This window comes from Hemiscyllium ocellatum, chromosome 11 (genome assembly GCF_020745735.1).
Source record: "Hemiscyllium ocellatum isolate sHemOce1 chromosome 11, sHemOce1.pat.X.cur, whole genome shotgun sequence".
Taxonomy (NCBI): Eukaryota; Metazoa; Chordata; class Chondrichthyes; order Orectolobiformes; family Hemiscylliidae; genus Hemiscyllium; species Hemiscyllium ocellatum.
In genome coordinates, this window is record NC_083411.1 from 18079266 (window position 1) to 18223444 (window position 144179).

Here is a 144179-nt window from a genome sequence, read left to right on the forward strand (position 1 = left end):
TAAGGACAAGCCAGGAAACTATAGACCAGTGAGCCTGATGCTGGTGGTGGGCAAATTGTTGGAGGGAATCCTGAGGGACAGGATGTATATATATTTAGAAAGGCGAAGACTGATTCGTGCATGAGAAATCATGTCTCTCAAACTTGATTGAGTTTTTTGAAGAAGTAACAAAGCGGATTGATGAGGGCAGAGAGGTAGATGTGATCTATATGGACTTCAGTAAGGCGTTCGACAAGACTCCCAATGGGAGACTGGTTAGCAAGGTTAGATCTCGTGGAATACAGGGAGAACTAGCCATTTGGATACAGAACTGGCTCAAAGGTGGTAGTGGAGGGTTGTTTTTCAGACTGGAGGCCTGTGACCAGTGGAGTGCTGCAAGAATTATTGCTGGGTCCACTACTTTTTATCATTTATATAAATGATTTGGATGTGAGTGGAAGAGGTATAGGTGGTAAGTTTGCAGATGACACTAAAGTTGGAGGTGCGGTGGACAGCGAAGAAGGTTACCTCGGATTACAACGGGATCTTCATCAGCTGTGCCAACAGGCTGAGAAGTGGCAGATGGAGTTTAATTCACATAAATGCGAGGTGCTGTATTTTGGGAAAGCAAATTTTAGCAGGACTTATACACTTAATGGTAAGGTCCTAGGCAGTGTTGCTGAGCAAAGAGACCTTGGAGTGCAGGTTCGTAGCTCCTTGAAAGTGGAGTCGCAGGTAGATAGGATAGTGAAGAAGGCATTTGGTATGCTTTCCTTTATTGGTCAGAGTATTGAGTACAGGAGTTGGGAGGTCATGTTGCGGCTGTACAGAGCATTGGTTAGGCCACTGTTAATTGCATGCGTTTCTGATCTCCTTCCTATCGGAAGTATGTTGTGAAATTTGAAAGGGCTTAGAAAAGATTTACAAGGATGTTGCCAAGGTTGGAGGATTTGAGCTACAGGGAGACGCTGAACAGGCTGGGGTTGTTTTCCCTGGAGTGTTGGAGGCTAAGAGGTGACCTTATAGAAGTTTACAAAATCATGAGGGTCATGGATAGGATAAATAGACAAAGTCTTTTCCCTGGTGTGGGGGAGTCCAGAACTAGAGGGCATAGGTTTAGGGTGAGTGGGGAAAGATATAAAAGTGACCTAAGGGGGCAACCTTTTCACAGAGGGTATTACGTGTATGGAATGAGCTGCCAGAGGAAGTGGAGGAGGCACAATTGCAACATTTAAAAAGCATTTGGATGGGTATATGAATATGAAGGGTTTGGAGGGATATGGGCCGGGTCCTGGCAGGTGGGACGAGATTGGTTTGAGATATCTGGTCGGCATGGACGGGTTGGACCAAAGGGTCTGTGCCCATGCTGTACACCTCTATGACTCTGAGTCTATCTTGATGAACTCTTCCATTGTAGTGAGTGAGTCCAAATAGTTTAAGATAAATAGGGAAATTAAAGTTTAATGATTGACTTTGTTTAATTTTACTCATATATTTGAAGTATATTCATTAATTATTTTAATATTATACAATTTAATATATAGAGTTTAATGTTTTGATACCAAGTGACTCTGCTTAGCATTGCTCGACAAAGATATACACTATGGAATTTTTAACAGAATGGAAGTAGTACACTCAGGTTTGAGACATATAAGGCTGCACTTATTTCCAGAATTCCAAGGGAGAATAGGTATCCTCCCAGCTCATTAGCCCTTATCAAAAAATCATGGTCACAGATATGCCCATGTCCTTGTGTTGTTTTAATTTATTGGAGAAGTGAAACAATTATTTGTGACTAAATGTAGTGTATATACTCAATTAATAGTCAAATTTTTTGACTACTTTTTAAGGTTAAATTTACATGGCTACTACGTCTGAGTGGCTGAAATTCATGCTTGTCAAAATTTATGTTATATCATTAGCAGAAGCCCAACTAATATCTAAACAAAGGAAAAACACAGGATGAGAGAACACACAGAATGTGGAACCTTTGGAAAGGGTTCCGAGGAGATTTACCAGGATATTGCCTGGTAGGAAGGCCTTAAGACGGAAGGCTGAGGTGACTTAATTGAGATATTTCAAATAATGAGAGGGTTAGATAGGGTGGACAGTGAGAGCCTTTTTTTGGATGGTGATGGCTAGCATGAGGCGACATAGCTTTAAATTGAAGGGTGATAAATATAGGACAGATGTCAGAGGTTTCTTTATTCAGACTAGTAAGGAACACACTGTCTGCAACAGTAGTAGACTTGCCAACTTTAAGGGCATTTAAATGGTCATTGGATAAACATATGGATGAAAATGGAATAGTGTAGGATAGATTGGCTTCAGATTGGTTCCACAGGTCGGTGCAACATTGAGAGCTGAAGGGCCTGTGTTACGCCATAATGTTCGATGTTCTAATTAAGTAATTCTGAAAACCCGGAGCAGAATGTGTTGGCTGGTGGACTGGAAGACCTAGCGCGGAGCCGCTCAACTGGCACACTGACTCATGTAGATCTGTTGTTTGTGAAGAACTAGGGTTGATTTTTACATGAGATGTAAGAAAATTCCTGATTTCTTGATCAAAAATAAGGGGTTAACTTTTACATGAGGTATGTACTTGAGTATATATAGGTTAATCTTTAGCCAATATAACCTTTTGTATTAGAGTTAATTTTGTGTTTACATTTGCAACTGTATAATCCTTTAGATTTTCACTTTACTGTATTGAAGAATATTTCACTACTGTTTTTACATACCGTGTAAGACATTGTTTAAATTAGTGCTTTGTGATCTTTTGTGTTAGTTTTAATAGTTTCATGGTTTTGAGAAACTTTTTTTACACTATATCTTTTGACTTTTTTTAAAGAAAAGTAATTATCATTCTTTCAACAGTTCAAACACTGCACAAAATTCAACAAATGGATCTCAGAAGAGAAAATGATCAGTGATAAATAAGCATTTAATTTAATGGGAATTTCATTGATTGTGACCTAGAACTTACAAAATTGGTGATCTTGTTACTGTGACTGAATCACCTAATAATATAGATAGTAAAATTGAAAATGTAGTCCTTGAAAATCAAAAGTTAACCTTAGAAGTAAAAAAAAACCTTGAGAAAATCCGAACTTGAGCTCAAAAAATGCTGTCATGGGGAATGGGAGTGGACTGAGAAGTGGAGTTGATGCTGAAGGTCAGCCACAATAACATTGAATGGTGGATCAGGCTCAACCTGAATATCGTCTACTGCTTTTATTTCTTATGTTCGTAAGAGATATATAAAGTGATCAGTAAAGTTCAATTACCATTGATTAAAGCTTTCAAAAGTTGAAATCTATAGCAATGCTCCATTTTTGTTGATGGCCACCATTTGCTTTGACAATGGTAGTAATTACATTTTGTTTTCTCTTTTCAAGTGTTTTTTTTTCCAAAGAAGTATGCTTGCAGACATCTGTTTTGCTTTCCTTTTATAAATCCTATCTATGCCTCATGTAGACTGTCTAATAGTCTTAATTCTTATTGTCAAGATTTTGGGTCATAATGTTAGTATTAATACTGAAAGCTATATAAATACGTGGAATGGTATAACAATTTAAGTATCAAAGCAATTTTTCCACTTTTCCTTGCTTGTCTCAATGTACTTACATGCTTCCGACTACTGATGATATTATAACTTTCTTCCATATCCAAGAATATTACCTATCAGGGTCATGGGAGATGATTCTGCTTTCCCGTTTACATAGTTTTCCATATTCATCTTCTGTTTCTTTACTTATCCAACCCCATCTGCTTTTGCTCAGCACCATAATGCAAAATAATGTTGATCCTGGAAATTTGAAATAAAAATGAAAGTACAATAAATACTCAGCAGATCAAGCTGCATCAGTAGAAAGAGAACTGAGTTAACATTTCAATTTGATGGCTTTTTATTACAAATGTTTCTGTTTTAAATTCAGATTTGTAGGAATGGAATACATTGCACTTTGCAAGTTTCAAACAGCAGCTCCAAATCCTCTGCCGTATCCTTTATACCATTACCCACAACTGACGGTAAACTATAATTTCTATGTTGGAATTTAATTTACTGGAGTAAAGCATGTAACACCAGCTGCCATTGGTCAGACCTTTTCAGGTTTTACTGTTTTTGCATAGCAAGTTATGGACTCAACCGTGCATGTAGCATTAGACTGGATAGGACAACCAACTATATATTTTCTTAACCTATCAGTGAATAGTTGCCGAATTAACTATGCAAGGACTAAGAAATAAGCATAAATTAGGATGGATAAATTCAATGTCTAATCAGTTACAGTAGGAGAAATAGAGAAAGGCTTGGATTAAGATTATCACAAAGAAAATATTAGAACAAAATTAATTGTTATATTGTTAAAAACTCCAAAACTAAAGCCTAAAGGACTGAGACTCCACATTTTAAAAACTTTATTTTCAGTGACAGGGAGGTTATTGATAACTATTACTAAAGCTAATCATATAGTTAAAGGGTACTCTGTCTGAAATGGAGACAACTTCACTTTATATAGTGAATCTTTCTACCTGCTGTGCAAGTAGTGACTTTCAGCCAAAATATTGCAGTGGTGGACCACAAACAGTAAATCTCACGCAGCAACTTTTACAAAACCATGTGGAAAAACACAGCTGTCCCATTATTGATGTTACTGTGTCATTTATGCATGATTTCTTGGAATACCACAACATCTATATTTTTAGCAGGTTTTGTTTCTGCTTGCTCCAATTCAGAATTATCTTCGTGACAAAAGTATTTGTCAACATTCAGAATATTCAGAGCTCTTGAAGAGGCCAAAAGATAAAATAGCACTTCTGTGGTATATTCACATTTGAAGAAGGATGTGCAATTCTAAGTATAGCTTGGAATCAACATTGAATGCTATTCTGAACTGTGGAGCTTAATAGAGATAAATAGTAACATAAGATATTTTGAATTCTGGAAAACTGAAATAGAAACTGGGCAAGGTCTTGCACCTGCGAAGAGAGAAATTAACTTAACATTTTAGATTAGATTCCCTACAGTGTGGGAACAGGCCCTTCAGCCCAACCAGTCCACACTGACCCTCCGAAGAGTAACCCATCCAGACCCATTTCCCTCTGACTAAAGCACCTAACACTGTGGGCAATTTAGCATGGCCAATTCACCTGACCTGCACATCTTTGGTCTGTGGGAGGAAACCACAGTACCTGGAGGAAACCCATGCAGACATGGGGAGAATGTTCAAACTCCACACAGAGAGTCGCCTGAGGCGGGAATTGAACCTGGGTCTCTGGCGCTATGAGACAGCAGTGCTAACCACTGAGCCACTGTGTCTCCCCCATCTAAGGTTGATGTTCCTTCCTTCACCAAAATGAGTATTTCCAGCGTCCGTAATATTTTGCTTTTGAATTAATGTTTAATTCATTGTCACTTTTCTTCCAGGAATTGCCACCTTGAAGAACTTCTTCCTTCTTTTCTAGTATTGATGAGAAAGTCACAGTCCAGATAATTAGCATTTCACATGCTCCCAAACCTGCAGAATGTTTTCAGCATTTTTTATGTTGGAAATAAATGCTGACAGATTGAACTAGAATGTTTGTTGCATCTCAGCAAAAGATGGAATTATCTTTGATCCAAGCACAGTTAAAGTTTAACGTTAAGTTTCAACAAGTTTCTGCTAATCTTGTTATCTGTTACGTACCTACTGACTAACAAATGAAGGAGAAACGTGAGAAATTTGGAATTATGATCAGGAAAAAACTTGCAGGAATTATACAGTATTGATTCTGGGACATACAATTCATTAATTTTTTCCTTTCCGTAATTTCAATCAATGAGCATCAATTATGTTCAACCAATTTTCCATCCAGCGCAAAGTTTTGGCTCCCGTATGTACAGCTTTAAGCCTTTTGTGTTGACTAAATGCAAATAGTTTTGTCTTTGGATCTTCCATGTTCTTTATTCTTTCTTGTTCTTTCCATCAGCAAATGCTGTCAAGGAGCTTTAAATGTCAAAACTAATTTGAAATGAAATTAGTTCCACTTATCGGTAGAATGAGAGAGTCTAATTTTTACTCTGCATCTCACATGCTGGACTTACTGTCTGCCAGGATCAGACAATAGAATTTGTCCTTGCAATGACCACCAATGTAGTACTAAAGAAGTATTTCATTGACAGTATTCTGTTTTGCAACATACTGTTGCCAGGAAAGACATTATATAACTCTAATGTTATGTGAATGACATGGTGATCAGAAATATGTGTTATCAATAATGAAGTACAATTTGCATTGTCTGTCACTAGGTGGCATCAGCTCCCTTCATATTACTCAACCCAATCTGGTACTGCCGTATTGTTCTGCATCACTCAATGAGAAATCTCGTGGTAAACACAATGATTTCATTTCCATCATTTATTGAACAGGAAGTTTTTTGGATTACTTGCCCAGATCAGATATTGTAGTCAGGCTTCATTCACAGCAACCAGTGCAAATCCCTTTCCTCTAGACAGTTTGCTAATTTGGATGGTGTAAAATCGGATGGGCCATCCATAGTCTGTGCTGCAAATGTGTTGCTGGTCAAAGCACAGCAGGCCAGGCAGCATCTCAGGAATAGAGAATTCGACATTTCGAGCATAAGCCCTTCATCAGGAATAAGAGAGAGAGCCAAGCAGGCTAAGATAAAAGGTAGGGAGGAGGGACTAAGGGGAGGGGCGATGGAGGTGGGCAGAGGAGATGACCTGGGGGGGTGCAGTGAGAGAGGGACTCACTGAAATCCTTGTAGAGGGAGGAAGAGAGCTTCTTCAAGGAAGGCATCCTTGTAAGAGGATTCGCAGTAGCCCAGGTCATCTCCTCTGCCCACCTCCATCGCCCCTCCCCCTAGTCCCTCCTCCCTACCTTTTATCTTAGCCTGCTTGGCTCTCTCTCTTATTCCTGATGAAGGGCTTATGCTCGAAACGTCGAATTCTCTATTCCTGAGATGCTGCCTGGCCTGCTGTGCTTTGACCAGCAACACATTTGCAGCTGTGATCTCCAGCATCTGCAGACCTCATTTTTTACATCCACAGTCTGTGATCCATCAAAGGTAAGATTGGCTTTTTGAAGAAGCCACTGGAGAACATGTTGTTGAAGTAGCAGCTAGCATGTTGTTGACCATGAAGAAATGAAAAACGTGCATTTATATATTGCCGTTAACAACTCAGGATGTCCCAAAGTGCCTTGAGCCAATGAAATACTTTTGAAGTGCATTTACTCAAGTAATAGAAGAAATACACCAGCTAATTTGTTCACAGTAAAGTTCCTGAGAGCATCTATGTGATGAATAACATCCAGAATAACAGGTAATCTGTTTATGTGTGCTAGGAAACCAGGGTAATTCCCTATATTTTCTTTGAATAATACATTATAGGAGCCTTGCACCCATTGTGAGGTTAATGGGACATCAGTTTAATATCCAATCCAAAGGACAACATCTCAGAGCACTGAAATCCAAGCAGGTCAGGCAGCAACCATGGAGAGAGAGCAAGCTAATGTTTTGAGTTTACATGACACTTCGTCAGAGCTGACGAAGTGTGGAAGAGGCAGCATTCATGCCATGCAGCTCTTCGAGAGTACTGCAGGTCTTGTAGTCATACATATTTTTGATGCAGTACAGAATGTTAGCCTGGATGCTGTGTCAATGTCTTTGAATCCAAGATCCTCTGATATATGGGCAGGAGTGTCACTGAGTGGGCTGCCAGAGGAGCCTCTGGAGTATGAGTCAGGAAAAAAAGACGTTTCTCCATTTTTGGTAATGAGCCCTTGAATTCTGTAATAATCCTGAAGAGAAGTGGCTCAATAAGTCAGGGCTGGAAACACTTTTAAACACTGGCATTCAAACCTCTGGGCGGCACGGTGGCACAGTGTCTCACTGTGGAGGTGGCACTGCTGTCTCACAGCGCCTGAGACCCGGGTTCAATTCCTGACTCAGGCGACTGACTGTGTGGAGTTTGCACGTTCTCCCCGTGTCTGTGTGGGTTTCCTCCGGGTGCTCCGGTTTCCTCCCACAGTCCAAAGATGTGCGGGTCAGGTGAATTGGCCATGTTAAATTGCCCGTAGTGTTAGATAAGGGGTAAATGTAGGGGTATGGGTGGTTTGCGCTTCGTCGGGTCGGTGTGGACTTGTTGGGCCGAAGGGCCTAAATCCACACTGTAAGTAATCTAATCTAATCTCTCTTCATCCTGCAACATTACACAGCTCTGCTTTAACTTCAGAACCAGCAATGGTTCCATTTTATGTTTCTCATGCTGTTCCTGTATTCACAGCAAGACACTTTGTTTTATACATTGATACTATAAGTTGAATTAAGTGGCAAAAGACTTTGAGAGAGTTACAAAGGTTTATTGTAAATCTACAGTACAGTGTAAATGTAAGTTTTCACCTCACAAAAAGCATTTCAATCATTCACTCAGTTCTAACAGGATTTGTGAGCTGAGCAGAGATTCTGCTTGTTTGTAAATGGCCACCCTGTCACTCTCAGAGGTTGAGTAGGCAGGCAACCGAAATGAAGCCGTTCCATTTTCCATGCAGGTCCTTCTGATGTCAATGACATCAGACCCAGATAGTTGCCCTTTAATGTTCAGAGAGCCCTCAAGGTTTGCTTTAGCTTGATCCCAGGGTGGAAGCTGCTGTCATCCTCCTCATGGAAACAGAAGGTAGTCTACGAGTTCAGTGTGGAATGTTTACTTTAGGGGTCAACAGGAGCTGGGTCGTCCTAAAGGACTCATGATCATTTCAGCATATTTCTTCCTCTGACCTGCTCCTTTTGCCCATTCATGAGATCACAACGAAAACCCTACAACTTACTTAAGTGATGCCACCCAAATGCTGGCAATTAATCACTGAGATGCTGAATTTCCATCTGACTCCAAGGAAAATTAGGATAATTGGATACTCATAAAGAAACCCACCTAATTTTGCTCATAATAATACCAATACCATTGTTTGTATTCATCAGTTTAAGTGGGCATTGTAGTAATCTTTTAAGAGTAAAGGGACATGTAACTTTTCATGTCAACTATTTCCAGCAATGTCTTGTAAATTCTCTTAATATTACTTAACCAAGGGCCCTGGCAGATGATAGGCCCTGTTGATGAAGATAAAATCTCAGTGTGTTGTATTTTACTGTATTAAATATACTGTAGAAATGTCAATTATTTTAAAATTCTGTACATGAATCCAAAAAACAGGAGAGTTATGTAAATGAACATGTGCCTGGCGAGATATTTCAAGAGGAGTAGCTTTAGGTTCCTGGGAATTGAGATCAGTTCTAGGGAGATGGTTCTTGTATGAACCACACAGCTTGCACCTCCCACTAATGAGACTCCTATCATTGTAGGAAATTTTATTTGGGGGACACTGTGGTGCAATTGTAATGTCACAAAACTATCATTAAAGAATCCAGATTGACGTTCTACAAACATATGGGTTTGAATCCTAATATTGATAAATGGTGAAATTCAAGTGCAACTAAAATCTGGAGTTCGAAACAAGTATAATGGCAACCATGTTAACCGTTGTTGATTGTTGAAATACCCATTTGCTTCACTAATTTTCTTAAGAATGGGATCCCGTCCACGCTCATCCCAGCCCGGACGGAATTTCACATTGGCCCCAAGGTCCCGTACTTCCCCCGGGAGCCTGTGCCCCACAACCTGAGCTGCCTCTGAAATTTTCATTTTGTCCCTTTTAAGGACGTAAAAAGGCGGGTCCTATATCGACTGCAGCTGCACACCATCCACCTTTTCTCCCTCATCCACCGTCCAGACACGCCTTGGCATGCCCATTTGCCACCGGGCGGTGGGGATCCCCAGTGGAGGGCTCTCTACGCGGGAGTCCTCCCCCTTTCTCTCGGGGATCTGGGGTGGAGGGTGCTGCACACAGCGGTCCCCTGCAACTGTAGATTGCGGTGGTTCACGGACTCCCAGCCCAACCGTTTGTTCTGTGGCACTGTGGAGTCCGTGGACCATGTGTATGTTGGGTGTGGGCGTTTGCACTCCCTTTTTGATTTTCTGAAAAACCTCTTCCTCTACTTTTGGTTGCACTTCAGTCCCACGCTGATCTTCGGGCACCCGGTATGGAGGAGGGAGGGCAGGTCTGAAGACCTCCGCGTGGGTCTGCTCCTGGGCCTGGCCAAACTGGCCATAAACAGGTCCAGGCAGCGGGCCGTGGAGGGAGTCGTTAGGGCCGACTGCCTGCCCCTCTTCCGCGGTTACGTTAGAGCCCAGGTGTCCTTAGAGAAGGAGCACGCGGTGTCCACCACCACCCTGGAGTTGTTCAAGGAGAGGTGGGCGCTGCAGGGAGTGGAGTACATTATTTCCCCCTCCAACTCTATTTTGATTTAGCCCCTGCCCTCCCCTTCACTGTTTGATCACACAGCATTGCCCTTTGATATGAAGAGTACTGCTTGTCACTGGCCACCCAGGTGTTTTCCTATCTTCCTGGTGGTGGAAATTGAATAAAGGTCCATGCACTTTGTGTCTTTTAAAAAAAATTTTTTTCAAATAAATAAATAGGAGATTCACACAGCATTGCCCTTTGCTGTGAAGGGCACTGCTTGTCATTGGCCACTCAGGTGTTTTCTTGTTCCTGGTGGTGAAATATAAATAAAAATTAATGCACTTGTTGTTCATCACTGTGTCCGACACTTGCGCGTGCACACACATGACATGGGTGCAGGGGAAACATAAGCACTATTGCTGTCAGGCGGTAGTGTGGGGGAAATAAAAAAAAACAAACAAGAGTGTCAGGGTTCTAGTCAAAGAGAAAAAAAAATTAGGAGGTTCCAACAGCATTGCCCTTTGAGAAGGGCACAAAAAAGAAAAAAAGTGTGCGCCGCAGGGAGTGGAGTGCATCATTTCCCCCTCCAACTCTATTTTGATTTAGTCCCTGTCCTCCCCTTCACTGTTTGATCACACAGCATTGCCCTTTGATGTGAAGGGCACTGCTTGTCACTGGCCTCCTGGGTGTTTTCCTATCTTCCTGGTGGTGGAAATTGGATAAAGATTTGTGCACTTTGTGTGTCTCACACCTGCACACAAAAAGAAAAAACAAAACAAAAAGAGAATGGGTGTTAGACATGCTGTTCATTATGAGAGCTGGCTCTGTGGAAGTGTGTGTGCAAGGACTCTTCCCCCTTGGGGGAAAAAAAAGAAAAAGAAGAGTGTGCGCCGCAGGGAGTGGAGTGCATTATTTCCCCCTCCAGCTCTATTTTGATTTAATCCCTGCCCTCCCCTTCATTGTTTGATCACACACGTTGCCTTTTGTAAAGGACACTGCTTGTCACTGGCCACTCGGGTGTTTCCTTTCTTCCTGGTGGTGGAAATTGAATGAAGATTCATACACCTGGTGTCTCTCACTGTGTCTCACACCTGCGCACACACACACACACACACACACAACATGGGTGCTGGGGAAAATAAGCACTACCACAGTTAGGTGGTAGTGTGGGGGTTAAAAAAGAGAAAAAAGAAAAAAAAATAGTTGTGTCAGATATCCTGTTCAAAAAAAAAAGAAGAGTGTGCTCCGCAGGGAGTGGAGTGCATTACTTCCCCCTCCAACTCTATTTTGATTTAGTCCCTGCCCTCCTGTTCAGTAATCACACGGAATTGCCCTTTGATGTGAAGGGCACTGCTTGTCACAGGCCACTCGGGTGTTTGCTTTCTTCCTGGTGGTGGAAACTGAATAAAGATTTCTGCACTTTGTGTCTCACACCTGCAAAAAAGAGAACGAAGAGTGTGTAGGGTCAGGCTGCCTTAGAGTGGCCGGAAGATGGGAGGGACGAGGGCTTGCTGGTTCTGTATTGTCTGCAATTTTATGTAACAGGATTGTCTCATGTACAAATGTCATTGTCGCTGTCTTGTCATATTTGAAACTGGGATTTGAGGTTTGTCCTCATTTCCCTGTAAACTGGTTGAATGGTAGGGTTTGGGGCCTGGCTTTGCTGCTCCTCTCCCTTGTAAGATTGCTGTTGTATACAGCTGTAAATGTTAACTTTTTTTGTAAACTGTTTTGTAAAATATTTTGTAATTGTTTAATAAAATTAAAAAAGAGTGTATCTCTCACTGTTTCTCACACGCACAACATGGGTGCTGGGGAAAAAATAAGCACTACCTCAGTTAGGTGGTAGTGTGGGGGGTAATAAGAAAAGAAAAATGAACAGGAGTGTCAGACCACCTGGTCAAAGAAAAAAAAGAGTGTCTCTCTTTCTCACTGTCTCACACCTGCATACACACAACATGGATGCTGGGGAGAAAATAAGCACTACCACAGTTAGACGGTAGTATGGGGATAAAAAAACAGGAGTGTCAGAGGTTCTGCTCACTCTGACAGCTGGATCTGAGGGAGCTGGACCAGTGTTCAAGGACTCTCCTCTTGGGTGTGTCAACAGGAGGGGACTGATTCTGGGGGAAAAAAACTGTCAGAGATTCTGGCAGTTTGAAAACTGACTGAATAGGTAGTCCTAAAGTCAAAGGCTGTTCATGTGTAAATAAAGATTGATCTGGTGATGGGATACCAGCCTCTATGGAGTTATTTCATGAACATAAAGCAGATGAAATGAGAGCCATTTGGCTCATCAATGCTTGCCCTATGATTCAACAAGATCATGGCTGATCTTCCTCAGGCTTCAAATCCTGCTTTTGTGCCAGCTCATCATTGCCCTCGACTCCCTGATAGTTCAAAAATCTATCTACCTTCTCTTTAAAATGCTTTCAGTGATCTAGCCTCTAATCTTCTGAGTTAGAGAGTTCCAGACATTCATTACCTTTAGGGAAAAGAAATTCACTCACTTTTCTGTTTCAAATGAGTGTCCTCTTACTCTGTAATGATGTCCCTCAGCTCTACTCATGGAAACAATTTCTCAACATCTACCTGTTACATCTCATGATTCTTTGTGATTAGGGGAGGAAATCTGTCATCCTTGCATGTCTGACCTACTCAGAACTTCAGATGTATAACAAAGTGGTTGACTCTTAACTGCTCTTTGAAATAACCACAGCAAATCACCCAGTTCATTGGCAATTAGGAATATACAGCAAAAGCTGATCTCGCCAGTGACATGCATATTCCAAGAATGAATTTAAGAACTATCTGCATTTTGGGGAAGAGTTTAAACTAAAGTGATGAGGTGTTGGGAGCCTGTGTGCAGACCTGGAAGGAAAGGAGTGAGAAAGCTGAAAATTAATACATGCATATGGAAGGCAGAGGAAGCAAAGATAAAAAAAAAGACAGGAAAAGATTTGGCAATGTTGAACAATATATTCAATGCAAGGCATCTAGTGAATAAGGTGGATGAGTTAAGGCCACAAATAGACTCTTGGCCATCATAGATAGTTCTGAAGTATGACTTAAAGAAAGGCAATAACTGCAATTCAACATTGCTGGTAATATTTTTCAGACAAGATAAGATGGGTGAACCATAATATTGGAAATACAACTTTGAGAAGAAGTGATAAGTTGGAAGCATTTCAAGTGAGGCCTTATGGGTTGAATAGGAAAACAAAAACAGAGCAGTCAATTTCTGTGAGCACTCTGTCGACCCCCTGAACAATCCAGGGAGATGGATCAGCAAATACGTTGACAAGTTGCTGAGAAGTGTAAAAGCAATTGAGCAGTTCGATGTTTTAATTACTTTAATATTGACTTGAATATAAAAAGTATTAGAAGTATAGAGGGCATAGAATTCGTGGGATACACACAGGAGAACTTTGTTATCCAGTATGTAGTAAGATCCACAGCTGAGGGGCTGTCTGGAGTTAGTTTTGGGAATGAAACTGGGCAGGTGAGACCATTCTAAGAGCAGTTTAGATTCAGGATAGTTGTGGAAGGGATGAAAAGAAAAGGAATAAAAGTTTGGAGAGATCAGATTCATACAGTGCAGAAAAGGCCCTTCAGTCCATTGAATTTGTACCGACATAACTACCACTAGAAGTGCACTATCCCAATTTCCTGCACTTGTACCATATTCTAGAACGTTATGATATTTGAAGTACTCATCCAAATATTTTGTAAAGATTATAAGGTTTCCAGCCTCCTCCACTACCTTCCCAGGCAGTGCATTCCAGATTTCCACCACCCGCTGAGTGAAAAGGTTTTTTTCCCCTAAATCCTCTCAGAATCTCCTGTCCCTTACCCTAAAGCTATGCCTTCCTGTGATCGATTCCTCAACCAAGTGGAATAGCTGTCTATATTCAGGGGGAATGCTTTTCATCTGTCTTAACAACAAGAGGGACAATGCAGCCGTTGTGGTTAAGGGAGGAGTGTAAAATGTTGGATGGTATAAATACAGTGAGAGAGGAAATAGGAGTGCTCCCGTTTAAGACCTAGATTGCCATGAGTGTGCCGGAAATCAAACCCACTGTTCCCCTGAGTTGTCAAACATGTGAAATATCATCAATTTAATCCTTAGGTTGGTTCTAGATAATTTTCTAGAATGAAGCAAACTCACAAAATGTTTAGTCGGTGATTTAGAAAGCAAGAATGTATTTATTGAAAGGAATACCTTCTAACATGTGCCAAAATGGGTTATTACTAATATGCAAACTTTTTAGGAATATCATAGATGGAAAATGTAGGCAAAAATAAGCAAAGTCTGTGGTTCAAACATCCAAACCACAATGAGAAAATGAACTGAATTTCTCACAGTTCTTTAGGCATTTTATAATGATATCATGTTGCCAATCGTCAGGTTGATAACCAGTCAGTTGGATCCAGGTCTTAGCTTGAGTTGGAAGTTTCTTTCTTTTCAAAGTTTTAGAGAACTTCCATGTTCTGGTTTTTCCTATGTTTCCTAATGAAACATATATAGTCCTTATAGGATTAAGAGAACTATTTTATTTCAGACGGTCATTACTTTCAAATTCTCTTTCCAAAGAGCAATGGTGACAGGATCATCAAATATTTTTAAAGCTGAGTTATTTCAATTTGGTCAACCGTCAAAAAATATCAGAGGTAAACAGGATTAGAATTGAAGCCATAATCAGATCAACCATGATCTTGCCAAATTCCAGAGAGGGCTCATAGGCTAAACAGGAGAGAGTGAGGACTGCAGGTGCTGGAGATCAAAGTTGAAAGGTGTGGCACTGGAAAAACACAGCAGGTCAGGCAGCAAGAGAATCAATGTTTTGGTCACAAGCCCTTCATCAGGAATGTGGGGGAAGCAAAGGGGCTGATAGATAAATGGGGGAGTGGAGCTGAGGGTAAATTAGCTGGGAAGGCAATAGGTAGGTGCAGGTGGGGGTTGATGGTGATAGGTCAGAGCGGAGAGTGGAGCAGATAGGTGGGAAGGAAGTTGGACCGGTACGACAGTTCAAGAGGGCGGTGTTAAGTTTGAAGGTTGGATCTAGGATAAGGCGGGGTGAGGTGAGATGAGGAAACTGGTGAAATCGATGTTGCTGCCATTTGGTTGGAGGGTCCCAAGGCGGAAGATGAGGTGTTGTTCTTCCAGGCATGGGGTGGCTTGAATCTGGCGGTGGAGGAGACCCAGGACTTGCATGTCCTTGGTAGAGTGAGAGTGGGAGTTGAAGTGATCAGACACAGGGTGGTGAGATTGTTTGGTGCATATGTCTCAGAGATGTTCCCTGAGACGTTCTGTGAGTTGGCGTCCTGTCTCCCCAAAGTAGACGAGACCACATGGAGAACAACAAACACAGTAGATGAGGTGTTCGGATGTGCAGGAAAATCTTTGCTGGATGTGGAAGGATCCTTTGGGGCCTTGGATGGAATTGAGAGGGGAGGTGTGGACTCACCCTCCACTCCTGGCACCTTCCCTTGCTGCTGCAAGAGGTGTAAAACCTGCGCCCATACCTCTCCTCTCACCTCCGTCCAAGGCTGCAAAGGATCCTTCCACACCCAGTAGAAATTTTCCTGCACATCCAGACACCTCATTTATTGTGTATATTGCTTTTAACGTGGACTCCTCTACATGGGGGACACAGGACGCCAACTTGAGGAGCATTTCAGAGACTATCTCCTGGACATACGCACCAAACAACTCCACGCCATGTGGCTAACCACTTCAACTCCCCCTCCCACTCCACCACCAAATCCTAGCCACCTGATGCCTAGAGGAAGAACCCCTCATCTTCTGCCTTGGAACCCCTCAACCAAGCAGCATCAATATCAATTTCACCAGTTTCCTCATCTCCCCTCACCCCTCCATTCCAGATCCAACCTTCCAATTCAACACCATGCTCATGAACTGTCCCACCTATCCGCTCCACCCTCCCCTCTGACCTATCACTATCACCCCCCACCTGCATCCAACTATCGCCTTCCCAGCTACCTTCACCCCAGTCCCACACCCCCCCATTTATCTCTCAGCTCCCTTCCGCCCCTCCACATTCCTGATGAAGGGCATATTCTCCTGCTCCTTGGATACTGCCTGATCTGCTGTGCTTTTCCAGCATCACACTTTTTGACTCATGTACTAAATAGTCTACTCCTAATTCACACGTTCACATGTGCATATTCGGTTTAAGCATATTTGTCTGTTAAGAGAAGCAAATTAAGAAATAATTATTGTGTGAACGTTGTTTTTGAATCCTTCCTGGCAATATGTGGTGCCAAAGGATTAGAGGACTTCTATTGTCTCAAAATGGAGAAACTAAAAACTAATTAAGCCAACTCCAGTAGTGGGCAAATTATTGGAAAACATTCTGAATGTTAATTATCATTCAGACATGCACTGATTAGTCAAAAGATAGTCAGCATGGATTTGTTGAGGTAAGGTTGTGTTTGATTAATGTGTTTTTTCTAAGAAAGTAGCAAGTAGGATTAATAAGGGTCATTCATTTGTCAATGTAAATATTAGCAAGGTGTTTGACAAGGTCTGAATGGCAGACTGTTTAGAAAGGTAAACAACCATGGAGTGCAAGGGAAAATGGCAAGTAATCTCTGGAACTGGTGCAGAGTCAGGAAGGAAAGAGGAATAAAAATCAAACAAACTGCAGATAGAGACGTAGAGATGTACAGCATGGAAACAGACCCTTCTGTCCAACCTGTCCATGCCGATCAGATATCCCAACCCAATCTAGTCCCACCTTCCAGCACCCGGCCCTTATCCCTCCAAACCCTTCCTATGTTGTAAAATCAGAAACAAAAAGAGAGATTGCTGGAAAAACTCAGCAGGTCTGGAAGCATCTGTGTTGAGAAATCAGAGTTAAAGTTCAGGGTCAACCGAAAACATTAATTTTGATTTCCCTGTGTAGATGCTGTCAGACAATGAAAAAGTATTGCTTTTGTGACTGGAAAACTGTTTCCACTAGAATTTTGTTGCACTCAGTCCTGGGTCCCTTGCTATATCTGACAAAGAGATGTACAGCACTGAGGCAAACCCTTCGGTCCAACTCGTCCATGCCGACCAACTATCCTAACCTTATCTAGTCCCATTTGCCAGCACTTGGTCCATATCCCTCTAAACCCTTCTTATTCATAAACCCATCCAAATACCTTTTAAATGTTGCAATTGTACCAGCCTCCATCACTTCCTCTGGCAGCTCATTCCACACACGCGCCACCCTCTGTGTGAAAACGTTGCCCCCATCCCAGGGAAAAGACTTTGTCTATTTATCCTATCAATGCCCCACATGATTTTATAAACCTCTCTAAGGTCATCCCACAGCCTCAGATGCTCAAGGGAAAACAGCCCCAGCCTACTCAACCTCTCCCGAGAAACTCAAACCTTCCAACTCTGGCAACATCCTTGTAAATTATTTCTGAACCCTTTCAGGTTTCACAGCATCCTTCCAATAGGAATCAAACCAGAATTGCATGCAATATTCCAAAAGTTGCGTAGTTAACATCTTGGTCAAAACAAGGGCTGCAGATGTTAGAAACCAGAGTTTAGGTTATAGTGGTGCTGGAAAAACACAGCAGGTCAGGCAGCATCTGAGGAGCAGGAAAATCAACGTTTCAGGCAAAAGCCCTTCATCAGGAATAGAGGCAGGGTGCCTGTAGAGTGGAGAGATAAATGAGAGTGGCGTGAGGGTGGGGAGAAAGTACACTTATAAAATCATAGAGTCAAAGAGATGTACAGATCTACTTTCTTCCTACTCCTACCCCACTCTCATTTATCTCTTCACTCTGCAGGGACGCTGCCTCTATTCCTGATGAAGGGCTTTTACCCGAAACGTCGGTTTTCCTGCTTCTCGGACGCTGTCTGACTTGCTGTGCTTTTCCAGCACCATTATAACACTAACTAACATCTTGGACAGCTGCAACATGACCTCCCAACTCCTGTACTCAATACTCTGACCAATAAAGTAAAGCATACCAAATATTCTATCAATCTGCGACTCTACTTTCAAAGAATTATGAACCTGCACTCCAAGGTCTCTTTGTTCAGCAACACTGAACACTGTCATTTTGCAGCTGTACAGGACATTGGTTAGGCCACTTTTGGAATATTACTTACAATTCTGGTCTCCTTTCTTTCGGAAGGACGTTGTAAAATGTGAAGGGGCTCACAAAAGATTGACAAGGATGTTGCCAGGATTGGAGGATTTGAGCTATAAGGAGAGGTTGAACAGGCTGGGGCTGTTTTCCCTGGAGTGTCGGAGGCTGAGGGGTGATCTTATAGAGGTTAACAAAATCATGAGGGGCACGTATAGGATAAATAGACAAAGTCTTTTCCCTGAGGTGAGGGAGTCCAGAATGAGCAGGCATAGGTTTAGGGTGAGAGGGGAAAGATATAAAAGAGACCTAAGGGGCAACGTTTTCCCACTGAGGGTGGTACCTGTATGGAATGAGCTGCCAGAGGAAGTGGTGAAGGCTGGTACAATTGCAACATTTGAAAAGCATCTGAATTGGTATATGAATAGGAAGGGTTTAGATGGTATGGGCCAGGTGCTGGCAGGTGGGTCTAGATTGGGTTGGAATATCTGGTTGGCATGGACAAGTTGGACCGAAGAGTGTGTTTCCATGCTGTACATCTCTATGACTCTATGGTCCCCCATTACAATCCCAATAAAGTGACCATCCCTTTCTTATTTCTCAATTCCACCCGGATAACTTCCCTGGATGTAATCCCAGGAATATCTTCCCTCAGTACAGCAAAAACACCACTTCCCCTCCTCTCTTGTCCCCCTTTCTATCCTTCCTGTAGCATTTGTATCCTGGAACATTAAGCTGCCAGTCCTGTCCATCCCTGAGCACGTTTCTGTAATTACTATAATATCCCAGTCCCATGTTCGTAACCATGCCTTGAGTTCATCTGCCTTTCCTGTTCGGCCTCTTGCATTGACATAAATGCAGTTTAATTTCTCACTCCTACTTTGTTCCTTGCTTTGTTCCTGCCTGCCCTGACTGTTTGACATGCTCCCTTTCCTATCTGTACCGGTCTCAGACTGATCTCTTTCCTCACTATCCCCTTCAGCTTACTGGTTTAAATCGTCCTGAGCAGCTTGAGCAAATCTACCTGCCAGCATATTAGTCTCCTTACAATTCAGGTGCAATCCATCCTTCTTGTTCAGGAGACTTCTACCCAGAAGAGATTCCAATGATCCAAACATATGTACCCTTCTCCCGTGCGCCAATTCCTCAGCGATGCATTCATCTGCTCTATCTTCCTATTCCTACCCTCACTAACTAGTGCCACTAGTTAGAAATCCAGATATTTCTACCCTCAAGGACCTGCTCTTTAAATTCTTGTCTAACTTTCTACATTCTCCCTTCAGAATTTCATCCTTTTCCCCTCCTGTGTCATTGGTTCCAATATGTACAATGATCTCCTGCTGGTTTCTCTCCCCTTTGAGAACATAGAGGGTGCACAATGAAATATTAGATTAGATTAGATTCCCTACAGCATGGAAACAGGCCCTTCAGCCCAACAAGTCCATACCAACCCTCTGAACAGTAATCCACCCAGACCCATTCTCCTACCCTATATTAACCCCTGACTAATGCACCTAACACTGCAGGCAATTTAGCATGGCTAATTCACACCTGACCTGCACATCTTTGGATTGTGGGAGAAAACCAGAGCACCTGGAGGAAACCCGTGCAGATATGGGGAGAATGTGCAAATTCCACACACAATTGCCTGAGGCTGGAATCGAACCCGGGCCCCTGGTGCTGTGAAGTAGCAATGCTAACCACTGAGCCACCATGCCACCCGTTTTGAGCCTGGCACTGGGGAGGCAATATATCATTCTGATTTTTTGTCTGTGCCTCTGACTAGAGAGTCCCATATCACAATCGATCGCTTGGAACCCGATGCATCCCTCACTACATTACAGCCAGTCTCAATATCATAAACTTGGCTTTTCGTGTTACATTCCCATGAGATTCCATCAGCGTATTTGTTTGAAATGGGGATATCCACAGAAGACTCCTGCACCACCTGCCTGCCTCTTCTACCTTTCCTGGAGTTAATCCATCTTTCTAACTATCTGAAGCTCTTCTCCCTTCCTATAACTACCATCCATCATACCCCCTAGCTCCTGTAAATTCCTCATTGCTTCTAAATGTCGTTCCAATCAATCCACTCAATCTGATAGGATTCCCAACCAAAGACATTGCCTGCAGACATAATTCTCAGTAACATGTAAACTCTTCCTAAACTCCCACATCTGACAAGAGCTACTAAAGGCTATCTTTGGTCCTTCACAAACTACAAACCCATTTTATTGCTCTAAAGAAAACACTGCTCCAGGCTAACTTAATATTTATGGCTTATATTTTTAAAAAATTGATCAATAAAACATGTAATCTAGAAAAAACATATTCTACTCACCATTGTAGATTTACTGCAAGGCTACATTTAAAAACAATGCACTTACCTGTTCCTGTGCTGTGGCTCTCCCACACAGGCTCCTCCAAGATTAGTTGCGAATTTCACTGTTTGTTAAGTTTTCCTAGATGTACTCCAATGTCCAGAGATACATGAGTTCAAACAGCAAAGGCAGTAACTGCGCAGATTCACTGCTGTGTCAGTTAGCAGTGTAGGTTTCTTTCTCTCTCTCCACTGACCATGTGCTGACTTTTGTCTGTCCTTGTCCCTTTTAAAAGTGCTGTTGTTTTGATTTTATTTTCTCCAAATTTCCAAACAATGCAGCAGCACATAAAACAGAAATTGCTGCTCCTGGAATTTGAGGAAAGCACCTCCAACACCTAAAATTCCTCAAAAAAGGAGCAGCTCTTATAGCCAGAAGTTTATTCCATCCTCCATCTTGGTTATTATTGGTTTAGATTTAAATATAAGATCATGATTAAGAAGTATACAAATGATTCAAAATTGCCTGTGCAGGAAAGAAGTGTATGCAGCAGGAAGATATGAATGGACTGATCCGCTGAGTAGAAAAGCAAAAGATAGAATTCAATCAGATGATGTGTAAGGTAATTGGAGAGAAGTGTTGAGGACTAGAGAGACTTTGAAGTTCGTTATAACAGATTCCCCAATGTAGAACAGATATATAAGGTGGTTAAAACAGTGTAAAACAGAGAAGTTATACTAGAACTATCTAAAACATTAGGCCATTGTTACAGCGTACAGTTCTGGGAGTCACGTTACAAGAAGAATATGATCCTACCAGGGTGGAGATTTATGACACAATGGCAGGATTGAAGAATTTTATCTAGAAGAGACAGGATAGGTTAAGATTGATTTATTTGCAACAGTGAAAGCTGAAAGGAGATTTAGAGTCATAGCATCATAGAGATGTACAGCGTGGAAACAGACCCTTCGGTCCAACCTATCCATGCCGATCAGATATCCCAATCTCGCCCCACCTGTCAGCATCCGGCCCATATGCCACCAAACCCTTCCTACTCATATACTCATCCAAATGCCTTTTAAATGTTGCAATTGTACCAGCCTCCACCACTTCCTCTGGTAAAAACAAGGACTGCAGATGCTGGAAACCAGATTCTAGATTAGAGTGGTGTTGGTAAAGCATAGCAGTTCAGGCAGCATTCGAGGAACAGGAAAATCGATGTTTCGGAAGTATCTCTCCACCCTGCAAGCACTCTGCCTCTATTCCTGATGAAGGGCTTTTGCTCAAAACATCGATTTTCCTGCTTGTTGGATGCTGCCTGAGCTGCTGTGCTTTACCAGCACCACTCTAATCTAGAATCCACTTCCCCTGATAGCTCATTCCATACACGTACCACCCTCTGTGTGAAAAAGTTGTCCTGTAGGCCTCTTTTACATCTTTCCCCTCTCACCATAAACCTATGCCCTCTAGTTCTGGACTCACCGACCCCAGAGAAAAGACTTTGTCTATTTACCCTATCCAAGCCCCTCATAATTTTGTAAACCTCTATAAGGTCACCCCTCAACCTCCGACACTCCAGGGGAAACAGCCCCAGCCTGTTCAACCCCTCCCTATAGCTCAAATCCTCCAACTCTGGCAACATCCTTTTAAATCTTTTCTCAACACAAGGACTTAGAGTAAATAGGATGAACCTATTTCTCTTACGGAAGTCAAAACCAATGAGGTTAAATACAAAGTAATTAGTACCAGGATTAAAATGGGGAGGTGAAGAATGAGAGACCATGGACCTCTTGTAGATGAGCTGGACGATAATTAAAGTCTTTGCTGTTCTCATTTTTTAAATCCTTGCATAGTATACGGGCAACACTGGCATTTGCTGTCTATCTGTAATTGTCCCTGAACTGAATAGCTTGCTCAGCAATTTCAGAGGGCAGTTAAGTGTCCATCACACTGCTGTGGGTCTGTCGTCACAAGGACGGCAAATTTCCTTTCTTCAGGGAAGTTTGTGAACCAGCAAGGTTTTTAATGACAGTAACAATGGCTACATGGCCACCGTTAGACTTGCTTTTAATTCCTCTAAATTACTAGTTCATACTGTACCATTATTCCATTATACCACTGCTTCCCCATCTGTCTTTAGATGGATAACTACAGTTTGCTTTCCCCAGAGTTTTGACCATAGGGTTCATATGCTGGAAGGGACTGAGTAATGGAAGGAAACTGAAGATTAAAGAACAATGCATTGTTTAAAGTCAAACACCAACAATCGGGTAAAATATTAAATAGTTACTTTATTGCAAGTTATCATACAGCAAGTACAAAATACACAATTTAGCATGAAAAATAACATTTTGCATTCACATTAACACACAGATTGTTTGGGCCAAACTCTAACACTAAGAATTACAGAGCACATGTATACAGCTCTTAAGCAGATCTATTTAACAGTTTTATATGTAGAAATGAGAAGCTGAGATACGATAGGAAATTCCTGCCCACATTATTAGCATTTGTGCTAAGCAGATTGACAAAATTCACAAATAACTTACCCTGGAACAAATTAATTTACTTTATAAGCACAAGAACAAAAATCAAATTTCCCAATCATTGATTCAATATTACGTTATTGAACCATTCCTTCTGTCCCCAAACCCTGGCTCCCAAACCACCACCTAGCCAATCACAAACCTTGTTCTTGTCCAATTTGATAAACATGGCATAAGAATTATTTAATAATTTTTTGCCACAAAATAGTGTATATAGAAACAATGATGCTGTGCTGTAAAAGTGAATAGAAAACACAGTTTCTGAGAACCAGTGTTGAGGATAGGTGAAGTAATATATTATAAATGTTTTGTGTATTCACTATTTTACAGAGATGTGTGTCCCCTGAAACAGTTTTACCATCCCAGTTCCAAGTGCTCTTGTTTTTCACTTGCCCTCAGTAACTATATTTAAAAAGTTGATTAGACTTGTTATAGATTAGGAAGTTCTAGGAACAGAAAAGGCTATTCAGACAAACAAATCTGTTGATTCTTGTGAGTTGTTATCTCATCTACTTGACTTATCATTATATCCCTTATCTCTCAAAAAGATATTTATGATATACTTTCCTCTATGTATTCATATTAGCAACAAATTGTATTGGTCCTGACCATTCCAATGTTCTCCTGGCTGTTTTGCCTCATAGTATCTTTTATAAACTTGTGGTCACCAAAAGTCTCCTCATCACAGTCATGTTTACCTGTCACTTCAATCTCCTCCATTAAGATGCACCTTAAAGCCTATCACTTTGACCAAGCTGTTGGTCACTTCTTAATAGATCCTTATGTAACCCAGTGTCAAATATTGTTTGATAATGCTAGCATGAAACATCTTGAAATGCTTTACTATGAGAAAAGATTCTATATTAATGCAAGTTGCTGTTTTGATTTCCTGTTTTTTTTAGAAAATCCAAATTAAATCCTCGTCCATCATTGCAGTAATATATTCAAAACACTCCACCACTTACTTACACAGCTCTTTCAGAATGTACAATGCAAAGGCAGATGCAAATAACAATCTTATTGATTCTTTATTGCCTGATTTGAGTTCTCCACTATTGTGAAAAATATGTTTGCTTTCACTTAATTTTCTCTGTGTTTGGTTGAAGATCTGGCATTATTACAATTTAATGTTTGTGCTGCTTCCTATTAACTTATAATTCTTTGTTCTTGTTGCTAATCCATGTCCCAAATTATTTCCTTTCAGATCCTTTACAATTCGAACATTTCTTTTTGTCCCATATTCCATGTTTGGCATGACCCTGTCTCCATTCCATTACTATCTGATTGCAGAATACTTTCCAGAAGCAAGATAAAATGCTGCTTCAACCATATTTTCTCAGACTATTTTTAAGTGATAAACACATGTGATGAGAGAGAGTGGAATGAAGCGAATAGATTTTCTTCACATGATTCATGACATGTTCCCTTCCCAATTTTTCCCACCCCCAACACAACTGATCCCTCAGTTGTTCCCAATTATCCAATTCTTATAAGCTTGCACCTGCAATCTAACAAAAAAAAACACATGATACAGTGACAGAGAATACCATCGTTACTAGTAAACCATGAAATCACAAATTACTGCAGCAATGATGTGGGGCATTTAACACAACAGGTCTGCCTGTGCAGCTATTTTCTCCACCTAGTTTAACCCAACACTCCTGTCCCCTGCACAAATCCTTATAAATTATCTCCTTTTAGATTAGATTAGATTACTTACAGTGTGGAAACTGGCCCTTCGGCCCAACACGTCCACACCGACCCGCCGAAGCGCAACCCACCCATACCCCTACATTACCCCTTTACCTAACACTATGGGCAATTTGGAATGGCCAATTCACCTGACCTGCACATCTTTGGACTGTGGGAGGAAACCGGAGCACCTGGAGGAAACCCACGCAGACACAGGGAGAATGTGCAAACTCCACACAGTCAGTCGCCTGAGTTGGGAAATGAACCCGGGTCTCCGGCGCTGTGAGGCAGCAGTGCTAACCACTGTGCCACCGTGCCGCCCATGAATTTTTAAGAATTCATGCCTATGGACTTATATCATGGTATTCAACATTCTCATCAAACTTTGTGTGGATGGAGCTTTTATAGCATTCAAAAATCATTTGGTATTCTTTTGTATCTGCTTCAATTATACACTAAGGGAGTACCTTGTGTCAAAATAATTGCCTGACAAATAATAGTTCCTTTGCCCCTGACTTTCATGGATAAATTGACTAGGCTTTTATTAGGGGTGGAAACAATGACTACAGATGCTGGAAACCAGATTCTGGATTAGTGGTGCTGGAAGAGCACAGCAGTTCAGGCAGCATGCAAGGAGCAGCGAAATTGACATTTCAGGCAAAAGCCCTTCAGGAATAAAGGCAGTGAGCCTGAATAGTGGAGAGATAAGCTAGAGGAGGGTGGGGGTGGGGAGAAAGTAGCATAGAGTACAATGGGTGAGTGGGGGAGGGGATGAAGGAGATGGGTCAGGGCAGAAAGGGTGGAGTGTATATGTGGAAAAGCAGATTGGCAGGTAGGACAAGTCCGGACAAGTCATGGAGACAGTGCTGAGCTGGAAGTTTGGAATTATGGTGAGGTGGAGGAAGGGGAAATGAGGAAACTGTTGAAGTTCACATTGATGCCCTGGGGTTGAAGTGTTCCGAGGTGGAAGATGAGGCGTTCTTCCTCCAGGCGTCTGGTGCTGAGGAAGCGGCGGTGAAGGAGGCCTAGGATCTCCATGTCCTCAGCAGAGTGGGAGGGGGAGTTGAAATGTTGGGCCACGGGGTGGTGTGGTTGATTGGTGCGGGTGTCCCAGAGTTGCTCCCTAAAGCGCTCTGCTAGGTGGTGCTCAGTCTCCCCAATGTAGAGGAGACCGCATCGGGAGCAACGAATACAATAAGTGATATTAGTGGACGTGCAGGTAAAACTTTGATGGATGTGGAAGGCTCCTTTAGGGCCTTGGATAGAGGTGAGGGAGGAGGTGTGGGCGCAGGTTTTACAGTTCCTGCGGTGGCAGGGGAAAGTGCCGGGATGGAAGGGTGGGTTGTAGGGGGGGGCGTGGACCTGACCAGGTAGACACGGAGGGAACTGCCTTTGCGGAAGGCGGAAAGGGGTGGGGAGGGAAATATATCCCTGGTGGTGGGGTCTTTTTTGGAGGTGGCAGAAATGTCGGCGGATGATTTGGTTTATGCAAAGGTTGGTAGGGTGGAAGGTGAGCACCAGAGGCGTTCTTTCCTTGTTATGGTTGGAGGGGTGGGGTCTGAGGGCTGAGGTGCGGAATGTGGACGAGATGCGTTGGAGGGCATCTTTAACCACGTGGGAAGGGAAATTGCGGTCTCTAAAGAAGGAGGCCATCTGGTGTGTTCTGTGGTGGAACTGGTCCTCCTGGGAACAGATACAGCGGAGGCGGAGGAATTGGGAATACGGGATGGCATTTTTGCAAGCGATAGGGTGGGAAGAGGTGTAATCCAGGTAGCTGTGAGAGTCGGTGGGTTTGTGAAAAATGTCAGTGTCAAGTTGGTTGTCATTAATGCAGATGGAGAGGCCCAGGAAGGGGAAGGGAGGTGTCAGAGATGTCCGGGTAAATTTAAGGTCAGGGTGGAATGTGTTGATGAATTGCTCAACCACCTCGCAGGAGCACGAGGTGGCGCCAATGCAGCCATCAATGTAGCGGAGGAAGAGGTGGGGAGTGGTGCTGGTGTAATTACGGAAGATCAACTGTTCTACGTAGCCAACAAAGAGATAGGCATAGCTGGGGCCCATATGTGTACCCATCAACTTCACCAACACTTACCTGCACATCCACTAATATTTATTGTATTCGTTGCTCCCGACGAGGTCTCCTCTACATTGGGGAGACTGAGCGCCACCTAGCAGAGTGCTTTAGGGAGCATCTCTGGGACACCCGCACCAATCAACTGAGGACATGGAGGTCCTGGGCCTCCTTCACCGCCGCTCCGTCACCACCAGACGTCTGGAGGAAGAACACCTCATCCTCCGCCTCGGAACACTTCAACCCAGGGCATCAATGTGGACTTCAACAGTTTCCTCATTTCCCCATCCCCCACCTCACCCTGGTTCCAAACTTCCAGCTCAGCACTGTCCCCATGACTTGTCCGGACTTGTCCTACCTGCCTATCTCCTTTTCCACATATACACTCCACCCTTTCTGCCCTGACCCATCTCCTTCATCCCCTCCCCCACTCACCCATTGTACTCTATACTACTTTCTCCCCACCCCCACCCTCCTCTAGCTTATCTCTCCACGCTTCAGGCTCACTGCTTTTATTCCTGATGAAGGGCTTTTGCCCGAAATGTCGATTAGGCTTTTATTAAATAGAGTGTACAGCATCTGTCACTGTGTCTCCCGTCCAATGAGCCAACTATTAAAATGTTAAAACACAAAAAACAATTCATTTGTTTGTAAACTTGAGGTGGAATTACCCTAATTCTTCTCCGTCAAGGAGACTTTGAAAGACACTTTGACCTAATCTGTTGGGCAGGACACAAGTAGTTTTGGGACACAGACCAATTTCACATTCCATAAGATTTTATTCTCACATGGAATCAATGGAGAGTAAATTTGTTTGGGGGTGGGGTGTGATGTAAAATGACTGCTAGACCTAATTTGCTTATTTCCAGTCCAGTTCGTTGATTTGAAATAGCTCCTTATGACTCAGTTCATGCAATGCTGAATGAGACACTAATATATACAGTCCAGGAGCATCCCAGATTTGATCTGCAGTTTGATCTCAGCCTAACTTACTGTCAGTCTGGGCTAGGATGGGTTAAATGCATTGTTTAAAAATGCTCTGCACTTGACCCTGTGCAGCAAACTAGGCATTCAATGCACACCCATTGCATCCACAGCCTTTTGTAAAGCATTTAGTGCATGGGAGGTGCAGTGAAATTAATTGGGACCAGTTGGAAAAACAAAAAGAAAACAACATTAAATATATGGCACTGACTGCTGATTGTGGTGAGGAATGTTACCTTGCCTTTTTGGACTTTGTGTCTGAACACATTGTTAAACACAATAGAACATTGGGTTACTTGCTTTTATCTATGTTCTCAGCACTTGCAATCTCAAAGCCAATTCCACTAATAATTATAACTTGCGTAACATTTCACCAAGTTTCATTTTGACGCTGGACTCGTCGAGTAAGCATCATTATTCTTTCCCAAATGGTTGTGTGTAGTGTTTCTGGGTCTATTGCAAGACATATAAATATTTGATCCCAACTTAGACACTATTGTCTTGTACCATTCTATTGAAACATTGTCTTGGACATCAGTGTCAAACCCATGTTCTTGTACAGTATACATTGGATAACAATAATATTTTTCTGTAGCACAGCATAAATTCAGCAGTTAACACGTACAAATATGAACAATCACAATATTATAAGCATTCCCCAGAGTAGCCCCTTGGGGTCAAAGCCAGCTTAAGCCACTCAATAATATGTACACACTACAACAATTTACTTTGAGTACTATAACTTGTGCACTAAATATTATATTTATAATGTCTAATAATCTGATGTAACAAAGAACAATAATAATGTCTTAAATTGAAACAAAAGGAACAAGTTATTCCCATCTGGTCCTGTACAAGTATCAGACTTTCTACAGTAAGGTTTACTAAGTAAAACTGTTTTTTTCCATCTGTAGTGTACCAGTTGTGTTTGACTCAATGTTAGCTTCATAGAACATAGAACAATACAGCGCAGAACAGGCCCTTCGACCCTCGATGTAGCGCCGACCTGTGAACTATTCTCAGCTCGTCCCCCTACACTATCCCAAAATCATCCATGTGCTTATCTAAGGATTGTTTAAATGTCCCTGATGTGGCTGAGTTGACTACATTAACAGGTAGGGCATTCCACGCCCTTACCACTCTCTGCATAAAGAACCTGCCTCTGACATCTCTCTTAAATCTATCACCCCTCAATTTGTAGTTATGCTACCTCGTACACGCTGACATCATCATCCTAGGAAAAAGATTCTCACTGTCTACCCTATCCAATCCTCTGATTATCTTGGATGTCTCTATCAAATCCCCCCTTAGCCTTCTTTTTCCCAATGAGAATAGACCCAAGTCTCTCAGCCTTTCCTCATAAGACCTTCCCTACAGACCAGGCAACATCCTAGTAAATCTCTTCTGCACCTTTTCCAATGCTTCCACATGCTTGCTAGATGGTCATAAATCTTATCTCTTATAATCCTTTCCAAAGCCTTTCCTCCAACAGAAGTAAGGCTCACTGGTCTATAATTACCTGGGTCATCTCTGCTGCCCTTCTTGAACAAGGTCACAACATTTGCAATCCTCCAGTCCTCAGATACTAAATGTGTAGACAACGGCTCTGCTATCTCTTCCCTAGCTTCCCAGAGAATCCTCGGATAAATCCCATCCTGCCCAGGGGACTTGTCTACTTTCACTCCTTCTAGAATTGATAACACCTGTGTGTAACTAACCTCAATACCTTTAAGTCAAATAAAAGTGAGACATTCACTTCTGGTCTGTGATGTACATCTATGTCAGATCTTGTAAATATGTAGTATAAAAAGGGATTAACCACTATCGTGTGGCACTCTACAGGTCACTACCTCACTGCCAGTGCTTCCATATGTATGCTGAAAGCTGCATGTATTCAAATACTACAATAACAAAGGAACTCACACTCAACAGTGGTCAAGCAGTGCTGTTATTGAAGAGGTTGTAGTATCTGAGACAGGGTAAAACAGTAACATCATTTTAAAATTTCCATACAAATTTTAACCATTCAGTTCTTCAATATATTATATCCACGACACAAGAACATTGACTACATTTAGGCCATGAGTCTGACACAGCCAAGTATGGCAGCTTGAGACTGAAATGACTAAGTTTGGAACTGGCTTTCCCATGATTTACTCACATTCAAAATTGTTTTACAGACAATTGTGGGTGAGCAGCAAAGACTGTAGCACAGTATCTGTTTTAAAACGGTTTGATTGGGAGTTGAGAAGCAGAGACACAGCAATGTATAAGGATCTGCAAAAAGGAAGTCAGGCAATTTTAGGATTTGGAACAGGAAAAAGAGGGTAACATAGTGCATGTGAAAAGGAATTTGAGTGGGGGGTTGACTCTTTATCTTGTCCAATGTTTGCAATAATGGATGAAAGGACTACCTAGGACATTTATCTCATTGGTGCTATTAGATCTAGTGGTCTACACTAAATACGGTTGCTTGATGAGCAGTTACATGGCAAATGCTCTCTCAATATATGTTGCACCCATTCATGGAAAGAAGGAAAATAATAAAATTCTCATGGTATGTCATCATGAATAGTTGTGTTACACTGTGACTGTTTGTCCAGACCCAAGATGATGAATCTTCCTCAATCCACGCTATTTGAATGATTGTGTAACACAGCATTCATTTAGAGAAATGAGGTGATAAAGCTTTCTCAACATATGCTGTCAGGAATTGTTGTTTCACACAGCATTGCTTCTGGTGAGAGACAGATGGTAGTCCTCACTCAATATTGTAAAGAGTTACTGTGTGACCTAGCACTCATCTAGGGATGTAAAATGTTAACACCCTGTTGCTTGATGCTGTCAGGATTGGTCATCTTACACGTTGCTCATCTGTGTCGTGCTTGAGAGGCTCTTTTTGGGACCAAGCAGCTCTTGATTCCGCAAACACTGCTTCAGCTTCTCCTGGAAGGATGCAGTGGTAATTGTGTAGAGGATTGGATTCAAGGCGCTGTTTATTGGCAGGATGAAGATTACAACCCAAGAAGTTACAGTGCCTGTCAAAAAATGGAAATCAAACATAAGAAAGGAGTTTCTAAGAAGAATAAGTAACTAGGCCATTATGGATCCCTGGATATAGAACAATTCAAGGGGTTCATATACAATGAAGCCAGGGATAGTTTATATGCTGAAATCTGACCAAATCATTCAAAAGACCATAAGATATAGGAGCAGAATAAGCTTATTTGGCCTATCGAGTCTGTTCCACCATTCAATCTTAGCTGACATGTTTCTTGAACCCTTTCTCCAGCCTTCTTCCTTCAATCTTTGATCCCCTTATTAATCAATATCTTATCTATTTCTGTCTTAAATACAGAGCTGAAAAATGTGTTGCTGGAAAAGCGCAGCAGGTCAGGCAGCATCCAAGGAGCAAGAGAACCGACATTTCAGGCATAAGCCCTTCTTCAGGAATGAGGAAGGTTTGCCAAGCAGGCTAAGAATAAAGTAGGGAGGAGGGACTTGGGGGAGGAGGTGTCGGGAATGCGATAGGTGGAAGGAGGTTAAGGTGAGGATGATAGGCTGGAGAGAGGGTGGGGCAGAGAGGTTGGGAAGAAGATTGCAGGTCAAGAAGGAGGTGCTGAGTCCGAGGGTTGGGACTGAGATAAGGTGGGGGGAGGGGAAGCTGGAGAAATCGGCATTCATCCCTTGTGGTTGGAGGGTTCCTAGGCGGAAGATGAGGCGCTCTTCCTCCAGGCGTCGTGCTGCCATGGTTTGGCGATGGAGGAGGCCAAGGACCTACATGTCCTTGGTGGAGTGGGAGGGGGAGTTAAAGTGTTCGGCCATGGGGCGGTTGGGTTGGTTGGTGTGGGTGTCCCAGACATGTTCTCGAAAACGTTCCGCAAGTAGGTGGCCAGTCTCCCCAATGTAGAGGAGGAGGCCACATCGGGTGCAGCCAAAGCAGTAAATGATGTGTGTGGAGGTGCAGGTGAATTTGTGACGGATATGGAAGGATCCCTTAGGGCCTTGGAGGGAAGTGAGGGGGGAGGTGTGGGCGCAAATTTTGCATTTCTTGCAGTTGCAAGGGAAGGTGCCGGGAGTGGAGGATGGGTTGGTGGGGGGTGTGGACCTGACGAGGGAGTCGGGGAGGGAGTGGTCTTTCCGGAACACTGATAGGGGAGGAAATATATCCTTGGTGGTGGGGTCTGTTTGGAGGTGGCGGAAAAGACGAAGGATGATATGATGTTTCTGGAGGTTGGTGGGGAGGTAGGTGAGGACCAGTGGGGTTCTGTCCTGGTGGCGATTGGAGGGGCAGGTTACAAGGGCAGAGGAGCGGGAAGTGGAGGAGATGTGGTGGAGAGCACATTGCGGGGAAATTGCGGTCTTTGAACTAGGAGGCCATCTGGGTTGTTCGATATTGGAATTGGTCCTCCTAGGAGCAGATGTGGTGGAAGCGAAGGAATTGGGAATAAGGGATGGTGTTTTTACAGTGGGCAGGGTGGAAGGAGGTGTAATCTAGGTAACTGTGGGAGTCGGTTGGTTTATAGTAAATGTCCATGTTGAGTTGGTCGGCCGAGATAGAAATGGAGAGGTCTAGGAAGGGGAGGGAGGAGTCTGAGACGGTCCAGGTAAATTTATTGCACCTCCACCGCATCTCCTCCACTTCCTGCTGAATTACGGAAACATGGCTCAGGGATGGGCAGGACTGGCAGCTGAATGTTCCAGGATACAAATGATACAGGAAGGATAGAAAGGGAGGCAAAAGACGAGGGGGAGTGGCATTTTTGATAAGGGATAGCATTACAGCTGTGCTAAGGGAGGATATTCCCGGAAATACATCCAGGGAAGTTATTTGGGTGGAACTGAGAAATAAGAATGGGATGATCACCTTATTGGGATTGTATTATAGACCCCCCCAATAGTCAGAGGGAAATTGAGAAACAAACTTGTAAGGAGATCTCAGCTATCTGTAAGAATAATAGGGTGGTTATGGTAGGGGATTTTAACTTTCCAAACATCAACTGGGACTGCCATAGTGTTAAAGGTTTAGATGACGAGGAATTTCTTAAGTGTGTACAAGACAATTTTCTGATTCAGTATGTGGATGTACCTACTAGGGAAGGTGCAAAACTTGACCTACTCTTGGGAAATAAGGCAGGGCATGTGACTGAGGTGTCAGTTGGGGAGCACTTTGGGGCGAGTGATCATAATTCTATTCGTTTTAAAGAAGTGATGGAAAGGGATAGACCAGATCAAAGTTCTAAATTGGAGAAAGGCCAATTTTGATGGTATTAGACAAGAACTTTCAAAAGCTGATTGGAGGCAGATGTTCGCAGGTAAAGGGACGGCTGGAAAATGGGAAGCCTTCAGAAATGAGATAACAAGAATCCAGAGAAAGTATATGCCTGTTAGGGTGAAAGGGAAGGCTGGATGACTAAAGAAACTGAGGGTTTGGTTAAGAAAAAGAAGGAAGCATATGTCAGGTACAGACAGGATAGATGAAGTGAATCCTTAGAAGAGTATAAAGAAAGTAGAAGTATACTTAAGAGGGAAATCAGGAGGGCAAAAAGGAGACATGAGATAGCTTTGGCAAATAAAATTAAGGAGAATCCAAAGGGGTTTTACAAATATATTAAGGACAAAAGGTTAACTACAGAGAGAATAAGGCCCCTCAAAGATCAGCAAGACAGCCTTTGTGTGGAGCCACAGAAAATGGGGCAGATACTAAATGAATATTTTGCATCAGTATTTACTGTGGAAAAGGATATGGAAGATATAGACTGTAGGGAAATAGATGGTGACATCTTGCAAAATATCCAGATTACAGAAGAGGAAGTGCTGGATGAATTGAAATGGTTAAAGGTGGATAAATCCCCAGGCCTGATCAGGTGTACCCGAGAACTCTGTGGGAAGCTAGAGAAGTGATTGCTGGGCCTCTTGCTGAGATATTTGTATCATCGATAGTCACAGGTGAGGTGCCAGAAGACTGGAGATTGGCAAACGTGGTGCCACTGTTTAAGAAGGGTGGTAAGGACAAGCCAGGGAACTATAGACCAGTGAGCCTGACCTCGGTGGTGGGCAAGTTGTTGGAGGGAATCCTGAAGAACAGGATATACATGTATTTGGAAAGGCAAGGACTGATTAGGGATAGTCAACATGGCTTTGTGCGTGGGAAATCATGTCTCACAAACTTGATTGAGTTTTTTGATGAAGTAACAAAGAAGATTGATGAGGGCAGAGCAGTAGATGTGATCTATATGGACTTCGGTAAGGCATTCGACAAGGTTCCCCATGGGAAACTGATTAGCAAGGTTGGATCTCATGGAATACAGGGAGAACTAGCCATTTGGATACAGAACTGGCTCAAAGGTAGAAGACAGAGGGTGGTGTTGGAGGGTTGTTTTTCAGAGTGGAGGCCTGCGACCAGTGGAGTGCCACAAGGATCGGTGCTGGGTCCTCTACTTTTTGTCATTTACATAAATGATTTGGATGCGAGCATAAGAGGTACAGTTAGTAAGTTTGCAGATGACATCAAAATTGGAGGTGTAGTGGACAGCGAAGAGGGTTATCTCAGATTACAACAGGATCTTGACCAGATGGGCCAATGGGCTGAGAAGTGGCAGATGGAGTTTTATTCAGATAAATGTGAGGTGCTGCATTTTGGGAAAGTAAATCTTAGCAGGACTTATACACTTAACGTGTTGCTGGTTAAAGTGCAGCAGGTCAGGCAGCATCCAAGCTCTCTTCCTCCCTCTACAAGACCTTGGATGCTGCCTGACCTGCTGCACTTTAACCAGCAACACATTTTCAGCTCTGATCTCCAGCATCTGCAGACCTCACTTTTTACTTATACACTTAATGGTAAGGTCCTAGGGAGTGTTGTTGAACAAAGAGACCTTGAAGTGCAGGTTCATAGCTCCTTGAAAGTGGTGTTGCAGGTAGATAGGATAGTGAATAATGCGTTTGGTATGCTTTCCTTTATTGGTCAGAGTATTGAGTACATGAGTTGGGAGGTCATGTTGCGGCTGTACAGGATATTGGTTAGGCCACTGTTGGAATATTGCGTGCAATTCTGGTCTCCTTCCTATCGGAAAGATGTTGTGAAACTTGAAAGGGTTCAGAAAAGATTTACAAGGATGTTGCCAGGGTTGGAGGATCTGAGCTACAGGGAGATGCTGAACAAGCTGGGGCTGTTTTCCCTGGAGCGTTGGAGGCTGAGGGGTGACTTTATAGGGGTTAACAAAATTATGAGGGGCATGGATCGGATAAATGGGCAAAGTCTTTTCTCTGGAGCTGGGGAGTCCAGAACAAGAGGACATAGGTTTAGGGTGAGAGGGGAAAGATATAAAAGAGACCTAAGGGGCAACGTTTTCATGCAGAGGGTGGTACGTGTATGGAATGAGCTGCCAGAGGATGTGGTGGAGGCTGGTACAATTGCAACATTTAAGGGGCATTTGGATGGGTGTATGAATAGGAAGGGTTTGTGGGTGTATCAATAGGAAGGGTTTGGAGGGATATGGGCTGGGTCCTGGCAGGTGGGACTAGATTGGGTTGGAATATCTGGTCAGCATGAACGAAGGGTCTGTTTCCATGCTGTACGTCTCTATGACTCTATGACTATGACGTGGTTGACAATGCTCTCCATCGCATCTCCTCCACTTGCCGCTCCTCCGCCCTTGAACCCCGCCCCTCCAATCGCCACCAGGACAGAATCCCACTGGTCTTCACCTACCACCCCACCAATCTCCAGATACATCGTATCATCTTTCGTCATTTCTGCCACCTCCAAACAGACCCCACCACCAGGAATATATTTCCCTCCCCTCCCCTCTCAGCATTCCGGAATGACCACTCCCTCGGCGACTTCCTCGTCAGGTCCACACCCCCCACCAACCCAACCTGCACTCCTGGCACCTTCCCCTGCAACCGCAAGAAATGCAAAATTTGCACTCACACCTCCCTCTCACTTCCCTCCAAGCCCCCAAGGGATCCTTCCATATCCTTTACAAATTCACCTGCACCTCCACACACATCATTTACTGCATCCGCTGCACCCGATGTCGCCTCCTCTACATTGGGGAGACAGGCCACCTACTTGCGGAACATTTTAGATAACACCTCTGGGACACCCGCACCAACTAACCCAACCGCCCCGTGGCCAAACACTTTAATTCCCCCTCCCACTCTGCCAAGGACGTGCAGGTCCTTGGCCTCCTCCATCGCCAGACCATGGAAACACGACACCTGGAGGAAGAGCACCTCATCTTCCGCCTAAGAACTCTCCAACCAAAAGGGATGAATGCCGATTTCTCCAGCTTCCTCATTTCCCCTCCCCCCACCTTATCTCAGTCCCAACCCTTGGACTCAGCACCGCCTTCTTGACCTGCAATCTTCTTCCTGACCTCTCCGCCTCCTCTCCGGCCTATCACCTTAACCTCCTTCCATATATCGCATTCCCAACGCCCCTCCCCCAAGTCCCTCCTCCCTACTTTTTATCTTAGCCTGCTTGGCACACCTTCCTCATTCCTGAAGAAGGACTTATGCCCGAAACCTCGATTCTCTTGCTCCTTGGATGCTGCCTGACCTGCTGCGCTTTTCCAGCAACACATTTTTCAGCTCTGATCTCCAGCATCTGCAGTCCTCACTTTCCACAATCTTCTGCGGCAATGAGTTTTACAGATTCACCACCCTCCAGCTGAAGAAATTCCTCCTCCTTTCAGTTGTAAAGGGTCATGCCTTCACTCTGAGGCTGTGCCCTTGGGTCCTAGGGCCTCCACAAGTGGAAACATCTCCACGTCCGCTCTATCCAAGCCTCTCAGTATTTTGTAAGTCTCAATGAAATCTCAGCCTTCTAACCTCCATCAAGTGCGGACACATCGTCCTCAAACCCCCACTCCTCATATGACGTGCCCTTCATTCCCAGAATCAGGTAAACCTCCTCTGGACCCCCTCCAAGGCCAGCACATCCTTCTTTAGAATTGGAGTCCAAAACTGCTCACAATATTCCACATTCAGAGGATATCATGAATGATGACAGTAACAAATCAGTAGCTTACAATTGTTCCACTATTGCCTCTAACTATCTCAGCTTATGTTTCTATTAACAACTCTCACTGATTGTTTGATGCAATGATTTTAATCTCTTTTTGGGCTAACATCTATCATCATTCCAAATACTACATTTTGTTAGTGACTAATAATATGCAAATAGTCATTTCAAAGCTTTAGAAAAACAATTCCCAGGAATTTCTGGGATCAAATTTGTGCAATATATTGTAGTTGCTCTAAAACTACACAGCTCATCTACCTCCTCAGTTTAATACCTTAGAATGGTATGATCAATACTATGAAGAATATCTAGACTGTGAATTGGAAGGGGAATTTGTTTTCCATTTTCATTAAAACAGAGCAAGTAAATGATTGTTGATATTATTAGGCAAATGTTAAATGTGATTATTTAACAGTCTTGGCTGCAGGAATTATTTTGTTAAAGTAGTACTGATGTTTGGAAATATAGCAAATGCATTATTTAATTCCACACAGATGTTTGTCCTGCTTGAACCATGTGAATTCAGTCATAATGGCAGACCTGTATGGACTTTTGGACTTCTCTGGACTATCTTTTGGACTTCTCTGCCTGATGGCAAGTCCTTGGTGACTATTTGCTGAACCATGGCAAAGTGACATTTTTTTCACTACAGGATAGGGCAAGGAGGCGGGTCCTGAGCAGTGTTCTTACTAATGTTTTCTTCTCTGTGGACACTCAGAGCAGTTACACGCGCACACAGCCACACATCTTGGAAGGAATGTTGGTCCTGATACAACCTTAGTGTGAATAATAATCTAATCTTGTGCTTTTGGTATTAATCTGATCCACACACAAATAGTCCAGCCAACTGAGCCAACTGCCCTCCTTCCCTATTGTCGACTGACCATGAACTAAAGCAGCCTTACGAATAATATTTGATCTTGAATCACGATCTGCCTTTAAAAAGATCGAAACATATAAAGGAAACATAAGAATTGAGTCTGCTATTAGTTAGCTATAAAATTAATTTTTCAAATCATAATGCAGACTATTTATGGGTTTAACTAACACTGCTTATCTGAGGAGTTATGTATCAGGACTCCAAACTGTAAACACAACTGACACTTGTATCTTATATGAGCAATCAGTCTTTGTCATGACAGGCTATAATGTCTCTATATCCCTTCATCTCCCTTTCTTATATCCACCTGCACAGTCTACTCTTAAATGTTGACGTAATTTCTGTCTGAACAGCTAATCCTGGGAAGTTAATTCCACATTCTCTCATCTTTTTGTCAGAAGACACTTCTCATACTCTCTTGTATTTAATCTTGTATCTATGGCATTCATTTCTGACCTCTCAACTACTGGAAACAGTTTGCTATTAAATTCCTTGGAGTTTGCAATGATTCCATCTGTATTTAAATGTTGTCCCATAGCCTGGGGAGGACACCACTGCCTCTTATTTGAAATTGTGTCATGAGATTTTTTTACATTTATGGAGGAAGGTAGGCAGAAGATCGGTTTAACAGCTGAACAGAAAGACAGCAGTGTGATACTCCCTCAGCATTGGACAGGAACATCCTCCCTGGATCTTGTGCTCAAGTTTCTGAAGTGAGACTTGAACTGACAACTTTCCAACCCAAAAGGCAATAGGTATTACTGATTATGTCTTATTACACCATTGGACTGCTGTCAAATTTATGTTCGCTATACAAACGCACCAAGCTTTGATTTATTACCTGGTATGTCTACTTCAAGGAGAGACAGTAACTTTGTCAGAAATATAGGGATCCAGCATAGGGCATCAGTGAACACGATGAAGAAAAAGCGTTTTGCAATGGCTACCTCTCTAGAGAAAAGGCTCCTCTCGGCCGACTGTGCTCCTGTTTTGTGAATTGAATAAAACATGCTGGTGTAGGAGAAGACAATGATGATGAAAGCAAGTAAGTTCAAACCTGGAAGGGGAAAAAAGGCAGCATAAGTAATCAAAAGCCTGGAGAGGCTAAGACCAACTGTATCTCAAGGAACAAATATCCCCTTCCCCCAGTAAACCCATGTTATCACTTCTAAGATGTAAGAGAGCATACACAGGTATAGGTCACAGAGTACATCGCCTAGCAAAGAACAATGATGACAAGAAATATGAACCAACAGTAGCTCAGTATAATTTTTAAACCGAAGATTTATAAGAATGGTTCTACTCTCTGTTCAGTGAGACATTATTAAGAGAGGAAGAATGTGAAGGTACTTAGCCAAAACCAGAAGTTTGCATCTGCTCCAGTCAGGAAGGGAAGTCTTCACTCACTCTGCCCACAGTTTCACTTGCATTAAACTCCGGGTCTAGTCACCGTCCCCTTAGTGCTGCTGTCTTCCATTTGGGCCTGCCCAACTCTGCAATCTCCACTCTGATCCTACACCACTCAGTGCTGCAATCACCACTCTGATCCTACCCCACTCAGTGCTGCAATCTCCACTCTGGGCTTATCCCATTCACTCCTGCAATCCCCACTGTGGTCCTACCCCACTCGCTCCTGCAATCCCCACTGTGGTCCTACCCCACTCGCTCCTGCAATCCCCACTGTGGTCCTACTCCACTCGCTCCTGCAATCCCCACTGTGGTCCTACCCCACTCACTCCTGTAATCCCCACTCTGGCCCTACCCCACTCACTCCTGCAATCCCCACTCTGATCCTACCCCACTCAGTGCTGCAATCACCACTCTGGTCCTAACCTGCTCACTCCTGAAACCACCACTCTGGTCCTGTCCTGCTCACCCCTGCAATCCCCACTCTGTGCTGCAATCACCACTCTGGTCCTGTGCTGCTCACTCCTGAAATCTCCGCTCTGGTCCTCCACCACTCACTTCAGTAATCACTACTCTGGGCCTATCCCATTCACTCTTACAATCTCCACTCTGGTCCTACACAGCTCACTCCTGCAATCTCCACTCTGGTCCTGCGCTACTCAGTGCTGCAATCGTCTCTCTACTCCCATCCCAAGTAAGATACCTTATTAGGGCCACTGAATTGGTGATCATTTAAGTAACATATCAGAGCATTGTTGGAATTATATTAATTGTGTGGTCCATATTAAGACAGAATCTATGAGCCAGTGGTTTTAACTCCTATGATGTGTTCATTTTGTAATGTGCAGATCCCTCTGGGCATTTAGTGTTAGCACAATCTTTTTACACTAAACATGATGGTTATGAAAACTGAAAAGATAAATAACTAGTCTACATTTTTTAATCAGGATAAAAATTATTTTTCAGACATGTTATGACAAATTTCTATGGCATTACACCCCAGGTGAGACTTGAAACCTGGACATCTTCATTGAGAAAGTTATAAATCTTAATTATTAGCAACTCCAACTGCAAACTCATTACCGTGACAATTGCATTTTTATGTGTTGTGGATGGCTGAAATGGCTTGAATACCTAACTTTCCTGATGAAATCAGATAAATTGATAAGTGCGAAGAAGTAGTATTGAATTAGTGGGCACATTTAACACTTTATAAACACAAATGCTGTAATTGACTCTAGTACTGTAGTCATGACCATGCCATCTGTTAGAAAATAGATAAATCTGGATCGTGCAATTGGTGGGGAACTATAGGTGATTTTATCTCATTTCTTTTTAAAGCCTGCAGTAGAGGGGATGACTGCAAGAAAGATCTTCCAGTTTTCAGCAGGTAGAAGGTAGGTTTTAGAAACTCTGTTGGATTGATTAAGCCTCTATGGGAAAGTGTACATTGCTAGCTTTGGAGAGAGAGGAACAAGCTTACAAGGTTCATTGAAATGAGACTGTTGGGGTGGTCTCAAGATGCAGAACACTGCCAAGGACTTGTCACGATGCACACTGGGGGCCAACTGGAAGAGAGGCAGTCTGACATGGCAGTATTCAAAACAGTCCTGGATGTGGTAGAAGTGTGGAGGTCAGGTGCTATGAGTTGGAAAAATTGCGCTGGGTGGTTAGCAATTGTAATGGTGGGAGACTGGTCTTGAATTAAGATAACATTGATAAGATATAGGAGGTAAGATTCTGGATGGAAGAATACAAAGGGAGAAATGCTGTGGAGTACTGTGGATAAATGCACTGTGATGGGGAAGACATTCATTGTGTGAACGGGTGAGGGAACAGGATGGGTTGGGGAGAGCACATGCAACTCTATGGAAGGGAGTTTAAGCTAATATTGCAGGAACCACAGCAGTTACAGAATTTATTAAAGGGATTATTGAGCAATATGTTGGATAATAGTGAACATTTTGAATAATACATATTTCTCTAGAATCATAGAATCCCTGCAGCACGGAAGCAGGCCATTTGACCCATTGAGTCCACACCAATCATCGAAAGAGCATCTCATCCAGACCAACACCCCCTCCCACCCACCCTCCAACCCTAACCCTGTAACCCTGCATTTCCCATGTATAATCCATCTAGTCTGCACATCCCTGGACATTATGGATGATTTAGCATGGCCAATCCACACCTTTGGACTGTGGGAGGGAACTGGAGAATCTGGAGGAAACTCATGCAGACATGGGGCGAATGTACAAGCTCTACACAGACAGTGACCTGAGGCTGAAATTGAACCCGGGTTTCTGAAGCTGTGAGACAGCAGCACTGCCAACAATTGAGCCATTGTGCTGGCCCCAAGATCAGTGTTTGGCTATATCTCTTTAAAAATCTTGTTCCTTGATGTGAGCAACACTTTGCCTCATTGATCACTGAGCCAGATTCATGGTTGAGTGTTGAAGTTTGAGTTCCTATTAAAACAATGGGGTTTCCTGCACCCTGCAAGTGATCCTTAACTGTTGACCAGAAACAATAAAGGAAATATAATATTTAATAACAATACTGCTGGATTTTTATTTTAAATAATATACATTTTCTCATCAAATGGAGAAAGATCTGTTCACTGTACTTTGATGTGAAGACAAATAAAATCAGAAGTCCATTACCCAGAAATATTCCTGTGGAGTATCCTCTTGCACTAAGGCTCTCAAACTGTTCAGAATAAAGAGGGAAGCACACTCCATTCTTTCCATAATAATTGCCAAACATATTATGATTCCACAATGGTATCATGGCGATTATGAATCCAGCAATCCAGATGGAGACCAGTGTTGATAAGGTTTGCCTCTTGCCCGGCCTGTAATGAGTGAAGGGAAAGACTATGCACATGTATTTCTCAAGTGTCATATATGTTAGTAGCATGACAGAGACCTCAGTGGAGAGCATAGCTAATGCACCAATGAGCTGACACTTCATACTCTCCATCCACTGTTGGGCATTTTTATTGTATTCTCCAAGATATTTCATGTCAAAGGCACCAATGAAGAAGAGATAAACTCCCATCAGACAATCAGCACCTAAGAAAGAAGCACATTATTAAATTAGGAAACAAATGGCATATTTCTTCTATAGCCCCTTTCACAACCTCAACTCATCTGAAAATACTACAGCACTAATCAAGTGCTTTTGAAAGGTAGCCATTGTTGTACTTCAGGAAATGAGGCAGCCAATAATGCACACCATATTCCCACAAACAAATAACCAGATAATTTGTTTTGATTGCAGAGAAAGTCAATTACTCTGAGAGAGCTTCCCTGTTCTTTACTGAATACTACAAAAGCATGTTTCAAGTCTCCCTGAAGTGCCTCAGTTTAATGTATCATCTGAAATATGGCACCTCCAACTCAGCAGCACTCCATTAATACAGCACCAAAGTGCAAGCTTAGATTATGTACTTAATAAGGTGACTCACCAATCACCACCACCATTTCAACTGGCAATTAGAGCTGGGCAATATGTGATGGCCTTACAAGCAATGTCTACATCCCATAAATGAATTAAAAAACTCAGTACTGTTTTACCCCCATAATAATCAGGCTCCATTTGTGAAATATGTATTTGTTTACTCTTGTCTCTAGTTACAGTTTATTATACCATTCAAATAATAAGGTGTCTCCAGGGCCGACTTACAGCAGAGTGATTTGATAGACAGGGTATGTAGCCTGTTTTCTGTTGTGATGCATGACCTCATGCAGATGACGAAGAGGTTTCCAAAGCAGATGATGAAGGCCACCACCCACACAAAGACCCGCAAAATGATGTTGGCCAACAGGTTTTCAAAAGATGAGATCCCATCTGTATTTGGCTTACAGCTCCGGACATGTGGAGCATACCTGCAGTATTCAAACTTCTTGAAATATCTGCCAAAGTTTAAGAAAGAAATATGAACTTTAATAATCGATCAGAAGGGTTTCCATTTTCTGCTGTTCATGGACCTAGATGTCCCTTATTGAAAAGTAGTGGTAATACAGATTGCAGGTTCAGTTCTGAGAAGGTCCACTCTTTATTTTAGGAAGTGAGAAAGTCACAATTAAGTAAACTCAATCCCTAAAGAAGCACATGAGCCAACTCAAGCGCTAGCTGGATACTATTTTTAATACTCTGATGACTCCAGTGTGATATTAGGTCACTCAGATCAGGGAGTCTCAGGTTTGACCATTAATCTACGTTATTATCTAATCTCAGTTTTGAGGGGTATGAGTAAAAAATGAGGTCTGCAGATGCTGGAGATCACAGCTGCAAATGTGTTGCTGGTCAAAGCACAGCAGGTTAGGCAGCATCTCAGGAATAGAGAATAGATGAGGAGGAGCGCCTCATCTTCCGCCTGGGAACCCTCCAACCACAAGGTATGAATTCAGATTTCTCCAGCTTCCTCATTTCCCCTCCCCCCACCTTGTCTCAGTCGGTTCCCTCAACTCAGCACCGCCCTCCTAACTTGCAATCCTCTTCCTGACCTCTCCGCCCCCACCCCACTCCGGCCTATCACCCTCACCTTGACCTCCTTCCACCTATCCCACCTCCATCGCCCCTCCCCCTAGTCCCTCCTCCCTACCTTTTATCTCAGCCGGCTTGGCTCTCTCTCTCTTATTCCTGATGAAGGGCTTATGCTCGAAACGTCGAATTCTCTATTCCTGAGATGCTGCCTAACCTGCTGTGCTTTGAGGGGTATGAGTAAGGACTTTGTACTTGGTCTCCATGCCCATTAGCCTTCACAGAAGGAAATAAATCAGGCATGCTTCCTAATGCAACTGCTTTTTCTGAAATGTTAATAGATGATTCACACCACGGGGCGGTGTTTGTGCAGTGTGTCCAGGAATCTTTTCTAACTCAGTATGTAGATTGTCCGACCAGAGGGGAGGCCATATTGGATTTGGTACTTGGTAATGAACTGGGACAAGTGGTGGGCTTGTTTGTGCGTGAGTATTTTGGTGATGGTGACCACAATTCTGTGACTTTCACCTTGGTTATGGAGAGAGATAGGTGCGTGCAACAGGGTAGGTTTTACAATTGGGAGAAGGGTAAATACGATGCTGCAAGACAGGATCTGAGGAACATAAGTTGAGAGCATAGGCTGTCAGGGAAGGATGTCATTGAAATGTGAAACTTTTTCAAGGAACAGATACGACGTTTCCTTGATATGTATGTACCTGTCAGGCAGGAAAGAGATGGTCGTGTGAGGGAAACTTGGTTGACGAGGGAGGTTGAATGTCTAGTAAAGAGGAAGAAGGAGGCTTACATAAGGTTGAGGAAACAAGGTTCAGACAGAGCATTGGAGGGATACAGGATAGCCAGGAGGGAGCTGAAGAAAGGGATTAGGAGAGCTAAGAGAGGGCATGAAAAATCTTTGGCGGGTAGGATCAAGGATAACCCCAAGGCCTTTTATGCGTATGTGAGAAACATGAAAATGATGAGAATGAGGGTCGGTCCGATCAAGGACAGTAGTGGGAGACTGTATATTGAGTCGGAAGAGATAGGAGAGGTCTTGAATGAGTACTTTTCTTCAGTATTTACAAATGAGAGGGACCGTATTGTTGAAGAGGAGAGTATGAATTGGACTGGTAAGCCAGAGGAGATACTTATTAGGAAGGAAGATGTGTTGGGCATTTTGAAAAACTTGGGGATAGACAAGTCCCCTGGGCCTGATGGGATATATCCTAGGATTATGTGGGAAGCAAGAGGGGAAATTGCAGAGCCGTTGGCAATGATCTTTTCGTCTTCACTGTCAATGGGGGTGGTACTAGGGGACGAATGTTGTGCCCCTGTTCAAAAAAGGGAATAGGGATAACCCCGGGAATTACAGGCCAGTTATTCTTACTTCGATGGGCAAAGTAATGGAAAGGGTACTGAGGTATAGGATTTATGGGTATCTGGAAAGACACTGCTTGATTAGGGACAGCCAGCACGGATTTGTGAGGGGGTAGGTCTTGCCTTACAAGTCTTATTGAATTCTTTGAGGAGGTGACCAAGCATGTGGATGAGGGTAGAGCAGTGGATGTAGTGTACGTGGATTTTAGTAAGGCATTTGATAAGGTTCCCCATGGTAGGCTTATGTGGAAAGTCAGGGGGCATGGGAAAGTGGGAAATTTGGCTAGTTGTATAGAGAACTGGCTAACCGGTCGAAGTCAGAGAGTGGTGGTAGATGGTGAATATTCAGCCTGGAGTCCAGTTACAAGTGGAGTTACGCAGGGATCAGTTCTAGGTCCTCTGCTGTTTGTAATTTTTATTAATGACTTGGAAGAGGGAGCTGAAGGGTGGGTCAGTAAATTTGCAGACGATACGAAGATTGGTGGAGTTGTGGATAGTGAGGAGGGCTGTTGTCGACTGCAAAGGGACTTAGATCTGATGCAGAGCTGAGCTGAGGAGTGGCAGATGGAGTTCAACCCTGTCAAGTGTGAGGTTGTCCATTTTGGAAGGACAAATAAGAATGTGGAATACAGGGTTAACGGTAGGGTTCTTAGTAAGGTGGAGGAGCAGAGGGATCTTGGGGTCTATGTTCATAGCTCTTTGAAAGTTGCCACTCAGATGGATAGAGCTTGTAAGAAGACCTATGGTGTATTAGGGTTCATTAGCAGAGGGATTGAATTCAAGAGTCATGAGGTGGTGTTGCAGCTGTACAGGACCTTGATAAGGTCACATTTGGAGTACTGTGTGGAGTTCTGGTCACCTCACTTTAGGAAAGATGTGGAAGCTTTAGAGAGGGTGCAGAGGAGATTTACCAGGATGTTGCCTGGAATGGAGAATAGGTGGTCGAGGATAGGTTGAGAGTGCTAGGCCTTTTCTCATTGGAATGGTGAAGGATGAGGGGTGACTTGATAGAGGTTTATAAGATGATCAGGGGAATAGATAGAGTAGACAGTCAGAGACTTTTTCCCCGGGTACAGAGTGTTACAAAGGGACATAAATTTAAGGTGAAGGGTGGAAGGTATAGGGGGGATGTCAGGGGTAGGTTCTTTACCCAGACAGTGGTGGGGGCATGAAATGCACTGCCTGTGGGAGTGGCAGAGTCAGAATCATTGGTGACCTTTAAGCGGCAATTGGATAGGTACATGGATAGGTGCTTAAGCTAGGACAAATGTTCGGCACAACATTGTGGGCTGAAGGGCCTGTTCTGTGCTGTATTGTTCTTTGTTCTATGTTCTATGTATTAGGTTAAAGGAATTAGATTTTTGAATGATGTTCAAGAATTTGACGTTAGATAAGCACATGTGATGCACGTCTGATTCTCAATACCTGCTGTATGTTTTGAAACATACCATAGTGGCTACTCAGTTGAAGTGCTGAAGGGCAGCTATTGGCCACAGAACAAAAGCAAGCCATTTCCACTTCTATAACATCAATGAACTCTGTCCTAGGTCCTTTGCTGCTATCATATTCTGTTTAATCATGCTTCTATGAAGCATCTTGGGATATTTCAGTATATTAAAAGTGTTAAATAAACCTAAGATATGGTCTTTGACACTGAGCCATATAAGAGTGTAAGAAATAGAAACAGGAGGAGGCTGTTCCGCCCCTTGAGCATACTCTGCCACCTTTTGATGATTGTGACTGATCCATCATTCTTCACATTTACTTTTCTGCCTTTTCCCATAGGCCTTGATTCCCCTACAGATAAAGAATCCATCCATCTCAGCCTAAAGTATACACAGGGACTCTGTGCCCTTAGCTCTCTAAGGCAAGGAGTTCCAAGAACTCGAAACCCTCTAAGAGAAGAAATTCCATTTCACCTCAATCTTGAATTACACACTTTTATACTGAAACTGTGTACTCTGGTCCTAGAATCTCTCATGAGGAGAAACGTCCTCTCAGCATTTGCCCTGACAAACACCTTAAGAATCCAATATATCTCAATGAGACTACCTCTCATTCTTCTATATGAGATGGCAGGACAGGTGACCAAATAGGTAGGCTTCAAGGATCATCTTCAAGGAGAACAAAGAAGAGAAAGTTGGGGAGGTTTAGCGAATGAATCCAAAGCTTAGGCAATGGTAGATAAGGGTGTGTGTGTGTGTGTGTGTGTGTGTGTGTGTGTGTGTGTGTGTGTGTGTGTGTGTGTGTGTGTGTATATATATACGGAATAAATAAAATGTATTCAATAAAAATCCTGACCAACTATCATTGATCTGAAATAATACTTCTCTCCACAGGTACTGCTTGACTTGTTGAGTGGTCCCAGTGTTTTCTGTTTGTGCACTGTGTAAAAGTTATACTTTGCTTAACCAAGTATCACATGGTCCAGAAAGCACTGTGATGACGGATGAACAGAACAGTCGGAGTAAAGTTACAAGCAACAGAGGATGGGAGATGTGATAGAAGTGGAAAAAGATCGTCTTAATTCCATGGTCAGTGACTCTTCAAATCTGAACCAAGTGGCCATTTCATATGTAGCAAAATACAAAGAAAATGATATGAAATTGTGGACTACCTCACAAATATATGAGTCTGCGTTCAGCTATGTCCACATACAGATGCTTTCTATCTTAGTTTACACCTTCTTCTTAACTTGAGGGCACCAACATTAGCAGCAGCGGGCAACTGTTGCCAAGAATCGAAAAGTGTGGCGCTGGAAAAACACAGCTGTTCGGGCAGCTTCCGAGGAGCAGGAGAATCGATATTACGGGCACAAGTCCTTCATCAGGAATGTGGGATGAAGGGCTTGTGTCTGAAACGTCGACTGTCCTGTTTCTTTGATGTTGCCTGAACTGCTGTGCTTTTCCAGTGCCACACTCTTCAACTCTGACTCTCCAGCATCTGCAGTCCTCATTTTCTCCTATTAACTGTTGCCAAGATAGAGTTGAGTAATTTTGCTCACAGCAGCATTTAGATTTAGGATTTACCTGGATTGCAGAGCTCACTAACACTGCTCATGAAGATTAAACTTATCAGAGACCAGCATATGACCATAGCTAAAATGTTCCTGACTCTGTATATGCTGAAATGAGAAAATCTTATCAACAAAACTGGAACATAAATAACCCTGAAGCAGGTTATCCAAGTAGAAGCTGGACAGGGGAAAGTTTGTGATGTGGCAAAACTCAAAGAGGTGGAGGGGGAAAATATCTAATAAAATGACAGACATGTCCTGTACAGCCTGACAAATATCGCGTCTTAGTTGGGCAGAATTGTGATTCTCAAGGGGAATTTGATCTTAAAAGAAAAGTTGAAATGTTGTGTAAATGCCAAGTGTTGGCAGCATGAGCAGTATTCCAGCTAAACCAGATACTTTCCTCACCAGGCAGTCTGGCAGGAGTCTTCAAGTATGTCATTGGAAGTTGAAAATATAAACGATGCTTTTCCTCACTAGCTTACAGAAATTTAGGAATGTCACATCTCCAATGCTATTCTGATGGGGGTGGGGTGGTGGTGGGGGTCTCTCAATCTATGGGATTTTCCTGTTCTGCATAGCTCAGCTCTGGAGAAGGAAAGTCACTTCACTGAGTTTTCAGAGAGGAGTCTTCACTGTTTTAAAACTCATTTGGATTACAATAAAAAGATGAATAAAACATAGCAGTATCTCCACAACAAAACAACACAGGAGTGTTGGAATTCTTCCTTTTACAAAAAGGCTAGTTTTAACTAGAAAACATATGGTTTGAATACCAGTTTTGTTACATCACAATAACATACATAAGAAGCCAAGTGCTGCAAATAGATAAACTGGCCTGACTTAAAGGTCGGGCAACTGCTTAATTGGCCATGTTTTATGTTTATAGCAGCAGCATGTCCATCTGATAAACCAAAATGTTCCAAAGGGAAACACACCTTATGCTTCTTAGCATCTATTTTATGGATGACAACTTGAGGGAGAAATGAGTAGCAGCAGCAAACATATTTATATTTTTCTAAGAGAGTGACTGAGAAAGTTCAGTTAATAAGCAACGGTTGGCTGCATGGAAAGCATTACATTAACATCTCACTCTCAGTGAGGAGACACAGGCATCAGTCAATATATAGATCTCTCCTAGGAAATGGTTAGTTAATTCTAGTCAACGTGCAAACATCTTTGGAAACAAATACACTGAAGAACACAATATTGTATCAATATATCTTCCAAAGGGAAATATTGAGAGACATTAATCATTATATATGTATAAACAAGAAGTGTGTGAAAAATACCAGTTAGTATAGAGATATCCTCTGAGATAGATATGAGAAACTGAGAGATACTCGTTAGTGCATTAGGATCTCGCTTTACAAAAATAGAATTATGGATGACTCATTGTGAGTTGCAAGACAAAGTAATTGTAGGTTTCAGATTATTTCATAAACAATACAAAATCTGTTATCCATCAATCATACATAATGTTATTAATTAACTTATATTACATTAGGTTACATTTACATTGCAGACAACAGCATTAATGAACTGAAATCCACAGTAATAAGGAAAGCTGAAATGCTATAGCTTGAAGAAGCTGCTGTTAAGCTGTTGAGTTAATTTAAGAGGAAGCTTGAAAAAAATTAATCTCCATTCTAAAGCAAAATTGTGAAACACTTAGACTTGGAATTTCACTATGGGGTCAATAATTGCAAGTCCTGCCCCTGAACATGGTACCTTCCACCCAGTTCACCTCTGCACCTGGCACCCTCTATACTTGTTCCAATTTCACCCTCCCAGACAAGCAGGGAGTCTCAGCACACCAGAATGAAAACCTTAACTTCCGGGCCACTCTTACAGGTTTGTAAAGCTAGGAAGTGTTCTGACTCTGCACGGATACAAGAACGAAAATCCAGGGCTGAATATTTTGTGAAGGAGTTCAAAATTAGGTTTCACCAAAGATTGTCACCAACTACTTCAATAAGAAACATTCCCTACCAGAGAGTGACTAGAATGCTGCACCTAATATCACAAACAGCAGCTGAGACAAATAGGAATTAATGGGAAGCTAGATCCATATCAGGAACAGCATTTAATGATAGAGTTGTATGAAGTAGATCAAGGGAGGATTGCTTGAAATATAAACTATAAGTATATAGACCAATTGAGTTGGATAGATTGTTTCTACTGCAAATTTTACATTGTTCTATGTATATAATTAAGACCCTAGAACAGATTAAGTTCAGAATTATATGACATTTCCAAAAATGATGTATTTCCTTTTTAAAAGTGGGCTAACTAAGCAGCTATTTAAACATTCTCATAACTGTCAAATAAACAGATCATCTTGTAAAGTGGATATTATTAAACTCGAATTGCCTGGCATTAAAGACTGATGACATATTTTGCCAGAACAAATCCTGTTTGTAAGCTGTTTTATCAGCCCATAAACACTTCTAAAGTAAAATTCAACATACATGTACGAGAGGTTGCCCAGATTCTTAAACATTTGGTTCTGAATATTGAAGATGTTGATCCCAGACAAGTCTCTGTAAAATAAAGAAAGCAGGAGCCGTTATTGTAAAATTTGACAAGAATCCTAAAAAGCCAAGTGCTGAACTAACTTCAGCTACTTAAACCAATTTTGGGCTTGATGCCAAGGCTATGAAAAATATCGGAAGAAAATCACCAAGATAAAACCTTGACTATGAAGAAGAACTAAAGAATTTTAATAATAAAGGTGAAAAGAAGATTGAGTATAGACATTGAAAAATTGTAAGAGTCTTCAATAAATTAAAATTACAGAAAGTATTCACACTGGTTGGTCAGAAAGAGGGCATATGTTTATGACAGTGGCCAAAATAATATCTGAGAAGAATTTTTAGTTTTTTCAGATGGTTGATAGAACATGGAATACCCTACCAGAAAGAATAGTACAAAGTAAAAGAGCTATTGAAGAAAAATAGATAATTTTTGAATGTGTGTATGCAGCTCCAACAACACTCAAGAAGCCTGACACCATCCGGGTCAAAGCAGTCTACTTGATTGGTACCACATCCAACTTCAACATCCACTCCTCCACACTCAACACTCAGTTGCAGCAATGTGCACTATCTACGTTGCACTGCAAAAATTCACCAAAGATTTATAGACAGCACCTCCCAGGCTACTACTGCTTCCATCTTGAAGGACAAGGGCAGTTGATACATCGGAACACCACCACCCGGGGTTCCCTTCCAAGCCACTCACCATCCCTACTTGGAGATGTATCTGCATTTCTTTATTGTTGTTGGGTCAAAATCCTGAAACTTCCTCCCTAACAGCATTCTCGATCTATCTACAGAACATGGGCTGCTGTGGTTTACAAAGGCAATTCACCATCGCCTTCTCAAGGGCAACGAGGGACAGGCAATAAATATTTTTCCAACCAGTGGTGTCCATGTCCTATCTCCCACAAGTGAAGAAATATAAAATTTGATGTACAAAATAATTGAAAGAGTATTAAGAAAAAGCAAGGAAATCATAAAAATAAGTAAATATCTCTTTCAGAGACTTTGTTCAGATTGTATGTACTCCCCATGTCCTGTAAAATTCCCAATCTGTCTGCTTGATTGTAGGGAAAATAAAGTCAATAGTCTCATGATGCTCTAATGTACTTTGTAATGGTCATTTTGTAAAAGCTGTAAAGAGATTGTCAAGTCATTGTCTGATTATATCTAATTATGCTGACCCTCGCACCTTTTTTGGGAAAAGTAATTGAAATAGTAGATAACTGAGTATCTATGGATATTACCTCATGTGGCTCCAAAAGACTTGTAAAAAAATTCCACACAAGAAACAATTAACAAAAATGACCATGTGAACTGAAGGTAATGTATTGACTTGCAAAAGAAATTGGTTAAACGGTCAGAGACAGAGGTAATGCATTGTACTCAAATTGACAATACTATAGATTACTCCTGGAGTTCTCCAGAATTTGGTACAGTGTGTTCAACTTTTCACTGTATATAGAAATGACTTAACAAAAGAATAGAGGGTCATATATCCAAGTATGCTGATGGCTTCAAACTAGGTGAATTATTAAGTATGGAACTAAAAAAGTCAATAAAGGGAAGATAGTGGTAATGTCACAGGACCAGCAATTCAGAACTCATGCTCATGTTCTGGGGGTGTGGGTTCAAATACCTCCATTGAAGCTGGTGGAATTTAATAAAGAAATGTTGAATTGGGAACCATTCGACTGTTATTGACTGTGGAAAAACCTATTTGGTTTGTTAATACTTTTTAAAGGGAATGAAATCTGCCATTTTTTCCCAGTCTGGACTGCATGTGCCTCTATTCCCTAACAATGTGGCCTGGCAAGCCACTTAGTTCAGGGACAATGAAGGATGGGCATCAAATTCTGGCCTTGCAGTGACAGTCAGGAAAGAACAAAACAAAAAAAACCTCATAGTTTTGAGCTTAATCTGTCAACGTTTGAGATCACCACTTTAGATATAAGAAAGATAGATTGGAGTATTTTTTAAAATGGTGAGAAGAGATTCAGACATTCATGTACAGAAACCAGTAGCAGACTGGTGCAATAAACAACTAAAAACACTAATACAGTGTTAGCTTTTATCTCAAGAGGACTGGAACACAAAGCAATAGAAGTTATGTCAGTTATATAAAGCTCGGTTAGGTCTGGAGCACTGTGTTCAGTTCTGGACATCACAACTCGGGAAGGATATCCTGCCTTTCAAAGGAGTGCAAAATCACCAGAGTGGTAGTGGGTTGAAAAGTGTTAAGTTATGAGAACATTTTGCATAGACTGGACTTATAATTCTTTTGAGTAAAGAAGTTTATGGAGTGATCTAATTGAGTATGTTAAGATGATTGAAGGTTTTAATAACATAGAGAGACAGGTAGCATGGGTGTTAACTTTGATAGGCCCTGTGAGGATGTCAAGGTAGGATTAAGTCCACCTACTGATTGAAACGCAGCTGGCATCTTAACTTCATGCTCAGCCTGAGCTGTGCTCTAAATTGGCTATAAGCATTAGCAGAGGGCTTAAAACCATAACTTCCGAGAACCACTTAAAATTATGCTGGGCTTCTTGAGGTGCTTTGTGGCCAGACCAAGTGCTTGGAGGCTTGCAATATGTGAATCTATGCTGTAAAACAATCTGAGGTGGTGCAACATTATGGATAGCAGTCTCCAAGGTTTCCAGCTGCCGCACTGGATGTCTTGGTGGAGGAGGTGAAAAGGAGAAAAGACGAGAAGGGGAAGAAGCCAGGAAGGAAGTCATCCACAATACAATTGCTTACATTTATAAACTACAGTTATTGTAGTTAAGATTACACAGTTAAAAGGCACATGGAGCAGAGGATTCTGGAAATGAATGCTGGCATTCAAGCCTCAAGAACCTAGATGCAGTGCACCAAGAAATTCATTGACCTTACACAAATTGCCACCCAGGTTGATAATGCTGTTAAGAAGGCATATATATATATATATATATATATGGTGTGTCAAGTTTTATTGGTAGAGGGATTGAGTTCCGGAGCCACAATGTCATGCTGCAACTATGCAAAACACTTGTGTGGCCACACTTGGAATATTGTGTACAGTTCCGGGGTCACCATATTTTAGGAAGGATGTGGAAGCATTGGAAAAGGTAGAGAGGCGATTTACCAGGATGTTGCCTGGTCTGGAGGGAAGCTCTTATGAGGAAAGGCTGAGAGACTTGGGTCTGTTCTCATTGGAAAGAAAAAGGCTAAGAGGGGATTTGATAGAGACATACAAGATGATCAGAGGATTAGATAGGGTAGACAGTGAAAGTCTTTTTCCTAGGAGGATAACGTCAGCTTGTATGAGGGGGCATAACTACAAATTGAAGGGTGATAGATTTAAGATAGATGTCAGAGGCAGGCTCTTTACTCAGAGAGTGGTAAGGGTGTGGAATGCCCTACCTGCCAATGTAGTTAACTCAGCCACATTAGGGAGATTTAAACAATCCTTGGATAGGTATATGGATGATGATGGGATAGCGTAGGGGGATGAGCTTCAAATAGTTCACAGGTTGACGCAACATTGAGGGCCGAAGGACTTGTTCTGCACTGTATTGTTCTATGTTCTATGTCCGAAGTGGTCAAAGTCAGTGAATGCATTTTCAAGTCCCATATCCTACCAATTCCACCACTACCCTCAACCACGACACAGTTACCATGCTCCTCCATCTGATATCCCCAGTTACTTCTCATCCTAAAGTTTGCAGATGATACAAAACTAGGTGAAGGGGTGGATTGTGAGGATGATGCAAAGACAGTTCAAGGAAATTTAGATAGACTGGGTGAGCACACAAAAATTTGCAAGATGCAAGACTACAGGTGAAATATGAGATTAACTAATTTGACAATAAGACCATAAGACCCAGAAACAGAAGTCAGCCATTCAGCCCATTGATCTTCTCCACCATTCAATGTGATCTGATAATTCTCAGTTTAACTTTTCTGTCTTTTACTCTTGATGTTGTTATTAATTAAAAATCTGTCTGTCTCAGCCTTGAATAGTCTGAATAGTGCAGCATCAACAGCCTCCTACAGTAAAGAGTTTCATAGACACATTATCCTCTGAGAAAATAAATTCCTCCTCATTTTTGTCCTACATGTCAACCCATTACTCTGAGATTATGCCTTCTAGCCCAAACCTCTTCTACAAGAAGAACATCTACCCAGTCAAAACCCTCTAAGAATATTAAATATTATATTATACAGTAGCTCAGTGGTTAGCACTGCTGCCGCATAGCGTCAGGGACACGGGCTCGATCCCAATCTTGCATGACTGCCTGTGTGGAGTTTGCTCATTCTCTCCATGTCTGCATGGGTTTCCTCTGGTTTCCTCCCACAATCCAAAGATGTGCAGGTTAGGTGAATTGGCCATGCTAAATTGCCCATAGTGTTCAGGGATGTGTAGGTTAGGTGCATTAGACAGGGGTAAATATAGAGGAATAGGATAGAGGAATGGTTTGGGTAGTATACTCTTTTAAGGGTCAGTGTGGACTTGTGCCAAAGGGCCTGTTTCCACACTGCATGGATTCTATGATTACAATAAACTCTCTTCCCATTCTTCTAAATGATACACGACCAACTCACACAACCATTCCTCATAAGAAAATCCTGCCATTCTCAGCATCAACCCAGTGAATATTCTCTGGATTGCCTTCATTGTCAGTGTATATTTCCTTAGAAAACAATCCAGAACTATTCACAATATTCTAGGTGTGGTCTAATGAGCGTTGGTATAAATTTAACAAGACTTTCCTATTCTTATGCTCTATTCCCATTGAAAGAAAGAAAGGCATTCCTTTTGCCTTCCCTATTACTTCTTGTGACTTATGCACAAAGATCCTAAAATTTCTCAATCTATAGCTTTCTGGTCTTCCTCTGTTTAATTAATTTATTCAGTTCTTTTATACTTCCCATCAAAGTACATAATCCCACATTTGTCCAAATTATATTCCATTTGCTGAGTCTCTGCCCACTCACTTAACCTGTCTATATCCTTAGTCGGTCGGAAAAGTAGAAATAAAGAGTATTTCTTAAGTGGTAAAAGATTAGGAAGTGTTGAACTTCAAAGGACCTGTGTCCTTGTTCATGTGTCATTCAAAGTTAACATGAAGGTATAGCAAGCAATTGAGAGGACAAATACAATTTTTTTTATTACAAGACAATTTAAGTCTTGTAATAAGCAAAGAGCAAAGATGTACAGTATTACTGAAATTATATAATGCCTTGGTGAGACCACAATTGGAGCATTGTGTACAGTTTTGACCTCCTTGTCTCCATAAATATACACTTGCCATTGAGGCTATTCACCAAATTAATTCTTGGAAGGGAAGGAATATCCCGTGAGGAAAGTTTAAATTGACTATGTTGATATTCTCCAGAGCTTTGAAGAATTGGATGTGATTTTATTCAAATATACAAAATTCCCATAGGGTTCAACAGGAAGACTGTTAGCCTGCCTGAGGGCATCTAGCATCAAAGGGCACCATCTCCTCATATGGCACAGGCCACTTAGAACGGAGATGAGAGTGGTGAATCTTTGGAATTCTCTATCCAGAATGATATGGAGATTTCAGTCATTCAAGGCTAGCTAGACAATTGATGGGACATGTCAGAAAGCACCTCTTCACATGAAGGGTGATGGAAATCTTGAACACTGTTTCACAAAAGGTTGAGGAGGCCAGGTCAACTGAAAATCTTAAAATGTGATTATTACATTATTGTTGATCAAGGGTATATTAGGAGATATGGGACAGAAGTGGAAAGATGGGATTGAGATGCAAATCACATTGATTTCACAAAATGGCTTGAGAAGCTGACTGCCTTATTTCTGCTCAGAAATTCCCCTATTCTTTTTATATCCAGTTTTGTGCAGTACATTTGATGTAACTGACATTGCCCAAACAATTTATTTACGTCAGTAGAAAATAATCAGGACATTCAATCCACAACTGAAAATGTGTTGCTGGAAAAGCACAGCAGGTCAGGCAGCATCCAAGGAACAGGAGATTCGACGTTTCGGGCATAAGCCCTTCTTCAGGAAAGGGCAACACATTTTCAGCTCTGACCTCTAGCATCTGCAGACCTCACTTTCTCCTTTCAATCCACAAGTCTGGACCGTGTTCTGGCAGTTCTGAGGAAGGGTCACTGGACCTGAAATGTTAACTCTGATTTCTCTTCATAGATGCTGCCAGACCTGCTGAGCTTTATCAGCAATTTCTGTTCTTGTTTCTGATTTACAGCATCCACAGTTCTTCCAGTTTGATTGGGCTGTGTTCAAAGTCGGTTCATAAAGGTAAAAGAATCGAATATAATGATACGGAAGCATAACACTGAAGATGCTGTTCTAAAAAAAGTTACATTTGACTCAAAATACTAACTTTTGTTTTTCTGTCTCCATAGATGATACTAGATTTGTTGAGATTTTGTGTTTTTATTATATGTAATGATACCCTGAAAGAATAATAGACAGGGACTATTGAAGGGGTGAATTAACACTTGAATAGTAATTTTCCTGGGAAAGAAAAACAAAGCCAACTAGTATACACATGGCCAAATTGATTTGCACGGTTAATCTTGGCAAAGACAAACTCAGTCTGAGGCACGTCCTCTGCAGCGATGGGAGAAAGGAAACTGGAAAAGAGTTATTAATGGGCTACAACCATTACTTTCTGGTGGTTACCGCAGTGCAGTAAAGGAGTAGGTTTCAGTGTTGGGTTGCCCTCTTGTCTACTTGCCTTGGGAAATCCAAAAGCAGACTGGAGCAGTAATTAAGTATAATATGTCACCCACAAGTATGCACTTGAATAAAGTTGGAATACAGCCCAACCTTTTATTTCTATTAAGTTTCAGCTTGTTTCTTCCCTAATTTTTGTTTATAAACTTGGAGTTCAGCCACATGTTCACCACACCACTGAATTTGAAGATGAATAGTCAAAGTTAGCTGTCTGCAATGAGTCTGAATTTGGCTCACATTCGATGGGAAAGTTGTCACCTTACCAAAAAGAAAACTGAACATCCAGTCACCAGACACATGTTCTACCAATGATCAAAGCAAGATAAACTGTACTCACAGTGACTTAAGAGAAACAAGGTGATCAAACTGATCCATGTGGATATAGTTCATTGGGTTATGTGATAAATTCCTGTAAAGCACCAGAAAAGACATGCTAAATAACAGAATGGGAGTAAATTTTTCAAAGCTTCCAAAAGGTCTTTGAGATCCTGAACTTAATTTTCCAGCAAATTCCCATGCTGTGAGTAATTCACAAGATGTATTTCTCCTTAATTTTGTCTCCTGAAATTATTCGTTTCTTGTTAAGACACTGTTTCAAGAGGATAGTTAGCCTCCAGGGCCTACTTTGCTCAAGTAACCTTGTTTAGACGGGTGGCAAGCTTCATTCAGCTGAAATTGCCCCAGTCTGGCATTTCTCAACCACCAGAAATAGTTTTCCTCAAACTACGTTTTCTGTTCCCTTTAATATGTTGAAAATTTCAATCAAATCACCCTTTAACCAGCTTTATTCCATGGGATACAATCTAGTTTGTGTAATCCGACTGCACAATTTAAACTTTGGAGCCCGGGTGTCATTCTGATAAACATATGTGGTACTCCCTCAAAGAGCCATCCATGGTGTGACGAGTGATGCCCAGGACTTGTCCCAGTACTTGACATACAATCCATACAGGGCTGTGTGTTGTGGAAACACGACTTGTACCATTGTGTTCTAGTTTTCTAAGTTTAAATGCCAGCATTCCTGCATTTTCTTAATTATTTATTTCTGTGCGTGACATTTCAATGTTCTATGTTTCAGGACATTGATAATCCGAAGAGATTTGGAAATGTTTTTACCATTAGAAAGCATGCTGTATCACCTTCTTTAGTTGCAAGATGGATGATTTCACATTGAAATCTATTTGTCGCAGTCTTAACACTTGATCCATGCATCTCTTTGTGATTTGATGCTTTGTGCTAAATTGCTTCCGGTGCCAACACTGTTTGTAACACCAGGAAACTTGGTCTCCATGATATGCAGGTTTGTCAGTTTCACACTGCATTTCTCTCTCCAGACACTCTGATAGAAAGTAGGTCCAGTGTACTTGGTATGTACAAACTTGTATTGATTTTTCTGACAGTGTTGCATTTGTATAAAATTGGAATACCTACTTAAATGCTGGCATATGTGTGAAATGGAAAGGAATGTGTGATATTCATGTTTATCATTGCTGAATTTTTCAGACCTGCCAGACTAGAGACCTTAGATTGCATTTTATGACTTATCTAGTGCATGGCCCCTAACCTGGATAAATTTTTGATGTCTTTTATGTACACATTGATATGAAGTTACATATATTCTTTTGGATGCTTTACCTATCCAGTTCTTACTCAGGTAATCACTCTGAGCCAAGAAAATTTGCTTTTGTCAATCCCTTTTAGTTTTCTTTTTTTCTCCTTCCCTGTCCTTCTATCTCTTTCCACTTTCTCACTGAGTCCGTCAGAATGAGAAAAGATGCTTTGACCCCTTTCCACGGACATAAATGTTAAGTGACAAATGAGAGACCGTTCAGCCTGTTTCACTGATTCTCCACAGAAATTCACGTTTTCCCCCAGACCAAGTAAAATCTATCCTTTTATGGACTTTATCCAGCCCTTAATTCCCCAAGAGAACATTCTGTATAAATAATTGACTCCAAAAGTAATCAAGCAAAACTGATGAATATCCATCCATCTTTTCATCTCCATTATTCAATCCTGGTTCGCTGCCAAACTCCATTCATACATACTCCCACCTCCTCTCCTCCAACATTAGCTGCAGAGGAACTATGTGTAACACTTTGTCATTTTAGTTTATATTAATTCCTATAACCTGCAATTTACTGTCTGAGTTCAAACACAGAAGTAACTCCTGCATAATCAGTGAAGCAGTGCCCTTGCTCTGTTGCAGATTACATCTGGCTGCTTGAGAACCACAATTTTAAATTTAATTTGGAAACCTCATATGCTTTCCAAAACAGTACATGGCATCAATAAGAGCGGACTATATTTGGAATGGGATTAGAGGCTGTAGGGTACATAAGGATGGAGATCACAAAATCTTCTCGGAACATGATAATCCTTTAGCTGTTATATCAGCAGTCTGTGGAGGACAAGTGACCAAGAATGAATAATGTGAATGGGTTTTGCTTAATTGCTTTTAGAAGTTCAGAAGCAATTCTGCCAAAGTCACATTACTCTGTGGTGTAAATCTTGCAGGATCTGACTTAATGGGCCAAATGGCCTATTCTAGGTCTATGTTTGCCCTTGATTTCCGTAATAAAGGAGATCCAAGTGTGACTGACTTTGAGAAAAGTAGTAAACATTGAAAAATTCAGCAACTTACAGTTGATGAAGCTGTTCAAAACCTTTGAATACTGAGGGAGAAAATTCCTGAAGCTGATTCAGAGACAAATCCCTTTAAAAACAAAACAGACAGCCTTTATAAATAAATTATAGCTGGAGAAAACACTATGGGCTGAATTTTCATTGTAGAGGCAGGAAACATGAGTCGGATTTGGTTGCTGGGTGGAAAGCTGCCTTTGGGGCAAAATAATTTTTTATCCATTCTTCAAACATGAGATGTCACTGGTTAGGCTGGTGTTTGACATTGTACACTTTTCACTGCTGTCTTCTATCCCTGTACTTGAGTACACATCACAATACAATCTAAATCTAAAAAAAATCTATTTATTGCCCACCTCTAACTGCCTTGAAGAGATTAGTAATGAGCTGCCTTCTTTGGAGCATAGTCACACTTGCCTGGATGAGTGTAGCTCTAATAACACTCAAGAAGCTTGACATCATCCAGGATAACACAGACCACTTAATTGGCGCACATCACAAACATCTACTCTCACCACACTCAATGCAGTGTGTACTATCTCCAAGATGCACTGCAGAAATTCACCAAGGCTCCTTAGACAGCAACTTCCAAACCCATTGCCACGTTAGGGCGGCATGGTGGTTCAATGATTAGCATTGCTGCCTCACAGTGCCAAGGAACCGGGTTCAATTCCTGCCTCAGGCAACTGTCTGTGTGGAGTTTGCACATTCTCCCAGTGTCTGCATGGGTTTCCTCCAGGTGCTCCGGTTTCGTCCCACAGTCCAAAGATGTGCAGGTTAGGTGAACTGGCTATACTAAATTGCCCGTAGTGTTAGGTGGATTAATCAGGGGTAAATGTAGAGGAATGGGTTGCTCATCGGAGGGTTGGTGTGGACTTTGTTGGGCCGAAGGGCCTGTTTCCACACTGTAGGTAATCTAATCTAATCTAATCTTCCATCTAGAAGAACAAAAGCAGCAGATATATGAGAATACCACCACCTGCAAGATCCTCTCCCAGCTCTTTGCCATCCTGACTTGGGAATATATCACTATTCTTTCAGTGTTGCTGGGTCATAATCCTAGAATTCCCTCCCTAATGGCATTGTGGATCTACCTACAGTTTCTGAACTGCAGCAGTTCAGGAAGGCAGCTCGCCATCACCATCTCAAGGGCAACTAGTGATGGGTAATAAATGCTAGCCTGTCAGTGGCAACCACATCCCACCAGTGAATAATGTAACATAACACCCTTAGTGGTATGAGAAATGGAAATCATGAATTCGTTTATCCATGCGAAACAATAAGTACCAACAAAAATCAACATCTGTGGGTAAAACTTGTGTATCTGTGATTTTGAACCTATTTTTCACTTAACCTCTGCACTTGTGAAATTCATCATTTGCGAGAGTGCTCACAAACTCAACCCTCGTGGATATGGAGAAATAATTCTACTTGATTGGATGTGAATGTACTAATTGAGCTTTTATTAAAGAAAGATACACTATTTTTAATATAGTGAAAACAGTAATAACTATTTAAAATGTATTCTGTTCATTTCTGCATGGTCCCGGAGGTCTGCTTATGGTAGATATTGAGTGAAGTAATGTGACGGATATGAGGGCAAAGGCAACCTAACCATTCTTCACTATTCCTTCACTTTAGTTATCAAAGTCATTCAAATGAACAGAAAAATGCCATTTGTCTTCTTGATGGCTCTCACTTGAAAATATGCTTCAATCATATTCTCTTCCTTTCATTTCTCCTCTGGCATGTCGCCCAATTAGTAATTAGTTGAGTGTGGGTGCAGTAATTTGATACAGCTCACAGACTTGTATTCTCACAACTGAGGGTATAAAATGTGTTACCATTTAAAATCATGTTCAGATATATGCATACAATTCCTGAAAAACAATGCAGACAAAAACTCAAACTAGTAACATTTCAGGTTTGTACTCTGGGTCCTTTTTCAATTACCCTGATTGTGTGTTGGGTTAAAACTCTATCTTCTTCTTAAGAAAGTGTCCAGGAATATTCATGTTCCACTGCTGTCAAACAAAATTCCTTTTGGTATTCCATTGGATGTCAGCCTCAATGTATTTAAGGATTTGGAAACATTAGTGGGATATGAATTTTCCTGAAAATTTTCTGAGGAAGATTTCAGAGCTTTAAGATGAATGTTTGAGTGCCAGAATGCGTGACTATTACATTAAATTCGACTATTTAATGTAAATTCTGAACACACAATTTTGAGGAGTTAACACTGATCCATTCGTTGCAAGTTTGAAATTCTCTGCAACAGTATCTAAGCTTTTAAGATTAACTTTGTGAGCTCATGAAGAAATGTAGATGGAAGAATGGTCCAAATTTAGTCCCTTGGTCTATTGGATTCAACAGTTTGCCAGCCAAGTTGAAGGGTTACTACAATGACTGGCTGCATTATTTTCAGTGAGACAGGAGTAGATTGGTGACAATTCATCACTTTTCCATCCAGAATCCTGTGCTGACATTCAAAATTTCTGAATGTGTTTGTCATGTTGAGGCAAAACTGTAAGTGTTAGCAGCACTCTGATAAGTTCAGGTGCCACTGCAGTCTGCCTTGGAGACGGTTTGCTAGAAGTGTAAAAGATTTACAAGGATGTTGCCAGGTTTGGAGGATTTGAGCAATAGGAGAGGCTGAACAGGCTGGGGCTGTTTTCCTTGGAGCGTTGGATGCTGAGGGGTGACCTTCTAGAGGTTTACAAAATCATAAGGGGCATGGATAGGGTAAATAGGCAAGGTCTTTTCCCTGGGGTCAGGGAGTCCAGAACTAGAGGGCATAGGTTTAGGGTGAGAGGGGAAAGATATAAAAGAGACCTATGGGGCACCTTTTTACACAGAGGATGGTAGGTGTATGGAGTGAGCTGCCTGAGGAAGTGGTGGAGGCTGGTACAATTGCAACATTTAAGAGGCATTTGGATTGGTATATGAATAGGAAGGGTATGGAGGGATATGGGCCGGTTGCTGGCAGGTGGGTCTAGATTGGGTTGGGATATCTGGTTGGCATGGACGGGTTGGACCGAAGGGTCTGTGTCCATGCTATACATCACTATGACTCAATAACAGATAAAGCAAATTGAGTAACAACTAATGGTGGAATGGGATTAAGAAAAGTTCAGAAATGGCTTGATAATGAAGCTTTTGAAAATAAACAGGGTTGCATGAAGCTGTAGCAAGGTCAACAAGTCAGACAACTACTCTTTTTCTGATGAACTACTCTTTTTCTGCTAGTGCTACAGAAAGGGTATCAGATGAATGACTGTCAAGCAATTGTCAAGAGGGTTTGTGGTTCTTCCTTGTTGTCTTAATTCAAATGAGCCATATCACAGAAAGTTACATAGGGAGCAAAACACTGAAGGCAGCCTCCAACACTGAATTAAAACTCAGTCAGCAATAAATCCTAAAGGACAAACCCAATTATTTCATCATGAATAAACTAACTTGATAATGTTATCCTGTCAGGCTGATAGTGCCTAAACTGCAACTGGAAAATCAGTAGTGTCAGGTTTTTATGGGTTATGTTTGCCCTTACAATATTAAATGCAAAGGCTCTGACATTTATTTGCATTTAAGTCACATTACTGCACTCTCTTTAAGCACAGCTATGTGCAGTTAAAAAAAGAACCATAAAGAACGTTAAGTGCTGTTCAGGAACAGAATGACAGGCCTGATACTTTTATTTTCTTTATTGCATCTATTTTTAAGTATTATTTGGGAGTGTGGTATGGTCTCCCTTTGTAAAATTAATTGGGTGTATGTAGATTGTTAAAACGAAAAAGCTGAAAAGTCATAGCCCAAGAGTCACTTACAGTTCTATCATGAATGGGATTGTTGAGAAAGTATCATCCTTAATATATCTGATTTTATTGTTGCGAAGAACACTATAAGAAAAAAAATATTCTGTTTGGAACAAAAAAATCACTAATTTAAGCAATAATTCTGATTAAACATACATTCTTGTAAAAAACATTGGTCTTCAGGGGTAATGCAATATGGTCCTGATTCTCATTTTATTAACTTCAATTTCAGACTTGGAGGCCTGTGACCAGTGGAGTGCCATATGGATCGGTGCTGGATCCACTACTTTTTGTCATTTATATAAATGATTTGGATGCGAGCATGAGAGGTACGGTTAATAAGCTTGCAGATGACATCAAATTTGGAGGTGTAGTGGACAGCGAAGAAGGTTACCTCAGATTACAACAGGATCTTGATCAGATGGGCCAATGGGCGCAGAAGTGGCAGATGGAATTTAATTCAGATAAATGCGAGGTGCAACATTCTGGGAAAGCAAATCTTAACAGGACTTATGCACTTAATGGTAAGGTCCTAGGGAGTGTTGCTGAACAAAGAGACCCTGGAGTGCAGGCTCATAGCTCCTTGAAGGTGGAGTCGCAGGTAGATAGGATAGTGAAGAGGGCACTTGGTACGCTTTCCTTTATTGGTCAGAGTATTGAGTACAGGAGTTGGGAGGTCATGTTGTGGCTGTACAGGACATTGGTTAGGTCACTGTTGGAATATTACGTGCAATTCTGTTCTCCTTCCTATTGGAAAGATGTTGTGAAACTTGAAAGGATTCAGAAAAGATTTACAAGGATGTTGCCATAGTTGGAGGATTTGGGATATAAGGAGAGATTAAACAGTCTGGGGCTGTTTTCCCCGGAGCATCGGAGGCTGACGGGTGACCTTACAGAGGTTTACAAAATTATGAGGGGCATGGATAGGATAAATAGACAAAGTTTTTTCCCTGGGGTCAGGCAGCCCAGAACTAGAGGGCATAGGTTTAGGGTGAGAGGGGAAAGATATAAAAGAGACCTAGGGGGCAACTTTTTCACACAGAGGGTGGTACGTGTATGGAGTGAGCTGCCAGAGGATGTGGTGGAGGCTGGTACAATTGCAACATTTAAAAGGCATTTGGATGGATATATGAATAGGAAAGGTTTGGAGGGATATGGACCGGGCAGGTGGGATTAGATTGGGTTGGGATATCTGGTCGGCATGGACGGGTTGGACCGAAGGGTCTATTTTTGTGCTGTACATCTTTATGACTCTAAGAAAATCAATTGACATAAAATTCAAGTGTGTGCAAATCATACTAAATTTTCAAAAAGAAGACCAATATTTTTATGTAGTCTACTGTCACAGCTACGACTTCACTATGGCCCATTTTCTGCTACCATTGAATACATTTATTTCACCCCCCATAGCTTCTCGATAGAAAGTATATAAAGATAAAAGCTCCAGAAAATGATTGAGAATTATTAATTTACAACCTGGAAATGGATATGCAAAAGGACCAGGAATAAGAAAAACTCCACACAGGACCCTGGCATGATAGGACTAGGCTTAACTAGAATATTTTGCATGACAGAATTTGAAGCTTAACAACAGGAGGTACTCAAGTTTTCTTCTTTGATTGTGATCTCTCATTGAGTTCATCTCTTTCCTGTCTCTGCTTTTCAGTCACAGTACAGTTCTTCGCCAAGAATATTCCACAGTCAGAACGAGCTATGAAAGGCAAAGCTGCAGAAAGATGAGACTGATTTGTCCCTTCAGGCTTCTGAACACCACCGTCACACTTAAAGGGGCATTAGAAGCCTGTGTCATACAAGAAATAGCCAATTATAGTGAATTTTCTTGGAGCAGCCAACTAATTGCCAGAGGGTGGAATTTCTGTCCAATTAAGGAGGGTAAATCAAAGGCCTTCCAACATAAAGTAGCAAGAGGATATAGGGTAGGTAGATGGAGGTGCTTAAAAATGGAGCTGCATTCTCTCCAACCTTTTACTATTTGAACTTTAAAAACATGGCTTTTACAGTTAGGTAACTTTTATCAGGGTGTGGGATTTCATCTCCAGGGTGACCTTTGGTTGCTGCTGCTGTACTCATATAGGCCAGGAGGAACTCTAGGCCTGTCTAGAAGAGCTGATCCTCTCCAGCTCTAGGAGTCTATACCTCAGGTACCTAAAACCATTTGCAGGAACTAGAAAATCCCAGAAAGGCTCCTTCAATTGGATGTGATGGACTTTAAGGAGCTGGATTGGCTGCTGAGGCATGTGGGCCAGTAGCCTTGGCCCCCGCCACCTCATATCCTGCCTCATGGAAATGACTCAGGGCAAAAAGGAGTCCCACCATGCAGCTACGGGTGCTATTTTTAGTGTCCACCATAAAAGGTGCAACATTTAACACCCAACCTGCCTACACAACTGAGAAATTGTACACTCCAATTTCAGAATAGGCCATGAAACAGATGAGCTAAGAAACAGGAAGGAGTCAAATTAGATTTGTAAATCATAATACATGTTTTGTGAGGGAATTCACAACAATTTTGATGTTTATCTGGTGAAGACATTCCAAACACAACTCTAGAGGTTAGCATTGAGCAATGAAGCCAGTGGTGAAAATTGGGATGGCATTCAGGAAATGCTGCTCCAAGACTGGGAAAATATTCCCAACCACTACCATGTGTACCTTACTTCACCAGGTTAAGCTTAAAGTGGAGAGGATCTCCAAGAAGATTGCACATATCGACACAGACATCAAGTTACTTCACCAGGATTGCGTCCCCCCAGCTCCGCTCCCTCGTTATATGATCTCTTACTCAGGTGGAGGTACTAAACTCAGACAGTGTTCATTCAACTTTTGACACCTCACTAAGAATGTTTCAGTCAAGTTTAACCATGCAGTTTGATCAGGTCTTTTCCTCATTCAGCTGGGTGAGCCGCAAACTTTGAATTGTCTCATTAAAGAGTAACTGTAAGACCATATCTTCTCCACCATATCTTCTCATTAGCTTCTGTTCTTTTTCAAATTTACAAACACTTTTTAAAACTAGCCTTAAAAAAATTCCAGCTTGAATGACTTTATTCAAAACTAATATTCTATCGTATCCCAATTACTCTGTGAAGTCATTGACTGCTTGAGTGCCAGTGAACTGTTGTATGATTATTGCCCTCTCCTTAACTCCCCAGGGTTTTTCCAATCTGTTCTTGACCGGTATGTAAGTTGAAATATATAACTCTATAACTGCAATGCTTCATGACTATTGCTTTACTGCCTGACTCCCTTTCTGCCTTTATATTCTGTATGCATAGGAACAGGAGTCAGCCTTTAACCCTATTCTGTCATTCAATTAATCTGTATCTCCATCTAGGCACATTGGTTGCATAATCCTTATTATGCTTGCCTAACAGAAGTCCTTCAAAGTCAGTTTTGTAATTGATTGCAGCCTCAACAAAGTTCGAGATTTCCATGTGTGGAGAAGTGCACTGGTCCACTGGTCACCCTGCTCCTCCCTGAAAACAAGGACAATTATCTTACCAATGAGTCAACTACAGAGAATAGAGCTCCATGGCATACTCACAGGACATCAAACTTGTTGCATGCCTGAAAATTCTTCTTTTCGATGGACTCAATATTGTTCCCTTCTACATCCCTGTTTCAATTGCAACAAATTGTGAAAATTAGCAGGTATACTCTGCACAGCAATACATGTTAAAAAATTTAATTCAATATTGTTATTCAATTTTTCTTTACCCCACATTCAATTTTTCACTTGATTTTCTCCCTTCAACTCCTAGAAGTTGGACATTCTGTTTTGGGTGGAAGTTCTGTGAGAACTAATAACCCTTTAATATATTGTCCACATTGCCTTCTATCCCAATGTGATCCTAAAGAGATTGGAAACCCAAACAGCTATGTCATTGTATTATGGGTGCTTACACAACTATGCGCAGTCACTTTTCAAAATACATGGGAATGACGGCAAATTCATTCCCGAAAGGTTCATAGTAGGGAACGTGGAAGAGAACCAGCCTGTGTTTGGAAGAACACTTTGCAAGATAAGTATGAAAGAGAAAAAAATAAACAAGAGTGTGCCAGGAGAGCTTTTTGAAGGGAGCTGAGGCCTGGCCATGCTGGGATGTTAAGACCACGAGGCTTTTTCTCGGGAATGAGGCTGAGAAGCTGAGTATCAGGAGATTCATCTGCCAGATCTACAGGGGATGGTGTGGGTTGGGAGCGGGATTTCATCATTTGGGGTGAGGTGGGAAAGGGGCTGAGAGACTAGCAGAAGAAAGAGACTTGGGGGGGGAAGAGACGGTAAGGAGGATCTGCAAGAGGTTTCAAGGGACAGGCTGCAAGCGAGCAGGGTGTAGGTCAGAAGGGTGGGCAGGCTGCATAGGGAGTGAGGGAAGTCAGGCATGGTGGAAGGGAGTAAGGGCAAGGTTGGTGAGGGGGGGGATGTGGAGTTAGGTCACAGAGGGAGCAGCATGATGGTGAAAGAGGTTGCTGCAAGGGAGCATATAGACAGACTGCAAGGAGAGTGAGACTGAAGTGGGGTCTGAGGCAGTTTGCAAGCAGCAGAGGTAGAGGAAAATTGTAAACATAATCACCAAAGGAATACCAAATTAATGAGAAACCAGGAAAGTCTGAAATTACTGAAGTAATTAATTCATTGCAAATGAATGTGGAATCTCTAGCTTATGGACACACATGTTCAGGAATTACTATATGGAGAGAAATGTCACTGTCAATTGTAAAATTTAAATCTGCCTGGTTAGAATCTTCCAGCTTAGACAGATATGCTGTCACTATGTCCTCACCCATCTGTAGAAGATCATAGAATTCCTGCAGTGTGGAAATAGGCCATTTGGCCCAACAAGTCCACACTGACCCGCTGGAGAGTAACACACCCAGATCCACTCCCCACCCTACTACTCTAAATTTCCCATGACTAATGCACCTAACCTACACATCCCTGAACACTATGGGCAATTTAGCATGGCCAATCCACCTAACCTGTACATCTTTGGATTGTGGGAGGAAACCCACACAGACATGGGGAGAATGTGCAAACTCCATAGAGACAGTTGCTTGAGGCTGGAATCGGACCAGGTCCCTCCAGCTGTGAAGCAGCAGTGCTAACCACTGAGCCACCATGCCAAACTGGTATGTCTTGAGTGGCAGCTTTTCATGTGTTGAAATGTATCTGTTATTTTGAAATAAACTTTTGTCACTATCTTATGTGCATTTTCTTGTATCAACTTAAATATAGAAATTAATGCTTTCCCTGAGTTTTGTGGCCTTAAGTTTAATGGAAGAATTATAATTATTAATGATATTAATGATATTAATTCTGCTTCCATGTGATGCCAAGAAGTCTACAGGTCAACAAAAATATGGAAGGTGTTTTTACAACTTGACTGCAAAATCTAATAAATGAGTGAGCAGAATGAAGGAAAAACTCAAAAGTTTCAGGCTGCTCCTGAAAATCAAAAATGAACTCTTAAGAAAATCTCCTGAAGAGCGAATGAGAATTTGGAGCTAGATTTCACATGGAAGTGAGCTTGCCTGTGCTTAGCTGGCACACCTGTCAGTCATTTAACAGCTTTAAGTGGCTTGAAATGGAACATCTGCCCCATTGAAGATAAAATGTTGCCCGAGTGCTGAAGGCCACTGAGACGGCTGACAGTTCTCATGTCTCAGCAGTCCCTCTTACAGGTGGTGGACATTGCAGCACATCCCCTATTAAGAGGAGGCAGAAGGCTGGAACAAGGTTCTCTATGGCGTCAAGCTACAGCTCCGTATGAGGATGCAGAGACCAAGAATAGCCCTTTCCCCTTCTTATCTCAAGCTTTTCAAGAAAATAACGAGAGACAGATTTAAATGAATTTTACGTCAACCTCCACAGTCCATACTTGGCCTCTCATTATCATCACAACTTTCAACCAATATTAAATAATTTAAAAGGCACTTCTGTGCATTCTCATACTTACAGCCATTTCAGCTTGGGAAGTACAGAACAGATATTGGGAATATTTTCCAATGAATTATTCATCATATATCTGAAAGAAGAAGAAGAATTTTTTAAAAATGAAGAATTCTGGACTGAAAGTTTATACAATGCTGAAACATTAGACCACATTCTGCTGGGGTAGAGCAGCTTCCTCTTGCACTCTTCAGCTCGAAGGGTTTTACAATGGAAGATGCCCTCAGTGTTAACACAACACATCCCTTATTACAAAGCCATGGTATATCAGGCCCCTTGGTGATTGATGCTCTACTAGCATCTCTGCTGAATGTGTAAGATTTAAGAATTGACAAGGAAACAGAACAAAGACTCAAAAAGCGGATGAATTAAGATTGGGGAATTGCAGGCAAATCAGTTCGGAAACAAAAGTAAGGAGAGAGAAAGAAAGATTGATTTAAGAAAAACAAAATAAAAACCAAGTCAAATGGGAAAGTAAGAGAAGAAACTAAAATTTAAAATGCAAAATCTTTAAAAACTCCAACAGCAAGTTACTAGCTATAAGATGAACTACCTTAATAAAATTTAATAAAGTGAGATGTATGACTGATGTTAGTGAACCTGTTACTGTGCCCACAAAGGTCTTAGAAAAGGAACTGACAATGTGCGCTAATGCAAATATTTAATAACAGATTTAAACACAACTTCAATATTTGTCAGTGCTAAGTTGAGAAAATGCAAATACTTCCACATTTTATGGAACAATATCGGTTTCAAGATAAAATAACTGCTAAAAGAAAACAAAAAAACTGAAGATGCTGGTGATCTGAGACAGCCAACAACAGAAATTGCTGGAGAGACTCAGCAGCTCTGGCAACATCTATGGAGAACAAACAGAGTTAATGTTTCAAGTCCAGTGACACTTCTTCAGAGCTAATTCCAAAACACGGTTTTAACTCTGTTTTCTCTCCATAAAATAATCACTGTTCATTTGATTAAAAGGGAATTCTCAAAGGATTTTCAAATGGCACATGGTTCGGGTGAAAGATCTGATTATAAATATGAGTAGATCACATGTGGATGAGTGCAGTATGGTTCCTGTCTCCCAACTTTAACCATCTATTTCCCACAGTATTTAAAGAATTTTCCTTTTCCAGTAGTAGACATTGTTATTATTCATTTACAATTAATATTATTCAGAATTGTTGTGTCATTTCCATGATCACTGGGAATATCACTTGTCTTGTTCAGCACATTGTTGCCACTTCTTCTGTCTTGTACAGTTTTAATATTCCAGAAAGTGCAGCGTTCCTTTTTCATCTGATTGTGCACTATCCTTATCTGATGAAGGAACAACATTCTGAAAGCTTGTGATTTCAAATAAACCAGTTGGACTATAACTTAGTGTTATGTGACTTGTGACATGGTCAACCCCAGTCCAACAGTGGCATCTCCATGTCAGGTGTAGTATCTGTCATTAATTTCCCTTCGCTAATAATTGCCTTTCTTAATCCACCCTTCCGTCTACATACTGCAGAATTATACTTCAAGTAACCGTTTGTCCAACTTAAAACACTTTACGATTGAAAATTGCAATATTTAAGAGGCATTTGGATGGGTATATGAATAGGAAGGGTTTGGAGGGATATGGGCCGGGTGCTGGCAGGTGGGACTAGATTGGGTTGGGATATCTGGTTGGCATGGACGAGTTAGACCGAAGGGTCTGTTTCCATGCTGTACATTTTTAAGACTCTATAACTATTTAATCTCAACTATGAGTAACATGATGGCAATTTAATGAAATATTGGGGGTGCACTGCACTGTCAAAAGTGGCATTTTCTTGGGTTAGTTATTGAACTGGAGTAATTTCTTTGCTCAATTGAATGTAGAAGTAAGATGTAAAAGTAGAATGTAGGGAGGTTATGTCTGGTGCTATCATTGACCATAAACTGAGCTGGACCAACAATACAAGTATGACTGCAAGACCAGGTCAGAGATTATGAATCCTGCAGCAAGTAACTCACCCCCTGACTCCCTAAAGTCTGTCCACCATCTAAAAGGTGGATGTCAAGAGTATGATAGACAACTCTCTACTTCTATGATAGAAGATCACAGACCATCAACATTAATTCTGTTTCTCTCCTCAGATGCTGTCAGACCTACTGAGTACATTTTCTTCTCTTCATTCAGATTGCCAGCATCTACATATTTTATTTCTGCAATCTACCATTTTACTCTGTTTCAGCAACAGTGGCTGAACATTCTTTCAACCAATGGCATTGAAACAGTTTACCTGATTGTTCACTCACATTTTTTTTTAAACTCATGGGATTTAGACTGATAATGGCATGTAATATTTATGCCACACAAGTGCTAGGCAATCAGCATCTTCAGTAAGACAGAATCTAATCATCTAAACCTGTCATTCAATGACATTAGCATCGCTGAATCCCAAAACTAGCAACATCTTAGGGTTACCATTGACCAGAAACTGAACTCGAATAACCATTTAAATAGAGCTACAAGAGCAGATCAGAGGCTAGGAATTTTCCAGTGAATAACTCATCTTCTGTCTTTCTAAAGTGTGAACACCATATCCAAGGCACAATCAGGAATGTGATAGAATACTCTCCACTTACTTGGATAGGTGAAGCTCCAACACCATTCAAGAAACTTGGCACTATCCAAGATAAAGACAAAAGGTGCCATAAGCACCAACCACATAATGATGTCAAATAGACTTTGGGGCATAACAACTTGCTATCTTGACAGAGTGCACCCTGTCATTTGGTACTGCTCAAAGTCTCTAACAGTTTCAAAGGAATGTAATCTGAAATGAATTGTTAGCACATAATAAAATCATTCCTGACAACTACTAGAGATTCTCATACGCGGATCAGGCAGTGGATTTTCTCTAGGTCAAACAGGCCCGATAGTTTCCTACACCTAAAGGAAATGTTGGCAGCATCATTCATTATGAGGTTACATACAGTGTTGTGAGCTGGCCTACCTATACAATAAGTTATGCAGTTGTGCACCTTTGAGTTGATTGCCTGTACAGCACATGGTGAGCAGTAGTGTGACATCTTCAATCCCAGCTTTAAGTTGCCATGCTCCCAAGACACAGTTAGCAGCAGTGAAGAGTTGAATGTTTCAGAAATCTACATATGAAACCATCATGACAATGTGGAGAAACAATTCAGTGAATGGTAAAAGCATTTCAGGTCTGATAAGAGACCCACTGAAAAAGGAAACTTAGGCAACTCCCAGGAGAAAGAGAATTGATAATTCCAAAGTTACATACTGTGTCACAAGGTTATGGTCTGCAAGAACAGTGTGAAGTCAGAGTTGAACAATGAGCAAACAAACATTAGAGTCTCCATGATTGAAGCTTAAAATCCCCAGTGAGTTGGGGAAAATGTCAAAAAGTGCAGTAAACCACGACCAAAAAAGTGATAAGTTAAAAAATTATTTTAGTTCTGATTTAGCATCACTGCTTTGGAAGCGATTAACTTAGGGGACAGCTATAAACACCAAAGTAAAGGACCACAAAAGAAATATTAAGACAAGGTTGCTGACCCAGGGACATTGCAAAGCCAACAATTAAAGTGATAATGTTGGGTAGGTTAAAAGCCTAAACGGACAGAAAGGGAGATAGAAAGTTTTCAGAGAGTTTAAGTTGATCTAGAAAACTGTGGACGCTCGTTCATAAGAGGCATGATACAGACAGAATGATTTACTTAAACTGCAAGGTGTGGGAACCATTTAGTTCAATCATGATTAAAATTGGGATTATTTATTGAAACTGCAACCAGTTAGGTTCATACAGTGAAGTTGTAAAATAGGTATGTATCCTCCATTTTAGCTAAAATAAAATGGGAATATCCTTGAATGCAGCAGCAAAGTGCAGCAGTACTGTTATTACTATGAAATAAAGTCTTTTAAACAAGTGTAATATATTCTCCAATTAGGAGGTTGTGGCATCAGAAATAATATTGTTAGGAAGACATAATGTCAGAAATGGATCAAATATAGCATGACATGTTATAAAAAAATCAATTTCTGAGATACAGAATACCTTCCAAATTAGATATTCAATCAGAAGCAGAACAAGTAAATATACTTCTGTAAACAACTGGGAGTATAGTTTATGATATTAAAACTTGCCAATCATAAAGAGGCAACAGATACTTCTGAAAGATACTAAAAGCCTTTGACAATTACTTCAATATCAAACCTAACACAATTCTTAAAAGAGCAAGATTTAATAGAACATCTAGAGGAAGGATTTCATTCGTGCTTTCTACAGATTAGCAGAGAAATATGACTATCATGCCTTAAAGTAAAATTCAGAAGAGAGAATTTCTGTAGATATTGCTGATGAGTCTTTGTCAAATTTGTTACAGTTCAAAGAAGATCTGACTGAAGGAAAGCCATCAGATGGTGAGTGAGGCAAAAGTCCATTTCAGCTTAAATCAATCCTAGAGGAAAAGATGAACTTTGTAACAGTTGATAAGGAGAATTTATTCAAGTATTAAGGTGCAAAAGCATAAATGATACATATAAGAAACTAGTACAGTGATTAGGACAGTTGCCAGGTACTAAAAGACCTTGTCAGTGCTGTGGAAGAAAAATATCTCACAGCCTTTGAAGGAAACAACATCTTTCTGCCAAAGACTTGAACATAGTCAGCTCTGCAGCATAGTGATTGATGATGGTGCAGTATTGTATCTAGTTGCCTACCTGCCTCCGCACAGTTGACCCCACCGGAAAACATTCCTGTTGGTAGAATGGATACGGGAACTATCTCAATGTAGGTCCCACTCATCTCCCAGTGTCCCCTGCCTTGTTGCCTCCACACTCAACACCATATAGCCAAGAAAATTAAACCCGTCATTTCTCTGTCTATCCTCAATTGTGCTACCTGATCCTGGTCAAGTGTCACAGACTGACCAACCTGTCAGCCAGATAGCTTCTCAATCTAAATGGTGACAGCTAAAGAAATGGTTCCAAAAAAAAATTGTTTGGGTCCTGCTTAAGAGTTGATTTGTAACTTGACCAAGGAGACTATTCAAAAGGAACACCCCAGATTATAACTATCATGGTGTAATTGATAATTGTTTGTTCTGAAATTTCAACCGGTAGAAAATGCCTGTTCATTTTGTACAATTCCATGTGATGAAAATGTGTTGCTGGAAAAGCACAGCAGGTCAGGCAGCATCCAAGGAACAGGAAATTCGACGTTTTGGGCATAAGCCCTTCATCAGGAATGAGGAAAGTGTGTCCAGCAGGCTAAGATAAAAGATAGGGAGGAGGGACTTGGGGTGGGGCGATGGAGATGCGATAGGTGGAGGGAGGTTTCGGGCAATTCCATGTGATACAAATCCCAATGATCCTGGAATCAGACGTGAGCTCCACAATCTACAATCCACAACCAAGGGTGTGGTTCTTTCTGAGCAGAGAAATGATGGCCAACTTCTAGTTAGCAACAGAGATCCAAAGTGTCACTGTCTAAACCCATTGAGTGAGCAAACAGTTCAATAGTAAAAGACGTGTCAATTATTCACTACTTACAAGAAGAAGACAGACTTCAGGCCAACAAAGGTCTTTGGTGTGATACTTTGTATCAAGTTGTTGTCCAAAATGCTATAACAGAAGAAGAATTTAGATTATCACTTAACTGATTCCCTAACAATGCATCATTTTTTACAAGTACAACACTCTAGTGCACAGATAATATATCAAAATCAGCATTAGGAACTGGGAGGCTCATTGAATTTGGAACCTGATGTAATGAGAATTGGAACAATTTTGGTCAGCACAGGATCAGAACTGGTTATGCCTTTAAAGAAAAATCATATAATCAGAATAACTGCTTTATTAAATTTGCTTAATATCATTGCAGACTCATAGAATCCCTATAGTGTGGAAACAGGCCCTTTAGCCCAACAAGTCCATATTGACCCTCCAAAGAGTAACCCACCCAGACCCATTCCCCTACATTTACCCCTGACTAATGCAACTTGCCTACACATCCCTGAACAGTACAGGTAATTCAGCATGGTAAATTCACCTGATCTGCAAATCTTTAGTTATGGGAGGAAACCCACACAAGCACAGGGAGAATGTGCAAACTCTACCCAGACAATTGCCCAAGGCTGGTTCCTTTTAATCACAATGGAAGGTAACATCTCAATTTGTGGCTGTAGAACTACGTGTTAGAAGGGTATGCATCAGATGACATCAGATTCACAAAGTGACTTTTCAACTCAGAATCCCAGGAAGATAGCAAAAAGGATGATTCAAAGCATTGGACTCATTGGAACCTCTGTTATGTGACTTATTAAAATTGAGAATGTATATTTGGGAAGGCACTGAGAACATTAAGAGACTTCATCAGGTATATGCAGAGGTGAAGTCGAGGCAACAGAGTGAACTAATAATCTTTCCTGCCTCTCCTGCGCTTCTCAAAACTGACTGGCCAGCATGTGTCCAAGTCAGGGATCATACTCTGGACTTACCAGCAATCTCAGAACAGTTAGTAAGTTTACAGATGACACTAAAATTGGAGGTGTAGTGGACAGAAAAGAGAGTTACCTCAGATTACAACAGGATCTTGACTAGATGGACCAATGGGTTGAGAAGTGGCAGATGGAGTTTAATTCAAATAAATGCGAGGTGCTGCATTTTGGGAAAGCAAATCTTAGCAGGACTTATACACTTAATGGTAAGGTCCTAGGGAGTGTTGCTGAACAAAGAGACCTTGGAGTGCTCCTTGAAACTGGAGTCGCAGGTAGATAGGATAGTGAAGAAGGTGTTTGGTATGCTTTCCTTTATTGGTCAGAGTATTGAGTACAGGAGTTGGGAGGTCATGTTGCAGCTGTACAGGACATTGATTAGGCCACTGTTGGAATATTGCGTGCAATTCTGGTCTCCTTCCTATCGGAAAGATGTTGTGAAACTTGAAAGGGTTCAGAAAAGATTTACAAGGATGTTGCCAGAGTTGGAGAATTTGAGCTATAGGGAGAGGCTGAACTGGCTGGGGCTATTTTCCCTGGAGCATCGGAGTCTGAGGGGTGACCTTATAGAGGTTTACAAAATTATGAGGGGCACGGAAAGGGTAAATAGACAAGGTCTTTTCCCTGGGGTCGGGGACCTCCAGGGCAACTTTTTCACACAGAGGGTGGTACGTGTATGGAATGAGCTGCCTGAGGAAGTAGTGGAGGCTGGTACAATTGCAATATTTAAGAAGTATTTGCATGGGTATATGAATAGGAAGGGTTTGGAGTAATATGGGCCGGGTGCTGGCAGGTGGGGACTAGAATGGGTTGGGATATCTGGTTGGCATGGACAGGTTGGATTGAAGGGTCTGTTTCCATGCTGTACATCCCTGTGACTTTATGACTCTATGACATCAAAACTGAGAGCAAGCAAATCATTCTTAATCCTGAGAAAAAGCGATGTATCTCAGTCTTGGTCACCAAGTGACTGGATATGTACTTATGGCTTAAATGTTCATTTGGTGACTGTGCATAGATTTGAATACAATTGTATAGGGAGTAGAATGTGTTATGCAAAGACTCCATTGTAATAAAGTAATGGAATTGGAAAAAATACAATCTTGTGATCCTAGTTGGAAAACTGTAAGGCCTCTCATTATGAGACGTGTATATGTTCTATTATGTGTTGTTCACTCAATTCCTGATAAATCAATGAGAATAAGGTGCACTTTGTCCTGTAATGAATAGCTGTTCAAAAGTCTTTAGTCTTGTTGCCAAGGGGGTATCTCATTTTTGTACGAGAGTTTAGACAAAGTTAAGAGACTAGACAAAATTTTCAAATTCAATATCAACTTCTTCAAAAAAGGTTGAGAAAAATATTTGTAACTTGGTTGTGTTTGGCAGCAGGAAAACACTATTGTGTGTTTACAACAGGTTAGCTCAATATTGCCCTTTCGTCTCTCCCTCTGGAAAGGTACTGAACATGTATTCAGGAACCTCAGTGTCAGTGCATGTATTGCAAAGTGTCTCCTCCATATTGTAGGCTACAGAGCATTTCGGGAAGGCTGATGGGTAGGTGAATCACTGATTAAAGCACTTACCTTAAGCATGGGGGCCCTGTATTTTTGTTTCAGCAGCAAGAAGAGCGGGAGCATCGACAAAGGGGCTGACGGGAAGTTGAGTCACTGGTTTTAAAAACTTATATCATGAATAGGTGGAATGCATATTGAGCAGGAGCGGACATGGGACTACCGAATAAGTGAAGTAATATATCTGGGCGGTTGTGTTACCCGAAACACTAGTTAGTAAGTGTCTCCCACTCGTCCTCTTCCTCTAACCAAAAAAATAGTGCTGTGTGCTGGATTGGTCAGGTAACACGATTCTTTTTATTCCTTTTTTTACAGTCTTTGGGAACTTAGAATAGTCAGAATGGTAGTTAGGACAGTTGGATGTACCAAAAAACCCCAAGGATTGGAAGACCCAGTTTCATAAGCATCATTTTTGGTATCTTTCGAGACAAACTTATCGACTTTTCATGCATGATTCCATTTAAATCAGAGCTTCATGTCCTCACAGTCCAGAATCCCGAATTTACAGTGCAGACCAGGGCAGAGCAAGTTTGCTTCAATAAATTCTTTTGGATAGCTAAAGCAGTCTTTTGGAGAGGTGTGGTAACCCAGTCCACCTTGGGGAGGAAGGTACACCTGATCATCAGTGGGTCAGTTGTTCAGGATTGGCCAGGAACCTTTGGGAGTGTCTGGTGCACTTTGAGATTGCAAAACGTTGACTTGAATGTACTTAAAAATGCATAAACCCATTAGAACTGTCAAAATAGACAATGAACTGTTAAAGCTGCCAGTAAAAAATGAGGTCTGCAGATGCTGGAGATCACAGCTGCAAATGTGTTGCTGGTCAAAGCACAGCAGGCCAGGCAGCATCTCAGGAATAGAGAATTCAACGTTTCGAGCATAAGCCCTTCATCAGGAATAAGAGAGAGAGAGCCAAGCAGGCTAAGGTAAAAGGTAGGGAGGAGGGACTAGGGGGAGGGGCGATGGAGGTGGGATAGGTGGAAGGAGGTCAAGGTGAGGGTGATAGGCCGGAGTGGGGTGGGGGCGGAGAGGTCAGGAAGAGGATTGCAGGTTAGGAGGGCGGTGCTGAGTTGAGGGAACCGACTGAGACAAGGTGGGGGGAGGGGAAATGAGGAAACTGGAGAAATCTGAATTCATACCTTGTGGTTGGAGGGTTCCCAGGCGGAAGATGAGGCGCTCCTCCTCCAGCCGTCGTGTAGTTGTGTTCTGCCGGTGGAGGAGTCCAAGGACCTGCATGTCCTCGGTGGAGTGGGAGGGGGAGTTAAAGTGTTGAGCCACAGGGTGATTGGGTTGGTTGGTTCGGGCGGCCCGGAGGTGTTCTCTGAAGCGTTCCGCAAGTAAGCGGCCTGTCTCACCAATATAGAGGAGGCCACATCGGGTGCAGCGGATGCAATAGATGATGTGTGTGGAGGTACAGGTGAACTTGTGGCGGATATGGAAGGATCCCTTGGGGCCTTGGAGGGAAGTGAGTGTGGAGGTGTGGGCGCAAGGTTTACATTTCCTGCGGTTGCAGGGGAAGGTGCCGGGGGTGGAGGTTGGGTTGGTGGGGGGTGTGGATCTGACGAGGGAGTCACGAAGGGAGTGGTCCTTGCGGAACGCTGATAGGGGAGGGGAGGGAAATATATCCTTGGTGGTGGGGTCCGTTTGGAGGTGGCGGAAATGGCGGCGGATGATACGTTGTATGCGGAGGTTGATACGTTGTATGCGCATACAACGTATCATCCGCCGCCATTTCCGCCACCTCCAAACGGACCCCACCACCAAGGATATATTTCCCTCCCCTCCCCTATCAGCCTTCCACACGGACCACTCCCTTCGTGACTCCCTCGTCAGATCCACACCCCCCACCAACCCAACCTCCACCCCCGGCACCTTCCCCTGCAACCGCAGGAAATGTAAACCTTGCGCCCACACCTCCACACTCACTTCCCTCCAAGGCCCCAAGGGATCCTTCCATATCCGCCACAAGTTCACCTGTACCTCCACACACATCATCTATTGCATCCGCTGCACCCGATGTGGCCTCCTCTATATTGGTGAGACAGGCCGCTTACTTGCGGAACGCTTCAGAGAACACCTCCGGGCCGCCTGAACCAACCAACCCAATCACCCTGTGGCTCAACACTTTAACTCCCCCTCCCACTCCACCGAGGACATGCAGGTCCTTGGACTCCTCCACCGGCAGAACACAACTACACGACGGCTGGAGGAGGAGCGCCTCATCTTCCGCCTGGGAACCCTCCAACCACAAGGTATGAATTCAGATTTCTCCAGTTTCCTCATTTCCCCTCCCCCCACCTTGTCTCAGTCGGTTCCCTCAACTCAGCACCGCCCTCCTAACCTGCAATCCTCTTCCTGACCTCTCCGCCCCCACCCCACTCCGGCCTATCACCCTCACCTTGACCTCCTTCCACCTATCCCACCTCCATCGCCCCTCCCCCTAGTCCCTCCTCCCTACCTTTTACCTTAGCCTGCTTGGCTCTCTCTCTCTTATTCCTGATGAAGGGCTTATGCTCGAAACGTCGAATTTTCTATTCCTGAGATGCTGCCTGGCCTGCTGTGCTTTGACCAGCAACACATTTGCAGCTGTTAAAGCTGCCAAACAATTTAGCGCCCAAATGTTTTAATGAGAGATTAGTTGGAGAAATTTTAATATGTTGATTTATAATATGTAGTTTTGAGCTATTAATAGACACATAACCAAGTCAGCATTGCTCCTTAAGTTTCCCATTGTAGATGCCAAGCGGGTTGGCATGGAGGAAAGGACAAAGAGTAGCAATGGAGCTTGCATTGGCAAGAGTTGGCACTAAGTTGCCATAGGAATTATAAGGGGCCAGGAGCTTGTGTAGAAGGACACAGGTTAGCATAGGGAGTATGAGGAGCGATGTGGTTTGAGTATAGGGGAATAAGGTGGTATGAGGGTTTGAGAGGCCATGAAGACTGGGTAGGAAGGCATAGGTTTAATAGGTTTAAGAGACCATGGAGATGGGAGTAGCAGCAAATAGGTTGCATGGGGAGAATGAGGAGCCATGGGAGTTGATAGTGGGCCATAGGAAAATTCACAAAGTATGCACTTGTTTCCTTTGGTGGCAACCGAAGCATAAGATCTCAGCAATATCTATAAACAGCATGCAGATGATGCAAAAACTCCAGCTCCTCAACATCATTGGAGATTAAACCATCTGAAAGAAATTTAACTTCAAAACCCAGATGAGATTTCTCATGAATTGTTCTCCTATGTATTTCGTGGAAGTTATATGACACAAATACTTGTTGTATTATTAAAAATAAAACCAGAATCATTTGTAATTATTCAGCAGGTCTGGCAGCTTATGTACCAAAGAAACTGTTAGACCTGATGAATGTTTACAGTATTTTCTGTTCTCATTTCAGATGTGCAGCATGCTCAATATTTTGCTTTTGCTTCTCTGATGTATTGATGATTTACTTCTTATACATTGCCTCAAGTTTTTCAAACTTATCAGCACTTATTTTTTATTCATGCTTTTAAGACTTGGTTTATTGCTTAGAAGTTTGCAACATAAAACAAAATAATAATTAAACCATATTAGGAGAAATATTCCACAGATGGAACATGAAAATATTTGAAAACACTTACAGCCACTCAAGTTGATGCAAATCATGGAATATTCCTGGCTTTAGCACGGAGATTTTATTCAAACTGAGATATCTGGTGTAAACGAGTAAAAAGGTTGTTAAAGGAAGAAAGATTTGCATTGGTGTAGTATCTTATTTCATCTCAACACGCTTCACAAAATATATTTTTACTATTTGCATATTCAATATTACATATTGAAATACTGTAGATAAATAGCACATGGTATGTGCTTGGTAAAACACCAATACTCTGTCTCGTTCTTATTCATAAAGGTTGTGGGTTGTCCAGGAGAAGTCCATGCATTGTACAAATAGTGCTCTGGAATCCTTAATCTCAAACTGAACTGGCAAGTGGAAACTTGGTTTTGCGTCTCATACTAAGGACTAATTCGACTGTCCATGCTCCCTCCATCTAAAATATCCTAGAATTGATGACTTTGTGATGTGAAAGCAGAGACACCAAGACTTCTGGCTTGAAGTAACCACAAAGCTTATTAATCTTGGAACACTTGTAAGAGATGAGAGTCAGTAAGGACTGCAGATGCTGGAAGCCAGAGCCAATAGATGTGAGGCTGAAAGAGCACAACAGGTCAGACAGAATCCAAGGAGCGGGAAAGTCAAAGTTTCAGACTGAAACTCTTCATCAGGATAAAGAGATAGGAGACTTAATTCCATCAATCCAGTTGAAAACAACGTTCTAAACCACTGTTCCACCGAGCTTGCTTAATTACATGTAGTTTGTACAGATTATTGAAGAACCTAGACTAAACTTTGTAGAATTTTACTGGTTCAATGAAAAACAATTAGTGTTTCAAAATCACCACGAGACAGTTTATTTAAAATCAGTGGTGTTGAGGTGTGACAATACTTTAACAAAGGTTATGTTGTCCTTCATTTTTTTTTAGGAGCTCTAAAAGACACAGACTCCGAAAAGTCTGGGTTTGGATGGGTTTTAGGGCCAGTTTGATAATTGCTAATAGATACTGCCTCAGAAAAAATGCTTTCAAGTTTGAAAATAAATACTTCTACAATGAAAGGGGAGTGGCCAGTTCTCCCAGCTCAGTTTTCTCTCTGGTTTGGTATGGTTTGGTTAGCAAGCAGTAGTGTTGTGAAGCTGCTGGACCCCAAGAGAAGTAGGTCAATGCTAACCCTCTCTGTCTGATATCTCTGCTGTAAGCCCTATGTTTGATTTTACCTTTTGTGCCAAGGGGTGTTTATAGGGATTGTTGCAAGCATTTGGAACAGTATCATTAAGTGGGGATAGTCTGTTGAGTTTTTGAATAGGTTAAGTTATTCGGTATTTTGTTCTCTTTTGTTTATGTTTCATTCGGTAATCTTGTAAACAAATTCTATTTTGTTTAAAACCAAGTGGTTTGACCAGCTCACATCACTCCTGGAATATCTGCGTTTAACCTGCTTAAAACAACTAGTAAAGTTAGGGTCTGGGCTACTTTCTTGAAATGTTTTGTGGGGGTCTGGCCTGGTCTATAACAGAAGTCTATAATTTCCCCGAGTTGAGAGGTTATGCGAGATGACATGCCTTTAAATACTTACAGTCTCTTCAGATGAAAAAGCCCTGCAAAGGCCCTGGTGGAGATGGAATGTATTGAGTTGTTTTGCAAAATCCTATGGAAGAAAGGACAAGCAGTGACTTGAGGAAACAGGCAAGGAAATGAACAAGCAAACTAACAGGCTACAGGATTCAGACAATACAGGACTCAACATTGAGTTCTCCAATTTCAAGTAATCTCCCTTCCCTTCCCCCGACTCCCTTCCCAGCCCCTACCGCTCCCTTTCACTTCTCTCAGCCACCTACAGGATTCATCTCTCCCATTGACCAACCAGGTCGTACCCTCTGCCTGACTTCACCTTTCCCCATTTCACCACTCTTGCCCTGCAAGCCCTTTATCTGCAGCTCCCCCTATACCTACTCCCACCCAGTCCTGAAGAAGGGTTACACCTGAAACATTGACTTCACCACCTTCGGATGATGCCTGGCTTGTTGTATTCTTCCAACCTCCTGCCTGATACCCTGCAATAGGCAAAGCTTGGGACATTTCTGTTGAATTTTCACAGGTAGAATGTGATCTTTGGTAAATTTCTTGCACAAAATGTGTTTCAGCCTACAGGAAGTGCTCCATCTGAGATGAAGTTTGTGTATCAGCAGCCAGGGTTTCAAAAGAAACGCTCTAGTTGGATTAATCATTGTGAATGTATATGTTTAATTCCAGATCATCTGCCTCACAAATAATTTTTAATTATTTCTATAAAGTACAATAACAGGATAAGAAGAGTTTACTTGAGCTTTCTCTCATTCTTTGCATGGGATGTGGCTGTCACTGGCTAGGCCAGCACTTGCTCCTCATCCCTAATTGCTCTTAGAAAAATGACAGTGAGCTGCCAAGGATGGTGAGTACTTGAAGGGGAACATGCTAGGAGTGGTGTTCACATACATCTTCACAGCCCTTGTCCTTCAAGTTGGCAGAGGAGCCAGTTACTGTAGGGCATTTTGTATACAGTACACACTGCTGTCAGCATGCATAGGTACTGGAGGGAGTGAGAGTTTAGGCTGATGGATAGGTTGCTGCTTTGTCCTGAGAGGGTGTTGCTAGATCTACACTCAGGCAGGCACGTTGAATGTACTTCAAGACATCCCTGATTTGTACTTGCAGATGGTAAATTGACCATGGGGAGTCAGGAAGTGAGTTTATTTGCTGCAAAACTCCCTGCCTCTGACCTCTTTTTGTAGCTACAGTATTTATGTGGCAAGTCCTGTTCAGTTTCTGGTCAATGATAGCCCACTGAATTCTGATAGTGGATGATTCAGTGATGGTAATGCCATTGAACATCAAAGACAATTGTTAGATTTTCTCTTGTGAAGATGGTCATTGCCTGGCATTAATGCAGCATGAAGTTAGTGCAGTCTTTTGAAAATGGCCAGCTTTCAATCCGAGGCTAGTATGTTAATCATTTTCATTCCAACAATGGTTTTTAGTTTGTACACAGCTTGCTGTCTTATTTTTGAGAAATGAATGGAGGGCACCTTGGATACACTGGAAAATCATTTTTTACATCTAAATGACAGAATCTATTCTACAATAGTCAGCTCTTTCATTTGACGGCCGATGCATTTGATTTATACTGTTCAGTGGACAAAAACAGCATGTGCTGTTTGGAAAGTAGCTATCTGATCCTGAAAACCCTGAGAGACAGAAGCATGCATCAGGGTCATCATGCTCTGGAAGCTGTTCTGCAGGGCACTGGCTATTCTCTTTGCTTTTGTTCTAAGGAGCTGAAATGTGTCTTTTGGGAGAGTTAGAAGCTGAAACTATTCCCTGGCCAGTTCTTTGTTGGGGGTCTGCTGCAATTTCGTTACAACCGCCACACGCTTCATTGACGTTTATGCAACAGAAAAGGCCTCTTGGATGTTGCCACAAATAAGAAACAGATGGCAATGTGTTCTAATGAAATGGATTGAAGGATAAATATTGCCCCAGACAATGAGGAAAGCTCCTCATGTTTTCTTCGAATCATTGTTTAGATAAGGTCCCAGTTTGATGTCTTATTTGAAAGATGACACTTCCAGTGCTTCCATATTGAAATGCGACTGCCTTATGAGATGTGGGGTAGAGAATTTTGACTCAGAGTTGAGCACTAACCAAGGCTCATGACAAAAATATAACATTAAACAATCAAGAAAGAATTCTGTAAAGGGCATCAAGTAGGAAAGAACAGCCGAAATAAAGATGGACGAGCAGATCAGATTAAAAAGTTTGAACTTGCTCATTTTGATTTCTTGGCACTTTAGTTTTGTCTTTATGTTTGTAGATTATGATTAATGTTATTACAGGTAGAATGTAAATCCTCACAGTGGAATAGCTCTTAACTTGAGGGGAGCTGAATGTTTTACAAAACTTGCCTGCTTGAGGAAATTACCACTATCTTATTTACTGGTGAAAATGGCAGATTTTTAAAAATCCAAGGGGACTCAAGGAGTGATGAATGTGTTATACACAGGTTGAGACATTCACTTTTTATTGCTATCGGTTTCCATTTTCTGAATTTTCACTACAAAAAATGTTCAAGAAGAAAATTGTATTGGATTTGAAACATTAATACTGTTTTTCTCTCCAGATGCTGCCTGACTTGCTAAATTTCTCCAGCAGTTGCTGTATCATAACATTCAAGGTAATGGATGCAGTAGAACCAAAGTTCTACTTTGGTTTCAAAAAGAGAAACTTGTGTGCTGTACAAGTACACTGGTAAAATATTACATTCCACACTACAAGACTTCTCAAACATTAGATTAGATTACTTACAGTGTGGAAACAGGTTCTTTGGCCCAACAAGTCCACACCGACCCCCAACCCACCCATACCCCTAACCTAACACTATGGGCAATTTAGCACAGCCAATTCATCTGACTGGCGCATCTTTGGACTGTGGGAGGAAACCAGAGCACCCGGAGGAAACCCAAATAGACACGGGGAGAACATGCAAACTCCACACAGTCAGTCACCTGAGGCAGGAATTGAACCCAGATCTCTGGCACTGTGAGGCAGCAGTGCTAACCACTGTGCCACCGTGCCACCCACTTTTGTAGGCTGTGTTCAGTTAGTTACTAATGTGTATCTCCTCACTTAATCATTACTGACTGCTTCTCAAATATCATTGTCTTCTGAAATTCCATGAACATAATATGCCTGAACTGCTTCCCCTCCAGTGGCATGGGGTGAAACTGCTTCCAAGGTCAGGGAATATAGGAACAATGGCTTTCAGCCCACGAGCCTGCTGCACTATTCATCTTGATCACAGGTGATCTTCTATCTCTGTGTCATGTCATCTTCCCATGCTATATCCCTTGATATCTATAATAAGTAGAAATTGTCTTGAATATACTCAATGACTGAGCTTTCACAGGCTTCTGGGGTACAGAATTCCAAAGATTCACAATTCTGAATGAAGAAGTTTCACCTCATCTCAGTCCTACATACGCCACCCCTTATTCAGAGACTGTGATTCAGTTCCAGAACCCCACTCCTAGTTAGGGCAAAAATCTTTTCTTCATTGTCCCAGTCAAGACCTGAAAGAATGTTGTATGTTTCATCCCTCATTCTTGGAAACTCGAGAGAGCACAAACCCAGTCTCTGCTCACAGAACAACCCCACAATCTCAGCGATGACCCTGATGAACATGTTTTACACTCCCTAATGTGGCAAATATATCCTTCCTTGCATAAATATGAGAAGTAGCTCATGGACACTGGTGTCCCAGAGTCTAAACCACGACATCACAAATAAACAAGTGTTTATGGTGTTATCATTGCCCATTTCTCACTCTGTAAGACCAGACGACGTAGGAACAGAAGAGCAACATTGTGCCCGTTGAATCTGCTCCACCCTTCAGGGAGATCATGGCTAATCTGACAACCTTTAAATACAGTTTCCTGCCTTTTCGCCATAACCTTCAATCCTCGTCTTGATTAAAAATCTGCTGATTTCAGCCTTGGATATACCTAACAACCCAGCCTCAACAGCCCTCTGGAAAGGGAAATTTCTCTTCATTTTTGTCTTAAATGTGCAACCCCTATTATGAAATTATACCCTTGGCTCTCAAACTCTTACACAGGGGATACAACCCTTCTGTATTTACCCTGCACCCTAAGAATCTTGCATTTTTCAATAAGATCACCTCCCATTCTTCTGGAGTTCAACAGATACAGGCCTAACCTACTCAATCTTAAGATTGTCTCCTCATATCTGGTATCAGCTGAGTGAAGCTTCCCTCAAATGCTGTGACAACACAAACTCCCACATAACAATGTGCTGAGAGTTTAGAGTGCAAGTACATCCAGAGGTCTCTCTGATACAAGGGCCGAGTGAGGAGGCTGGAGCATGTGGTGGTGATTTTGGAGGAGGTTACGTTTGGAAGACTGGAAAGGGCATACACCTGGGAGGTGGGAAACATGGTGAGGGACACCACATTATCACTGAGGGCCTCTGCTCATTCTTGGTCATGGTGCTCATGTACAAATCTTCCAAGGCCTCATCCATCCCCAACAAAGTTGCTTCCAGTTCAGGGTCAGATGTGTAGACAATGGGAAAGATACCTACAGATTTATGAAGGCTCTCCTTCCTGCTGCTGGATGATAGTGAAATTTTGCCCCAGATTTCTTTCCTTAATTTCTCAACCTCTGTTCCCAGCTATGTGTCAAATTGTTGTTCAGTAATGAAGTCCTTTGGACATTTTACTATTTTAAAAGTGCTCTAAAAATTCAAGTTCCAAATCTTTTAAAAAAGGTGTTGTTACTCCCAGTGAGCTTATATTCTAGAGCCTAACGAGGTACCTTTCTCATTTACAATTTATATAACAGCTGTCTGAAAAGCTTGTCTTGGTAAATTTGGTTACAGCCTAGTTAGGAGTGGGTCTATGTAGTGCAGGTAAGAGCAGGAAGTTGCAGAGATGAAGAGGTATGGGAATAAATTATAGTAAACTAGTTCAATGTAAGCAAGTCTGCACATGTCTACTTCGGACACAAGAAAAATAATTATGGGACTAAGTACACAAATCAGTAAAATCTAATCCAGTGCTGAAGAAGGGTCACTGGAGCTGAAAGATTGACTCTGATTTCTCTCCACAGGTGCTACCAGACCTCATGAGATTTTCCAGCAATTTCTGTTGTAACTAAAATATAATGTACAAGTACAGAAAATATCTTAAAAAGGGCTGGTTGGACTAATATAAAAATGGAAGAAATCTAAGCATCAATATGTTTCAAGCTCTTTTTGGAGCATGGTGTTCAGTTCTGGGCGTTGCATCTTAATAAGTATATATTGTTCCTGGAATGGTGCAGCATAGATTCATTACAATAATACCGGAAGTCAGAAGTTGAAATAATGCAAAGTGGTCGTAAACATGGATTGTATCCATTTCTTGTTGTACAAAAGTTGGAAGAGTTTTAAAATATTAAAAGGATGTTCTCAGTCTGACAGTTCCTCTGGTGGGGGAATCAAGAACACATGAACATCATATTAAAATTAGTATTAGGCCAGATGATGATTAATGGAATTCTGAAGTTGCACTTCCCACCCCCTGTCCACCCAATAATTTTGACTCACACCCCCAAATATACTGGAGTGACTGGAGATTTCAGGACTGATAGAGATAGATTTTCATTGGCTAAAGCAATCGATGGCAGGGAAAAGATAGGAATAATAAGAGGTGAGATGTAGACAATCTAACATTCAAATCAGCATTCACAATTTTTAGTAATCCACAAAACATCAGGAATGACTTGGTATTGAGTAACTAAGTAACTTTATTGGAAGATATTACAAGCTGAGTTTTTTTTTTAATTAGACCCTCGTTCTGAGGAGAACTTAGTGTCTGTCAGTATAGACATATAAAATCCAAATGTTGTAAAGGGTGTTATTTTTGTGCAGATTACTATCTTGCAGGTTATACCATTCTTTTGTGTGAATACTGGTGATCAGAATTAGGTAATTCATGTAGAATTGTCATTCCTGTTTCCCTCCCAGTGCTAGCAGGTTGCATGTACTTCAATGTTATGAACATACTCAAGTGTGAGGGGAATTTTCTGCAGCACATCTGTTCAGTTTGTTTTTAGCATAAGAGCATGAGAGGCACTTATGAGGTACAAAATCAAACCAGAGGAACTAATTAATTAATGGATGATTCACCATGGGACAGGGAGTGATGGGTGGGGGTAGAATAACTGGTTATCGTCAAAATAAGTAGGAATGTCTCTCTGAAAGACAAACCATGAGCATTAAGCATAGATCCATCTTCTATAATCTAATTTCAAAGTCTTGTCTGCTTGTCAAAGGTTTGCACTTTTCCTCCTAAACCATTAGCTCAGATTTGTGTAAACTATAAATCACAAATCAAGTTTGCAATCAGACTAAATATAGCACACTTGGTTCGTGCATTTTGAAGGGTTCCATGGCTAGCTAATTTATTCTTTTAATATTAGAGAAATACTCACAGAAGCTCCAGTTGTCTGTATCTAATGAATTGGTCATCAAGGAGGATTGTGATGTTGTTTTGCATTAGCAACCTAGATTGAGGCAGAAGACAAAGTTTTAAAACAGTTTTGGTTTACTAAGGTAAGACACATATAACAGCAATGAATTCTTATATATAGGTAGTGGGCATGAATGTAGAGTGGCTAGCGTATCTTGTTGTCACTACATATGCTGTAGATGAACCAAGAATATGTCCAATGTGCATGCATGCACTCCAGCCACAAATTACATCAGGTGTCACAGCAGTGAAGATGTTAGCAAGCTGCTAATGCAGAACAGGCAGATCAGTGTACAACATTGACTTAATGTAATTTCACAGCTCCTCACAGTAACCTATGCCGTCTCTTAACATCACTTATTATGGGGAAGAAAACCACCACCACCCTATTTCAAATGATCACCAACTACTTACAGGTTAGATCCTGGCTGATTTAGATTAGATTCCCAACAGGTCCACACTGACCCTACAAAGAGGAACCCACCCAGACCCATTTCCCTCTGACTAATGCACCTAACACTATAGGCAATTTAGCATGGCCAATTCACCTGACCTGCAGATCTTTGGACTGTGGGAGGAAACTGGAGGACACAGAGGAAACCCACGCAGACACGAAGAGAATGTTCCACACAGACAGTTACCTGAGACTGCAATTGAACCCAGGTCTCTGATGCTGTGAGGCAGCAGTGCTAACCATTGAGCCACCGTGCTGTTCATAAGTTGTGAATGTTTTTAGGGAGCGATGTGGTAGATGTTGAAGGTCAGCTTACTGAATACAAAACCTTTGCATACACTAGCTGCTCCCAGAAATTAATAAATATTCCTCTTGGAATAAAGCCAGACTGCATGGTTGAGCAGTGAGCTTCCAAACAAGTGACTGAACAGTTGAGGAGAAACACAGGAAGAAGTGATATCAGCAGAAGCCCATATCTGTGCAAAGTGTTCCTGCCCGAACTTCAAATGAGGAACAATGCATAAGACTTCTGCATTTCAACCCAGACATCCTCACAGGAATCTGCCATTCAATGCAGTTACAATTCTAACCCCAAAGCAGGGCAAGAACTACTTTGCCAGTGGCTGTGAACATTACCAGGACAATGAAACTTTACTCATCTGGCCCCTGCTAGGATGGAATCAGGGATTTTTGCATTATCTTGTAGCTTGTCATTCTTATTCTGTGAGGTTCCCGAATCAAAGACAGCTAACTTTATTTCATTTTGTTTTGCCAGACACAAACGGATGGAGAGAATTGTAGTCTTGCTTGGATTGGAGACCTTTCCATGATGCAGGCTGTCATTGACAGCACACATTGTGTCTCAGGCACAAGATGTGAAGTTTGCTCCATACTGGAACTGGAGGAATTCTACTCCCTCAAAACCCAGCTGGTTTGTGGCCATACACAGTGAGTCATGCAGGTCAGTCATCTAGCAACAACTGTGATGCCTTCTGTGGCAGTCAAGGGCAATTAGGGATGGGCAACAAATGTCAGCCTTGCCAGTCACACCTGCATCCTCTGAAAAAATAAAAATAAACTCTGACTTAAATAACTAGGGTGACTTCACTGCCAAGTGGACAAAGCACCATCCCAATACACATCCTGAGGGTAACCTTTTCTTTATTTCTTCATGGAATGTGGGCATCACTGGCAAGACCAGCATCCTTAATTGCCCAGAGGGCAACTAAACTTCAACCGCATTGCTGTGGGTCTGCAGTCACATGTAGGCCAGACCATGTAAAGACAGCAGTTACCTTCCCTAAAGGGCATTAGTGAACCAAATGGGCTTTCCTGACAATCAGCAATGGTTTTATGGTCATCATTACATTCCTAATTCCAGAGATTTTACTAAATTCAATTTCCACCATATGCTGTGGCTAGATTCAAGGCCGGATCCCTAGAACAGTATCATGGGCCCCTGGATTTATAGTTTAGCAATAATACCGCTAGGCTATCACTCCCCACACATGGAGGATCAATGTTATGCTTTCTATTGTACATTTCTGTAAGCACATCCAATAAAAATTCTGGAATTACTTTAATATCAATTTTCTTTCTAGAAATTTTCTAACTCTGATCATTAGCGGAAAAGCTATTAAAGATAAAATGCAGGAGGAATGAGGTGGCCGCTTTATTTCTGGCATTTCCTCCCAAATCTTTGGAGATCAAAGAGGCTTCCTTCAGATATGAGTAGATTGTAGATGGCTTTGTGGACTTGGTAAGTAAATTGTTTCTTATGTTGTCAGAGAGAAAAACATAGGGAAGTGTAAAAGTCTGGAACGAGGTGGGAAAACTGCTTTCCAAAAACAAAGAAACACTGAAGTCTGTTTGATGTGGACATCACTCTGGTAATTGTGTTACTTAAGGAGAGGAATGGTCAAGTCACTTACAGTTTTGTTACATTGGTGGAAACTGTTGGCACAGTGTTAAGCCCTGCATCTTCACAGGTGATTTTAAAACCTTCACACATACATCTGTTTGGATACAAGTCGAGTACTGGAATGAAGTGTAAGATTGTCAATGAGTTAAAAGTTCACAAATATTACACAGAATCACAAAGGAATGCATTAGGAAACTTTCTCTACACAGAGATGCAATACTGGGAACTGGGAATTGGAATTTTTAAATTCAGGAATTTAAAGTCCTGATAACTGTATAATGCTGTGTGACTGCAATTTTTTGGCAACTAATTAAGCTATTTTTCAAATGGGAAACACAAATCTACAAATCAGGTATAGTATCTGGTTACTCACAGCAATCTTCTAATTCATCACTAATAGTTGTGACTTGGTCGAAGTACCAATCTACAAGTTTTGGCCAGCCATAGATGTCAGCTGAAACAGGAAAAATAAAGCCGATGAGTGACGCAGGAGATTATATCAAAGCTTCACTCTTGAGATAAATTCCAAAGTGGCTTTAAAATCAGATTTGCTAGGAGCGAGAAAGAGGTACAATCTTCCCAGAGGCTGCCTCCTAATTGGAGACCTCTGCATCACATTCTTAGTAAGATGGTTGACTCACAGTCACACAAGAGAGGTGGGTAGTTCAATATGGAGGCATCCTCTGAGGCAAGGATCTAAATTAATCAATATGAGGTCAAAGCCATGAGGCTGCTCGGAGAAGAGGGTGAACCATTTGGCTTCAGGCTGAGGCCTTTCATGGCCCCATCTCTAGTGTGGAGCAGATAACCAACTCTGCTCTGAAACTGCGACTGGGCATTGGCTACTGTATATTTTACTGGCTGTCCAACTGCTTCCTAGAAATTCAACCCTGTCTTTTAAAAACAGCAAGAACAGCCAGAATCTAATTGCTTTCAGGAGACTAGTTTTGCCTAAATCCTAGAAATTTTGCTTTTTATATGACAATTTGTATAACCAATCCTCTGCAAACTAGTTAAGGTAAACATTATGCCATTGATTACTTTGGATCTAAATATCACTATATTTGACAAAGGTTGGGGCAAAGTTTTTTTATGTCATCAAAGGCAGTTGGCACAAAGTCAATAATCAAACATGTCATTATCTGCTATCTCTACAGTAAATTGAATGCAAGACTGCCTTGAGAGTCCCTTCCAAACAAAATATATTAACATGAAAAATTGTCTGGAGGCAGGTCATAACACCATTGATTTTTCAAGATACATATCTATCAAATTGCCTCTGACATCTGTCCTATATCTATCACCCCTCAATTTAAAGCTGTGTCCCCTCATGCTGGCCATCACCACCCGAGGAATGATGTCCACCCTATCTAATCCTCTGATCATCTTGTACACCTCTTAAGTCACCTCTCAAACTTCTTCTCTCTCGTGAAAATAGCCTCAAATCCCTCAGCCTTTCCTCATAAGACATTCCCTTCATACCAGGCAACATCCTGGTAAATCTCCTCTGCACCCTTTCCAATGCTTCCACATCCTTCCTATAATGTGGCAACCAGAACTGTACACAATACTTCACGTGCAGCCATACCAGAGTTTTGTACAGCTGCAACATGACCTCATGGTTCTGAAACTCAATCCCTCTACCAATAAAAGCTAACACGCCGTATGCATTCTTAACTAACTCTATCAACCTGTGTGGCGACTTTCAGGGATCTATGCACATGGCCACTGAGATCTCTCTGCTCATCTACAGTACCAAGAATCTTAACATTAGCCCAGTATTCTGTACTTCTGTTACTCCTTCTACAGTGAATCACCTTACACTTTTCTGCATTAAACTCCATTTGCCACCTCTCAGCCCAGCTCTGCAGCTTATCTATGTCCCTCTGTAACATGCAACATCCTTCTACACTGTCCACAACTGCACTGACTTTAGTGTCATCTGCAAGTTTACTAACCCACCCTTATATGCCCTCATCAGGTCATTAATAAAAATGACAAAGAGCATTGGCCCCAAAACAGATCCTTGATGTACCCCATCAGTAACTGAACTCCAGGATGAACATATCCTGTCAACCACCACCCTTTGGCTTCTTACAGCTAGCCAATTTCTAATCCAAACCGCTAAATCACCCTCAATCCCATGCCTCAGTATTTTCTGCAATAGCCTAACATGGGGAGCCTTATCAAATGCCTTACTGAAATCCATATACACCACATCGACTGCTTTACCCTCATCCACCTGTTTGGTCACCTTCTCAAAGCACTCAATAAGGTTTGTGAGGCACGACCTACCCTTCACAAAACCGTGTTGATTATCCCTAATCAAATTATTCCTTTCTGATGATTAAAAATCCTACTTCTTATGATCCTTTCCAACACATTACCCACAACCAAAGTAAGGCTCACTAGTCTATAATTTCCAGGGTTGTCCCTACTCCCCATCTTGAACAAGGAGACAACATTTGCTGTCGTCCAGTCCTCTGGCACTATTCCTGTAGACAATGATGACAAAGATCAAAGCCAAACGCTCTGCAATCTCCTCCCTAGCTTCTCAGAAAATCCTAGATTAAATCCCATCCAACCCAGGGGATTTATCTATTTTCACACTTTCCAGAATTGCTAACAATTCCTCGTTATGAACCTTAATTCCACCTAGCCTAATAGCCTGTATCTCAGTATTCTCTTTGACAACATTGTCGTTTTCTACTGTGAATACTGACGAAAAATATCCATTTAGTGCCTCTCCTATCTCCTTGGACTTCATGCACAACTTCTCACTACTGTCCTTGACTAGCTCTAATCTTACTCTAATCATTCTTTTATTCCTGACATACTTGTAGAAAGCCGTGGGACAGGACTTACAAGTATTTGGAAAGCCAAGGACTGTTTAGAGATAGTCAACATGGCTTTGTGCGTGGGAAATTATGTCTTAATAACTTGATTGAGCTTTTTGAAGAAGCAACAAAGAGGTTGATGAGGGCAGAGAGATGAATGTGATCTATATGGACATTAGTAAAGCTTTCAACAAGGTTCCTCATGGTAGACTGCTTAGCAAGGTTAGATCATATGGAGTACAGGGAGAACTAGCCACTTGGATACAGAACTGGCTTGAAGGTGGAAGACAGAGGGTGGTGGTGGAGGGTTGTTTTTCAGGCTGGAGGCCTGTGACTAGTGCCACATGGATCGGTGCTGGCCCACTGCTTTTCTTCATTTATATAAATGATTTGGATGTAAATATAGGAAGCATAGTTAGTGAGTTTGCAGGTGACACCCAAATTGGAGATGCAGTGGATAGTGAAGAAGGTTACCTCAGAGTACAATGGCATCTTGATCAGATGGGCCTATGGGATGAGGAGTGGCAGATGGAGTTTAATTTAGATAAATATGGGGTGCTGCATTTTGGGAAAGCAAATCTTAACAGGGCTTATACTCTTAACGATAAGGTCCTGGGGGGAGTTGCTGAACATGACCTTGGAGTGGAAGTTCATAGTTGCTTGAAAGTGTAATCGCTGGTAGATAGGATAGTGAAAAAGGTGTTTGGTATGCTTGGTTTATTAGTCAATGCATTGAGTATAGGCGTTGGGAGTTCATGTTGAGTCTGCACAAATATTGGTTAGGCCTCTTTTGGAATATTGTGTGCAATTCTGGTCTTTACCCCTACAAGAAGGATGTTGTGAAACTTGAAAGAGTTCAAAAAGATTTACAAGGATGCTGCCACAGTTCGAGGGTTTGAGCTATCTTACGAAGCTGAATAGGCTGGGGCTGTTTTCACTGGAGTATTGGAGGCTGAGGGGTGACCTTATAGAAGTTTATAAAATCATGAGGGGCAGGGAGTCCAGAACTAGAGGGCATAGATTTAAGGTGAGAGGAGAAAGATATAAAAGGAATCTGAAGGGCAACAGTTTCATGCAGAGGGTGGTGCATATATGCAATGAGCTGCCAGAGGAAGTGGTGGAGGCTAGTACAATTACAACATTTGAAAGGCATCTGGATGGGCATATGAATCAGAAGGGTTTGGAGTGATATGGGCCAAATGCTGGCAAATGGGACTGGATTGATTTTGGATATATGGTCAGCGTGGACGAGTTGGATTGGAGGGCCTGTTTCTGTACTGTACACCTCTATGACTCTATAACTCAAACACACAGATTCCTACACCTGTTATCAACATTAACCCGGCTGTACCTACCACATTTGTCCTCATCAGCTCCATTTTCACAGTCCGTGACCCCATTGCATTGTAGTGGCTGTGGTAGACACATGCTGACATTGCCACAAGGGAAGTATCCAAGGGGGCAGTATCTGGTTGTAAAAAATGCACTGGAAGCTGCAACAAGAAAGTGGAAAGATAACATTAAGCATTCTAAGTATAGGTTTCCAATTTGAAAATCCAATGTGATTTCACTGTGTGAACTTGTGGAAAAAATGCTAATTCTACTTAGAAATACTCAGGTATATGATTTAATCTCAGATGTTTTGCACCACAATATCTGGAGTCTGAATATATCCCAAGATTCTGCAGGTACCAATATGTACAAGTCAATAGTTGAAGCTTTATATTGTCTGAATAATGGTTCAGTTTTGGTCCTTTTTCTAATCAGCCATGGCATTTTTGGCTTCTGACTATTTGCTTTTGTCATGACTCACTTGGGAAAGTGAGCCTGTACTTGAGCCCTATAGTTCCTGGGGTCATCACAATAATTAACAATGTAATCCAAATACACAACATCTAATGAACTCAGGTTATAAATAAAACCACTAACGAGGTTTCTGTAAGTAGCAAGAAACTACTAATTACCAACAAAGACATCATTTCTAACCACAGGCAGACATAATGTAAATGATCATCATGTAACTCTACTTGCTAAAATTATAACCCTCTTCTTAAACCACTTCACACACTTGCACAAAGACAAGATGTTATGAGTGGAGAAAGAATAATGGGAAGCATTGTTCAACAATACCAGTCCACCAGATTCAATGAGATGTCCCTTTTGCTTCCCAAGACATTTTGATCCAAATTTCCTTATTCTTTCCATCTTCTTATTAGTTCTTTACCACAGACACTGGGCAATTAGCACATTAATTGTTCAGTCTTTCAGTCACTGGTTAGAGGCAACAGCTTCCATCAATAGGTGGAAGAGAATAGCTAGCTATCTTCCAGATTTTGGTTACTTCTCTGCAGTGAGAGAGATCTTATTTCTATTGCAAGCTGGAGGTTTCTGCCTCTGCATTGTTCACAAACTGTCTATTCACCTGTCCTTGAGCTGATCAGAGAGCTGTACCCATGCTGATGATTCCTAACCTATACAAGAAGTCCTGTATGCACAAACCAATCAGTAATCTCTCTGGGCAAAGCTATTCTGCATAAACACCCATGGTGACATAGCATTTTAGATATCTTCCCTCACTGCTTGAACAGATCAACAGTGTAAACACAACTCACAATGAGTTCCAGGTACTTGTTTTTAAATATGTTGCAACTTCTTCCATAGTCCTTGGTTTGAAGTGGTCCTTTTCCCATTTTGATCCACAGTGCAAAATGAAGCAACATAAAAGGATGTTTTTACACTTAATATCGATTATATTTAATATGGAAGCCATTGATCACCATTTTATATTTTACTTACTGAAAAATGGCATGTAGAAATAAAGGAATTTGTCTATTTTATTTCTAAGTTTGCATTTGCTGTTTTAATTTGCAAAGCCTTGATGGAATTTTATTTTGAAGAATAGCTTAAAACATGTTAAAATCCTTATTTTCAATTTTTAGTTTCAATCCTTCAAATATTGTTGCTTTATATATTAGTAATGACTTGCATGCAGTCTGTTTCCTGGGCCTCTCCTGACCCCATTCTTCAATTAATCTAAAATCTATTGTTACTGGATAACAAAATGTTCTTTTCTTACTATCTTGGTTATGAATTTGTTCCGAATGTCTGCCCTTGATGAATTATGCATAACATGTGTTGGATCAATTGAGGAGATTTTGGCTGCAGTAGACTGATATAACTGCTAAAACAATATTAACATATTTTGGATATACTTCAGTCATTCAGTAACTGAATCCACTGCTCCAGCTTCAGTTTTCTCAGTGTGTGTGTTTGTATTGCGTACCACCATGCTGCAGTTATAGAATAAATGCAACTTGAATTTGAAGTCAAGACTCAACCTGATAAAGGCATGAAAGTGAGATTTCTTGAAAGAGAAGAGAACTTTCACTATGCTTCGCTTTGTAATCAATTTGCATTGTAACAATTAAGTATCAGTACGTGCGTTTCGTGTCAGTACAAGGCAAAAAAACAACTTTGCACCAATGCTGAATTTGTAGCGTAAATGCATTCATTGATGTCTCTCATCATAAAGGTAATCCTACATTACAAATAAGCACAGAACATACACTGAATGAGAAGGAATCATTTGGTCAATGAAACTTGTTCTTTCCATAAATTGTTAATACTATAACTTATTGGTGTGTACGGAGCTAACGCAGGAGGACAAGTTGCATAAACTGAACATACATTCCCCAGACAATGGATGATCTGAACAAAAGTTTAAAATATTAAAAGATTCAGTAGAATAGATCTATAGAAACTAATTCCTCTCACGGGAGTATCAAGATCGAAGGGATATAGAAAATTAGAATCCCTACAGTGTGGAAGCAGGCAGTTCAGTACTTCAAGCCCACACTGACTGCAGAAGAAGATCCCACCAGACTCATCCTATCCAAATGCCTGGTTAATCCACTCAGCCTGCATATCCCTGGGCAGTATAGCACAGCCAATTCAGCTAAACCGTACATCTTTGGACTTGAAACCGGAGCACCTGAAGGAAACATATAGACATGGGGAGAATGTGCAAACTCTACACAATCATTCAAGGGCGGAATTGAACCTGGGTCCCTGGTGCCATGAAGCAGCAGTGCTAACTACTAAGCCAGTCATTTAGAAGCAGGAGCTAAAATAATTTTTATTTCAAAAACTGCTCAGGATTTTCTCAAGTGTTATATCTGATTTTCATGAGATCAATTTGAATTCTCACAAATTGCTTTATTCAGTGATGCATTCAAGTAGCAACATTATTATATCTGTTCTTGTATTGACCAATGGTATATTGTAATGAAAGGTGCCTGATGTATACATATATTAATATAATTTTTGGAGTTTGTGTTTTAAAATAGTGGCATCTGGTTACTTGTTTTGAAAATTTCTTTAATAAAAGGTGTACAGCAGTGACCTAAACCAATAGGTGTCAGAGGCGAAGGTCTCCTGAAGTATTAATGGAAAGTGTTTTTACTGTGGTGGTTTTATAAAAGGTTGGAGCAAACGTTAAGGGTCATCAGCTTATTTTTGATTCAGAATAATCAATGATTGCCATCTACCTGACTGTACCTGCGGCTTTTCTCCCTTCCTACAGTTACCATCCATTACATGCCGTAGCTCTTGTAAATTCCTCATTGCCTCTCACTGCTGCTCTAACCAAACCATGCGATCTAATAGGATTCACAACCAAAGACACTTCCTGCAGACATAATCGTCAGGAACATGGAAACTCTCCCCGAATTCTCATATCAGACAGGCAGAGCATGTCACTCTACTAAAGGCCATCTTTGCTCCTTTACAATCTACAGATGCAGAAAATAGCATTGTCTCTGCTTTTAAAAACAGTGCTCCAGGCTAACTTAATACCTATGGTTTACATTTTTTATATTTAATCAAGAGACAGATTTCAATAAAAATTATAATCAAGGAAGAACCCACTCAAGTCACTACTATAGACTTCCAGCAAAGTTACAAGTTAAAAACTATGCACCCAGTGGTGGCTACAAGGATTGGTGCTGGGTCCACTGCTTTTCATAATTCATATAAATGATTTTGATGTGAACATAGGAGGCATAGTTAGTAAGTTTGCAGATGACACCAAAATTGGAGGTGTAGTGGGCAGAGAAGGTTACTTCAGAGTACAATGGAATCTTAATCAGATGGGCCAGTGGGCTGAGGAGTGGCAGATGGACTTTAATTTAGATAAAGGTGAGGTGCTGCATTTTGGAAAAGCAAATTTTAGCCAGGACTTATACATTTAATGGTAAGTTCCTGGGGAATGTTGCTGAACAGAGACCTTGGAGTGCACGTTCATAGTTCCTTGAAAGTAAAGTTGCAGATAGATGGATAGTGAAGAAGGCGTTTGGTATGCTTTCCTTTTGGTCAGAGCATTGAGTACAGGCGTTGGGAGGTCATGTTGAGGCTGTACAGGACATTGGTTGGGCTAGTTTTGGAATATTACATGCAATTCTAGTCTCCTTCCTATTGGAAGGATTTCATGAAACTTGAAAGGGTTCAGAAACGATTTACAAAGATGTTGCCAGAGTTTGATTATTTGAGCTATTAGGAAGAGGCTGAATAAGGTGGGGATGTTTTCCCTGGAGCATCAAAGGCTGAAGGGTGATCTTATAGATGTTTATAAAATCAAGAGGGACATGGATAGGATAAATAGTCAAGGTTTTGTGGTGGAGGAGTCCAGAACTATAGGGCATAGGTTTAGGGTGAGAGGGGAAAGATATAAAAGGGACCTAAGGGCAACCTTTACACACAGAGGATGATATGTGTATGGAATCAGCTGTTAAAAGAAGTGGTGGAGGCTGGTACAATGACATCTGAATGAGTATATGAATAGAAAGGGTGAGAGGGATATATGCCAAGTGCTGGCAAATAGGACCAAATTAGATTAGGATATCTGGTTGGCATGGATGGGTTGGACCAAAGCGTTTATGTGCTGTGCATCTCTATGACTCTATAATTGGTTTTAGTTTGCAAAACCTCAGAAATTAAAAGTTTTTGGAAATTTAGAGGATCTGATTGGGGTCAGAAACCAGATCCATTCCTAAAATAGGAGATTAGGTTGTTCAGTTGAATTCAGGATAAGAAAAGTAACATTAGTAGAAATGTTTAGTTTGTGAAACTTCATTTGTCAGAAAGCACAGGTAATTAAAAGCTGAGAAAGTCTAAACCCTCAATTTTGTGAGTAGTCACGTGAGAAGACTTCACAATTTGCAGGTAAGGAAGTGTTTTATTCCTTCATGGAATGCGGGCTTCGCTGGCTGGGCCAGCATTTATTTTCCATCCCCAGTTGCCTTTGAGCATGTGTTGTGAGCCGTCTGGGAGAAATCAGCTAAAATGAACTTCAAAATTCAATTTAGAGAGTTCATTTCTCTGGAGTTAAACTTTTGTAAAGTGATGGTTTGGGGGATAGATGGAAACATCGTCTTGCTGGGTGTTTCCAATTTTTAAAAAAAAATTAGATCCCATTTCTAAATAACTTTATTTTGTTTTTGTTATGTAGCAAAACCTCTGTCCTGTCCTGGAGAAACTCCAATTTAGTGTGGTTGTGTTTCGGTGAATGACCAGGTGTTTAAAAATATGGGATTTCATTCTAGGATCAGATTTCTCCAGTAATATCATCAGTTGGGGTCATGACAGTATTTGGACTCACACAGAAACAGAATTAGAAGAATTAATCAATTTCCTCAAAAATTAACATTGTTCTGCTAAACGTCACATATATGAAATATTTAAACTGGCATGAGATAACAGGCATGACCAATTATTTAGCAAACAAACACACACCAATACACAAAAAAATCACTATAAACATGCTTCCTGTAGACTGGTGAAGTCACAGCTAAATGCCTACATGTTTGACTCAAACATAGCTAGTGTACTCTAGGTCAATAAGTAAATCACAGTAGGTGAAATACTTTGAGATGTAATAATACATGAATGTAAATCTTTATGAAATAAGCTGTTCGAGATTAAATTATCCAATAGACAATATTCATTACAATAGTAATGCCTACATCATACACCAATTCTTTGTTGGAAGATTCAAAATTGCTCTTTATCTTTTGCTGCCCCACTGGCCCATTTTGCTGCCCTATTCTCCAACACTCCTCTTCTCTCGCTGTTCTTCTTGCACCTTTTGCAGATTCGCTTTGCTCCCAGCCCCCATTCTTACTGCCCACTCTCTAGCCTTGCTACCTCAGGCCTGAAAACAGTAGAAGAAATCTCAAATGATCCATTTCGAAAATATTGCAGATGTTGAAAAAGAACTGGAGATTTCTAGATTGAAATTGTGAGTTTTACTTTGGTAAAGATATAAATAGATAGAGAACTAAGTTGTATAAGTTAAAGTGAGGTAGAGATTAACCATGATCTGATGGAAAGTTAGAGTAGAACTGACGAGTTGAATGGCTGACTCCTACTGCATGGATGTTACCATACCTGTATAATGAGACAGCCTGTATAAATTGTCCCAAACCCCCAAAAGCAAGGAAATATCATTTCAGAACTGAGCAATGTAACATAAGTAGACATGTTCGGAAATATGACATGGTGGCAACTATGAGGAGAAAAATTCCAAAAAATCCAAAGAAAAGACAAATTCCAAGGGCTGGGACAAGGGAGAAAGCCAGCCACACATAGAAAGTACAAAGGCCTTGGTTAAGGAGCCTCCATACTAACAAGCTGAAGGCTTCAGGAGATAAAGGTCAAGATCCTAAGGGAAAAAGACACAACTTTGTTAAAAATGCCCCAAATATCAGAAAGGGAAGGCAAGGAGTGTGAAAAGGAGACCTTGCTTCTTGCAACATGCATTACTGCCACTGACATTAGGATCCATGAGATAAGTCCGGAAAATAAGTTTAAACTGGGGCTACAAAATTGGGAAGTCCTCAAATATTGTTAAGCTGAAGAAAGGCAAATATAAACAAGTCTTGCGAACAAAACCAACAGAAGAAGAAACGTCATGAAAAGATTAAAGATTTGAAAGATTGGAACTTAAACCACAATTTGAGAGGGAGATTTATAAAGCTGGATAATTTATATCGTTAGAGAAATTTATTTTCAAAAGTATGCTGAAGTAAGTGCTGATTCTTTCGATCATGAAAAGTTGAAAGCATCAATTTTACTCAGGCAGAATCAATTTTTGTTTTGCTTGCAGAAGGCAGGAAAGCCATGGAAGAAGTGATAGCCACAACTTTGAAATAAAAAATGGTGGGAAACTCTGATAATGAAGAGGTTGCTTCACCAATTACAAAATTACAAAGGAAAATTGAAGGTGTCCAACCTGATCGACAACTCAGTGGAGTTAAGTTGTATTTAACGCCATGGAAGTCAGAGCCACACCTATAGATCTATGGTGTGGTCAAGAAAAAGGAACTGTAGTGGACCAGACTAAATCCTTCAAAATATGTTAAGAAGATGGCCTAGACTCTAACATTTTCTTATTTTAAAGATAAACCTAAGGTATTGTGTTCCAGATGCAATTTGATGCTTTATGTTTACACTCCTGTTAAAATACAGACAGGCAATGTAAAAATTGAAGAAAATGATTGGTTTAACTGTAACTCTATCAAAATACTATAATAATTACTACCAACTAACTGTTCCAATATAGTAACATCCCATAAACACATCCTTGGCAAAGACAAAATCAGTAAAATAGATTGCCTCACATGCAATTCCAGCAACAGGAAGAGAACCCTAGCTTTTAGTTACAACAGCTTCCACATCCAGCTTCAAGACTCCAGCAACTGCGGCTGAAAGCTAATAATCCTGGTTCTGTGGAGCTTAGCCCCATCCATTCAGGCTGCTTCCATTGTTCCAACTTTTTAAATAAAAAACCAAGTCTCACAAGCTGCTTACTTTATTGGCTTTGAGCAGGTTACTCTCTACCTCTGTCTCAACCTTTCTTCATTTAAAAAAAAGGACAAAATACACCTCTTAAAGCTATAGTATTATCACAACTGTCTAGTCCAAGAATCCAGGATACTGAAAAATAGAGACAATTTCAATACCTGATCTGGGAAACTAGAAATTACAAGGAAGAAACTATTTCAATAGAGAATCCAGAAGAAAATTCAGGAGGTTACATACCTTCCAAATCAGGTAATGGACAAACAGTAGCATTTATAAAGAATGATGTCCATCACAAAATATATCCAAGAGATAAAAGATAATTTAGTAAAGAAATGATCTACGAATCAAAACCAAGGTCAACATTCTTTCAGCTACTACTCTTCCATGTCCAAAGATCGTGTATTCTAAGATAAGTTTCAAACATGTAGCCAACTTCAAATTGCAAAATTAGATACTTGGGGGAGATAAGGCTGGAATAAAAGCAATTTTATTCCCTACATGATTGCATAATGGGTTAACTGTGGTGGAAAAAGAACTTGGGGGTGATAGGTTGCATAAGCTAATAGTTCTGAAGGGGTTAATTACAGTTACATTAGCTCCATCCATTATAGTGATATCACACCAAGTCTGTGGATAGAACCAAGGAGTTCCACTCCAGCTTTTGTTAGGAGCAGATGTATCTATAGAAGCTCCTGAAGTCCTTATAATTGTATTTATTATTATCATTCAATAATCCTTGACATCCAAGAAAAGTGCCTCTATTGTAAATACTCTATGGATTTGTGGCAGTGAACTACTACATGTGGTACTGGGTACTTTTACCCAGTGGAGGTGGCAAATATCATGAAAGCACAATGAGTGGTCATCTTAGAAAATAACAATACAAGGTTGCTAGTTAAAACATTTGTTAATGTGTAATATTGTGTGCATTAATGACTTAGTCAAAGCAAATGGTTTTCTATTTTTAGTTTTAAATAGGTCACTTGATGTAAGTATCACTGGCAAGGCCAGAATTTATAACGCGTCTCTCTGCAAAATAATTAGGTAAATTGCCTTTTGTATTCTCATGGATGTGTTGTGCAATTTTATAACATCACAATGGGAAAGGACAAACTTGAATGAGCCAATGTCGTTTACTATGCTCCAATTTGTAAAAATAGGGAGGGGCTAGTTACTGGAAGAGACATTTGATATGAGTAATATAAATAGATTCAAGAGCATCTCGACACTCTTCTGGAGTGAAAGGAGGTTGATGGATGTCAAAAACAGGTAAACGAGGTTGTGATTTGGAAAAAGGACAAACATGTGCCTCATGGCATTTTATATTGCTAATTTATTGTTCAGTAACAGAAGACACTTAACCCAGAGATGTGGTATTTGAATTTCAAAATAGATTTTGAAACGACTTTGCATACTCAGTCTTGTTGTGCACAATTCAAATTTTTGAGGTCAATAACTTATAAACATGAATTCAGATTAAAGAAGGATAACAGTCCTTGGGGTTCCCCAAGTACATTTAGAGAGAAGACAGCATTGTAAGGAGTGAGGTGGGAAATTCATGCATACAAACCAGAGACGGCCAACCATCCTAATGAGTGAAACAAAGAGGGAAGAAAATCCTCCTTCAACTAACAAAAGGAAGCTGTAGAAAGCAGCAGTGTACAATGTCAAGGCTATTAAGGAGGTCTAAATGTTGAAAGCAAAAATTGGTTTTGGTTCAGTAGAGCAAACACTTTCAACAGTTTTAACATTGTATTTCACGCTATACACAATCATGCTTCCTGATAACTAGAGGCAGCTAATAAGAATGAGCTATACATTCTGCTTACTTTAATAAGTACCCACCTGATGGAAATGAACATAAGAATTTATCACAACTCTTAAAACACTGCAAAGAACTTCATGTACAATCAGTTCCTTTTGGAGTGCAGTCAATCTTATACGGGCCAATGTGGCAGCTATTTTGTGAACAGCCTGCTCCCACAGGTAGCAGTCAGATAAATTACCAACTAATCTGCTCTTGATAGCATCAGTTTAAAGTCAACTGTTTGTCATTATATTGTGAGATAAATAGTCTTTCAGCTGACATGTTAAACCAAATCCAAGTGCTTGTTTGGATGAGTAAGTGATTCTAAATAGGAGCTTGGAGTTTTTGCCAAATTTGTCCATGTTTACCAACAATGTTAACAACAAATGCACTTCGAAAAATCGTCCCTTGTGTACATCCATTGAGGTATGTTGTAAACATGATTACAAAATTTTCATTACTCTAACATTCTATCAATGCCCACCCAAACCACAACCCACTGAGTTAGAAGAATGAATGCTATCAAGTCAATCATATTGAATCTGCTCAACCTTACCGATTGGGGAGTTATTTCTGGTATATTTTATCATTTTCTAGTTGCATGATAGTTGCTGGAAAATTAAATACTAAACCATTGTAGACACCTAGCATTCGTATTGATAGCCTTGCATCAGATATTAGGAGAAGTTTAAGGGCAAGTACTTCACACAGAGGGTGGTGGGCGTTTGGAACACATTGCTAGCAGAGGTGGTTGAGGCAGGCACGGTAGATTCATTTAAGATGCGTCTGGATAAATGCATGAGTAGGTGGGGAGTAGAGGGATAAAGTTGCTTAGGAATTGACCAACAGGTTTAGACAGTACATTTGGATTCACTCAGGCTTGGAGGGCCGAATGGCCTGTTCCTGGGCTGTAAATTTTCTTTGTTCTTAGAAAATGAAGACTGCAAATGTTGGAGATCGGTGTCAAAACGTGTGGCACTGGAAAAGCACAGCCAATCAGACGGCATCCAAGAAGCAGGAGAGTCGATGTTTTGGGCATAAGCCCTTCATCAGGAATGTTGGGGGAGTGGCCTGAGAAATAGATAAGTAGGAGGGTGTGGGCTGGGGGCAAGGTAGCATGGAAGGCTGAAGAGCTTCAGGGCAGAGGAGGTGACCTAGGGTGGGGGGGGGGGGGAGGGTGCAGTGAGAGAGAGGTTCACTGAGATCCTTGTGGAGAGAGGACGAGAGCTTCTTCAAGGTAGGCATTCTTGGAAGAGGCTTCACAGTAAGGGTACAGCGACTAGGAGAAAGTGAGGGCTGCAGATGCTGGAGATCAGAATCAAATAATGTGGCACTGGAAAAGTACAGCTGGCCAGGCAGCATCCAAGGATGCTTTTTCCACAAGCTTTGACTCTGATCTCCAGCATCTACAGTCCTCACTTTCTTCCAGTCACTGTAACCTTACTGCAAAGTCTCTTCCAAGGATGCTCACCTTGAAGAAGTTCTCCTCCCTCCCTCCACAAGGTTCTCAGTGAGTCTCTCTCTCACTGCAACATTCCCCCTCCTCCCCACCCCCCCAGTTGTCTCCTCTGCCCTGAAGCTCTTTAGCCTTCCAACCTATCTTCCCCCCCAGCCCCATCCTGCTCCTATTTATCTCCCAGCCCCCTTACCCCCTCCCCTTCCCCCACCTCTCACATTCCTGATGAAGAGCTTATGCCTGAACCATCGACTCACCAGCTCCTTGGATGCTGCCTGACACGGTGTGCTTTTTCAGCACCACACTTTTCTTGCATCAGATATTACATGACAAAATATAAAATAAACTGTTTTCTACTATTCCCCTCTTAGCGCAATAATCAAAATGACGTTTTCTACTTCTATCATCACATAGCAAATCTCAGGTTGGTTGTGCTTCGTTGACAAATTAAGGACAATTAACTATTTGAAATCACTGCCTATCTGGTATTTGATTAAGAGTGCATAAACACATTTCACATGGAACCTGTCATCTGACAGACTGATGTACCTTTCAACCTATCTAAGCTAGGACATCGGTGAAGTCATATCTGGAGTACCAAGTACAGTATTGGTTACCAGACCTATGGAAGGATATTAATGCATTGGAAGTAGTTCAGAGAAGGTTTACTGGACTAATACCTGAAATGAGCAGATTGCTTTACTCTAGGCAAGCAAAGAGTTTAGAAGAGTCAGAAATTAACTCTCCTGTTTCTTATTTGTATGTTCACAGATTCAAAATCAGTTCAGAGAGGTGAAACATTAGACAGATGATAGATTCCCTACAGTGTGGAAACAGGCCCTTCAGCCCAACAAGTCCACACCGATCCTCCAAACATCAACCCACCCAGACCCATTCCCCTACATTTACCTCTGACTAATGCACCTAACACTAAATTGGCAATTTAGCATGGCCAATTCACCTAATCTGCACATCTTTGGACTGTGGGAGGAAATCCACACAGACACGGGGAGAATGTGCAAACGCCACACAGACAGTCGCCCAAGGCTGGAATCGAACCTGGAACCCTGGTGCTGTGAGGCTGTAGTGCTAACCACTGAGCCAGCATGCCGCCCAAGTGTGAAAGCCACTCTACTATCCAGTACCCTTCAAAAGATACAATGGCTTGGGTACATCCTTCTAACTACTCAGGAGAAATCTAGTCCACCATATTTGCTGCTCACCATGTAGTCTCTGCTACATTGTTGTAACCAAACGCAGACCTTTGCATAACATCTCCACTCTGTCTATATGAATAATTTTGACCTTCTAGTCATTTACCATCCAAGATATCATCTTGCTCTCATGCTAACCTTTCTGCAGGCCTATTATGGCAGTGTTCCAGTGGACCCCAGTGGAACAGAATCTCAATTTCCACTCAATACAGCCTTCAGGGCTCAATCTTGACCACAAGTTGATTGACTGCCAGTTAGCTAATATGTTCACTCCTCACCAACGCCCCCCACCCAGCATCGTATTTACATGGGTTTGCTTTCCAAATAGCTGCTTATTTTCTGTCAGTAATACATATCATTATCAATTATTCTTCGTTTATATGTCTTCTCTACTACCATTAGAGCTCCCTTTGCCTTTTGCTCTGGAGCACCTTTTACCATCTATTTCACTTGCTCCTCCCCTTCACCTTTTCCTACAGCTTAGAGCCCATCACTTCTCCACCTCTTACAGTTTCAAAAAGGTCTTATTGACTCAAACCTTCAACTGTTTTCTTTTTGCACAACTGCTGCCAGACTTGCTGACTTTTTCTCACATTTTCTATGTTTATTTCAGATCTTCAGCATCTGTCCTACTTTATTTTTGTTACTGCAGTAATACAGTCCTGGCAGAAGTTTCCCCTGAAGATGGACTTGTGCAGAACAACTAAATAATTTGTGGGCATTGCAAGGACAGCAGGATTCATCAAGATGAAGTTCTTGATGTCGCTGCCTGATAGTGGTGTCCTGAATCTTTGGGAAATCCTGCTATCCTGGTGAATTCCTACGTTTTTCCATCCCTACTCAGAGAGAAAAAGGATGAAGTCCCCTCTCATTGCCTGCTGTAGCTCTGTGACATCTATGGTATATCAAAATGTGGTGAACTGCAAGAAGCTACTAATATCAAAATGACAAAATATGACAGGAATGGATACAGGATCACACAGGGTGAATCAGAAATCAGAATCAGAGTAAGTAATAATGGTAAGAAGTCAAAGCTTGAGGTTCTTTACCCGATACATGCACCATTTGTATAATGAGATAGGTGAATTGTCAGCACAGATTGAAGTAAATGAATATGATTTGATAGGTATCACAAATATGTGGTTACAGGCTGACCAAGACTGGGAACTTAATATTCCAGGGTATTTGATGTTCCAGAAGAATAGGAAGAAAGGAAAAGGAGGTGAAAAAGCTTTGCTATTAAATGACGGTTTTGGAGTGAAGTTGGTGCAATTGATCATGATGCAGAATCAGCTTGGGTGCAAATAAGACATAGTAAGGAAATGCCATGAGTAGGAGTCATCTATACGTTCCTAAAAAGTTGCCTCACTGTCGGACAAAGTATAAATTGGGAAATGAAGGTGATGTGTAAGAATGGCACTATGATTATCACGAGTGCCTTTAATCTGCATATTGACTGGACAAATCAGATAGGTAAGGGTAACTTGGAAGATGAATATGTAGAGTACATCAGGGATTGTTTCTGAGAACATTATGTTGCAAAAACATGCTATTTAAAATCTGGTAATTGCTTCTGAGGAAGTATTAATAAGAAATCCCACAATTATGGATCCTCCAGGGATAGTGATCACAACATACTCCAAACTGAAATCCAGTTTGATGGAGAACAACTTGGGTCTCAAACCAATGTCCTTAATTTAAGTAAGGGCATTTCAGAAGATCAGAAAGAGAGGTGGCTGAAGGGGGCTTGAAAACAGATTAAAGGAAAGTCTGTACATAAGCTGTGCTAAACATTGAAGCAAATATTTCATAATATTCAAGAATGGAGGGAAAGATAAAGCAGGAACCTATGGGCTGGTTAGCCTAATATTTACGATCAGGAAATTGCTAGAGTTTTCTAGGAGCCCTCTTGTTTCATAGTACTTGCTGTTTTCGGAGGGTTGAATGAAGACTTTGCCTGTATAACCCGAATCTGAGACCCGGTTGCCACATCAACCTGTTCAGCTCAGCCACATATAGAAATCTGAAATAGGTCTCCAGCAATCTTGCATACTGTTCCCTTTGAAGACCAAAATATACTGGGCCCCCTTGTGTACTATAATGGTTACAATGTTCAAAAATCCTCTAATAACAATAGTCAAATGTGATTTTCCTTTCAAAACTCTGATAACTAAACGTATTATAATTTTCTGAGTGGCCACAATCCCATTCTGAATAATAGGTTACAGTATTTACCTGATTGATGACATCAGCCTGATGTTATATAGTTCTATAGTTCCCCATTTTCTGTTTCCTTTCTCTAACGATAGGGGTTACATTTGCAAAATAAAAAAGCCCAGATTTCATCTCAGCTTCAGCAAATGTTAGTTCGGCCATTTCTCAACCCCACCAACCCAAACATGTAACCTCTTCCCCTTTATTTCATAACTTTTAGATATGGATTGGCAATGTTCAGGTCTGTTACCTCCTTAGACAGGCCAAAGGCATCACTGGAGGAGGGTAGGCGCCATGAAAATGCACACCCCTGCTGTTGGGGATGTTGGTTTTAAATTGACATTTTTCTTCATCCCCAAACCCTCATCCAATCCACCCTCATGCTTCTTACATGCTCCTCACAGCCCCATGCCCCCACATTTTTCTCATAGTTCATGCTCTCTATGTATCCGCTGTGTAGACCCTTTTCAATATTGCTGTGCCCTCATTCATATCTCTTCACAGTCCCATGACCACTTTGTGTTCTCCATCCTTCCTCGATAGCCATTCATCCAGTATCCAGTATAAGCAGAAACCAGCAGCCATGTAACAACACTGTGAAATATATATAATGGTCATAAAAAGGTGAACCTTTAAACTATTAGAATTGTCACTCAAACACGGTTGAATTTATGCTAAAATAAAACCTCAGACCTAAGGAGTAAAGCATGAATCCCTTTCAGCTCTAAACACAAAAATCTATTCAGTGACCACATCGAAGATGAAGAATTCTTTAATAACCTCTTAAAACTGTCAATCAATCATAGTAATAATCACCTGCTAAGATAGATAGTTCTACAGATTTTGTAACTCAGCTAAACATTGATTTAGGGCTCAGCTGTTAAACCATACCATTCCACAGAACATAAATGGAGTCAAATCAAACTGAAATAACAGATCAGGGCTCAGTTTTCCTAACTCACACCTTCTGAGAAAATGCTACTGATCAAGGCAATCAGAATTAGCCACCAACATTTGTCTCCAAGTTGCAGCTGCACACGAATGTCATGATAAAGGTGAAACATTGTGAATATTTTATTTATGTTGGATTATGACACAATTTTAATATAATACTTTTCTCAAAGTGAAAATTACTTTGACGTATCTCAACATGTACACAATGCAGGTCAATGGAGCAGTCAATATATCTTTGCAGGACAAATCCGATTTATGTTATAGCATTCAACAGTGAAGTTGTCAGTATATGTAACATTGACTTACCAGAATGTTCATTCTCAGCAAGCTTTCTTCAATATTCATGAACTGTTAATCTGGAGAGTTTTAGAAATCACCCAATCTGAAGATAATACTGGAGAGCATGGAAAATAAACTTTCCCAGGTTGGTCATTGGCACTTTGTCATTCCATTGAAACATAGAAAATAGACACAGAAGTAGGTCTTTGGCCCTTTGAGCTGACATTACCATTCAACATGATCATGGCTGATCATGTAATCTCAGTCTTTCATCCCACTCTCTCCCCATATCTCTTGATATTTTTAGCCACAAGGGCAATGTCTAGCTCCCTCTTGAATATATCTAATGAACTGGCCCCAACAGCTACTTGTGGGAGAGAATTCCAAAGGTTCACAACTCTGAGTGAAGAAATTCTTCCTCATCTCAGTCCTGAATGGCTTACCCCTTGTTTTTAGACTGTGACCCCCTTGTTCTAGACTTCCCCAACTTTGGAGACATTCTTCCTGCTTCTAGCCTGTCCAGTCCCATCAGGACTTTGAATGTTTCTATGAGAAGTCCCTTCATTCTTCTAAATTCCAGTGACTATACAGGCCCAGTCAATCCAATTGTTCCTCATCTGTTAGTCCTGCCATCCTCGGAATCAGTCTGGTGAACCTTGGCTGGACTCTCTCAATAGTAAAAATGTTCTTATCTCCTTCCTCAGACTAGGAGACCAAATCTGCACATAATACTCAAAGTGTGTCCTCACTAAGGTCCTGTATAACGGCAGCAAGATATTCTTACTCTGATACTCAAATCCTTTCACTATGAAGGCCAGCATGCCATTAGCTTTCCTCACTGCCTGCTGTACCTGCACGCCAAACTTCAGCGACTGTACCATCATGACACCCAGGTCTTGTTGCACCTCATCTTTTCCTAAACTGCCACCATTCAGATAATAATCTGCCTTCCAGTTTTTGTGACCAAAATGGATAACCTCACATTTATCCACATGTTGTAGTATTTGTCAAGTATTCACCCATTCAGCCAGTCTGTCCAAGTCATCCTGCAGCCTCTTAGCATCCTCCTCAAGCCATGCAGCTTTGTGTCATCTGTAAATTTGGAGACATGGCATTCAAATCCTTTGTCCAAATAACTAACATATATAGTGAATAGTTGAGGTCCCAGCACTGAACCCTATGGTACCCCACTCATCACTGCCTGCTACTCTGAAAAGGACCTGTTTATTCCAACTCTCTATTTCCTTGCATGGGTAGGGTGATTGCCTGAACTTAATCCGGACCTCATTCCCCATGGAATGTTTGAATGAGCCCTCTTCCCAAGGGAAATTCAGAATTTTAAACAAACAGACATGTGTTTTGCCAAACGCACATTCATTTCAGACTTTTTCAGAAAACAGAAATCTGGGTCAATCTAGTTATTCACATTCTAATTTCTATTATCTCTTTCTTGCATGGACCTAGTTTTATTTTTGCTAATCACTTTCCCTTTGTGTGGCAAGAGAATACTTTATAACTGATTTTTAGGTTTTGTGCAAGTTAAACTCATATTCTTGTTCAGTTCATCAATTTCCTTTGTCCCTTTTATTGATTACTGTAATCTCCTAAACCTCAAGCTGACTTGACTTTTTCCAGCGACATTATATGCCTCTTCCTTAAATACAATACCATCTTTTATTCTTTTTATTAATCATGGGCGGATTATTATTCCTCTGGGGATTTATTCCGGACAGCAATCTGTATTTATTTTATGCGAATTGTGAATTAATTCTTTAAATTTTCATCATTGCTCACCTTTGAAAAGGTAAGTCAGAAAATAAGAAGTAGCAGCAGCATCTGTAAACCTATTAAACTTGGGTGAAAACTGTAAGAAATTATTGCTGTTAATTTATTTCAGGACTGTGGTTGGTAACAACATAAACTTGTATTGATGCAGCACCTTTAACATAAAAAACCTCCTGAATCCCGCGAGTATTATCAAACTAATTTGACATTAAGAAAGGAAATTGTTCAGAAATTTGACTAAATTGAAAGTTTTCAAGGTGTATCTTAAAGGAGGAAAGGATACTGCTGAGAGGTAGTGGGGATTAGGAAAGGAATTCCAGCACTGAGGACTTTGCTAGCTGGAAGTATGGCAGCAAGAGGGGAGCAATTAAAATCAGAATATTCAACGAGGCCAGAATTAAAAGGGCACAGATATGCTTGGGAGTCTGGGCATGATGAGGCTGGAGTGGTTCTAAAGTTAGGGAAGGGTGATGTAATGGGGAACTTTGCAAACAAGAATGAGAACTCAGAGTGTGAGCGCAGGTGATACGTGAATAGGATCTGATGTGAGCTAGGGAATTTCAGCAGCTGACACTTTAGTTTAAGATACACCTTGAAAACTTTCAATTTAGTTAAATTTCCGAACAATTTCCTTTCTTAATGTCAAATTAGTTTGATAATTCTCGCGGGATTCGGGAAGTTTTTTTATGTTAAAGGTGCTGCATCAATACAACGCTCCAGACCTCAGGTTTCTGGAGCATTTTAGATCATTTTAAAAAGTATACTGTACAAATATATACCTAATTATTCAATTTTCTTCAAGGGTGTCCACAGAATCTACCGATAATATAACCTTAGGCAGTGCATTCCACTACTACATGAAGAAAGTTCTCCTCATTATAGTCTTCCTTCTTTTGCAAAGTACTTTAAATCAGTGTCCTCATGTTTTCAACTCTTTTGCCAACAGAACAGTACCTTCCCATTTATTTCATTCAGTCTCATGATTTTGAAACCTTTACTGAACGTCCTCTTAATCTTCTTTTCTCTGAAGAAAACAGTCCCAAGTTCTGTAACCTTTCCATGTTAATGAACGTCCTCATCCCCAAAACCATTCTCATGACTTTTTCAGTATTCTCTCCAAAAGCTCCATATCTTCCAGAATTGGACTCAAAGGTCCGGTTGAGTTTTTATTCAAGTCATCTTAACTTCTTTAAGTTTGTAATTCATGATCATATATTTATAAAAATATATTTCTTATGCTTTTTTTAAACTCGTCCTCCAACCTTTATTGTTTTGTGCAAATATTTCCAGGTGCCCTGCTCCTGCACTGACTTTAAAATTGCACACTTTATTTTATATTGCTTCTCCTCGTCTTTTTTTAACCAAAATGATCCACTTTGCGTTTCTCTGCATTGAATTACATCTACCATTAGTCTGCTCCTTACAACATCTGGTCTTGCAGTTTATCACTATCCCCCTCACACATGTAATACTGCCAACTACAATGTGAGAGGTTGGCCACGTATGCATTGGAATGACCACATCTAGGGGTAACAAATGCATTTCTGAGGGTCTCAACAGCAGATCATTTGAATCAAGGGATGCTACAGAGGTGGAAATAGATGGTCTTACTGACAGCAGCAACGTATGGTCAAAGACAAAACAACACACAGATCACAAGCAATGTGGTACAACCTCAGACAGTTGCCAGAGATGCTGGTGGATGGGGTTTGGAGTCCCTAAAGGGCAGTGAAAAAAATTACTGTGGCCTTCACAATATTCAATTTGAGGAAAATTCACTTGTACAGCACTGGATGGTGGATTTTTTAAAAAAAATGATAATTTGTGAACAGTAATGGATGGGAGAGAGGTGGTCAAAGTGAGTGCCATCACTTACATGTGGAAAATGACACTTTGCCTTTGGATAATGTTGCCATGAGGCATCATGTAGATAGGATATAGAAATATACCAAGGAGACACCTTTGAGAGACAACAGCGGTCATGGTGAGGAAAGGGAAAGAGAAGCCATTGCAGTTTACTTTCTGGCTATAACCAGTGAGATAAGAATGGGGTCAGACATTTTGGTAACTGTGGGAGACAGAGGCTTTGGAGGAGGATGGAATGGCCTACAATGTGATAAGCTGCAGACAGGTCAGAAAGAATGAGGAGCACCAAATCACTGTTTTCATAGTTACACGGAACACCATTTGTGACTTCGATAAAAGCCATATAGTTCTTTTCATTCACTCACAGGATGTGGGTGTCTCTGGCCAGGCCAGCATTTATTGCTCATCCCTAATTGGGGGTAGTTAAAATTAAACCACATTGCTGCGGGTCTGGAGTCACATGTACGGCAGGCCAGAAAGGAATAGCAGATTTTGTTCCCTAAAGGATATTAGTGACCAAGATGGATTTTTCTCCAAAAACAGATCCATGGTTATCATTAGACCCTTAATTCTAGATTTTTTATTGAAGTCAAAGTTCACCATGGTAGGATTTGAACCCAGGACATTAGCTGCGTTTCTACATTAATAGCTTAGGAATAACACCACTAAGCCATTGCATTCCCTTAATGGGGAGGTGGAAACATAGTTGAAGGGATTCAATCATTGAATTACATAGAAATATAGAAAACAGGAGCTGGAGTAGGCCATTCAGCCTTACAAGCCTGCTCCACCATTTGATATGACCATGGCTGATTGACCAACTCAGTACTGTATTCCCACTTTCTCCCCGGATCCTTTGACCCCTTTAGCCCTAAGGGCTATATTTCACTCCTTCTTGAAAACATTCAATGTTTTGGCCTGAGATGCTTTCTGTAGCATAGAATTCCATGGGCTCCTCACTCTGAGTGAAGAAAATTCTCCACATCTCCTCAATTCCAGGGACAGATAGCATTGGATTTGAGAGTGCACAACACATTTACAGACTCTGGAAGGGTGACAGACAGGGCAAATGATTGCAAGGTCAAAAGCATTAAGGGTTGTCTTTTGAGGAATTAGGAATAGATCTGAATGAAGATAGACAGTACCAGAGGAAAGAGAACCAGCAAAAGTATCAACTAACATGGGGACCAATAGAGCCAGTAGTTAAGTGGGATTGGGGTGCAGAGAGCAGCAGGTGGGTCTCATGGACAAGGAGAAATTGGAGCTAGCATGAGAGGAGTGTTAGAAGAGAAACGAGAAAAGATGTAAGTTCATTGCTAGAGTGAAGCAACATGAGAGAAAGTTTGGTCAGTGGCTAGTGGAAGGGAAGCAAATGGTGGAAAAACATAATTAGATAGCCTTATTCTTGGTGTCAAAGAAGTCCTCCCACTTATTGTTAGATGTGAGAGTGAGGGACACAATGGAACAAAGTTTGAGAAGACAAGTAGCAGTAGAAGAAAGGAGCAAAGCACATGTATAACAAAGTATGCATTTAATTCCAACAGGGCTATTAAGAGACTTAGAGAGAGAAAGTCAGGATGGAAATGCTTCCCTCAAGAAGAAATGTAAATGAATTCAACTCAGATGTTCTGAGGATTGGAAGCTATCAGGGATGCCATTCTTTGAGACATTGGAGCATGGCTGCATAGCCTAGAGGTTGATATTAAAAAGTGTTCCTAAATCCTCAGATGTTCTTGAATTCCTCACCTAAAATTCAACTGACGGATCTTTTATCTCTTAGCTGTTTCAGAGAGTTGCTGGTTGCTGACTTTCCTAATCTTACAGTTGTTGTCACAATGTACCCCATTTACCTTTTTAAATAATTTATTTTCTATATTCAAATGATATGAATTAAAATTATCATTATTGGTGCCATTGGAAAATAGTTGCTATATGAGCTATTTCATTTCGAAAAGTAAATACCATTTAAATACAGCTAGCATAGGGGCTGTATGGTGGCTCAGTGGTTCGCATGGCTGATGGACAGTACCTGGGACCCAGATTCAATTCTACCTTCAGATGACTGTATGTGTGAAGCTTAAACATTCTCCTTGTGTCTGTGTGAGATTCTTCCTGCAGTTCAAAAAATGTGCAGCTTAGGTAGATTGACCATGCTAAATTGCCCAGAGGGCTGTGTATGCTAGGCGGATTAGGGTTATGGTTGGAGTGGGGTGCCCCTCAGAGGGTTGGTGTGGAGTCAGTTGGCTCAATGGCCTGCTCCCACATTGTAGGGATTCTATGAGAGCACAGTTAAGGGTAACCTTTATTTTAGAATGTTGCAGAATCTGGTGTAAATAGCTCATAGGGTTAATAAACTGTTGTGAAGTGCTTGTGAAGGGCTTCCTGACGAAGGGCGTACCCCCGAAACGATGATTCTCCTGCTCCTTGGATGCTGCCTGTGCTTTTCCAGCACCACACTCTCGACTCTGATCTCTAGCATCTGCAGTCCTCACTTTCTCATAATAAACTGTTGTGGTTTGCCTCAGATTCAAGCAAGACTAATGAGATGAAATTCTCCTCTCTATGTCCCACTCACAAAATAATTCTAGTTGCTCCAAATTATTAGTTTAAGAACCGATAGCATATACAATACATAATATCTGAGGGATGCCAGTTTATGTTAATCTTGATGAATAGGAATTTTATCCATTCATAATAAAGTGGCATCTGAAGTTGAAGCACTTCATGGGATAATATTGAAGGAATTTAATCTTTCTGGCAATCTATTTGTGATTTGTATGTACTTGATGCAAGAGAGTTAAGGAATTTTACGATGCATCAAACCATTAAAAATACTTTGTGAAGTGTGAGAGTTTACTGAGATGTCATCCTCTGTGGGAGATTTTCAGCATTAGGATCATTTTTGAGTGTATTAACCTAACTATGAGACTCTCTCAAAGTTAAAACACCAAAGTTCTACATTGTGTTTGAAACATCCAAATGTTGCCAAACTAAAATCAGGCCAAACTCCTTGTAACACGTTTAGTCCAATTGGAAACAATGGAAATGTAGGCAGGATAGCACAGAGCTCCAGTACAAAGTGAATGATCAGCGTGACCCAATACGTCCAACCTAACTGTTTAATTGTGTTCTAAAAATAAAATGTATGGGTAAGTCATAGTCACATTAAGTCAAAAAGTGAAACCTGTTTCCTGAGAAGCACGTAGAGTGCAGGTGACGATAACAATGAGGGTAATTTTAAATCATGACTTCAACCTACTGTAGTGTAGCTTTTTATTCCAATAAATTGAGCTCTAATAGCTGCACGAAGTGGCATACAAACTCAAACTCTGAGTTTATCCATCATACAACACAATTCTTGCTGTTTCACTTGTGATTCTGCAGCATCAGTGGTGCAAACTCAGCTAATTACATTGACTTTCATTAGCTGTTCTTTGTAACATAATTAAATTATCATGAGAAACTTAACAACGAAAAGTTGAACAGGAGATTTAATTGATATTTTTAATGCTTTTCCTTTCTAAACCAAAGGAGTCGTGTTGCTATGATATTAATCTGCTATACATTCTACTGTGTTTCTGTAATTGCTAAATTATACCATCATGCACAGAAATACTGATTTATAATCACTACTGTTTTAATCATTGGACGTGAATGAAATGTTAAAATGGCATTGGGGCCAATAGCAGAAGCTGTAACAAAATCATCTTGATGGCCCTTTTTTCTTTTTATTGTATTGTGAACCACATAAATTAAAACTTAAAGCCTTTAGGGTGGCACAGTGACTCAGTGGTTAGCACTGCTGTATCACAGTGCCAGGGCCCTGGATTTGATTCCCACCTTGGGTGACTGTCTGTGTGGAGTTTACATATTCTCCCAGTGTCTGCATGAGTTTCCTCCCACAATCCAAAAATGTGTGGACCAGGTGAATTGGCCATGCTAAATTGCCCGTAGCGATAGGGGCAAATGTAGAGGAATGGATCTGAGTGGATTACTCTTTGGAGGGTTGGTGTGGACTTGTTGGACCCAAGGGCCCGTTTCCAGACTGTAGGTAATCTAATCTTTGTATTTTTCTCTCTCTTGATTTATGGTCATTAATCGAAAGTCAGGGAAAGGAGAAATGTATCCTACTGAACATATACAATTCTAACTGCCAGAGAAAGAGATTACAATGTTTGCATGGTGTCTCACAATTGAAGTTGTCCATTGCACTAGGAGATTCACAAAGTCAGAACTCTTGTTTCAGTCTTAAAGCTTAGTATAAGTATTATTTGTGAATATGGGCATATAAGCAGTTCACTGTACTCTGGAAAGAATTGGGCAGTGATGGCACACCACTGCCACCTATCAGATCGAAAACCCCTTCAACTTATAAGAAACAGTTAGCATCAGAGAGAATGGATTATTGCGCAGCACCATATAAATGAGCACCTTTGTGCGTTACACTGATTGCATTATGGCAAACCTAATCTGAGCTCTAGAATAACTGGCAATCCAGTGGGAAACAGTCAGTTCACTGCTCACCTTCAGTGATAGAATTTCCACATATCTTTCTGGCATAATGGGTGACCAGATAAAGTGGTATGTGCTGATCCACACAAACCATGGGTAGAAGTTTACAGGTGACTGAACTATGTGGGCTGAGGTGAGAAACATGACACAATCACATGAGAACTCTAGTGAGACCTATCTCGACATAAGGAACAACTTTTAATGGAGTTCTGGGCACCGAGGTAAGATTCTCACTGGGCCGTGTGGAGTTGCCTACAAAAGGGGATTACTGGTGATTAACGACCTTATTCATTTCATTCTTGCCTCATTAACATGCAGCTTTCTATCATACCCGAACAAAGAATGAACTAAAGAAAATTTACAGCCAAGGAACAGACCCTTCAGCCATCCAAGCCTGTGCCAATCCAAATCCACCATCTAAACCTAACACTCAATTCCTAAGGATCTGTATCCCTCTGCTCCCCACCTACTCAGACACACCTTAAATGAATCTACTGTGCCTGTCTCGACTACCTCTGCTGGCAACATGTTCCAGACACCTACCACCCTCTGTGTACAGTACTTTTCGTGTGTATCTCCCTTAAACTTTTCTCCTCTCACCTTAAACGCATGACCTTTTGTCATTGAATCCCTCACCCTGAGAAAAAAAACTTATCTGTATCCACCCTATCTATACCCTTCATGATTTTATACACCTCAAATCAGGTCCCCCCTCAATCTCCTTTTTTCTAATGAAAACAATCCTAACCTACTCAACCTCTCTTCATAGCTAGCACCTTCCATACCAGGCAACATCCTCGCAAACCTTCTCTGCACCCTCTCCAAAGTGTGCACATCCTTTTGGTAATGTAGCAATCAGAACTGTACACAGTATTCTAACTGTGGCCTAAACAATGTCTTGTACAGTTTTAACATGATCTACCTGCTCTTATACTCAATACCCTGTTTGATGAAGGCAAACATACCATATGCCTTTTTGACCACCCTATCCACCTGTGCAGCCACCTTCAGGACAATGGACCTGAACTCCTAGATCTCTCTGCTCATCAACTTTTCCCAAGGCTCTTCAGTTTACAGTATAGTTTGCTCTAGAATTAGACTTGCCAAAATGCATCACTGCACATTTGCCTGAATTGGACTCCATCTGCCATTCCTCTGCCCAACTCTCCAGTCTATCTATGCTCTCCTGTATTCTTTGACAGTCTCCTATGCTTTCTGCTACTCCACCAATCTTTGTGTCATCTGCAAACTTACTGATCAGACCAATAATCCTCTTTTCCAGATCATTTATGTATATTACAAAACAACAGTGGCCCCAGCACTGATCCCTGTGGAACACCACTGGTCACCTTTTTCCATTTCGAGAAACTCCGTTCAACTACTACTCTGACTCCTGTTGCTCAACCAGTTCTTTATCCACCCAGCTAGAACACCCACACACCATGTGACTTCACTTTCTCCATTAGTTTACCATGGGGAACCTTATCTAACGCCTTACTGAAGCCCATGTATATGACATCTACAGCCCTTCCTTCATCAACCAACTTGGTCACTTCCTCAAAGAACTATTAAGTTGGTAAGGCACAATCTCCCCTGCACAAAACCATGTTGCCTATCACTGATAAGCCCATTCCCTTCCAAATATAAAATAGATCCTATCCCTCAGTACCTTCTCCAGCAACTTTCCCACCACTGACGTCAGGCTCACTGGTCTGTAGTTATCTGGAATATCTCTACTATTCTTCTTGAACAGGGGGACAACATTAGCAACCTTTCATCTTTGCCTAAGTTTAAGGATGCTACAAAGATATCTGTCAAGCCCCCGGCTATTTCCTTTCTCGACTCCCTCAGCAACCAGGGATAGATCCCATCTGATCCTGGGGATTTGTCCACCTTAATATCCTTCAGCCTATCCAACACATCCTCCCTCCTTATGTCAGTGATTCAGAGTAAACAAACTTCTATCGCTAATCTTAACATTAATCGTTTCCCTCTCCTCAGTGAACACTGATGCAAAGCAATCATTGAGAATCTCACCCATATTCTCAGGTTCGACACACAACCTTCCTTCCTTATCCTTTAGTGGATACCATGTGCTGTGAGCAAAACTAGACTCCAAAAATTTACAACATAGACACCAGTGTGGGTGCCTGATGATTTCAGCTTGAGAACCTCCAACTTGGAAGTCAACAATGCAGGGTACAGTCCATGGACACTGGCCACTTGTACCCCTTATCCACAGGCCTTGGTTCCAACATGTGTCAACCTCTAAGAACCCTCCTGGATTGGCTCTAAGCAAATTTCAGTCTGCTTCTGCACTTCAATGTTGCCCCTCGGACTGAACTGGCTACTCTCATTGTAATCTTGCAGCAAGGACACTGTGTGCTACGGGGACACACTCAACTCATGGACTGGACCAGGCTGCATCTCAGGACTCCTCGCTTGCTGTCATAGCACTCACTCACTTTAGGCCTACCTGGATGCTCACAGCATTCCTGTCTTGCTTTTCCAATTTTCCTCTTACTTCTAAGCCACAAATATCACAGTACTGCAGATTGCCTTACCATTCAGTGCAGACATAAAACCAGGAAGCTTTTCGTGGTTGTCAGCATTCCTCAGTCAGGTCAAGGGAGTTAGCTTTCGGCCAGAGGTGGAGAGTGAGAACTGCAGATGCTGGAGATCAGAGTCAACAGTGTGGTGCTGGAAAAGCACTGCAGGTCAGGCAGCATCGCAGAGCAGGAGAATCGACGTTTTGGGCATAAGACCTTCATCAGGATCGAGGTAAAAACAATGACTGCAGATGCTGGAAACCAGATTCTGGATCAGTGGTGCTGGAAGAGCACAGCAGTTCAGGCAGCATCCAAGGAGCAGCGAAATCGACGTTTCGGGCAAAAGCCCTTCATCAGGAATAAAGGCAGAGAGCCCTGCCTTTATTCCTGATGAAGGGCTTTTGCCCAACACGTCGATTTCGCTGCTCCTTGGATGCTGCCTGAACTGCTGTGCTCTTCCAGCACCTTCATCAGGATCGGCTGACGAAGGGTTTATGCTCGAAACGTCAATTCTCCTGCTCCTCGAATGCTGCCTTGCCTGTTGCGCTTTTCCAAACTCTCAGGCCAGAGAATCTTGATGAAGGGCTTTAGCCTGAAACGTCAATTTTCCTGCTCCTTGGATGCTGCCTGACTTGTTGTGCTTTTCCAGCACCACTCTAATCTTGACTCTCATCTCCAGCATCTGCAGTCCCTGCTTTCACAAAGTAAGGCAAGGGCAGCCTCCCGGATCAGTTCAGATGCTTGGAGGTGGTCATTTAGCCACTTGGGGGGATGGACGGTCAGGGTCAGGATCCTCCTTTCATCGATGATGAAAAACTGCATGTGGGGCAGCCCAACAACTGCCTTGAGCCTTTCAGCTCTATTGTGGGCTGATTTCCTCCTGGAAAGACAGATGGACAGGTGTTAAGGGAGATGAAAGTGGGTGGCATAAACACTGCTGGTTGGTTCAGATGTGGAGGTTTCCTGAGGTCAGTGCGTAGAGAGCTGAGGGCATGGATGGTTAGTACTATTGGGTCTTGCAGTTGCTAACTGCAAGTGAGGGAAAATCTTGCAGGTGATCTTAAGAGTGGAGAGTGTGTTGCTGGAAATGCACAGCAGGTCAGGCAGCAACTGAGGATCAGGAGAATCAACATTTCAGGCATAACCCCTTCACCAAGAAGTGTTTAAGCCCAAAATGATGATTCTCCTGCTCCTCGGATACTGCCTGAGCTGTTGTGCTTTTCCAGCATCTCGCTCTCAACTCTGATCTCCAGAATCTGCAGTCCTCACTTCCTCCTAGATGACAGTAAGAGTGGTAGAGTATGAGTCCTGGTAGGAGGAGCATGCAGTAGCAGAGATAGAGTGAGTGTAAGGTATCAGAGAAGATAATGGCCCATATTCTGGTTGAATGGAGAAAATCATTGTCCTTCTTTCTATATAGGTCTTCCTATAAGATGCATTTTGTTAATGCAAATTCGTTGCAACGCTATTGATGAATTGGAGGCACTGTTTCTAAAGCACAAACTTTTAAAACGTGTTGGCTGTAATGCAATTACAGCCTTAACACTTTAAGCGCAATTTTTCTCTAACATGGTTTTGCACAAGAAAGCAAACATTGTGTTATAGAGGAACTACCTGTAGTGCTGGGCATTCCTCCAGACACCTGAGATTGCACTGATCTTGCGGGAGGGGGCCACCTCGAACCAGACTGGCATGGTGTGGCATCATGGCTTTTTCTATGGGTCCTGGGGGAAGAAGTCGTCCCATCTCTGGAACATCCCAACCAGCAGAACCTCCAGGTTCCTGCTCACAAAGTAGGGGACCAATTTTCCTATTTCTGACAGATCTGGGACAAATCTCAGCACCTCTGTAGGGCACCTGCAGAGTGAAGCTGCTTATCCAGGTGGACAGTATATTTTACAGATAGCACCTGCGCCAGGAATGCTGGACCCTCTGTTGCCAGCCACCCCTCTCCTACGCAAAGCACAATTCCCCTTTCTGAGTTGTTAGAGCAGCAGAGTGCGAATATGGACATTCAGCAACTCTTTCCTCTAGCCTCACAAGTGAAACATTCTCCTGGAGAAGATCTACCAAATTAATGCTGACACCTGTAAAGCAAAAATTATAATCCCAAAAGAAGATGCATTTATGCACAATTCACAGGAACATACTCAGATGACAATTGACACCAACTGCTCTCCCCACGACCATACAAAACTGCAAGGAGTTGTGAACACAGCTCAGTCCATCATGCAAGCCATCCTTCCATCCATTGACTCCATCTATACTTCATACTCCCTGGGGAAGTCAGTCAACATAATCAGAGACCCCTCTCACCTTGGTTATAATCTCATCCAATCTCTGCCATTGGGCAGAAGATTAAAGGTTTAAACACAAGTTCCAACAGATTCAAGAACAGCTTCTTCTCCATGTTATTAGAATTCTGAATGCATCTCTCAAATTTTAAATTTAATGTTGATCTTTCTCTTTGTGTTCCTTCTTTGCAGCCATAACACTCTATTCATTGTTCTGTTCTATTACCTTAATGCATTTTGTAAGGTATGATCAGCTTGTACAACACACAAAACAAAACTTTTCACTGTATGTAGGTACATGTGACAATAATAAATCAAATCAAATGAAATCAACCACTGCCAAAGATGAAACATTTTGATAGATGACAAACAACTCAGTAACAATGATTACTGTACATAGTGTCCTCAAGGGGAAAGGAATTTTAAGCTCAAGACTTAGATACCTACAGGAGCTGCCATGAAAATGAAACAAAATAATCAAGGGAGAGACAGTGTCTTCCTTTACTAAATAGCAGGCTAGAAAAGAAAAAAAAGTTAAGGTGGAAAAGGCATTGCACATTTAACACTGCCTTTCAACAGACTAATACAAATGTAGGCATTGGTTTGTGCTGACTTGCATTGTGGCGTATAATCATTGTAGGTCAATGCTTATGAAAATATTCAAATTTCTTCCAATAATTCTTCTTTTAAGAGCCTGCTGCTAGAAATATCATGCAACCTTGGTCAGCTGTACAATTTGTAAATACTTTTTGTAAGTGTAATTGGTCATCCTGATATATGCAGGCAGGGTTGAAACATCACAACTTAATAAGGGCAAGCACACAATAAATAAGAAGTAGATGTAAATGGATAAATATAAATAAATGCAGAAATACATAGGAGGGAAAATAATTATAAATCAATTGACATTTATGAATATATTGAGAGAAATAGGTTGTAAATAAAGGGATTTTACTTTGCTCGATTGAAAAGTTGGAAATTGAAAAAGGAATGAATTACAAGAAATGTCAGAGTCAGCTAATGAGGCAGGACATATGTGTTTCCACGTATGGAGTCAGCTATTACGAGGGGGCATAGCTTTAAATTAAGGGGTGGTAGGTATATGACAGATGTTGGGGTAGATTCTTTACTCAGCGAGTTGTGAGTTCATGGAATGCCCTGCCAGTAGCAGTGGTGGACTCTCCTCTTTATGGGCATTTAAATGGGCATTGGATAGACATATGGAGGATAGTGGGCTAGTGTAGGTTAGGTGGACTTGGATCGGCGCAACATCGAGGGCCAAAGCCTGTACTGCGCTGTATTTTTCTATGTTCTATCAAGTGTGGAGACTTAAGGCTAACAACATTTCTTGTGTACAGTGATCATAATTCCTGACCATCTTCACTCATTCAGATAAAACTAAAAAACTTCAGAAACTGTGTTCATCACTTCATCTTAATGATTTGCACATTATTCTTAACAGCTCCTCTGCTGCTTTGTAATCATGAATGCCACCTGCAGCCCTTGTGTCCAGCAGGAGAGTTGTACACTACAGGTGAATATTCTTAAAATTGAGCTGTATGCTAAGAAAATCTTTACAAATGTTTTTGCAATATAAGTAATTACAAAGCAAGACACTGCGTTAAGGATTTGTAAATGATCAATGTAAAACAAAAATCCACTATAATTTAGGAATGGGGCCATATACCCCTATCTGATTTGGTCAATGTGTAACTGACATCCTACACTATGCAATTGAATTTTAATGCTGCATGGGCAACTAAGGGCAAATAATCAATACTGTCTTGTTAATGTTGCACACACCCCAGGAATAGAAATAAACTTACTTTCTACTGTTAGAACTTGTTTTCCAAACTTCCAAATAATCCCAATAATCCTTTTACTGTTGTAAATATTTTTTGTTACTTAACAACAGTAATCATTAGTGTACAAACATGGAAGTCATAAAAGTGGATGGCACAGATTGGCGCAGGTCTGGAGATGTCCCGAGGCTCATGTGCAGGCTGTTGATGGTACACATGGTCAGAGCTGTTGGGGCTTGGAGCGATTGACAGCAAGTATGGCAAAATATTGGAAATCACAGCATTGGCATCAAGCAATCCTCATTCCTCAATCATACTATGCACACTGTCCATTGACACTCATTATTCATTATTGTCCAACCAACATGAAGCAATCTCCATTCTACTAAACTATAACACTGTACTCGATGGGCTGAAGAGATTATCATCACAACCGATACTTAAGCAGTTCATAAATAGCCATGCCTGTGATCAGTGCTGGTTTATTAACAAGACTAATTTTTAGAATACACTCTGATGTGATTCTGTTGTTTGCAATTCTTCATTGTAACCGAATTAAGCTTTTTGCTAATGCTATTAGATCATTGTATGCACCAGATCTTACTGCTGGAACACTGAAATAAAACATATTTCGCTGTTTAAAACATTAATGTATGCCGTTCTCCATGAAGACTTTAAATAAGTAGATATAGTTTAAAGGAACCTTCAGAATGGATGCTTTGATTAAAGAGCAGTCAACAGTAGTTAAGTCTTGAGTTATATGCAATATCTATAGATTGACAGAACAGATTCAATTTCTACTGCTAACAATTCGCTAATGTCCATTACTTCAGAGACTTGGATCCTCAGCAATAAGTAAAAGTAATTAATTGTCAGCATTGAAAAGGCATTATAATTTTTTTGTTTTCAATCCATTTTTGGAATCCACAATAGTGAAAGACATAGAACATTAGCAAACAATAAAACAATGAGGTAATTGTGTTATAAAAGATCACAAATCTGTATGAATGACTACAGGTCACTTTATGTTGTTCAGCAAAACATTGGAGATGGGTAGGAAACTAGGAGTATAACATTGTTGTCACTGTTATACAGCACTCATTGAAAGGGAAGTCAAATTTGACAATGCTAAAGAAGTGTTTTGAATTTAGAATGAATCGAACTTATCAGGAATGACAAGTTCTTGATTAGGAGTGGTTGGTCTGGGATAATAAAGAATGAAAGTTTATGGTTTGAGGCATGATTAAATGCAGAGATACAGGATTGAAGTTGAGATAATAAACCCCTGACCCCTCTGGTCCTCTGCATCATTTGGACTCCTATTTATACAGATATCTACAGATAAATCAAGGAAAAGAATGAAATATCAGATGTGTGTGAAAAGCAGCATATATTTAATGTAGACACATTGTTTAGGTGCCACCAACAATTCATTTTGTCATTTCATTGACACAATAACAGGATGTTTGAAATGGAAATTTTTCAGTCTGCTGCTTACTGATGTGAAGCGAATGGTAATATTGTTCCAAATGCATGACATCATATATTTCATTTTGTTGGCTAAAACACGTCGAAATTAAGAAGTCTGATGTGTTTTCTGTGCACTTTGTTCTTCCAAAGTACAGGATAACCATCAAAACAGAGCGAAAAAAAACTATTTGTTATCTTTAGTGACTTGGCTCAAGAGGAAGGCGGCCAGGGTAGTCCTGTCCAGTAACACACTATGCTTCTGTCTATAGCCCTGTGTTCAAACGTTGGTTAGAAATAGCACTGACTGCATTAGTTTGGGCAGAATCCTTGAAGCATTGATCCATAGAAACATACAATACAGTGAGACCCTTTGAGACTGCACTTACAAAAGTACTCTAAATCTATACTCGTCCCATTTTCCAGCACTTAGCCCATAATTTTAAATGTTAGGACACTTCAAGTGCTCATTCAAGAATTACTTTTTAAGGTTGTGATCTCCTCAACTACCCTCCAAGCCAGTCATTCCAGATTCCGACCACTCTCAGAGTGAAAAGCTTTTCCTCTAAACCCTTTTAAACCTCCTGCCTTTCACCCTGAAATTATGTCCCTTGTTATTGTCCCTTCAATTATGGGGAACAGCTGCTTTCTATTTATCCTGTCCATGACTCCCACAATCTCATATACCTCAATCAAGACACCCCAACTCTGCTCTCTCTGCTCTAAAGAAAACATCTAGGAGAAAGTGGAGACGGCACATGCTGGCGATCAGAGTCAAAAATTGTGGGCTCGAAAAGCACAGCCAGTCAGGTTGCATCCGAGGAGCAGGAGAATTGAAACGTCGACTCTCCTGCTCCTCGGATGCTGCCTGACCAGCTGTGCTTTTCCAGCGCCACACTTTTTGACTTTAAAGAAAACATCCTGAGCTTGTCCAGTCTTGCTTCATAGGCAAAATGCTCCTTCCCAGGCCACATCCTGGTAAATCTCCTCTTCACCCCCTCCAGTACAATCACCTCCTTTATATAATGAGGTTACCAGAATCGCACACAGTATTCAAACAAAGTTGGAAAGTTTTGTACAGCTCCAACATAACTTCCCTGCTCTTATAATGTATATTGCTGAAAATGTGTTGCTGGAAAAGCGCAGCAGGTCAGGCAGCATCCAAGGAACAGGAGATTCAACGTTTCGGGCATAAGCCCTTCTTCAGGAATGAGGAAAGTGTGTCCAGCAGGCTAAGATAAAAGGTAGGGAGGAGGGACTTGGGGGAGGGGCGATGGAGATGCGATAGGTGGAAGGAGGTCAAGGTGAGGGTGATAGGCCAGAGTGGGGTGGGGGCAGAGAGTTGTCTGAGACTGGAATTGAACCTGGGACCCCAGTGCTGTGAAGCAGTAGTGCCAACCGCTGAGCCACTGTGCTGCCATCTTTCATATTGTAGTCACTATTGCAATTAAAACAGCATATAATTTGTACCCAGGAAATTTTCACGAACAGCAATACGATATTGACAAAATGATTTTGTTTTTGCAATGTTGATTGAGGGGCACCCAACACTATTTTTGAAATAGTGCCATAATGTCTCCTACAACCACTTGCGCAGACAGCCAGGATCTCATTCAAAAGACAGGACCTCCAACAGTGCAGTACTTCCTCACTGTTGTACTGAAGCATCAGTGTTAAGCTCTCGCTTTGAAAACTGGAGTGAACTAAGAACTCTACAACTCAGAGGTGAAAGTGCTGTCAACTGAGCACCAGGTGACACACCAACTAGTCCCACTTCACCCCTGCTTTTCAATCTTATATCCTTAACATAATTCCATTTTGTAGGCTATCATTATTTAAGCCTCATCAATCCTCAATCACCAGGCATTCCAAAGATTTACCGAAACATCAGGTAAACATTTTAAATCTGTGCCCTTGGGTTATCAATCCATCAGCTATTGGGAACAGTTTTCTTCATTTACTCTATCTAAATCTTTCATTATTTTAAACACCTATATTTTAAGTCTCCTTTTAGCCCTCCCCAATTTAATGAGAACAGTTTCTCTAAGCTATTCATGCAACTGTAATCTTGCATCTCTGGAACCATTCTAGGGAATCTGCATGCTTTCCAAAGCACTCATCATTCTTAAAGCCTATCCAAAATTCCTCACAATACTGGAGCCGAAGAAGTGATTTATATAGGTCTAGAGAAACGTCTTGGCTTTAGTACTCCCTGTGTCTATTTAGAAAGTTCAGGATCCTAAATGCTTTACTAAATGCTGTGTTAACCTGTCATGTCAACTTGTCAACCTTCACCTCCTTTAAAATTACATCAGTGGTTGGCTCTGAAGCAATTCCATAATCCTGGAACTCTCTCCAGAATATCATTGCTGCCATACCTGTACTATACGGACTGCAGTGGTTCAAGGAGGCAACTCACTGCCATCTTCCCAAGGCCAATGAGGGATGGGCAATAAATGCTGGCCCCACCAGCGAAGCTCACACCCACTGAATGAATAAAAGAAATTGAAAGTTGGTAAACAAAATGGACATTAAATTCATCTGAATTACTTAAAAACCTATGCATTTTTTACATTAACAAAAGGTAAGAAACTTGTAGACATGCCAAGCTCACCTCTGTTTTGAATAGATGGCTACATAAAATTGATAGCAAAATTGATACTATTGTCACAACCACATACTGTGAGTTTCCTCAGAGATGTCTCTGAACAAAGAGTCTGTATGAGTCCTTTGAAGCCCTGTTTATTGCTTTCAAGTATTAGAGTTTAAAAATAATTCTATGCTTTAAACATGTTAAAAGGTTACTTTATTCTAAAACTGCTGATGAAAGATAATGAAGTCAGAAAATTATTAGCTCAAATAAGAAACGACTGTTTAAAGTAAAAAGAATTAAAATTACACATGAAAATGGAATTGAGATTAGTCTCTAATATTGTTGCAAGTCCACCTTGCTGGAAGATTCTGGTTTCAAAATGAAGAGGTTGAAAGTTGAATCAGCTGCATTGGCTTCTGGTGTTGAATAGTTGGAGATCAATTTTCCAGTGGGACTGAGTAAAACAGGTCATGGATGTGATTTAAGATCCTTTGTTTTGCTTTAATGCACTACAGGTTGTCACTCTTGCAGCCTGATTCATCACAGCAGTTGTATATACCTTCCCTGTCTCCTGTTGAGAAGCAGTCAATGTTTCAAGATGTCTCCCATATGGTGTTCAAATTAGTCTTCTCAAAATGTGATCCCACTAGTCAAGAGGGATGAGAGACAGAAAGCAGAAAACTACAAGCCAATTAACCTAACATCTGTTATCAAGAAAATGCGGTAATCTACTGTTAAGACGGATATAGCTGGACACTTAGAACATTTTGATGCAATAATGTAGAGGTGCCAGTGCTGGACAGGGGTGTACAAAGTTAAAAATTATACAACACCAGGTTATAGCACTAGCTTTTGGAGCACTGCTCCTTCATCAGGCAGAGTCAACGTGGTTTTGTAAAAGGAAAATGCTTGGAGAAGAAGAGGGCAATGTAGATAAAGTCAAACTGTGGATGTGCTGCAATTCAGTTTCCATGGGGATTTCATTCAGTATCACATCAAAGAATACTAATTAATATAAGAGCTCATGGTGTCAGGATAATATGTCAGTAGGAACAACAGATTGATAAGTTTACAGGAATGCAGAGAAATAGCATAAATGGCCATTTTTGGGTTAACAAGGTATTATGAGTGGAGTGCTACAGGGATCAGTGTTGGGATCTCAATTATTTATAATGGCTTGGATGAATGGATCAAATTTATGGTAGCCAAACTTTCTGAAAATGCAAAGTTAGGTAGCAAAACAAGTTGCGAAGAAGTCATAAGCAGCTTGCAAGGGGATAAAGATAGATTAGGTAAGTGGGCAGAAATTTGACAGATGGAGTACTGTATACAAATTTCTACAGCGTAGTCTCCTTATTTAATAAAGAACATAAAAGTTTCAGAAACAGTTCCAAGAAAGTATACTTGACTGATATCTGACATGGAAGGATTATCTAATGAGGAAAACTTGACAGATACAGTCTGTACCTGCTGGCAGTTGGAAAAGTGCATAATGATCTTATTGAGACTTACACAATCCTGATAAAATTTGACAGAGTGGCTGATGGAAGAATATGTTCCCTCATGGGAGAGACTAGAATGAGAGAACACAGATATGAAAACAAGGAATCTTCCAATTAAGGTAGCTAAGGAGATTATTTTTCCTCTCTCTCTGAGAGTCATGAGTCTTTGGAACTCTCTCTCCCTGAAAGCAAGAGAGACATTGAATATCCTGAAGGCTGAGGTAGAAAGATTTTTGACTAACAAGGAAGTCAAAGATTATCAGGAGTAGGCAAAATGGGGAATGTGCCACAATCAGATCAACATGATTTTATTGGATAGTGGTGCAAGCTGTAAAGGTCGAATGACCTACTTCTGTTCTTCATTTATACATTAACATAGTTAAAAATGGTCATTTTCATTAATCATAAAATCACAAGCAATGCCAACTTAAGCTGGAATTCCTTGTGATGTCTCTCTTCTCTCCTACACTACAGGGATTTTTGAGAGTTTTCATCTTTTCAGTGGACAGCCCTGAAATCCTTGAAATAATTAACACCTTCCATGACTGCCTCTTAAGACAACACAATCTGATTGTTTCCTCTTGTTCCAACTGAATCGACAAAAGAAATCATTTCGATCCTATGCGACATTTGGTAAGGCTCATTATGTGTATTTTAAAAACAATTTTTTCCAAAATATATAATGTTATTATTACATGTTGGTGACTTTTTTTGTAAAATCTGAGTTTCTTCCCATAATACACAAAACATATAAACTCAGATGTATTATTTTATTTGAAACTTTTAAATTATTTTGAAACATTATGCAAGCTGGAAACAAATATAGCTGCAACTATCAATTAGGCAGTTAAACATCAAGTCATTAGTTTATTGTTGCACTACATGGTTAGTATAGCTTGTAAATATATTCCATTAGCTGGTACTCCCAAATCCACAAGTTTATTTTAGAGGTGCCCGACATCCATCTTTGGACCCATTTTGATTCCAATCTGTATGCTGCTATATACCATCTGAAAAATTGGATATCAGTTTTCACATTTACGTTGACATCTTCTAAGTTACAATCTTCAATTGTATGACCAACATTTTCTATCTGATTGTATGGTATTATGCTAATAATAGCATAATGGGCAGCACGGTGGCACAGTGGTTAGCACTGCTGCCTCACAGCGCCTGAGACCCGGGTTCAATTCCCACCTCAGACGACTGACTGTGTGGAGTTTGCACGTTCTCCCCGTGTCTGCGTGGGTTTCCTCCGGGTGCTCCGGTTTCCTCCCACAGTCCAAAGATGTGCGGGTCAGGTTAATTGGCCATGCTAAATTGCCCATAGTGTTAGGTAAGGGGTAAATGTAGGGGTATGGGTGGGTTGCGCTTCGGCGGGTTGGTGTGGACTTGTTGGGCCGAAGGGCCTGTTTCCACACTGTAAGTAATCTAAACTATAACTTCATTCAATGTAACCTTTGCAAGACCAAAATCATCCTTTCAGTCAAAAAGCACACTACCTCCCAATTGCATTCCTTTCCCTGCTGTATAAATAAGTTGAATTCAAAGTGCACAATGTTTATGCCCAGTTAGACCTTAAATTGAATGTGAAGACTTTATTCATCATCAAGACCTTCATCACTTCATTCTCTGCAAATCTGCTTTCCTTCACCTTAACTGATTCCCTTGCAAACTCATGATATAAACTTACATAAATGCCATTCTTATCACTAGCTTCCTGAGATCACAAGAATTCAACTCATCCAAAGCTAAATGTTTTACATTATAGCCTGCCCTAAACCCTCTTTACATATCATTCGATCACCAACAACCTTCATTGACTCCTTTTCCACAAACCTGATTTTCATTTATACATCAATCTTTGCCCTATTTCCCCTAACCACCCTTGCCATACTCTTCCAATCCCTTTTCCTATTTCATGTTCCTCACTTTTTCTTCCCCAGGCTACGGGACATCTTTCCCTCCTAACTGATATCATCTGATGATATTACCTTCAACTATCTCAATCGTGGGCTTGTTACTTTCATCCATCCCATCTTTCAGTTTTGCCAATGATCTCCCAACAATCAAAAATTTCACAGAATCATAGAATTTTACAGTACAGAAGAACATTTTACAGCACAGAAGGAGGCCATTTGATCCATCATGTCTGTACTAGTTCTTCAAAGAGCTTCCCAGCCAATCCCACTCTCTAGCCCTATCTCCATAGCCTTCTAACTTCACCACTTTTAAATATCTATCTAGCTTTCTTTTGAAACCTCCAATACAATCCACCTCCACACTCTCCCAGGCAGGGCATTTCACATCCTAACAACTCTGAGTAATGGACTTTCTCCCATCTCACACCTAGCTATATTGCTTACAGTCTTGAAAACGTGACCCCTAGTTACTGGCATACCAATTAGTAGAAACAGGATGTCCTTCCTTACCCTATCAAAATCGTTTATAAGTTTGAGCACCTCAACAAGGTCACGTCTTAATCTTCTCTGCTCCAAGGAGAATAAGACCAATTTCTCTAACCTTTCCTTGTATCTTAAATCTCTCATTCCTGATATCATTCTAATAAATCTCCTTTGCATTTTTCCCACATTTTCCCTTCTGAAATAAGGTACCCAAAACTGAACACAACACTCCAAATATGGCCTGACCAGTGATTTGTAGAGATGTAGCATCACTTCCTCGGTTTTATACTGTATGTCTCCATTTATAAACCTAAAGGTTCCTAAACAGTCTTTACAACTGTTTCAAGTTGTCTGTCCACCTTCGGAGAATTATGCACATGAACCCTTAGATCCCTCTGCTCCTGGATGATCCTTAATGTTGTACCATTGAGCCTGTATTGTGACTCTGTGTTTCTTCCGCCAAAATGTTTTATCATTGAGCCTGTATTGCCTGTCTGTGTTTCTTCCATCTTAAGTTTCTCTGCATTGAAATGTATCTGCCACATGTCTGTAATTTGGCCAATTTCCTCAAAGCCTTCCCTTTACTTCATCTCTTTAATTCTCCCTCATCACTGTTCAGTGATTTTATCCTTGCATGCTTTCGGTGGCTCATACAAATATGTTTTTGCTATATTATTGTTGCTATGCAAACATATGTTAGTTTTGTTGTTAACCTGTTAAACTGCATTAATGGAGTCATGTGATACTTCATGCAAATGATTATTTTGATTAGAATCTTAATTAAACTCCCAAAACCTCATTGGTTATATATTACAGATACCAATTTGTGAATTATTACTGATGTTATTATTTAGAAAAAAAAACTATTCAATTCATTATTGCAAAACCTATGGAATGTAATGTGTCTACTGTGTTTTATATACTATACCTGTACAGAATACATTATTAAGCTATCCAGATACAATGAAGAAGGTAACAGCAATGGAAGAGGGCGTCTGCTCATTTAAGCTAAATGTATGAATTTTCACTGAAACAAAGCATTTGCTTTATCTGAGTTCCAATAGATAATTTTCCTCCCATTCATTCACATGCTATAACATTCAGTTATAGAGTCAGAGTTACACCACATGAAAACAAGCCTTTCAGTCCAACTAGTTGACACCAATTTGAATCAAAAAATGAATTTCATTTGCTCTCACTGTAAAAATCCCAAAACAGCAAAACTGTTTGGAATCACTCATCATATATGAATGCGAACATATGTATTAATTGAATAAGAACATATGAACTAGGAGTTGGAAAAGCTTTTTGAACTTCTGTTATTCAATGAGATAATGGTTGAACTTCTACTGCAATTCCACTTCACTACATTATCCTCATATTTTCTGGTTTACTTAGTACTCAAGAAACTATGAGTTTCTCTTCTTTTTACTTAGCAACTGAACATTCATAGCCTTGTGTGATACAGTATTCCAAAGGTTCATTATCCCAAGAGTGAAAATGTCTCCACATCTCTGTCATAAATAGTTGACTCATTACCCTACAGACAGCCTCTCAGTATCGCTGCTCCTTGGATGCTGCCTGAACTGCTGTGCTCTGCCAGCACCGCTAATCCAGAGCCTCTCTGTATCTACCCTGTCAAAACTTCTATGAAATATTTATATGTGATCACGTCTCTTTCTTCCAAACTCCAGGGAATACAGAATCATTCTGTTCAAATTCTCTTCATTTGGACAGCCTTCTAATCTAAGAATCAATCATGCAGTATTTTTCTAGGCAATCTCCCTCCTTAGGTAAAGGAACTGAAATTGTAAACAATTCTCCAGGTGTGATCTCTCCTAAATTCTGCATACTTCAATTCACTTGGAATCAAGGCTAATCCATATTTTGCCATGCTGTAACTGCTTGCTAAATTTAATTTTTAACAAGACATCCAAATCCTACCACATGAAACAAGCTTTTTTATTCAATGTATGAAACATGAAGGATCAAAACAATTTTGTTTCGCTCCCATTATGTAAAATTGAAATGGACTTCAACACTTCCCTTTACCTGTGACACAAAATTTCAATGAATCTCCTCTTCCCCCATCTACTCTCAATGGGTGAAATTCCTCAGCCAACTTTATTCTTCAATTCAATGTCAAGTTTTCTCTCAAATGTGCGGTACGTGATAAAACTGTGATCCCTTCAAACGGACATCAGTGTCCACTTAGAGTCATAGAGGTGTACAGCATGGAAACAGACCCTTCGGTCCAACCCATCCATGCTGACCAGATATCCCAACCCAATCTAGTCCCACTTGCCAGCACCCGGCCTATATCCCTCCAAACCCTTCCTATTCATATACCCATCCAGATGCTTCTTAAATGTTGCAATTGTCCCAGCTTTCATCACTTCCTCTGGCAACTCATTCTGTACCACTCTCAGTGTGAAAAAGTTGCCCCGTAGGTCTGTTTCATATCTTTCCCCTTTCATCCTAAACCTATGCCCTCTAGTTCTGGACTCCCCGACCTCAGGGAAAAGACTTTGTCTATTTACCCTATCCATGCCCCTCATAATTTTGTAAACCTCTATAAGGTCACCCCTCAGCCACTGACACCCCAGGGAAAACAGCCCCAGCTTGTTCACCCTCTCCCTAAAGCTCAAATCCTCCAACCATGGCAATCTACTGAGATCATAGCAGAGACAGAGAAATTGGGATTCTGCTAACTGTTGTGGGGATCTTGCAGAGCGTTCACCCTATCAATATATGAAATAGCAGTTCTGGGATAGCCTCTGGAAGTTAAAGAAAAATGATGAACAATTTATTCAAAATTGCTGGAAAAGCTCGGTAGGTCTGGCAGCATCGGTGCAGAGAAATCAATTTTAATGTTCCGGCCCGGTGGCTCTTCTACAGACCTGGGGGTTCCTTCTTACCAGTTCTAAGGAAGGGAGATCGACCCGAAACATTAACTTTGCTTTCTCTTCACAAATGCTGCCAGACCCGCTGAGCTAATCGAGCAAATTCTATTTTTGTTTCTAATTTACAGCATCTGCAGTTTTTTTTTCTGTCTTCGTTTATTCAATAACACACGTTTTAATGTATTGAAGTTTTGAGAGGGGGCCATAAATGTTAGTGTCATCTATCAGAGAGGTAAAACTCTTATAATAGCAATATTCAAAGTAAAAAAGAACAACATTTTCAAGAGTTAGATTCTTTGGCAGCTCTGAGCAGGATACAGCTGATTTTTTTTTTCCTGAACAAAAAAATCAACATGTTCCAAAGTTAAAAGGAGCTGCATTAGCGAAAGGACAAAATCTGGTCTTGTCCATTGTGATCATTGAGATTTATGTGAGCATTTGAAAGCTGATTGGCAGCCCAGCCACTCCCATTTTGTCAATGCTACTTCCGTTACAGAGATTAAGAGCTCTTGAAAATATATCAAAAAAAATGACAGCACTTAAATTGACACGGTTCTTAGCGATAGTGAACGGTACCAGAGTGGACTCCTGAAAATAGCTTGGCCATTTGTTGTGCTGCCCTTGCATAGCTTAGAACTGAAAGCAATTGCCGGTGCGTCTGTCGGTAGCTCACCTCATACCTGTAGAGTTCTATGCAGAGTGCTAAACATATGTATGTATGAAAAGGGAAATACTGTGTGTGTACGTTGCGTTTTGGGTGCGGGGTGGGAGGTGGAAGAACCGCTTTCTCTTACACACATTTGAAGTGAAACCTTTCCAAAATGGTATTTCTTGACAAAAGCCAGGAAGATCCTAAAAGCATTCCAAGTTTAACGCAAAACTTCCCCAACCTCTTACGTTCGAAAACTCCCCGTTTTATTTCTAGAGTGAGAGTCTGGATTGAATGAAACATTTTCCACTTTCAAGAATATTTGCCTGATCTCATTTGGGGTGATAGATACAAAAAGGTTCGCATTTTCTGATTTCATGATTTGTTAGTTTTTAAAGCTCGTCCACACACTAAATCGTTACAATAATGTTCTGTTAATTGAGCTTCGGTGAAGATTTACTCTCAAGGAGTGAGCGCTGTGCAGACACTCCCTCAATGTTGTCTTCAGTTAGACACACACCAAAGACCAGTCTGTCACTGGAAATCTCTGGCCCGATGGCACGGGTGCAAGGCGTCTGTTTTCAACCTGTGGTGGGGTGGGGTGGAAACTTTGAAGACCCACGATAGCCCTCAAGAAGGTTTTTTTTAAAAAGGCAGGGTCCCATTCACCTCGGTGGCTCATGTTAAGAATCCTGGACCACATTAATGTAATGCAAGAGGACTCTTGTACTTTGCGGCTCTGTCTGAGGGTTCACTCAGTGGAGCCCTGATCTCTCACAGTCCACAGATATGCAGGTTAGCGGGATTGGCCGTGCTAAATTGCCCACAGTGTGCAAGGATGTGCAGGCGAGGTGGGTTAACTATGGGAAAAGTAGGGGTAGGGGGGTAGGTATGGGTGGGATTTTATTTGGAGGGTCAGTGTGGTCTCGATGGGTCGAATGGCCTGCTTCTACACTGTAGGGATTCTATGATTTATGAGCTCCATTTCTTGCAGGTCCCAGCCAGCAAGTTTTAATTGAGTATGTGCGAGGAAACAGCTCATACACCTATTGCCTTCCACCTTTCCCATTGTTCAATGCGCTGCAGAATGGGAAGCTGCAGTCGGGGGAAATATTCTGGACTGGTTCAATATTTAATTAGCAGATTTCAAAGACTAAGTCAGAGCCGGTAAAGCGGTCAGAACTGCCCGTTAATTCCGTAAATAAATTCAGCGAAGGTGAATGTGAGAAAAGTGCTCATATAATTAACCATTAAAAATAAACGGTGTATTGGTTAATTAGGTGCAACTTCAGGACGTGGTCAAATCTACTAACAGTTTTAAAAGTTCCAACAAATCCTGATCTGAAGCCGGGAATAATCTATCCCAACTGAGAATTCCCAGCCCAGACACCCCTCATGTTTCTTCCCTCAGAGCTGAGGACATTTGCAAATCTTCTTCCACATCAGCTCTGTACAAAAAAGAATCTCCAATGCTGTTACATTGGGAGGGTATTAAAATAAAGTAAAAAATTTAAGACAGGGATAATTTCCAAGTGGAGGTTATATTGTTTAGAATACGCGCAGGTAACTCGCCAGATCCCCCTTTCATCAAAAGCAGAGTCCCATTTGGAATTGCAGTGGTTAACAATTGAGCGAAGTGTAAAAAGGAAGGAGACTCACCCGCAATGGTGGCGAGGACAGTCAGTGGCAGGATAGCAGGTACCATGCTGAAGACTCCCACCTCCCGGGACTGGAGCTGTCTGCCTGGCTGCTGTGCGTGAGGCTGCCGGATAAGAGACTCCCTGATCTCCGCCCCGCTCCCTGTTATTGTACCGCCAACCCACTGCCAGCTTAACTCCACCTTCACACCCAGCTGCAGCTCTTAACCAGCTCACAGCTCACAAAGCGCATGAAAGTGAGAGAAGGCAAGTCTCTATTGGGTTGAGGATTGCACAGTACTCCCCTATGAAAGGGTTACTGCCTCTTGCTCTGCACTGCGCCGGTCGAATGCAAAGCGGCATCCATATTTTGAAAAAATAACCCCATGCAGTTAAAAATCACACAACACCAGGTTATAGTCCAGCAGGTTTAATTGGATGCACACTAGCTTTTGAAGTGCTGCTCCTTCATCAGGTGGTTGTAGGAGCAGCACTCCGAAAGCTAGTGTGCTTCCAATTGGACTATTGCCTGGTGTTGTGTGATTTTTAACTTAGTACACCCCCGTCCAATCCCGGCACCTCCAATTCATAACCCCATGCAACCTTTCTTAAAATGTTATCTTCCTGAAGGATCAAGAAGAAAACTCTTCTTATAAGCATATTGTCACTCAATCTCCTTCGCTGTCTAATCACCCTCACATTCTAATCTTCTTCTTCCCAAGTAAATAGGTTAACTCCAGGAAAGCTAGGCGGTTGGGGTCGGGGAGCAGGTAGTGTAAGAGTCTCCTGTCTCAAGCACGTGTGCTGATTTGGAAAATGTAGGGTGTGATGGATTTTCAGGGGAGTATAGCTCAAACAGCCAAGTTTCTGATACCAAGAATGGCTGTATGGTAATGAGAGGTACTCAGGTTCGAGGTGATGGATTGTGATGGGGGACTGTCCAGTCAGAGGCACAGACAGACATTTCTGTAGTTGAGTGAAAATCAGAATGGTGGTTGCCTCGCTGGTGCCAAGATCAAGAATACCTCAGAGAGGGTTCAGAAAGTTCTCAAAGGGGAGACGGACCGGCAGGAGGTTATTACATACATTGGAATGAATGATGTAGGAAGGGAAAAGGATGAGATTCTGAAGGAAGAATGGAGAAAGTTAGGCAGAAATTTAAAAAGGAAGTCCTCGAGAGTAGAAATATCTGGATTACTCCTGGTGGTATGAGCTAGTGAGGGTAGAAATAGGAGGATAGAGCAGATAAATGCTGAAGAGCTGGTGCAGGGGAGAAGTGTTCACATTGGAATCTCTTCTGGGGTAGGAGTGACCCGTACAAGAAGGACAAATTGCACCTGCATTAGAAGGAAACTAATAAACTGGCAAAGAGATTTGCTAGAGCTACTTGGGAGGATTTAAACTAGTATGGATAAACTCAGGGCATGGTTAGGAACATAGGACTGGGATATCATAGCAATTATAGACTGGCTGCTTAATGTTCCAGGATACAAATGGCATAGAAAGGTTAGAAAGGGGGCAAGAGAGGAGGTGGAATTGTGTTTTTGATAAGGGATAGCATTTGAGCTGTATGCAGGGAAGATATTCCCAGGAATACATCCAGGGAAGTAATTTGGGTGGAACTGAGAAATTAAGGGACGAATGAGCACTCTGTTGGGATTGTATTGTAAACCTTTCAATAATCAGTGGGAAATTGAGAAACAAACTTGTAAGGAGATCTCAGTTATCTGTAAGTAGATATGGTAGGGGATTTTAACTTTTGGAACATTGACTGGGACTGCCAGTGTTAAGGGATTTAGATGGAGAGGAATTTGTTAAGTGTGTACAAGAAAATTTTCTGATTCAGTATGTGGATGTACCTACTAGGTGCAAAACTTGACTTACTCTTGGGAAATAAGGCAGGGCAGGTGACTGAGGTGTCAGTAGGGACCAGCAACCATAATTCTGTTAGTTTTAAAATAATGATGGAAAAGGATAGACCGGATGTAAAAGTTGAAGTTCTAAATTGGAGGAAGGCCAATTTTGACAGTATTAGGCAAAAATTTTCAAAAGCTGATTGGGGGCAGATGTTCGCAGGTAAGGGGATGGCTGGAAAATGGGAAGCCTTCAGAAATGAGATAATGAGAGTCCAGAGAAAGTATATTCCTGTTAGGGTAAAAGGAATGGTTGGTAGGTATAGGGAATGCTGGATGACCAGAGAAACTGAGGATTTGATTAAGAAAAAAGAAAGAAGCATATGTCAGGTATAGACAGCAGAGATTGAGTAAATCCTTAGAAGTGTATAAAGGCAGTAGGAGTATACTTAAGAGGGAAATCAGGAGGGCAAAAAGGGGACATGAGATAGCTTTGGCAAATAGGGTTAAGAAGAATCCAAAGGGATACAATAAAACATTAAGGACAAAAGGGTGACTAAGAAAAGTATAGAGCCCTTCAAAGATCAGCAAGGCAGCCTACGTGTGGAAACGCAAGAGATAGGGGAGAGAATAAATGAGTACTTTGCATCAGTATTTACTGTGGAGAAGGACATAGAAGAAATAGAATGTGGGGAAATAGATTGTGACGTCTTGAAAAATGTTCATATTACAAAGAAAGATATTCTGGATGTCTTAAAACTTTAATTTTTGATTTGATTTGATTTGGCTTATTATTGTCACACATAACTAGGTACAGTGAAAAGTTTTGTTTTGTGTGCAGTACAGGTTGATCAGACCATACAAAGTGTTGAAGGTTAATAGAACAGAGCGAGGAATACAATGTTATGTCTGCAGACAAGATGCACAAAGAACAAGGTCAACATTAAATTTTAAATTTGAGAGGTACAATCAGAAGTTTACTAACAGCGGGGAAGAAGCTGTTCTTGAATCTGTTGGTACATGTGTTTAAGCTTTTGTATCTTTGTCCCAACAGAAAAGGGTAGAAGAGATTAGAACCAGGGAGGGAGGACTCTAAACTCCCTTACCATCTAATCATTCCCTGACCTCCCCTTTCACTTGCTCCTCACTCATTTCTCAACAGCATAAAATCCATCATACTCTCTTCAGTTTTGCTGAAAAGTTATATCAGTCTTGAAACATTAACCCAATTTCTATCTCGACAGAGGCTGCCAGACCCACTGAGTTTATCCACTACTTTTAACTTTCTTTGATGGGAACAACTGAGCTTGAATCCTACCTCACACATTTCAGGTCAACTTATTGAATTTCATGCAACAAAGCTTCCAAATCTTTGTAGAAATGTTTCAGGCAGTTATTTGCTTTGTGTTTTCAGTCTATTATTGCAGTGTTACAGAAGGAGGACACTTCTCTTGCTCATTCCACCAGGTTACTTCCTCCACAAGATCATTTGAAAAATCTGGGTGTCAGCGCAGCATTCACCTTGTAGAGATGAGTCAGTTCCAGTAGTTAAAAAGGCAGAATGCGCAAAATGCACTTCTGTTTTAAGAATCACACATTGCTTTAGAAAAGCAAAGGTCTCATCAGATTTCCTTCTATACCAAAAGAAACTACCATTATGTAACATAAAATGGACTGACAACTGCATACTTTAATAAACTGGTAAATAGTTTGAACATCTTACCCAATTTTCTGCAAAGACTTTTGCAGAATTCCATGTAGAAAATACATAATCAGCAAAGGAGGAACTGCTGAGTATGAAGCAGTGGAGCTATTCAAGAACCCATTTTACCTTGTCTGTTATAAATCGGTAGAAATTAGAGATTGACAGGAATTATATTGGTTCCCAGGTGTACCAGCTTGTAAAATGATTAGAAGCCTTTGTGAAAATCTGTGAATTTGTATTTTATGTTGTGTATTTTGTAAGATAATAAGAAATAGGACCTGGAATAGGCTAATCTGCCCAGCATTGAATAAGATCATGGTTGCTCTGTCTTAATACCACTTATATCCGTGACCCTCCTAACCCTTGTTTCTACTGACTGGAACCTTTATATCATTGTTGGAATTTTCTTTCTGGCATGGACCAGACAAAAAAAAACAATCTATTTAGGTTTTTCCAATCTTTTGATAAAGATCCTGCATGAGGAAAACCTCAGAAACCTCAGCGAAGTGATGGGTCTATTTTAGTAGCACTCTCTTGCTATATTCTGATGAGGTTTAAATATCTCAAAGCTGTTTTGAATAGCTACAGAGAGAGTAAGTGTACCAAAGCAGTTACGTTCATTTTTGCAATTCACTTTAGTACTTTCTGTCCTATTTAAGAGAGGCCATATTGTTTGATGTGTTATGATTCCAGATGGTGGCAAATTTGGAAAAGTCAGACCCAAGCAAAAGCTGACATGATAGACTTGTGGGTTTTCTTTGTTTACCATCGAGGCCAGTCAGTGGTGGAGTGCCACTGTCACTGCTGCAAATGTGTTGCTGGTCAAAGCACAGCAGGTTAGGCAGCATCTCAGGAATAGAGAATTCGACGTTTCGAGCATAAGCCCTTCATCAGGAATGCCACTTGCCTTTACTTGCCACTGTCACTGGTTGAGTAATCCAGAGCACCAGGTAATGATCTCAGGATCCAGGTTTGAATTCCACCATATCAGATAGGGAAATGTGAATTCAAAGGAATATGGAATTAGA

At 41.1% G+C, this 144179-nt stretch overlaps 1 protein-coding gene across 1 annotated transcript; it reads right to left on the reverse strand.

Moving 5' to 3' along the window:
* Nucleotides 1-30868: 30868 nt before the first annotated feature.
* rxfp2l (relaxin family peptide receptor 2, like) lies at nucleotides 30869-99469 on the reverse strand. Its single transcript, XM_060832319.1, has 17 exons — nucleotides 99433-99469; nucleotides 96202-96339; nucleotides 92383-92463; nucleotides 92020-92125; nucleotides 83146-83217; nucleotides 81593-81664; nucleotides 75459-75530; nucleotides 69912-69980; nucleotides 67499-67570; nucleotides 63946-64017; nucleotides 60123-60194; nucleotides 57816-57887; nucleotides 50674-50745; nucleotides 43012-43241; nucleotides 41988-42398; nucleotides 38759-38974; nucleotides 30869-31047 (listed from the first exon to the last, which is right to left on the reverse strand). Exons 1-17 carry the CDS (start codon nucleotides 99467-99469, stop codon nucleotides 30869-30871), a joined length of 2043 nt encoding a protein of 680 aa, XP_060688302.1.
* Between the last annotated feature and the right edge of the window lie 44710 nt (nucleotides 99470-144179).

What these genes read in the sequence shown, in the direction of transcription:
- rxfp2l (XM_060832319.1), bottom strand. Translation starts at nt 99,469, where the DNA reads ATGAGGAATTTACAAGAGCTACGGCATGTAATGGATG. An exon ending in CTTCCCAAGCTGAAATGGCT is followed by an intron (nt 67,571 to 69,911) that starts GTAAGTATGAGA and finishes CAATTGAAACAG; the next exon opens with GGATGTAGAAGGGAACAATA. An exon ending in ATCCCATTCATGATAGAACT is followed by an intron (nt 60,195 to 63,945) that starts GTAAGTGACTCT and finishes TTGTTTTTAAAG; the next exon opens with GGATTTGTCTCTGAATCAGC.